Raw genomic sequence first — 119,233 nt, forward strand, 5'->3', positions numbered from 1 at the left:
GACACGTTCTCAAAAACACCGTGGCGGCTAAAGTTTTCCAAGGCACCTGCTAGGCTGTTTGTGCTAATAAACACAGATGACACGATGTTCGAGCACAGCACCGGTCGATATAGATTCCAACTTTGCGGGCGTCAATGAATGTCCGCGTGAGCGCTCTGGACATGATAAAACGTGCCGTGCACACGAACAGTCCCTTGTAACGCTGACAGATCTGTGCACGGTGGCACTTTAACCCATTCAAACCGGGAAAGGATTTTAGTACAACATTCCTTTTTAAAACAATCTTGAAAGTGTGAGAAGGCTTGTGTGGGTTATTGGTTGATAAAGGTATCAATACCACAATGTAGAACTACTCTGTTACAAGTCAAAGGTCTGCTTGTCTTCCTTGTTATGTACAGCGTGTGGAAGACTTTGACCAGCTTTATAAAATATACTTGTCTGACAGCCTCTCACATCTAACTGTAACAACTAGTGGGAAAAGACTTTGAAGATATGTTGAAATCTGCCATCCTGCCACATCTAAAGACAACGTGTCACAGCGTAATCACAGACTATCAGAGTTCTCACGGAGCAGATGGTGTGAAATCTTCTTTGGCTTCGAATCCATTTTAAGCCGAACGGGGAGTGTTAGTGATATTAAGGCCTATTCATATCTCCAGTTGTAGGTGATTCGGTGACCACCGAAACGGTTGTTAGTATTAAAACAGAGAGACGTGCAGGCCCAGACTGGAGAGTCTGGAAGCTGTGGTTAGTATTAACCCATTTTAACCTGAGATCAGATTCTAAAAATGTCTTCCACATCCTGACAGTTTTCTGAAAAAGCTTCGTTCTTCGATTTTTCAAAAATAGATCTACAAGCTCGTAGCGCGCTATGAGCTTGTAGATCAGCTATTTTTCAATAGCTAAATCACAACATAATGCTAACACCAAAAGGGGTTCCCGCCCAAAAGACTCATTCCATGTCACATGACGCCTTATATGACGCCTATCCCATATGTGCTAGATCAGGGGTTCTCAACCCGTGGGTCGCGACCCCTCGGGGGGGGTCGCCAAATTATTTTGGCGACCCGTTGAGAACCCGTGCTAGATTGCCATGGACATTTTTTCTTTTATTTTTTTAATTGCTCTAATCACATTGACGTTCACAAGAGATTTTAATTTTCTTTCTTTTTTTTAATAATGGGCTTTGGTGGCAACGAGGGCCAAACCTGATGGCACTGAATGAGTAAAACAGAGAGACGTGCAACAGGCCCTGACTGGACAGTCTGGCAATTCTGGCAAATATAAATGGCAGAAGTGCTGGGCAGACAGTCATGGGGCCAAAACAATAAGAAATAGTCAAATAAAATAATAGTAGCGTCTACTTCGGGCTGGTGAAGACCACACCATACTTTGGGCTGGTGAAGACCACACCATACTTTGGGCTGGTGAAGACCACACCATACTTTGGGCTGTTGAAGACCACACCATACTTTGGGCTGTTGAAGACCACACCATACTTTGGGCTGGTGAAGACCACACCATACTTTGGGCTGGTGAAGACCACACCATACTTTGGGCTGGTGAAGACCACACCATACTTTGGGCTGGTGAAGACCACACCATACTTTGGGCTGGTGAAGACCACACCATACTTTGGGCTGGTGAAGACCACACCATACTTTGGGCTGGTGAAGACCACACCATACTTTGGGCTGGTGAAGACCACACCATACTTTGGGCTGGTGAAGACCACACCATACTTTGGGCTGGTGAAGACCACACCATACTTTGGGCTGGTGAAGACCACACCATACTTCGGGCTGGTGAAGACCACACCATACTTTGGGCTGGTGAAGACCACACCATACTTTGGGCTGGTGAAGACCACACCATACTTTGGGCTGGTGAAGACCACACCATACTTTGGGCTGGTGAAGACCACACCATACTTTGGGCTGGTGAAGACCACACCATACTTTGGGCTGGTGAAGACCACACCATACTTTGGGCTGGTGAAGACCACACCATACTTTGGGCTGGTGAAGACCACACCATACTTTGGGCTGGTGAAGACCACACCATACTTTGGGCTGAAGACCACACCATACTTTGGGCTGGTGAAGACCACACCATACTTTGGGCTGGTGAAGACCACACCATACTTTGGGCTGAAGACCACACCATACTTTGGGCTGGTGAAGACCACACCATACTTTGGGCTGGTGAAGACCACACCATACTTTGGGCTGGTGAAGACCACACCATACTTTGGGCTGGTGAAGACCACACCATACTTTGGGCTGGTGAAGACTACACCATACTTTGGGCTGGTGAAGACCACACCATACTTTGGGCTGGTGAAGACCACACCATACTTTGGGCTGAAGACCACACCATACTTTGGGCTGGTGAAGACCACACCATACTTCGGGCTGGTGAAGACCACACAATACTTTGGGCTGGTGAAGAACACACCATACTTTGGGCTGGTGAAGACCACACCATACTTTGGGCTGGTGAAGACCACACCATACTTTGGGCTGGTGAAGACCACACCATACTTTGGGCTGGTGAAGACCACACCATACTTTGGGCTGGTGAACACCACACCATACTTTGGGCTGGTGAAGACCACACCATACTTCGGGCTGGTGTGTCAGTCGTTCTTCTATTTTTCAAAAATAGAAGTTCGGGCTGGTGAAGACCACACATGCCAGGGCTGATTTTCTGGTGCCATGCAGGCCGTGCCTGGAGACATGTTTGGGTGAGCGGAGAGTCGCTTACCGCTCAGTAGGATACAACAGCAGTGACAACGCACAGCATTGTGTACGTGGGGAGCGGCGAAATCGGGGAAAAGAGGAGTAAAATAAATCATCATGGGAGCAGAAGGGAGTAAAACAATTAAAAAATGTTTGGCGCCGGTCCAATCAGAAGCTTTTATCAGTGTAAGGCTCTGTTCCAAATTAACTACAGACAGACACAAATACAGGGGGAAAAGTGTGTGTTTCAGAACATTACTCCTCAGAAGCAATCAGTGAAACATAACATGTTGATTAGTGATGATTTATCCTCATCCTAGACTGCACGTACACACGTGCACACACACGCACACGCACACGCGCACACACACACACGCACGCACGCACACGCACCAGCACACGCACACGCACACACACACACACACCTGTGCCCAGTTGTCTGCTACAACACAGCAATCCTGACTTTCACTGACGGGATTAAAAGAGATTATAGGACAGAGGGGTTGTCTGTCTGTCTGTCTGTCTGTCTGTCTGTCTGTCTGTCTGTCTGTCTGTCTGTCTGTCTGTCTGTCTGTCTGTCTGTCTGATGACGATGGTGGCGAAACCATCTGGGAATGGCATCCTTTATTCATAGGCAGTCAGCTGGGGCGTGCGTGCGTGCGTGCGTGCGTGCGTGCGTGCGTGCGTGCGTGCGTGCGTGCGTGTGCATGCAATAAATGTTTGAAGAATAAAATAATATGAAAAGGAGAGGTTGATTACATCACACAGTGAAGTCAAGAGTATTCAATTAGAGTCAAAAGGGCTAAAGTTAAATTAACAGCCAGACAGTATTTGTATATTTTAAAGAGTAAAGCATCCATTATCATCATTTACAGATGTGTGCTTTTATTAACATCTGGAGTCATTGTGCACAAACAGTGACATCATAATTTACAGATGTGTGCTCTTATTAACATCTGGAGTCATTGTGCACAAACAGTGACATCATAATTTACAGATGTGTGCTTTTAACATCTGGAATGACATTTCATCAACTGAACAGGCCGTGGACCTGAGGAAACATTAGGTTATGCTGACATCTGCTGGTGGTCATCTGCAATTACAGTTGTGTGTCAAGTTTTAGCTTGGTCTATGCACTGTAGAGCTCGTCATGGAGTATTTGATTTGATTTGATTTTATCACAGTATAGAGCAATACATTAAAGCATGAAAATAAAAAAGGGAAAGTGCCAGGAGGAGGCAAGAAGCTATGGGGGCTTATAGGAGGCCTCATAAAATACAATAAAGACATTATAACAAGGTATACATTCATTTTCAGTAGACATGATTCAAACATACTTTGACATGATTAGAGACGAGAAGAGAATACCTTGTCAATCATAACCACCTTCAGTTTGTTCTTAAACAAAGTGAAGTGTAGTATCAGTATAACTAACTTTAGTGATAAATTGTATGAATACAACGTTGTGGCCTAAGGGTTAGAGGGGCGCCCTTGTTGCCGAAAGGTTCCCGGTTCGATTCCCCGGACGGGCAGGACAAATCTGGGTGGGGAAGTGATTGGTCACCCACTGCACCCAACACCGCTGAAGTGCCCTTGAGCAAGGCACTGAACCCCCAACTGATCCAGTGGAGCTGCTTAGTGGCAAACAGTATCAGACTGTGGTTGTACTGGTCAGTACAACAGTATCAGACTGTGGTTGTACTGGTCAGTACAACAGTATCAGACTGTGGTTGTACTGGTCAGTACAACAGTATCAGACTGTGGTTGTACTGGTCAGTACAACAATATCAGACTGTGGTTGTACTGGTCAGTACAACAGTATCAGACTGTGGTTGTACTGGTCAGTACAACAATATCAGACTGTGGTTGTACTGGTCAGTACAACAGTATCAGACTGTGGTTGTACTGGTCAGTACAACAGTATCAGACTGTGGTTGTTCTGGTCAGTACAACAGTATCAGACTGAGGTTGTACTGGTCAGTACAACAGTATCAGACTGTGGTTGTACTGGTCAGTACAACAGTATCAGACTGAGGTTGTACTGGTCAGTACAACAGTATCAGACTGAGGTTGTACTGGTCAGTACAACAGTATCAGACTGAGGTTGTACTGGTCAGTACAACAGTATCAGACTGTGGTTGTACTGGTCAGTACAACAGTATCAGACTGTGGTTGTACTGGTCAGTACAACAGTATCAGACTGTGGTTGTACTGGTCAGTACAACAATATCAGACTGTGGTTGTACTGGTCAGTACAACAGTATCAGACTGTGGTTGTACTGGTCAGTACAACAGTATCAGACTGAGGTTGTACTGGTCAGTACAACAGTATCAGACTGTGGTTGTACTGGTCAGTACAACAGTATCAGACTGAGGTTGTACTGGTCAGTACAACAGTATCAGACTGTGGTTGTACTGGTCAGTACAACAGTATCAGACTGAGGTTGTACTGGTCAGTACAACAGTATCAGACTGAGGTTGTACTGGTTAGTACAACAGTATCAGACTGTGGTTGTACTGGTCAGTACAACAGTATCAGACTGTGGTTGTACTGGTCAGTACAACAGTATCAGACTGTGGTTGTACTGGTCAGTACAACAGTATCAGACTGTGGTTGTACTGGTCAGTACAACAGTATCAGACTGAGGTTGTACCGGTCAGTACAACAGTATCAGACTGAGGTTGTACCGGTCAGTACAACAGTATCAGACTGAGGTTGTACCGGTCAGTACAACAGTATCAGACTGAGGTTGTACCGGTCAGTACAACAGTATCAGACTGAGGTTGTACCGGTCAGTACAACAGTATCAGACTGAGGTTGTACCGGTCAGTACAACAGTATCAGACTGTGGTTGTACCGGTCAGTACAACAGTATCAGACTGAGGTTGTACCGGTCAGTACAACAGTATCAGACTGAGGTTGTACCGGTCAGTACAACAGTATCAGACTGTGGTTGTACCGGTCAGTACAACAGTATCAGACTGTGGTTGTACCGGTCAGTACAACAGTATCAGACTGTGGTTGTACCGGTCAGTACAACAGTATCAGACTGAGGTTGTACCGGTCAGTACAACAGTATCAGACTGTGGTTGTACCGGTCAGTACAACAGTATCAGACTGTGGTTGTACCGGTCAGTACAACAGTATCAGACTGAGGTTGTACCGGTCAGTACAACAGTATCAGACTGTGGTTGTACCGGTCAGTACAACAGTATCAGACTGTGGTTGTACCGGTCAGTAAAACAGTATCAGACTGAGGTTGTACCGGTCAGTACAACAGTATCAGACTGTGGTTGTACCGGTCAGTACAACAGTATCAGACTGTGGTTGTACCGGTCAGTACAACAGTATCAGACTGTGGTTGTACCGGTCAGTACAACAGTATCAGACTGAGGTTGTACCGGTCAGTACAACAGTATCAGACTGAGGTTGTACCGGTCAGTACAACAGTATCAGACTGAGGTTGTACCGGTCAGTACAACAGTATCAGACTGTGGTTGTACCGGTCAGTACAACAGTATCTGACTGAGGTTGTACCGGTCAGTACAACAGTATCAGACTGTGGTTGTACCGGTCAGTACAACAGTATCAGACTGTGGTTGTACCGGTCAGTACAACAGTATCAGACTGAGGTTGTACCGGTCAGTACAACAGTATCAGACTGTGGTTGTACTGGTCAGTACAACAGTATCAGACTGTGGTTGTACTGGTCAGTACAACAGTATGAGACTGTGGTTGTACTGGTCAGTACAACAGTATGAGACTGTGGTTGTACTGGTCAGTACAACAGTATCAGACTGTGGTTGTACCGGTCAGTACAACAGTATGAGACTGTGGTTGTACCGGTCAGTACAACAGTATCAGACTGTGGTTGTACCGGTCAGTACAACAGTATGAGACTGTGGTTGTACCGGTCAGTACAACAGTATGAGACTGTGGTTGTACCGGTCAGTACAACAGTATCAGACTGAGGTTGTACCGGTCAGTACAACAGTATCAGACTGTGGTTGTACCGGTCAGTACAACAGTATCAGACTGTGGTTGTACCGGTCAGTACAACAGTATGAGACTGTGGTTGTACCGGTCAGTACAACAGTATCAGACTGTGGTTGTACCGGTCAGTACAACAGTATCAGACTGAGGTTGTACTGGTCAGTACAACAGTATCAGACTGAGGTTGTACTGGTCAGTACAACAGTATCAGACTGAGGTTGTACTGGTCAGTACAACAGTATCAGACTGAGGTTGTACTGGTCAGTACAACAGTATCAGACTGAGGTTGTACTGGTCAGTACAACAGTATCAGACTGAGGTTGTACTGGTCAGTACAACAGTATCAGACTGAGGTTGTACTGGTCAGTACAACAGTATCAGACTGTGGTTGTACTGGTCAGTACAACAGTATCAGACTGAGGTTGTACTGGTCAGTACAACAGTATCAGACTGAGGTTGTACTGGTCAGTACAACAGTATCAGACTGAGGTTGTACTGGTCAGTACAACAGTATCAGACTGAGGTTGTACTGGTCAGTACAACAGTATCAGACTGAGGTTGTACTGGTCAGTACAACAGTATCAGACTGAGGTTGTACTGGTCAGTACAACAGTATCAGACTGTGGTTGTACTGGTCAGTACAACAGTATCAGACTGAGGTTGTACTGGTCAGTACAACAGTATCAGACTGAGGTTGTACTGGTCAGTACAACAGTATCAGACTGAGGTTGTACTGGTCAGTACAACAGTATCAGACTGAGGTTGTACTGGTCAGTACAACAGTATCAGACTGTGGTTGTACTGGTCAGTACAACAGTATCAGACTGTGGTTGTACTGGTCAGTACAACAGTATCAGACTGAGGTTGTACTGGTCAGTACAACAGTATCAGACTGAGGTTGTACTGGTCAGTACAACAGTATCAGACTGAGGTTGTACTGGTCAGTACAACAGTATCAGACTGAGGTTGTACTGGTCAGTACAACAGTATCAGACTGAGGTTGTACTGGTCAGTACAACAGTATCAGACTGTGGTTGTACTGGTCAGTACAACAGTATCAGACTGAGGTTGTACTGGTCAGTACAACAGTATCAGACTGAGGTTGTACTGGTCAGTACAACAGTATCAGACTGAGGTTGTACTGGTCAGTACAACAGTATCAGACTGAGGTTGTACTGGTCAGTACAACAGTATCAGACTGAGGTTGTATACAACACTCTATACAACATGCAGCTGGCCAGTGGACCTCAAAGCTCTGCTCTATACAACATGCAGCTGGCCAGTGGACCTCAAAGCTCTGCTCTATACAACATGCAGCTGGCCAGTGGACCTCAAAGCTCTGCTCTATACAACATGCAGCTGTCCAGTGGACCTCAAAGCTCTGCTCTATACAACATGCAGCTGTCCAGTGGACCTCAAAGCTCTGCTCTATACAACATGCAGCTGGCCAATGGACCTCAAAGCTCTGCTCTCTAAACAACATGCAGCTGGCCAATGGACCTCAAAGCTCTGCTCTCTAAACAACATGCAGCTGTCCAGTGGACCTCAAAGCTCTGCTCTCTATACAACATGCAGCTGTCCAGTGGACCTCAAAGCTCTGCTCTCTATACAACATGCAGCTGTCCAGTGGACCTCAAAGCTCTGCTCTCTGCAACATGCAGCTGTCCAGTGGACCTCAAAGCTCTGCTCTCTATACAACATGCAGCTGGCCAGTGGACCTCAAAGCTCTGCTCTCTATACAACATGCAGCTGTCCAGTGGACCTCAAAGCTCTGCTCTATACAACATGCAGCTGTCCAGTGGACCTCAAAGTCAAACACCAAATGCCTCAACAGGAGGTTGTTCTCCATATGACAATATGGACCAGCCTTCCCACAGAGGTTGTTAGACATATTACATCTAGTATAGTGTTCATATGCCTTCAAGTACAGAGGCTGAACCAACTCAGTATGTGACTGTAATCCCGCAAAGCTCAAGGACTTTTAATCAAAGCTCAAATACTTTTAATCAAAGCTCAAATACTTTTAATCAAAGCTCAAATACTTTTAATCAAAGCTCAAGGACTTTTAATCAAAGCTCAAATACTTTTAATCAAAGCTCAAATACTTTTAATCAAAGCTCAAATACTTTTAATCAAAGCTCAAGGACTTTTAATCAAAGCTCAAATACTTTTAATCAAAGCTCAAATACTTTTAATCAAAGCTCAAGGACTTTTAATCAAAGCTCAAGGACTTTTAATCAAAGCTCAAATACTTTTAATCAAAGCTCAAGGACTTTTAATCAAAGCTCAAGGACTTTTAATCAAAGCTCAAATACTTTTAATCAAAGCTCAAATACTTTTAATCAAAGCTCAAATACTTTTAATCAAAGCTCAAATACTTTTAATCAAAGCTCAAATACTTTTAATCAAAGCTCAAGGACTTTTAATCAAAGCTCAAATACTTTTAATCAAAGCTCATGGACTTTTAATCAAAGCTCAAATACTTTTAATCAAAGCTCAAATACTTTTAATCAAAGCTCAAATACTTTTAATCAAAGCTCAAATACTTTTAATCAAAGCTCAAATACTTTTAATCAAAGCTCAAGGACTTTTAATCAAAGCTCAAGGACTTTTAATCAAAGCTCAAATACTTTTAATCAAAGCTCAAGGACTTTTAATCAAAGCTCAAATACTTTTAATCAAAGCTCAAGGACTTTTAATCAAAGCTCAAGGACTTTTAATCAAAGCTCAAATACTTTTAATCAAAGCTCAAATACTTTTAATCAAAGCTCAAATACTTTTAATCAAAGCTCAAATACTTTTAATCAAAGCTCAAGGACTTTTAATCAAAGCTCAAATACTTTTAATCAAAGCTCAAATACTTTTAATCAAAGCTCAAATACTTTTAATCAAAGCTCAAGTACTTTTAATCAAAGCTCAAATACTTTTAATCAAAGCTCAAATACTTGTAATCAAAGCTCAAATACTTTTAATCAAAGCTCAAATACTTTTAATCAAAGCTCAAGGACTTTTAATCAAAGCTCAAATACTTGTAATCAAAGCTCAAATACTTATCGTCTGACATTCAGTTTCTATTTACCGGAGTAGCTACAGATCACTGAAAGGCTCTTTGGAATGTGTTTTTCTGAAATGTTATTTCTCAAAGCTGCACCTGCATGAGGTTAAAGACGGAGTGGCCTGCACCTGCATAAGGTTAAAGATGGAGTGAAGCCTGCACCTGCATAAGGTTAAAGATGGAGTGAAGCCTGCACCTGCATAAGGTTAAAGATGGAGTGGCCTGCACCTGCATAAGGTTAAAGATGGAGTGAAGCCTGCACCTGCATAAGGTTAAAGATGGAGTGAAGCCTGCACCTGCATAAGGTTAAAGATGGAGTGAAGCCTGCACCTGCATAAGGTTAAAGATGGAGTGAAGCCTGCACCTGCATAAGGTTAAAGATGGAGTGGCACGGTCAAAGCCTGCACCTGCATAAGGTTAAAGATGGAGTGCCACGGTTTTTTCCCACCCTAAAACATGATCATCGGGTCTTATTGTTATATAAGGAGGTATACGTTTTTCAAAAAAGTGTACAGTATTTGTTAAAATGTTGTTTTTATGTGGACACGCCCACCAGTTCATTAAGTATGCCTGGTTTGCCTGGTGGGTGGTGATGGGTGGTGATCCACCTGAACTGAAGCCGCACCCACAGCTGTAGTTGTATGATAAAGGGGGAGGGGTTAGGGGAGGGGCAGATAGTGTGGTGTCACTATATTACTGTTTATTTCATTGGCCTGTTTGACTGTCAAGGGTTCAGCCTCCAGGAAGAAATCCTAAATACAAAGTTAATACACCATTGCACATAAAAACGACTCCAGGGTGTCTAATGAAGTACTGTCACCTCATGACAAACTGGGAAAATAAAATAATTGTGGCACTCCATCTTTAAAAAAGCAGGGGCATACATGTAATGCAACACCAGTTTTTCACAGCATTATACCCTTTTTGCAAAAACAAATATGTTAATGACATTTGGAAGATTTAGAGCACTTTCCTGGAGGTCTTTGTGTGTGTAACTTGATGGTTTTAGATATTTTAGATTTTAGCAGTGAGCTAAAATATCTAAAACCACAAATTACACACGCATATAGACCCCCAGGAAAGTGTTCTAAACCTTCTAAACGTCATGAACATATTTATTTTTGCAAAAAGGGTGAAATATCCCTTTAAGTTGTTTACACAAAGTTCACCTAAATGTGCTACTACAGGGAAAACCTGCACATGCACATAATGATAGGGTTTTTACTCATAAAACAAGTTGCATCTGACCGTCTCAGATGCCATTTCTCATGTTTATTTGCGAACGCTGACGCGTTTCGGCAGAGATAAAATAAGATACGGTTTTTACTCTCTTCGCTTGCTCTTTTGTGTGCACTTTATTCTGTCAAGTTTTAGTGTACACGAGATGTAACAATAAAGTACGACCTTGGACCTGCAAAGAAACAGTAGAATGGAAAGCACAAGATGAGAACTTCAAATCACTGACCGCTTCTGCTGTGTCAATGTAGGTGTGCGTGTGTGTGCGTGTGTGTGTGTGCGCGTGTGTGCGTACAGTACAATTAAGCTGCATCCCATCACAAAATTGTGAGCTTGTAGATCTTCTATCTGGAAAGATGCATGTTTGAAAACTTAAACCGATAAAAAGGACAATTTGGACATAATGAGCACTATATTTTAGAGGTGTGTATTGGCAATTTGGCACTAGCTGCCCTCACAATCCCACTACTAGGCAGTATCAAAATAGGGTGGACGTGGTGCGTGTTAGCTAATAGTGAGTAATGTTAGAGACCTTACCAGCACACCACTCGCCTCCACATTTCCACAGACTATCCATAAGCACTCTGCCAAGGTTCTAGGGTTATTGTCCCGCACACAATGTCTTCACATAATGTAGGCCTACAGTTAATATGAAACACATCATTCAGGCACATTTCAACCACCTCTTTTGCCCAGTAGGACCACTCGAAGCCATATGTCATCAAAAAGCGACGTGCACCTACGGGTAACATATTTCTACAGGCCAAATGCTTCTGTGCTACACCTTTTTCTTTTCTTCTTCTTTCCTTGGGTCTCCCTGAGGGCTACATTTTCATGAACGTGTGTTTCTCATTAATAATAATAATAACCTCCCAATGAGTTCGGAATTTTAATGAATGTAGAATTATGTGCAGGATATAATTTACATACAACTATGAGGGACTTCATTTATTTGACTAAGTTTATTTATTTTTTAAATAGCTTATTTTAAACCAACTACACTAATGCCAGTGATCACCCTCCTCTGTGCCAACGTTGCCACCGGTGCCAAAGGTTACCTAGCCCTGCTGTAAAACATGCTGTAAGCGTAAAATGGTGTCTTATGAAACCCGTGAGGGTTTATTGGCACTTTGTGTGCTGCAGGACACAGACAAAGACAAATAATCAATCAATATTCTACATAATATATAAAAACTAAATACAAGACATTATACAAAAATATGTTGATTGTCAAAAGGCTCATGGAGAGTAACTCCCATCCAATCAAGACTGAGTGAGTGTCAGCTTGTCAATTGGCCACGCACAGGTGTTGGAGGCTATATAAGTAGAACTAGCTGCACTCATTCATACTCAGAAGATCACCACACCAGTGCTGTGTCTACCAACCTCCAGAACACTGGCTCTCTCTTCACCCTCCAAGAACAAACGTGAGTCAGAAAGCCTCTGGAAAATCAACTGTTTATTCATTGCCATAATCACCTCATCACCCATCATGGACTCACTGCACTGCCCATGTGCTTTGTAGTTTGGCTTGGATGTTTGCCACGGTTTATTTGTTTATACGATGAACAGCAGTTCGTATTTGTTTTTCCGGTAACGGTTCATTGAACATGAAATTTGGAATAATAGACCTAGTGTTTGGCCTGTCTAACTGCATCATCTTTATATATATATATATATATATATATATATATATATCTTGATGATTTCATTATATCCATTCGGCCTACATTATTAGTGATTACTTATTTATATTTATTACATGTTCTGAAGTTGGTTTATTTTTGAAGTTATTAGATTGAACTGCTATTTATGATTTGGAGATTATTATTATTGCTTATACCATCAGGGGCTAAACTACATGGCAGTGGGCCCCGGTGCAGATATCTTGTGTAGGCCACCTAACTACATAGCAGTGGGCCCCGGTGCAGATATCTTGTGTAGGCTAAACTACATGGAAGTGGGCCCCGGTGCAGATATCTTGTGTAGGCCCCCTAACTACATGTCAGTGGGCCCCGGTGCAGATATCTTGTGTAGGCCCCCTAACTACATGTCAGTGGGCCCCGGTGCAGATATCTTGTGTAGGCTAAACGACATGGCAGTGGGCCCCGGTGCAGATATCTTGTGTAGGCCCCCTAAACTACATGGCAGTGGGCCCCGGTGCAGATATCTTGTGTAGGCTAAACAACATGGCAGTGGGCCCCGGTGCAGATATCTTGTGTAGGCTAAACGACATGGCAGTGGGCCCCGGTGCAGATATCTTGTGTAGGCCCCCTAACTACATGTCAGTGGGCCCTGGTGCAGATATCTTGTGTAGGCCCCCTAACTACATGTCAGTGGGCCCCGGTGCAGATATCTTGTGTAGGCCCCCTAAACTACATGTCAGTGGACCCCGGTGCAGATATCTTGTGTAGGCCCCCTAACTACATGTCAGTGGGCCCCGGTGCAGATATCTTGTGTAGGCCCCCTAACTACATGTCAGTGGGCCCCGGTGCAGATATCTTGTGTAGGCCACCTAACTACATGGCAGTGGGCCCCGGTGCAGATTTCTTGTGTAGGCCCCCTAACTACATGGCAGTGGGCCCCGGTGCAGATATCTTGTGTAGGCCCCCTAACTACATGTCAGTGGGCCCCGGTGCAGATATCTTGTGTAGGCCCCCTAACTACATGGCAGTGGGCCCCGGTGCAGATATCTTGTGTAGGCCCCCTAACTACATGTCAGTGGGCCCCGGTGCAGATATCTTGTGTAGGCCCCCTAACTACATGTCAGTGGGCCCCGGTGCAGATATCTTGTGTAGGCCCCCTAACTACATGTCAGTGGACCCCGGTGCAGATATCTTGTGTAGGCCACCTAAAATATTATTATGGCTGGCCGTCCTACAGTATATCAGTAGGACTGCAGCCTCCTGCCTGCTGCCTGCAGGCTATCAGAAATGACTTTGGACAGATGGAAAAAACTTTAGTTAAACTTGCGGAGTGACAGATTACTTTACCTGGGTTACATCTTCTGATAGTGCTGACTGCTGACATGACATAATAATCCCATAGTGTTTCATTAGCGTGACGGTCTGACGGAACAAATATGTGACAAATATAGTCTACAGCTGAGCTTGTTGTGCTGATGACAGGCAGCGTGCCATGAACACACGTTGAAACAAGGTGGTAAAGATAAGTTGAGGACAGTGATGTCACTGTTATGCAACACGGAAGTAGTATGGACTTGAAGCTTTTTATAAACCAGTCAGTCAGTGACATCACAGACTAATCCTTGGTGTTACTCTTCCTGCGACCGATAGCCCCTGAAACCATACAGAGACACAATGACAGTTGAGTTGACTAAAGTGTGAAGGAGTCCGGTGGTGGCTGCTGCTAGCACCCATGGTGACGGGTCCATGCAGCATCTGTCAAACATAAACACATTATTATTTTTAAAACACCCCGTCGCGCGTCAGCTAACTTGCCGAGATGCCTTAATTCTTACATGCGCTGGACATGATCAGCAGTGGAAAGAGGAAGGTGACTGATCAGTCTGGATCATAAGCATTCGCTGGTCCCAAATTTGCAAAACACTAGTGCTTCTAATTGAACATACAGACTGTCAGTTTGTTGAAAGATGTAGTACCTATGCTGTGTCACAAGATGGTGCACTTTCCTAACTTTCGGGGTGGTCTCACAAACTCCAACTTAACCATTGTTAGTACAGTGAAAAGAATGCTGAGGCCTCATTCACACGTACCAAACACCAATCAAGCAATGTTTGGTCGTTTTTTTTTGTTTTTGTGGGCCACCACAATGCTTTTCCAATGGGAGTCACATGGTTTGATCAAACATTTGTGTTTGATCGCTGATTGCTGATTGCGCCCCCCTCATCAAACACAAATGTTTGGTCAAACCATGTGACTCCCATTGAAAATTAATTGGAGCAGCAATCAAATTGCAATGCAGTGGGTGCGGGTCACATGGTTATTATAGAGCAGGGGTGGGCAACTTTGACGATGGAGATTGCCACTACATTTCCACACTCACTCCCTATAGGGCCATATATTACTGTTGTAGCAAAAATAGCCGATCTACAAGCTCAAAACACGGCGCAGTTTTGAGCTTGTAGATCGGCTATTTTTGCTATATTCGAATTGAAATCTCGAATTATTTTTTTGCTATTTTTGAATTGGAATCCTGAAAATTAACATTTTTATGTAATTTCAAATGCCTTTAATTAGGCTATACTTGTGTTGAAGCAATGAGCTACTAATAGTAATAACAGCTGGTCATGTTTGCATGTTGTGGAATTGTAAACAGCTGAAACCAATATTATATCAGTATTCTGACATTAATCCGCTTGACAGAGGATGTCAAACACAGCAGTAATATATCACAATTCAAAACATTGCTCAAGCGTATTACCCTGGCTAAATATAGTTTATTGTGTGTGTGTGTGTGTGTGTGTGTGTGTGTGTGTGTGTGTGTGTGTGTGTGTGTGTGTGTGTGTGTGTGTGTGTGTGTGTGTGTGTGTGTGTGTAAAACAATACTAATATCTAACTAAAACATTCATAATCACTACAGTGACACGGGTGTGGGTTGGGTGTAGGGTTGTTATTTGTTTTTCTCTTTTTTGTCTCTGATTAATGTATTGTTAAACTGATAACTATGCTGAGTATTTATAATGCTGTGCTGTGAGTAGGATGGGCCCATGCCTTTTGATCACCTTCACGGGTCTTCATTATTTTTTTCTTTCTCTACTGATGTGCACTTGAATCTGTTCTGTGAAGATGTTCAAATAAACAAAACTAAACGTAACCTCGGGGCCACATTAAGTGAAGGTGGGGGCCGCATGTGGCCCCCGGGCCGCCAGTTGCCAACCCCTGTTATAGAGATTGCTGGACAGTGTTAGTTGAGGTCAGGAGGAGGAGATCAAGTTCTACCAGTTCTACCAAATAGTTTTGGTTTGGTAAGGTGGCTCCACATCTTGATGAGACATCTTCTATCATGATGAGACAGTCTTGCACCTTGCATAGTTGTGATGGCGGGCATGCCAATGGAGGGTGAAGGCGACGTGTTGGGAGACAATTGTCTGGGAACGATTGTTTCTTTAACGACAGACTGATATAGCAATATCTAGTTTGCTGACAGGACCCTTAGTATAACTGGTGTCTAGTAATATCAGTTTACTGCAGTTTAGGGACCTTGACGGCTATGCAATGACTAGAATCTAGTTTGAACAATTGAAAAATGGGAGTCCAAACCGTCATGTATAACTGTCCTCCACACACATGAGTGATTACACCACGATAAAGATTTAAAGGAATGCCTTACTGTGGTTCCTACAGAACCCAGGACCTTACTGTCCTTCATACAGAACCCAGGACCTAACTGTCCTTCATACAGAACCCAGGACCTTACTGTGGTTCATACAGAACCCAGGACCTTACTGTGGTTCATACAGAACCCAGGACCTTACTGTGGTTCATACAGAACCCAGGACCCTACTGTCCTTCATACAGAACCCAGGACCCTACTGTCCTTCATACAGAACCCAGGACCTTACTGTGGTTCATACAGAACCCAGGACCCTACTCTCCTTCATACAGAACCCAGGATCTTACTGTGGTTCATACAGAACCCAGGACCTTACTGTGGTTCATACAGAACCCAGGATCTTACTGTGGTCCATACAGAACCCAGGGACAGGCCTTAATTTTCAGGGCCGATGAGAGTTCTATGGCTGAGGATCTTCAAGGGGTCTGGGGCAAAGCAAAGCAAAGCAAAGTTACTATATTTACCCAGGGTAACTGGACTAAGCATCAGATACTTGTTTACAGCCAGGCCCTGCTCATAGAACATTTCATGGTAGTGGTTCAATGCCTTGCTCAAGGGCACTTCAGCGGTGGTAATTTTAACGTGCCGGTCCGGGGATACGAACCTTCCGGTATCAAGACCGCTCCGCAAACCGTTCGGCCACCGCTGCCACAAACCTCAGAGGTACTACAACGTGGTCACTAAATCTTTGAGTGATAGCATCACTTTTTTCACATTAACCGGTTGATGCTGAGTGCCAAGCAGGGACTGAGCCCCCCAATCAAACCCTTGATGCTGAATGCCAAGCAGGGACTGAGCCCCCCAATAAAACCCTTGATGCTGAATGCCAAGCCAAGCAGGGACTGAGCCCCCCAATCAAACCCTTGATGCTGAGTGCCAATCAGGGACTGACCCCCCCCAATCCAACCCTTGATGCTGAGTGCCAATCAGGGACTGACCCCCCCAATCCAACCCTTGATGCTGAGTGCCAAGCAGGGAGGCTCTGGGTCCCATTTTTACAGTCTTTGGTATGACCCGGCTGGGGATCGAACCCCAACCTCCCAGTTTCAGGGCGGACACTCTAGCCACAAGTCCACTGAGCTGGTGATTTTTTTTTAATGAATTTGTTTTTTATTAATGTCAGATGTGTTGATATTTCTTCATTTGTCTTCCTGCAGGAGTCATGGCAGAGGCCAGAGTTGACGGTAGGTGACAGTTATGGGAAAGGAGGTGTTTCACACAACAACAATACATGATTTAATTATCGCTCAGACATTCTACTTTACTCCCACTATACCTTCGACAGGCAGCCTCAGTAGACATTTATAAAGCACAGCTCAAGACCTACTTCTAAACTCTAGCTTTTAAAATCCTTGCTGTTATTCATGGCCTTATTCACTGCTATTAGTTTATTTTATGTTACCCGCACACACGCACACGCACACGCACGCACACGCTAAATGTCTTCACGAAAAATAGCTGATCTACAAGCTCACAATGTGTAACATTGCCACCTGCCACATTTTGCATACAGAATGTTAACAGAATGTCGTCTATATTATGACAAGTCTACAATAGAGATAGTGAATGCTGCTCTATATTATGACATCTACAATAGAGATAGTGAATGCTGCTCTATATTATGACAGGTCTACAATAGAGATAGTGAATGCTGCTCTATATTATGACATGTCTACAATAGAGATAGTGAATGCTGCTCTATATTATGACATGTCTACAATAGAGATAGTGAATGATGCTCTATATTATGACCTTACTGTGGTTCTTACATAACCCAGGACCTTACTGTCCTTCATACAGAACCCAGGACCTCACTGTGGTTCTTACAGAACCCAGGACCTTACTGTCCTTCATACAGAACCCAGGACCTTACTGTGGTTCATACAGAACCCAGGATCTTACTGTGGTTCATACAGAACCCAGGACCTTACTGTGGTTCATACAGAACCCAGGACCTTACTGTGGTTCATACAGAACCCAGGACCTTGCTGTGGTTCATACAGAACCCAGGACCTTGCTGTGGTTCATACAGAACCCAGGACCTTACTGTGGTCCATGCAGAACCCAGGGACAGGCCTTCATTTTCAGGGCCGATGAGAGTTCTATGGCTGAGGATCTTCAAGGGGTCTGGGGCAAAGCAAAGCAAAGCAAAGTTACTATATTTACCCAGGGTAACTGGACTAAGCATCAGATACTTGTTTACAGCCAGGCCCTGCTCATAGAACATTTCATGGTAGTGGTTCAATGCCTTGCTCAAGGGCACTTCAGCGGTGGTAATTTTAACGTGCCGGTCCGGGGATACGAACTGGCGACCTTCCGGTATCAAGACCGCTCCGCAAACCGTTCGGCCACCGCTGCCACAAACCTCAGAGGTACTACAAGGTGGTCACTAAATCTTTGAGTGATAGCATCACTTTTTTCACATTAACCGGTTGATGCCAAGCAGGGACTGAGCCCCCCAATCAAACCCTTGATGCTGAATGCCAAGCCAAGCAGGGACTGAGCCCCCCCAATCAAACCCTTGATGCTGAATGCCAAGCCAAGCAGGGACTGACCCCCCAATCAAACCCTTGATGCTGAGTGCCAATCAGGGACTGACCCCCCCCCCCAATCCAACCCTTGATGCTGAGTGCCAATCAGGGACTGACCCCCCCCCCCAATCCAACCCTTGATGCTGAGTGCCAAGCAGGGAGGCTCTGAGTCCCATTTTTACAGTCTTTGGTATGACCCGGCCAGGGATCGAACCCCAACCTCCCAGTTTCAGGGCGGACACTCTAGCCACCAGTCCACTGAGCTGGTGATTTTTTTTTTTATTAATGTCAGATGTGTTGATATTTCTTCATTTGTCTTCCTGCAGGAGTCATGGCAGAGGCCAGAGTTGACGGTAGGTGACAGTTATGGGAAAGGAGGTGTTTCACACAACAACAATACATGATTTAATTATCGCTCAGACATTCTACTTTACTCCCACTATACCTTCGACAGGCAGCCTCAGTAGACATTTATAAAGCACAGCTCAAGACCTACTTCTAAACTCTAGCTTTTAAAATCCTTGCTGTTATTCATGGCCTTATTCACTGCTATTAGTTTATTTTATGTTACCCGCACACACGCACACGCACACGCACGCACACGCTAAATGTCTTCACGAAAAATAGCTGATCTACAAGCTCACAATGTGTAACATTGCCACCTGTCACACTTTGCATACAGAATGTTAACAGAATGTCGTCTATATTATGACAGGTCTACAATAGAGATAGTGAATGCTGCTCTATATTATGACATCTACAATAGAGATAGTGAATGCTGCTCTATATTATGACAGGTCTACAATAGAGATAGTGAATGCTGCTCTATATTATGACATGTCTACAATAGAGATAGTGAATGCTGCTCTATATTATGACATGTCTACAATAGAGATAGTGAATGCTGCTCTATATTATGGCATGTCTACAATAGAGATAGTGAATGCTGCTCTATATTATGACATGTCTACACTAGAGATAGTGAATGCTGCTCTATGACAGGTCTACAATAGAGATAGTGAATGCTGCTCTATATTATGACAGGTCTACACTAGAGATAGTGAATGCTGCTCTATGACAGGTCTACAATAGAGATAGTGAATGCTGCTCTATATCATGACAGGTCTACAATAGAGATAGTATAAGTGAACTATATGCACTGTTGTACCATGAATATTGGAAATAGCCGAGCTACAAGCTTTCAATGTGGCACACACTTGTAGATCTGCTATTTTTGCTAAGTTTTGTTTTGTTTATTTAAATATTGGATGTATTTTATTTTAATTGTTTTAAATAATTACAATAGTGATGCCAGGGCATAATGGTTAAACTGTAACAGGATCAACACAATGAATGTACCTGTAAATTAATTCACACAGCTGTTATTGATGTTATCGTCTGTCTGTCTGTCTGTCTGTCCGTCCTTCATCAGCTCTCATAACAAATGAGGATGAAATTCGGATTGGTATATCAGGATTGAGTAGAGCTGGAATCACTGCCCCTGGAAACGCCATCCTGGGTTACGGAGCATTTAAAGCCACATCGACCAGCGGTGAGAAGATCACAGGTGTAGTTGACGGCAGAAAGGTTTCTGTTATTGACTTCCCAGGATGGTTTGACGCGTTTGACTCAATGCAGCGCGAAGATGAAACTGGTCAAAAGCTCTTAGAAGAAGAGAATGAGCGGTGTGACCGTTTAGCTGCTCCTGGTGCTCATGTGGTCCTGCGTGTGATCCAAATGGGAAAATACACGCCTGAGGAGAAGAGACTTGTTGAACTGATGGAGACAGGTCTTGGCTTGCCCTTCAGTCACTGTCCAAACATCATGATTATTTTCACTCATGGTGGCGATCTTGATCTTCAACACTGTTCAGTTGAAGACTGTTGGAAAGCTTTTCCAAAACTACAACAAGCCATCAGTAAATACGGTGGTGATGTTTGCTGTCATGTCTTCAACACTGAGGATCCCTCTCAGGTCACTGAGCTGATGGAGAAAATCAGCCAGCTGGTGATGAAGAACGGTGGAGGTTACCTCACCAAAGAGATGCAGCAAAAACACCTAGAGATGAATAGAGAAAACAAAGCACTGCAAGAAGAGCTGGACAGAATATGGATGGAACTGGAAACATCTGAGGATCTGGAACAAACATGTCAGACACTGAGAAAGCGATTTGATGAAGAAGCAAGGAAACAAGGTGAGAGAAGGAAACAAGGTGAGAGGGGCAAGGAAACAAGGTGACGCAAGGAAACGAGGTGAGAGAAGGACACAAGGTGAGAGGCAAGGAAACAAGGTGAGAGAAGGAAACAAGGTGAGAGAAGGAACTCATCCCTCATTAACCCTTTATATACTTTGTTGTACAACTATAGCAGACACTGTGATTAACTAAGTAATTCAACTGTTGTTATTATGCATGTAAACAGTCAGTTAGTTTTAACATACTTCCCAACTGTGTGTGTGTGTGTGTGTGTGTGTGTGTGTGTGTGTGTGTGTGTGTGTGTGTGTGTGGAGAGGATAGGATCAGTTTACTAAGAGGTTAATTTATAAAAGACAATAAATAAAGAGATTAAAACTGAAACAGGAAGATGGTCTGAGGATGATGAAGAAGCAGGTGATGTCATCAGTGTAATCACACATGACTGTACAGGAAAACATTTCTATTCCCTTCCAGACTACAATATTACAGTAAACACAATTAAGTGAAAGACATATCGAGAAAATGTATTAATTGAGGATTTCAAAATGTCAGTGGTTCATCTATTCTAAACTGACTACACAGTATGTTTTATATGTTGTGTTCTATAAAAGAGATGCTAGCGGCTATGAAACAACAATTTGGAGGGGAAATGCAGAGACTGAACTCCAAAGTAGAGCAGCTCACAGTTCGACTGGGGGACAAAGAGAGGCGAGACGTGGAGTTGGAGAAGAAACGAGAGAGAAGAGAGATGCAACTGGAGAAGACCATCCACACACTACAAGGTAGACACTAGATTAGAACACCATCCACACACTACAAGGTAGACACTAGATTAGAACACCATCTACCCACTACAAGGTAGACACTAGATTAGAACACCATCTACCCACTACAAGGTAGACACTAGAACACCATCTACACTACAAGGTAGACACTAGAACACCATCCACACTACGAGGTAGACACTAGAACACCATCCGCACTACAAGGTAGACACTATCACACCATCTATACACACTACAAGGTAGACACTATAACACCATCTACACTAGAACACCATCTACACACACTACAAGGTAGACACTATAACACCATCCACACTACAAGGTAGACACTAGAACACCATCCGCACTACAAGGTAGACACTAGAACACCATCTACACACTGCAAGGTAGACACTAGTGATGTGCAGGTCAGGTGTTTTTCTTAACCCGCCACAGAGCCCAACCCGTCCCACGAAACATGTGAATCAACAATCCTTCCCTCCACAAAAACAAAAAGTAGCCTATACTGATCGTCGTTTCAACATTCATTAGCCCTTCGCTAAGTCCCGCCCCAACTCGTCCTTGTCCAATAGGCACGTCAGCAGCCTATTTCCTGAAAAGTAACAGTTTTGGACATGCAAGGTTTCCACCCGACAGAGACTAAACTATGTTTCATCTACTGTATGTGTTCTGTAAAAGAGTCACAACAGGTTGTTCTCCAAGATGTTTCATCTACTGTATGTGTTCTGTAAAAGAGTCACAACAGGTTGTTCTCCAAGATGTTTCATCTACTGTATGTGTTCTGTAAAAGAGTCACAACAGGTTGTTCACCAAGATGTTTCATCTACTGTATGTGTTCTGTAAAAGAGTCACAACAGGTTGTTCACCAAGAGATTAAACAGCTAAAGGGAGAACTGGAGAAGATCACAGATCAGCTGAAGGACAAAGAGAGTCAACTGGAGAAGATCAACCAGGAACTAGAAGGTAGATCACACACGCATGCATGCACACACACACACACACACACACACACACACACACACACACACACACCCCCAGTTTCACCAATTTGTGAATTCTGGCCTTGTCAACGAGCGTGATATCGTTTCAGGCCTTCATTTGAGCTCTGAAACATTATATAAAACAACTGTTATTGTTGCGCATGTACGACTGATAGAGAAATATACCCTTCAAGGTGCAGAGGACAAGCTGAAGTCTGAGGGTGGAGTTCGTCAACAGAGTCTCAGCGGCCAACCTGGATTCTCTGCTGGACCAACTTCTGCATGAGGGCGTCATCAACGACGGCGAAATGGAGTCCGTCAAAGACGTGAAGCCCAGGGCAGAAAAAGCACGGGCGATTATTGACATTGTGCGGAAGAAGGGAGACGAAGCCAGCTAAAAAATGAACAGGATCCTGAAGAAGGACCAAAACTTCCGTGAACTGCTGTCCAAATAAGGACACGAGGTTGAACATTTGTTTTCACCAATGCAATTCAAATGAGCTTTATTGATGATGATAACAAACATCTACATTGCCAAAGCAAGTGTCAAAATATAATAAAAACAATGTATGCTAATCAATGCATATGATTGCAAACTATAACACATGGATATGTATCAATTGTCACATGTAGATTGAGTATTGTATTTACTAATTTAAAGATGAAAAAAGAAAAGAGAGGTTTAAATACTTTTCTATTCAATATCTCTACAAATTGGTCTATCAATACATGTGTGTATTCTCTGTGTTCATGTCACGGTTGGGGTTTGTCCAAATTGTGTTCAAACTTCAGATACAATGTCGCTCCTTTTCACCTCTAATGGGGGGCGTTTCCCCGGTTGAACAAATATCGCGTGGAAGGAACACGTTTTTCCAACCCGTTCCTTTCCCCTCCAGGCGCCCCGGCTGACCAGGGGGAGGCAGTATAGAGACCAGGATTACTGCATTTTTCTTTGTGAGGGTACCGAGTGGTAAATGTCTGGCTTTCTTTCGGACAGGCCATCCGAAACGTTCGCACGTTGGATGGAGCTCGTATTGATCACATTCCATTTGTACTTTAATTAATCTCAAATTAATGAATGATGTACATTATAATAATTCATATGATGATGATGTTGATTCTGTCAAATCAAGTCTTATAGTGCATTGTGGGTTAAATATGGATTTTGTTTTTAATTATTTCTGAAATTAATTTGAAAAATGTTTGACTTTTGTTTTACTTCTGATTATTATCATTATTAGACTATTATAATTGTATTTTGTATCTTAAAAATAATAGTCCACGACCCAAAAAAGGGTCATTGTTTGGGAACCCATATGAGGAGAAAATGCTAATTGGTGAATATAAATAATAAGTTAAATATCCTACTGTATCATTCTGTGTTGTATAAAACAATAAACACCAGGCCTATCCTAACACATGAGTATTCATTGTTTTATGACATTAAATTATGATGTATTTATATTGTTTTATTATTTACAAAGCTCACATTGTGCAGCTGAACCGTGTCAGTGTACATATGGTGTAAGTGTACATATGGTCTAAGTGTACATATGGTCTAAGTGTACATATGGTGTAAGTGTACATATGGTGTTTTTGATTGATTGATTGAAATATGTATTAACAGTTTGCAGAATTACAGTACATTTCAAGCACAAACTCAATACAAAGACTGTTAACTGAGTGGATGACCCAATTAAGCATTAGGCTACACTTGTTTACAAGAGGGTACACCATGTTCAATTCATCAAAACATTTAGAGACGTACAAACCATACTTTGGGCTGGTGAAGACCACACCATACTTTGGGCTGGTGAAGACCACACCATACTTTGGGCTGGTGAAGACCACACCATACTTTGGGCTGGTGAAGACCACACCATACTTTGGGCTGGTGAAGACCACACATGCCAGGGCTGATTTTCTGGTGCCATGCAGGCCGTGCCTGGAGACATGTTTGGGTGAGCGGAGAGTCGCTTACCGCTCAGTAGGATACAACAGCAGTGACAACGCACAGCATTGTGTACGTGGGGACCCCCGCGGACCCCCGGCCCTATGGAGGGAGGGATTCATTCATTGACATAGCGGCTAAATCGGGGAAAAGAGGAGTAAAATAAATCATCATGGGAGCAGAAGGGAGTAAAACATTTAAAAAATGTTTGGCGCCGGTCCGATCAGAAGCTTTTATCAGTGTAAGGCTCTGTTCCAAATTAACTACAGACAGACACAAATACAGGGGGAAAAGTGTGTGTTTCAGAACATTACTCCTCAGAAGCAATCGGTGAAACATAACATGTTGATTAGTGATGATTTATCCTCATCCTAGACTGCACGTACACACGTACACACGCGCGCACGCACGCACGTGCACGCGCACGCACACACACACACCTGTGCCCAGTTGTCTGCTACAACACAGCAATCCTTACTTTCACTGACGGGATTAAAAGAGATTATGTCTGTCTCTCTGTCTGTCTGTCTGTCTGTTTGTCTGATGACGATGGTGGCGAAACCATCTGGGAATGGCATCCTTTATTCATAGGCAGTCAGCTGGGGCGTGCGTGCGTGCGTGCGTGCGTGCGTGCGTGCACATGCAATACATGTTTGAAGAATAAAATAATATGAAAAGGAGAGGTTGATTACATCACACAGTGAAGTCAAGAGTATTCAATTAGAGTCAAAAGGGCTAAAGTTAAATTAACAGCCAGACAGTATTTGTATATTTTAAAGAGTAAAGCATCCATTATCATCATTTACAGATGTGTGCTCTTATTAACATCTGGAGTAATTGTGCACAAACAGTGACATCATAATTTACAGATGTGTGCTCTTATTAACATCTGGAGTAATTGTGCACAAACAGTGACATCATAATTTACAGATGTGTGCTTTTAACATCTGGAATGACATTTCATCAACTGAACAGGCCGTGGACCTGAGGAAACATTAGGTTATGCTGACATCTGCTGGTGGTCATCTGCAATTACAGTTGTGTGTCAAGTTTTAGCTTGGTCTATGCACTGTAGAGCTCGTCTGTCATGGAGTATTTGATTTTATTTTATTTTATCACAGTATAGAGCGTCGCAGTCCCGCCTCCTGCCCTGGACCAGGAAATGAAACCCAATGCATTATTCTCATAGACATTTATTTAAAGACGGTTACGCCGCGGACAAAGCCAACTCGAGTCGTGACAACTCATGACAACACAAACAATATTTTGGACCAAACAAATAATTAGAAAGAAGAAAAAAACGGCAGGTTACAGGTTTTTTTGTTGTTTTTCTTCTTTGTAATTATTTGTTTGGTCCAAAATATTGTTTGTGTTGTCATGAGTTGTCACGACTCGAGTTGGCTTTGTCCGCGGCATAACCGTCTTTAAATAAATACTTTAAGAAATGTCTATGAGAATAATGCATTGGGTTTCATTTCCTGGTCCAGGGTAGGAGGCGGGACTGCGACGCTCTATAGAGCAATACATTAAAGCATGAAAATAAAAAAGGGAAAGTGCCAGGAGGAGGCAAGAAGCTATGGGGGCTTATAGGAGGCCTCATAAAATACAATAAAGACATTATAACAAGGTATACATTCATTTTCAGTAGACATGATTCAAACATACTTTGACATGATTAGAGACGAGAAGAGAATACCTTGTCAATCATAACCACCTTCAGTTTGTTCTTAAACAAAGTGAAGTGTAGTATCAATATAACTAACTTTAGTGGTAAATTGTATGAATACAACGTTGTGGCCTAAGGGTTAGAGGGGCGCCCTTGTTGCCGAAAGGTTCCCGGTTCGATTCCCCGGACGGGCAGGACAAATCTGGGTGGGGAAGTGATTGGTCACCCACTGCACCCAACACCGCTGAAGTGCCCTTGAGCAAGGCACTGAACCCCCAACTGATCCAGTGGAGCTGCTTAGTGGCAAATAGTATCAGACTGAGGTTGTACTGGTCAGTACAACAGTATCAGACTGTGGTTGTACTGGTCAGTACAACAGTATCAGACTGTGGTTGTACTGGTCAGTACAACAGTATCAGACTGTGGTTGTACTGGTCAGTACAACAGTATCAGACTGAGGTTGTACTGGTCAGTACAACAGTATCAGACTGTGGTTGTACTGGTCAGTACAACAGTATCAGACTGAGGTTGTACTGGTCAGTACAACAGTATCAGACTGAGGTTGTACTGGTCAGTACAACAGTATCAGACTGAGGTTGTACTGGTCAGTACAACAGTATCAGACTGAGGTTGTACTGGTCAGTACAACAGTATCAGACTGTGGTTGTACTGGTCAGTACAACACTATCAGACTGTGGTTGTACTGGTCAGTACAACAGTATCAGACTGAGGTTGTACTGGTCAGTACAACAGTATCAGACTGTGGTTGTACTGGTCAGTACAACAGTATCAGACTGTGGTTGTACTGGTCAGTACAACAGTATCAGACTGTGGTTGTACTGGTCAGTACAACAGTATCAGACTAAGGTTGTACTGGTCAGTACAACAGTATCAGACTGTGGTTGTACTGGTCAGTACAACAGTATCAGACTGTGGTTGTACTGGTCAGTACAACAGTATCAGACTGAGGTTGTACTGGTCAGTACAACAGTATCAGACTGAGGTTGTACTGGTCAGTACAACAGTATCAGACTGAGGTTGTACTGGTCAGTACAACAGTATCAGACTGTGGTTGTACTGGTCAGTACAACAGTATCAGACTGTGGTTGTACTGGTCAGTACAACAGTATCAGACTGTGGTTGTACTGGTCAGTACAACAGTATCAGACTGTGGTTGTACTGGTCAGTACAACAGTATCAGACTGAGGTTGTACTGGTCAGTACAATAGTATCAGACTGAGGTTGTACTGGTCAGTACAACAGTATCAGACTGTGGTTGTACTGGTCAGTACAACAGTATCAGACTGTGGTTGTACTGGTCAGTACAACAGTATCAGACTGAGGTTGTACTGGTCAGTACAACAGTATCAGACTGAGGTTGTACTGGTCAGTACAACAGTATCAGACTGAGGTTGTACTGGTCAGTACAACAGTATCAGACTGAGGTTGTACTGGTCAGTACAACAGTATCAGACTGTGGTTGTACTGGTCAGTACAACAGTATCAGACTGAGGTTGTACTGGTCAGTACAACAGTATCAGACTGAGGTTGTACTGGTCAGTACAACAGTATCAGACTGTGGTTGTACTGGTCAGTACAACAGTATCAGACTGTGGTTGTACTGGTCAGTACAACAGTATCAGACTGTGGTTGTACTGGTCAGTACAACAGTATCAGACTGTGGTTGTACTGGTCAGTACAACAGTATCAGACTGAGGTTGTACTGGTCAGTACAATAGTATCAGACTGAGGTTGTACTGGTCAGTACAACAGTATCAGACTGTGGTTGTACTGGTCAGTACAACAGTATCAGACTGTGGTTGTACTGGTCAGTACAACAGTATCAGACTGAGGTTGTACTGGTCAGTACAACAGTATCAGACTGAGGTTGTACTGGTCAGTACAACAGTATCAGACTGAGGTTGTACTGGTCAGTACAACAGTATCAGACTGTGGTTGTACTGGTCAGTACAACAGTATCAGACTGTGGTTGTACTGGTCAGTACAACAGTATCAGACTGAGGTTGTACTGGTCAGTACAACAGTATCAGACTGAGGTTGTACTGGTCAGTACAACAGTATCAGACTGAGGTTGTACTGGTCAGTACAACAGTATCAGACTGAGGTTGTACTGGTCAGTACAACAGTATCAGACTGTGGTTGTACTGGTCAGTACAACAGTATCAGACTGAGGTTGTACTGGTCAGTACAACAGTATCAGACTGAGGTTGTACTGGTCAGTACAACAGTATCAGACTGTGGTTGTACTGGTCAGTACAACAGTATCAGACTGTGGTTGTACTGGTCAGTACAACAGTATCAGACTGTGGTTGTACTGGTCAGTACAACAGTATCAGACTGTGGTTGTACTGGTCAGTACAACAGTATCAGACTGAGGTTGTACTGGTCAGTACAATAGTATCAGACTGAGGTTGTACTGGTCAGTACAACAGTATCAGACTGTGGTTGTACTGGTCAGTACAACAGTATCAGACTGTGGTTGTACTGGTCAGTACAACAGTATCAGACTGAGGTTGTACTGGTCAGTACAACAGTATCAGACTGAGGTTGTACTGGTCAGTACAACAGTATCAGACTGAGGTTGTACTGGTCAGTACAACAGTATCAGACTGAGGTTGTACTGGTCAGTACAACAGTATCAGACTGTGGTTGTACTGGTCAGTACAACAGTATCAGACTGAGGTTGTACTGGTCAGTACAACAGTATCAGACTGAGGTTGTACTGGTCAGTACAACAGTATCAGACTGAGGTTGTACTGGTCAGTACAACAGTATCAGACTGAGGTTGTATACAACACTCTATACAACATGCAGCTGGCCAATGGACCTCAAAGCTCTGCTCTCTATACAACATGCAGCTGTCCAGTGGACCTCAAAGCTCTGCTCTCTATACAACATGCAGCTGTCCAGTGGACCTCAAAGCTCTGCTCTATACAACATGCAGCTGTCCAGTGGACCTCAAAGCTCTGCTCTCTATACAACATGCAGCTGTCCAGTGGACCTCAAAGCTCTGCTCTCTATACAACATGCAGCTGTCCAGTGGACCTCAAAGCTCTGCTCTCTATACAACATGCAGCTGGCCAGTGGACCTCAAAGCTCTGCTCTATACAACATGCAGCTGTCCAGTGGACCTCAAAGCTCTGCTCTATACAACATGCACACTGACTCCCAGCTGCCCAGTGGACCTCAAAGCTCTGCTCTATACAACATGCACACTGACTCCCAGCTGCCCAGTGGACCTCAAAGCTCTGCTCTATACAACATGCACACTGACTCCCAGCTGCCCAGTGGACCTCAAAGCTCTGCTCTATACAACATGCACACTGACTCCCAGCTGCCCAGTGGACCTCAAAGCTCTGCTCTACAGTGCCGTATCCAGGGAATAATCAGCAGGGGGGCCTTCATATTTCCAAGGGGGGCACTTTATTTTTCAAGTTCACACCCATATATAGCAAGCAAGCTCTCACATAGGCATATATGCAATAAAACAACACAAAAGGCTTGGAGAAGGGCTACAAGTAGGTTCCAATTATACACCAGAACAAATAATAATATTTTTTGTAGCTTTTTTTTTTTTATAGCCAACAAAACAAACAAACATATATACTGTCATGTGGAAACACGATCGCATCGCACCAACAACACAATGGACACAATGAACATCTCCACGGCGGGAGGAAAAAAGACCATGCTATGCATCAACCATTAATCACCAACAAATAGTTGAGCATTTAGGCCTAGTGTCTTTTATATGTCGCCATCTCCACGGCGGGAGGAATATGAGTAAAAGGTTAGTTGTATGCACCAACCAAAAACAACAAGTCTTAGTGTATTTATGTCGGGAGGAAAAGGGGGGGGGGTCTACTTGACTACTTCTCCGCAGCATTCTCCAGGACCATGGACTGGACAGTTCCAACTTCATCAGTCAACTTTAATGGGACAGTCCAACCCTGACAGAGAATAACAATAATAGCAGTAACAAATTAGGCTAATGCGTTTTGTAGTCCATATTATTATTATTATGTTAATGTATTTATTTCACTCACCATTAGAAGAGCTGAAGGCGGCGATTGTGACCTGCGTGAAACTTCCTCAGAACAGCGTCCTTCCATTCAGTGTTGCATTTCATGGTTAAGTCCTTTTCAAAAGCCAGCTGTACAAGTCTTGCTTTCCTCTCATGCAGCATGGTGCGTCTACGGTCGGTAAAGACGCTCTTTAGAGTTGAGAAAGAATTCTCACATGTTGCTGTTGACGCGCCAAACACCAGGGCCAGTCGGAGTGCTAAAAATACAGTGGGCATTGATTTAAGTGTTTTGTGGTGTTCTGACAGTATTTTCTGAATGGTCCATTTCTCTTCTGGGCCTGCATTTTTTATTTCTGACAGGAGGTATTCGCGTGCAACAGTGTACTGTGTTGGTACTATCTCGACGCCTACCAAATCCAGGATTGGTTTAACTTTTGTGGCATCGAGAAAACTTTCTGTCGCGGCTGGGTCTAGAGCTGTCAATGCAGAAATCAGTTTCCCGTCACGTTCGCTAAAGCGAGCATCTATCTCTCCCAGAACAGCATCAATGGCACTGTAGTAGAGTCTTTTCATCTCCGTCTCTGTGTTGATTTCGTTGTGTCCTCCTTGTCCCACACTTTCCTCAACAACGTAGGCTGCAAGGTTACTGTTCATTTTACGTTTCCTTTTGGTTGGTAGTGGTGGTGGTGGTGGAGCTGCTGCTGCGGGTGGCTCGGCGGCTGCTGCGTTTTCCGACACCGGTGTGTTGTTGTTGGTGGCTGTATTCCATAACTCCGAAAATGCAGTGTCACATCTCAGCTCACGAACACAATCTGTTGCACTGCGCACAAGTTTTACTCCAGTGAGGAGGTCCATTCCCTCAGCTTGTAGCTGTTGGTTTGGTGCGTCCAGCAGCATTAATATCTTCTGCACTGCATGCCCAATAAACACAAAGTTGGGTTCTTGCACATGGTGAAGAAGTCCAACTGCCTCCACTCTAACATCCGAACCGTAGGCCCGGGTGTTGTTTACCTCCGACAGTACTGCAGTGATATCCTCCATGTTTTTAAGGATCACTGAGACCGTGGCCAGATGGCCTGTCCAGCGCTGATCCAAGAGGCGCTTCAGGGTATCACCTTTGTAGTGAATAGCAACAGTGGGCTTTCGGAAGAAATTAAACAGCATGCCACAAACATCAAAGAAGTCGCCGATTGCCCCCTCTGCTGACAGCGCGTGGATAACAACAAGGTGGAGCTGGTGATTGAAACAATGGACGTAGGGAATTTCTCGGACAAGTTTATTCTGCAGTAGTTTTTGGACCCCTCCATGCTTCCCTGACATGACGGAAGCGCCATCATAACACTGACTCAATATTTTATCAGAGCTGAGCCCAACTTTTGCGAGTTCTTGTAATATTGTGTTAGTGAGTGTTGCGGCGTCGCCTTCTTGTGTGGTTGCCATAGTAACTAGGCGCTCTGTCACTTCTTTACTTTCCTCTGATATAAAACGCACCACTATGGAAATGTTCTCACAGCCCGTGGGGTCACGAGTGCCATCCACTTTGATTGTGAACCAATGCGTGCCTATGTCCTTTACAATGGCTTCTGTTACCTTACCACGCTGCTCATTGCTTCTATCATTTGATTTTGAATGGCAGGACTTGTATAAGTTGCATTGCATGGAATATGCGTCATTATTTTGGCAAGCTTGGTGTCTTTTTTGAGCGTGTATTGAAAAAGGGAAAGGAACAGTCCACTGCCCCCTTCTGACATATCATTGAATGCATCCAGTGTTCTCCTCAAAGGCAACTGATTTGATGCCAGAAATCCGATTATGTCTATGAGGGACGACATGTAGTATCGGTTTCTATCCAACTGTTCAGTATTCACCAGCGTTGAGACTTCAGTGTCAGTCTGAGCGCGTCTGTCTCTCTCCCTCCAAATGTCGCCACACGTCAAATGCTCTTTAGAGAGCGCATGCTTATTTAAGCCTTTGTTTGATTGTGTTGCGTGCTTCCAATTACGAAATCCTTTCAACGTGAAAGTAGTGTCAACACTGCCACTACATGCTGCACGGAATTTCCTGCATGGGAAACAAAATGCAGCATCTGTCTCCACGCTGTATTCCAGCCCGTCCCTGCCCTGAAACCATGCACTCACAAACAAGCGTTTTTTGCCACTATAAAGGCTACTTGGGTATTTGTCCCGTTTCACCTGATTCGGTGTGTCGGAACCAAGATCCTCTGGTGGAGAAGCATGCGGTGGTGGTGGAGGTCCGAAAGTTGAGCTGCTGCGACCGGCTGTGGAAGTTGCTGCAGCAGTAGGGGCCTGCTGCTCCGGCTCTGCCTCTGCGGCAGACTCGGTGCTCGAACAACTCCCTGTAATATTAACAGGCGACGTAGCGGTGGCTTCAGTACCGTCTTCTTTTTCATCATTGTCATGAACGGACTTAACCATGACAAACATGGGAGACGACACACAGGAGTAAATGCCAAAAACAGGTATTTATTATAAACTTAATCAAAACAAAGAATACTTTACTGTAACGTGGGGTGTGAGTCATCAGTTGAATCAGTAGTGTAGTGCCTGTGTGGATGTGTGAAAGTGTAATGTATGTGCAAGTGCAGTAACTAAGGTCAAAACTAACCCAAAGTAGTAAAGAGCAAACAATGTTCCTTGGCAGGGGAGAGAGAGAGAATGGCCTTGACCAGCCTGCTTAAATACTCCTGAGCCAAATTGGAGTCAGGTGTGCCTCATCATCTAGACACACCCCTGCAGGCTGGTCCCCTCCTCCTGCACATGAACAGAGAACAGTATTAACAGCAAACACAACCAGGATGGGTCATCACACCCCCCCCCATAAGATCGGAGACCAAGCAGGTACTCCGTAACTTTTACTTTAACTTTACAGTTACCCATCAATTATACAGATACCTGACCCATCCTTCCAATCATCACCTCTGCAACCTTGATACCCTAGAATGCACGCGACAGAGCGTCAGCCATTACATTTTCATGGCCTTTTATATGCCGGATGTCCAAATGGTATGGCTGCAAAAACAATGCCCACCTCATCAAACGCTGGTTTGGGTTTTGCAAGGAACGTAGGAAGGTAAGGGGATTATGATCTGTGTACACCACCAGAGGACTCCCAGTGCTAATATACACATCAAAATGCTGTAACCCCCATACTAAGGCCAAGGCCTCTTTCTCAATGACTGAATAATTTACCTGATAGGCATTGAACTTTTTAGAAAAGAAACCTAGTGGTTTCTCAACCCCATTATCATCAGCTTGTAACAAGACGGCTCCTGTACCCACATAACTGGCATCTACCTGCAACAAAAAGCATTTGTCAAATTGAGGTGCTGCCAAAACAGGTGAAGAACACAGAAGAGCTCTTACATTATCAAAAGCATCCTGCGCCTTATCTGACCAAATGAACTTTACTTTGGACTTCAGAAGATCAGTAAGAGGTGCCACCACTGAAGAAAAGTTTCTACAGAAACTTCGGTAGTAGCCTATCATTCCCAAAAAACGCATTAACTCCTTCTTTGTTAATGGAATTGGGAATTTCCTGATGGCTGCCACTTTAGCCTCCACAGTGCGCACTTGACCCTGACCCACAACCTTGCCTAAGTATGTAACAGTAGCTCTGGCAAATTCACACTTAGCCAGATTTACAGTCAACCGTGCCCACGCCAGCCTGTCAAACAGTGCACGTATCCTCTGTACATGTTCCTCCCAAGTGTCACTAAAAATGACGACGTCATCGAGGTACACAGCACAACCCGACAAACCTGACACCACAATGTTCATCAGCCGTTGGAAAGTGGCTGGAGCATTACGTAAACCAAACGGCATTACCTTGTAGGAATACAGACCGGCAGGTGTTATGAAAGCACTTATCTCCTGGGCCCTAGGGCTCAATGGGACCTGCCAGTATCCCTTAAGCAAGTCAAACTTACTCACAAACTTGGCGGACCCCACCTGGTCCACACAGTCTTCCATGCGTGGTAATGGGAAGGAGTCAGGTTTTGTAACACTGTTGACTTTTCTAAAATCGGTGCAAGGTCGAAAAGTGGAATCAGGTTTTTTAACCAAGAGACATGGAGAGGCCCAACTAGAATTGGAGGGTTCTGCCAAATTGTTATCTAGCATGTAGTTTACCTCCTTATCCAGATGGGCTCTTTTTTCGGGAGAAACACGATAAAATCGCTGCTTAATTGGCTTTGCATCTCCAATATCAATATCGTGTTCTATCAGATGTGTCTGTGATGGTGTATCTGAAAATAGCAAAGGATAGCTATTAACCATAGAGACCAACTCCTTCATTTTTGTCTCATCCAAGTGTCCAAGTACTTTGGGTAAAGCTTTTAATGCTTCAGAGTTGTTCAGGCGTACTTGTAACACAGCCTCATCTGCCGGCCAATCTCCCCCTCCCTGAACCTCCCCCACTGAAGAAAACCCAACCGTGCCTACGCACAATGAAGGCTCAACGCAAGGGACGTCACTGGAGTTTTGAGACGCCGACACCCGAGCACAGTATGGTTTCAACAGATTCACATGACACACCCTAGACTTTCCCTTAGGCATCACAATCAAATAGTCCAGGTCAGAGACTTGCTTTTTCACTGTCAGTGGACCAGTAAAGCGCGCCTGAAATGGAGAATTCACCATTGGCATCAAAACCATCACTTGATCTCCAGGACTGAACTGTCTGTGTTTTGCCTTACGATCAAACAGGGATTTCATTTTCTTTTGCGATTGCGCTAGATTACGTTTTGCCATTTGCCCGGCCATATACAGACGGTGCCTAAACCCATTCACATACTCTATCAAATTCTTGGGAGGTTCAGACTGTTTGCAACCACTTTTTAAAATTGCCAAAGGTCCACGCACTGAATGTCCAAAAACCAAGTCATTAGGACTGAATCCAGTACTCTCTTGTACCACTTCTCTTGCAGCCAGCAACAACCAAGGCAGACCCTCTTCCCAGTCCCGAGTAAGCTCTATACAATAAGCCCGCATAAGTGACTTCAGAGTTTGGTGAAAACGTTCCAGAGCCCCTTGACTTTCAGGGTGATAGGCTGATGCCAGTATGTGTTTAATCTGAAGCTGCTTCATGACCTGTGCAAACATATGCGAGCAAAAATTTGACCCACGATCAGTCTGAATGACCTTCGGAATGCCAAAGACTGAAATGAATTGAGTCAAGGCCTTCAACACATTTTTTGTTGTAATAGACCGTAGCGCATAAGCTGCTGGATACCGAGTAGCCTGGCACATCAGTGTCAATAAGTATTGGCAACCAGATTTCGAAGGAGGTAGAGGCCCTACACAGTCCATAATCAAATACTCAAATGGTTGAGCTAACGCTGGAATAGGACACAACGGTGCTGGATTTATGGACTGGTTGGGCTTACCCGTCAGTTGGCAAGTGTGGCAGGTTTTTATAAAGGCCGATACATCCTTCTTCAAACGTGGCCAAAAGAAATGTTGCAGGATGCGACTGTATGTTTTCCTAACCCCCATGTGCCCAGCTATTCCATCATGGGAGCTTTTCAACACCATTTCTCTGAATTTGGTAGGCACCACAACTTGCAAAATGGGCTCCCCCACGCCAGTCTCTCCTTGAACACACCATTTACGCAAGAGTACTTCATTAATCACAAAATAACCCTGTGCTGCAGCATCCATCTCTTCTGCAGGGGACACAGAGTCAAACAGAACACTCACGGAAGTATCCGCTTTCTGCTCTTGAACTAACTCCGTAATTGAAATGGACTGAAGAGGTACAGGTATTGACAACACTTTTGCACCCTCTTTTCCCTCTTCAGCAGACTCATCCTTTTTCCTCATAGCGCGAGTTACGGCACATGCCGGAAAAACCTCAGTTTCCCCTGGGTGGGTACTTGTGTAAGACTGTAATGGGACCTGGGTAACCACATTTGGAGATTTAGCCTCAGCCCACACTTTATCCCCAGCCAAATCATTTCCAAGGATTATATCCACCCCTTCCACTGGTAACTCAGGACGGACTCCCACCACCACCTCCCCACTGACCAACCCACAGACAATGTTCATTCTATGTAGGGGTACCGGAATTACCTGCATACCCATACCTCGCATTAAAATGACATCGCCTGTGTCTGAAATGGAGGAGAATGGAATGACGTTGTGACGGACATAAGTATGTAATGCCCCTGTATCTCTCAAGATGTTAACTTTAACTGCCTTTCCACCAGGCAGTGATACAAAACCCTCCGAAAGGAATGCTGTGTACTCAGCGTTATGGTCACCCCCAGTGGAACACCTGATATCAGAAACACCTTCCATGTTAACCATTAGCTGCGGTGAGGGAACTGCCGGTGCAGCCAACGCGGATGGTTTGATTGGTGCACCACTTAACATCTTCTCCTTAGCTTTAAGAGCAAAACAATTTTTTTTCCAATGTCCACTTTTATGGCAAAAATGACAAACATTAGCATCGTCCTGTTTCCCGGAACCATGTTCAGACTTGGAAAGACTTGAATCCCCCTGCCCCCCAAACCACTTTCCTGTACGAAGGGAACCACCAGACTGAGACATACAGTCACCAACTACACTTCTGTGTGTTAAACAGTATTCGTCAGCCAAAATGGCTGCCTCTTGGGGGGTTTTCACTTTCCTCTCAGTTATATACGTAGCAATGTTAACTGGCACACAGTTTTTGAATTGTTCCAGAGTAACCAACTCACGAAGCCCATTAAAGGTTTTAACCTCTGATGCTACGCACCACCTGTTAAACTGGACTAACATATCTCTTACAAATTCCACATATGTTTGGTGTTCCTCTTTTCTCCAATTCCTAAAACGTTGTCTGTAGGCTTCGGCTACTAACTCGTATGCACGTAACACTGCTCCTTTAACAACCTCATATCTTTGACTATCCATCACTGATAAAGAAGCATAGGCCTCCTGGGCCTTACCTGTGAGGACACATTGAAGCAGTAGAGTGCGCTCACCATCAGACCAATTCCTGGCATCTGCCACACGTTCAAACAGGGAAAAGAACAAATCCGGATCTTTTTCTGAAAACTTGGGAAGTAATTGTAGGTTAGAACCAACATTAAACTGCTTGGCTTCATGAGCACTCATGTTAAACTTTTCTTGCTCCAGTTCCAACCTTTTCAATTCAGTTCTTTGCTTCATCTCTTCAATCTCTTTCTCATGTTGAAGTTTAATTTTCTCATGTTCAAGTTTAATTTGAAGCAATTCCTTTTGTTGTTCAAAAGTTAATTGCCCTGAAGAAAAAGAAAAGGTTTTACCAGACCTCAATTCAATTGGGTTCTCATCCTCCGATGGGACCGCCTCCTCTGATAATACATCCTTTTCCACCAAACAGTCGATCAGAACTATTTTTACCCTAACTTTTGACTGTGTAGGCCGGACAGGAATGTTGTAGTGTTCTGCTATCTTTAATAGCTGCTCTTTTGTGCATCTATCCAGCAGCTCCACAGATGGAGCCTGAACAAATTCTTCAACTGAACTCATATTTCCTTTTTTTTTCAAAAAAAACAAACAAAAAAAACTGTGCACAGGCTTTAACCAAAAGTAGCAAAAGACCCCAGAGCCCAACTCCCCTACCTAAACTGCCTACAAAATCTGACTGACTGTCTCCACCCTAGTCTTCAGTGGCCCTCCCGAGTCCCCCCCTCCAACAAGGGCCTCTCAGTGGTACCACCGCATTCCAGCTTGTGTGGAACACAGTCTAAACCCAGAAAATAAAAACAGTGAGTCCCATATGGAGACCCACTGTTCAAAAGCTATATGGGAGTTGGAACCCCAAGGACTAAGCACTTTAAAACATCAAACCTGCACACAGAGAGAATACAAGAAAAACGAAAAGGTTCTTAATGCTCTCCCCCCCCCAAAAACAAAATACCAACTCCTATGTGTGTCCCCCAAACAATTTGTTTCCCAAACAAACAAACAACGCTTAAGTTCATCAAAACAATTGATAGAAAAAAACTCCACTCGGAGATAACAACCATATCTACCAACAAACTTAGCTAGAGCGGCGAGCCCCCATCTTGTCATGAACGGACTTAACCATGACAAACATGGGAGACGACACACAGGAGTAAATGCCAAAAACAGGTATTTATTATAAACTTAATCAAAACAAAGAATACTTTACTGTAACGTGGGGTGTGAGTCATCAGTTGAATCAGTAGTGTAGTGCCTGTGTGGATGTGTGAAAGTGTAATGTATGTGCAAGTGCAGTAACTAAGGTCAAAACTAACCCAAAGTAGTAAAGAGCAAACAATGTTCCTTGGCAGGGGAGAGAGAGAGAATGGCCTTGACCAGCCTGCTTAAATACTCCTGAGCCAAATTGGAGTCAGGTGTGCCTCATCATCTAGACACACCCCTGCAGGCTGGTCCCCTCCTCCTGCACATGAACAGAGAACAGTATTAACAGCAAACACAACCAGGATGGGTCATCACAATCATCAGTCTGCCTTTCTTTAGGTGCTGGTGGGTTAGAGTTTGCTGGTGTTTTGGCTTTGAGCCAGTTCCTTATATCCATGACAATTGTACCGGTTTGCTGTTGTTGTTCACTGTGACTGAAGTCTGAAAATATTTGAATTGACCCACCCTGCGTGGCAACACAGGTAATGACGTAGCGTTTGGTGCGCTGCATCAAAACGAATCCGACTAGGTGCAACCATGCAGACTATTGCCAGTGTACTTTTTATTATTGCATTTGTATTACTATGAATTCATTAGAAAATGTATATTTATTATAAACACAAAGAACATGAAAAGAACACATTATATATATTTTATATATATTTTGAACCTGTAAAACATTAAAAAGAATGGTGGTGTAGGGTTCTGGACTGGGGGGGCACAAAGTATATCTGGGGGGGCATTGCCCCCTAGTGCCCCCCCGTGGCGACGGCACTGCTGCTCTATACAACATGCACACTGACTCCCAGCTGCCCAGTGGACCTCAAAGCTCTGCTCTATACAACATGCAGCTGGCCAGTGGACCTCAAAGCTCTGCTCTATACAACATGCAGCTGTCCAGTGGACCTCAAAGCTCTGCTCTCTATACAACATGTAGCTGTCCAGTGGACCTCAAAGCTCTGCTCTCTATACAACATGTAGCTGTCCAGTGGACCTCAAAGCTCTGCTCTCTACAACATGCAGCTGGCCAGTGGACCTCAAAGCTCTGCTCTATACAACATGCAGCTGTCCAGTGGACCTCAAAGCTCTGCTCTATACAACATGCAGCTGGCCAGTGGACCTCAAAGCTCTGCTCTATACAACATGCAGCTGTCCAGTGGACCTCAAAGCTCTGCTCTATACAACATGCACACTGACTCCCAGCTGCCCAGTGGACCTCAAAGCTCTGCTCTATACAACATGCACACTGACTCCCAGCTGCCCAGTGGACCTCAAAGCTCTGCTCTATACAACATGCACACTGACTCCCAGCTGCCCAGTGGACCTCAAAGCTCTGCTCTACAGTGCCGTATCCAGGGAATAATCAGCAGGGGGGCCTTCATATTTCCAAGGGGGGCACTTTATTTTTCAAGTTCACACCCATATATAGCAAGCAAGCTCTCACATAGGCATATATGCAATAAAACAACACAAAAGGCTTGGAGAAGGGCTACAAGTAGGTTCCAATTATACACCAGAACAAATAATAATATTTTTTGTAGCTTTTTTTTTTTTATAGCCAACAAAACAAACAAACATATATACTGTCATGTGGAAACACGATCGCATCGCACCAACAACACAATGGACACAATGAACATCTCCACGGCGGGAGGAAAAAAGACCATGCTATGCATCAACCATTAATCACCAACAAATAGTTGAGCATTTAGGCCTAGTGTCTTTTATATGTCGCCATCTCCACGGCAGGAGGAATATGAGTAAAAGGTTAGTTGTATGCACCAACCAAAAACAACAAGTCTTAGTGTATTTATGTCGGGAGGAAAAGGGGGGGGGGTCTACTTGACTACTTCTCCGCAGCATTCTCCAGGACCATGGACTGGACAGTTCCAACTTCATCAGTCAACTTTAATGGGACAGTCCAACCCTGACAGAGAATAACAATAATAGCAGTAACAAATTAGGCTAATGCGTTTTGTAGTCCATATTATTATTATTATGTTAATGTATTTATTTCACTCACCATTAGAAGAGCTGAAGGCGGCGATTGTGACCTGCGTGAAACTTCCTCAGAACAGCGTCCTTCCATTCAGTGTTGCATTTCATGGTTAAGTCCTTTTCAAAAGCCAGCTGTACAAGTCTTGCTTTCCTCTCATGCAGCATGGTGCGTCTACGGTCGGTAAAGACGCTCTTTAGAGTTGAGAAAGAATTCTCACATGTTGCTGTTGACGCGCCAAACACCAGGGCCAGTCGGAGTGCTAAAAATACAGTGGGCATTGATTTAAGTGTTTTGTGGTGTTCTGACAGTATTTTCTGAATGGTCCATTTCTCTTCTGGGCCTGCATTTTTTATTTCTGACAGGAGGTATTTGCGTGCAACAGTGTACTGTGTTGGTACTATCTCGACGCCTACCAAATCCAGGATTGGTTTAACTTTTGTGGCATCGAGAAAACTTTCTGTCGCGGCTGGGTCTAGAGCTGTCAATGCAGAAATCAGTTTCCCGTCACGTTCGATAAAGCGAGCATCTATCTCTCCCAGAACAGCATCAATGGCACTGTAGTAGAGTCTTTTCATCTCCGTCTCTGTGTTGATTTCGTTGTGTCCTCCTTGTCCCACACTTTCCTCAACAACGTAGGCTGCAAGGTTACTGTTCATTTTACGTTTCCTTTTGGTTGGTAGTGGTGGTGGTGATGGAGCTGCTGCTGCGGGTGGCTCGGCGGCTGCTGCGTTTTCCGACACCGGTGTGTTGTTGTTGGTGGCTGTATTCCATAACTCCGAAAATGCAGTGTCACATCTCAGCTCACGAACACAATCTGTTGCACTGCGCACAAGTTTTACTCCAGTGAGGAGGTCCATTCCCTCAGCTTGTAGCTGTTGGTTTGGTGCGTCCAGCAGCATTAATATCTTCTGCACTGCATGCCCAATAAACACAAAGTTGGGTTCTTGCACATGGTGAAGAAGTCCAATTGCCTCCACTCTAACATCCGAACCGTAGGCCCGGGTGTTGTTTACCTCCGACAGTACTGCAGTGATATCCTCCATGTTTTTAAGGATCACTGAGACCGTGGCCAGATGGCCTGTCCAGCGCTGATCCAAGAGGCGCTTCAGGGTATCACCTTTGTAGTGAATAGCAACAGTGGGCTTTCGGAAGAAATTAAACAGCATGCCACAAACATCAAAGAAGTCGCAGATTGCCCCCTCTGCTGACAGCGCGTGGATAACAACAAGGTGGAGCTGGTGATTGAAACAATGGACGTAGGGAATTTCTCGGCCAAGTTTATTCTGCAGTAGTTTTTGGACCCCTCCATGCTTCCCTGACATGACGGAAGCGCCATCATAACACTGACTCAATATTTTATCAGAGCTGAGCCCAACTTTTGCGAGTTCTTGTAATATTGTGTTAGTGAGTGTTGCGGCGTCGCCTTCTTGTGTGGTTGCCATAGTAACTAGGCGCTCTGTCACTTCTTTACTTTCCTCTGATATAAAACGCACCACTATGGAAATGTTCTCACAGCCCGTGGGGTCACGAGTGCCATCCACTTTCATTGTGAACCAATGCGTGCCTATGTCCTTTACAATGGCTTCTGTTACCACGCTGCTCATTGCTTCTATCATTTGATTTTGAATGGCAGGACTTGTATAAGTTGCATTGCATGGAATATGCGTCATTATTTTGGCAAGCTTGGTGTCTTTTTTGAGCGTGTATTGAAAAAGGGAAAGGAACAGTCCACTGCCCCCTTCTGACATATCATTGAATGCATCCAGTGTTCCCTCAAAGGCAACTGATTTGATGCCAGAAATCCGATTATGTCTATGAGGGACGACATGTAGTATCGGTTTCTATCCAACTGTTCAGTATTCACCAGCGTTGAGACTTCAGTGTCAGTCTGAGCGCGTCTGTCTCTCTCCCTCCAAATGTCGGCACACGTCAAATGCTCTTTAGAGAGCGCATGCTTATTTAAGCCTTTGTTTGATTCTGTTGCGTGCTTCCAATTACGAAATCCTTTCAACGTGAAAGTAGTGTCAACACTGCCACTACATGCTGCACGGAATTTCCTGCATGGGAAACAAAATGCAGCATCTGTCTCCACGCTGTATTCCAGCCAGTCCCTGCCCTGAAACCATGCACTCACAAACGAGCGTTTTTTGCCACTATAAAGGCTACTTGGGTATTTGTCCCGTTTCACCTGATTCGGTGTGTCGGAACCAAGATCCTCTGGTGGAGAAGCATGCGGTGGTGGTGGAGGTCCGAAAGTTGAGCTGCTGCGACCGGCTGTGGAAGTTGCTGCAGCAGTAGGGGCCTGCTGCTCCGGCTCTGCCTCTGCGGCAGACTCGGTGCTCGAACAACTCCCTGTAATATTAACAGGCGACGTAGCGGTGGCTTCAGTACCGTCTTCTTTTTCATCATCAGTCTGCCTTTCTTTAGGTGCTGGTGGGTTAGAGTTTGCTGGTGTTTTGGCTTTGAGCCAGTTCCTTATATCCATGACAATTGTACCGGTTTGTTGTTGTTGTTCACTGTGACTGAAGTCTGAAAATATTTGAATTGACCCGCCCTGCGTGGCAACACAGGTAATGACGTAGCGTTTGGTGCGCTGCATCAAAACGAATCCGACTAGGTGCAACCATGCAGACTATTGCCAGTGTTTTTATTATTGCATTTGTATTACTATGAATTCATTAGAAAATGTATATTTATTATAAACACAAAGAACATGAAAAGAACACATTATATATATTTTATATATATTTTGAACCTGTAAAACATTAAAAAGAATGGTGGTGTAGGGTTCTGGACTGGGGGGGCACAAAGTATATCTGGGGGGGCATTGCCCCCTAGTGCCCCCCCGTGGCGACGGCACTGCTGCTCTATACAACATGCACACTGACTCCCAGCTGCCCAGTGGACCTCAAAGCTCTGCTCTATACAACATGCAGCTGGCCAGTGGACCTCAAAGCTCTGCTCTATACAACATGTAGCTGTCCAGTGGACCTCAAAGCTCTGCTCTCTATACAACATGCAGCTGTCCAGTGGACCTCAAAGCTCTGCTCTCTACAACATGCAGCTGGCCAGTGGACCTCAAAGCTCTGCTCTATACAACATGCAGCTGTCCAGTGGACCTCAAAGCTCTGCTCTATACAACATGCAGCTGTCCAGTGGACCTCAAAGCTCTGCTCTCTATACAACATGCAGCTGTCCAGTGGACCTCAAAGCTCTGCTCTCTATACAACATGCAGCTGTCCAGTGGACCTCAAAGTCAAACACCAAATGCCTCAACAGGAGGTTGTTCTCCATATGACAATATGGACCAGCCTTCCCACAGAGGTTGTTAGACATATTACATCTAGTATAGTGTTCATATGCCTTCAAGTACAGAGGCCGAACCAACTCAGTATGTGACTGTAATCCCGCAAAGCTCAAATACTTTTAATCAAAGCTCAAGGACTTTTAATCAAAGCTCAAATACTTTTAATCAAAGCTCAAATACTTTTAATCAAAGCTCATGGACTTTTAATCAAAGCTCAAATACTTTTAATCAAAGCTCAAGTACTTTTAATCAAAGCTCATGGACTTTTAATCAAAGCTCAAATACTTTTAATCAAAGCTCAAATACTTTTAATCAAAGCTCAAATACTTTTAATCAAAGCTCAAATACTTTTAATCAAAGCTCAAGGACTTTTAATCAAAGCTCAAGTACTTTTAATCAAAGCTCAAATACTTTTAATCAAAGCTCAAATACTTTTAATCAAAGCTCAAATACTTTTAATCAAAGCTCAAATACTTTTAATCAAAGCTCAAATACTTTTAATCAAAGCTCAAATACTTGTAATCAAAGCTCAAATACTTTTAATCAAAGCTCAAATACTTTGAATCAAAGCTCAAATACTTTTAATCAAAGCTCAAATACTTTTAATCAAAGCTCAAATACTTTTAATCAAAGCTCAAGTACTTTTAATCAAAGCTCAAATACTTTTAATCAAAGCTCAAATACTTTTAATCAAAGCTCAAGTACTTTTAATCAAAGCTCAAATACTTTTAATCAAAGCTCAAATACTTTTAATCAAAGCTCAAGTACTTTTAATCAAAGCTCAAGTACTTTTAATCAAAGCTCAAATACTTGTAATCGTCTGACATTCAGTTTCTATTTACCGGAGTAGCTACAGATCACTGAAAGGCTCTTTGGAATGTGTTTTTCTGAAATGTTATTTCTCAAAGCTGCACCTGCATAAGGTTAAAGATGGAGTGGCCTGCACCTGCATAAGGTTAAAGATGGAGTGGCCTGCACCTGCATAAGGTTAAAGATGGAGTGAAGCCTGCACCTGCATAAGGTTAAAGATGGAGTGGCCTGCACCTGCATAAGGTTAAAGATGGAGTGGCCTGCACCTGCATAAGGTTAAAGATGGAGTGAAGCCTGCACCTGCATAAGGTTAAAGATGGAGTGAAGCCTGCACCTGCATAAGGTTAAAGATGGAGTGAAATGTTATTTCTCAAAGCTGCACCTGCAAAAGGTTAAAGATGGAGTGAAGCCTGCACCTGCATAAGGTTAAAGATGGAGTGAAGCCTGCACCTGCATAAGGTTAAAGATGGAGTGGCCTGCACCTGCATAAGGTTAAAGATGGAGTGAAGCCTGCACCTGCATAAGGTTAAAGATGGAGTGAAGCCTGCACCTGCATAAGGTTAAAGATGGAGTGAAGCCTGCACCTGCATAAGGTTAAAGATGGAGTGAAATGTTATTTCTCAAAGCTGCACCTGCATAAGGTTAAAGATGGAGTGAAGCCTGCACCTGCATAAGGTTAAAGATGGAGTGGCCTGCACCTGCATAAGGTTAAAGATGGAGTGAAATGTTATTTCTCAAAGCTGCACCTGCATAAGGTTAAAGATGGAGTGCCACGGTTTTTTCCCACCCTAAAACATGATCATCGGGTCTTATTGTTATATAAGGAGGTATACGTTTTTCAAAAAACTTGGCATTTGCCAAGCTGTAATATAATTCCTTCACCCTTTTTGCAAAAACAAATATGTTAATGACGTTTAGAAGATTTAGAGCACTTTCCTGGAGGTCTTTGTGTGTGTAATTTGATGGTTTTAGATATTTTAGATTTTAGCAGTGAGCAGGCTCACTAAAATATCTAAAACCACAAATTACACACGCATATAGACCCCCAGGAAAGTGTTCTAAATCTTCTAAACGTCATGAACATATTTATTTTTGCAAAAAGGGTGAAGTATCCCTTTAAGTTGTTTACACAAAGTTCACCTAAATGTGCTACTCCAGGGAAAACCTGCACATGCACATAATGATAGGGTTTTTACTCATAAAACAAGTTGCATCTGACCGTCTCAGATGCCATTTCTCATGTTTATTTGCGAACGCTGATGCGTTTCGGCAGAGCTAAAATAAGATGCAGATATCGTGTGTAGGCCCCCTAACTACATGTCAGTGGACCCCGGTGCAGATATCTTGTGTAGGCCCCCTAACTACATGGCAGTGGGCCCCGGTGCAGATATCTTGTGTAGGCCCCCTAACTACATGGCAGTGGACCCCGGTGCAGATATCTTGTGTAGGCCCCCTAACTACATGTCAGTGGGCCCCGGTGCAGATATCTTGTGTAGGCCCCCTAACTACATGGCAGTGGACCCCGGTGCAGATATCTTGTGTAGGCCCCCTAACTACATGGCAGTGGGCCCCGGTGCAGATATCTTGTGTAGGCCCCCTAACTACATGTCAGTGGGCCCCGGTGCAGATATCTTGTGTAGGCCCCCTAAACGACATGGCAGTGGGCCCCGGTGCAGATATCTTGTGTAGGCCCCCTAAACTACATGGCAGTGGGCCCCGGTGCAGATATCTTGTGTAGGCTAAACTACATGGCAGTGGGCCCCGGTGCAGATATCTTGTGTAGGCCCCCTAAACTACATGGCAGTGGGCCCCGGTGCAGATATCTTGTGTAGGCTAAACTACATGGCAGTGGGCCCCGGTGCAGATATCTTGTGTAGGCTAAACTACATGGCAGTGGGCCCCGGTGCAGATATCTTGTGTAGGCCCCCTAACTACATGGCAGTGGACCCCGGTGCAGACATCTTGTGTAGGCCCCCTAACTACATGGCAGTGGACCCCCGGTGTAGATATCTTGTGTAGGCCCCCTAAACGACATGGCAGTGGGCCCCGGTGCAGATATCTTGTGTAGGCTAAACTACATGGCAGTGGACCCCGGTGCAGATATCTTGTGTAGGCCCCCTAACTACATGGCAGTGGGCCCCGGTGCAGATATCTTGTGTAGGCCCCCTAAACTACATGGCAGTGGACCCCGGTGCAGATATCTTGTGTAGGCCCCCTAACTACATGTCAGTGGACCCCGGTGCAGATATCTTGTGTAGGCCCCCTAAACTACATGGCAGTGGACCCCGGTGCAGATATCTTGTGTAGGCCCCCTAACTACATGGCAGTGGACCCCGGTGCAGATATCTTGTGTAGGCCCCCTAAACTACATGGCAGTGGACCCCGGTGCAGATATCTTGTGTAGGCCCCCTAACTACATGGCAGTGGACCCCGGTGCAGATATCTTGTGTAGGCCCCCTAACTACATGTCAGTGGGCCCCGGTGCAGATATCTTGTGTAGGCCCCCTAAACTACATGTCAGTGGGCCCCGGTGCAGATATCTTGTGTAGGCCCCCTAACTACATGTCAGTGGGCCCCGGTGCAGATATCTTGTGTAGGCCACCTAAACTACATGTCAGTGGGCCCCGGTGCAGATACCTTGTGTAGGCCCCCTAACTACATGTCAGTGGACCCCGGTGCAGATATCTTGTGTAGGCCACCTAAAATATTATTATGGCTGGCCGTCCTACAGTATATCAGTAGGACTGCTGCCTGCAGCCTGCTGCCTGCAGGCTATCAGAAATGACTTTGGACAGATGGAAAAAACTTGAGTTAAACTTGCAGAGTGACAGATTACTTTACCTGGGTTACATCTTCTGATAGTGCTGACTGCTGACATGGCATAATAATCCCATAGTGTTTCATTAGCGTGACGGTCTGACGGAACAAATATGTGACAAATATAGTCTACAGCTGAGCTTGTTGTGCTGATGACAGGCAGCGTGCCATGAACACACGTTGAAACAAGGTGGTAAAGATAAGGAGAGGACAGTGATGTCACTGTTATGCAACACGGAAGTAGTATGGACTTGAAGCTGTTTATAAACCAGTCAGTCAGTGACATCACAGACTAATCCTTGGTGTTACTCTTCCTGCGACCGATAGCCCCTGAAACCATACAGAGACACAATGACAGTTGAGTTGACCAAAGTGTGAAGGAGTCCGGTGGTGGCTGCTGCTAGCACCCATGGTGACGGGTCCATGCAGCATCTGTCAAACATAAACACATTATTATTTTTAAAACACCCCGTTGCGCGTCAGCTAACTTGCCGATAGTTCTTAATTCTTACATGCGCTGGACATGATCAGCAGTGGAAAGAGGAAGGTGACTGATCAGTCTGGATCATAAGCAGTCGCTGGTCCCAAATTTGCAAAACACTAGTGCTTCTAATTGAACATACAGACTGTCAGTTTGTTGAAAGATGTAGTACCTATGCTGTGTCACAAGATGGTGCACTTTCCTAACTTTCGGGGTGGTCTCACAAACTCCAACTTAACCATTGTTAGTACAGTGAAAAGAATGCTGAGGCCTCATTCACACGTACCAAACACCAATCAAGCAATGTTTGGTCGTTTTTTTGTTTTTTTGGGCCACCACAATGATTTTCCAATGGGAGTCACATGGTTTGATCAAACATTTGTGTTTGATCGCTGATAGCTGATTGCGCCCCCCTCATCAAACACAAATGTTTGGTCAAACCATGTGACTCCCATTGAAAATTAATTGGAGCAGCAATCAAATTGCAATCAGACATCACACACGGACAGAACATTTGTTGTGTAGGTGTGTACGAAGCCTGACAGATGGCATAGGCCTACTGATTAGTATGTGATTTGAGACGCGGCCATACTGATTTGACCCATGATGCTCTCATATCAAGGGTCCATTATTTATTCTGGAGGCATTTGGAGAAACCGTTGCAAATCCATGCAATGTCCATGATTGGAGCAAGATTACACACATTAAACACTCAATGTGAAAATCTTAACACGGAGTCCGAGATGAGGTAAATGTTCCCTTCATTGTCCATGGCATTTTAATGGTATTTAATGTTTGTGTTAGGGACAAGATGAGGTAAATGTTCCCTTCATTGTCCATGGCATTTTAATGGTATTTAATGTTTGTGTTAGGGACAAGATGAGGTAAATGTTCCCTTCATTGTCCATGGCATTTTTAAAATAAACATTGAACTAAAAACAACCTGTAAAAAGTGAGAGAAATAGAAGAAGAAAAAGAAATAGCGATTTAATGTCCGTTTTCAAGATGTTTTGGTCTTTATGTCTGGAACGGAAGGTCCAATCTGCTCTGCTTAAAGCTTGGAACGGAAGGTCCAATCTGCTCTGCTTAAAGCTTGGAACGGAAGGTCCAATCTGCTCTGCTTAAAGGGTCACTTCACCTCTGGAAGAAAATCCAGTCACTCAATGTTAATGGTATTTGTAATAGATAACAGTAGCACAATTTGAAATTTGCACCCTTTGACCAGAAAAATAATGAAGTCTGTGTATTTGACTAGGGGTTGACTGGATTGCTGAATTCCTACAATGCCCATAATGCTTTGCTGCGCTGTTCCTCAGGGGGAGGCTTCGTGTAGGTGTGACTTTATGTTCTTTATCCTCCCATTTTCTACAAACAACAAATACACATGGAAGTGACCCAGTGTTGCCATGTCTGCTTATTATAAGCAACTTTGGGTTTATTTTTGTTGCTTGTAAATATTGGTGGTTCACAATCACTGGTTGATGTTTCTTTTTTTTGACTTGTTTCTAAAATGTAGTTGATATTTGGGCTTTCATCCAAATGTTTTTCACACCAGTGGTTCTCCATGAACATGCCAAGGACCCCCAAATTAATTTGTATTTTTCCACGTAATTTGTGCCATGGAGCCCTGTGATGTGTTGTTAAAATGTTTCAAAGATATTCCACATTTGCACTTTATCCAATCAAGATTATTTTTTTAAATAGCCGGCTTATGTGCCTAATAGGCACATAATATAAATAACCAAAAATATGTGCATATTGTTTTGAGGCTTGTTTGCACTTTGCATGGACATGGCTGCTTATTTCTCTCACAAAGTCAAAGAACTGGCAACCTTCATTTTTGCAAGAATAATAACAAACCACTTTTTGCTAGCCTTTTTCGAGTGGATGACTAAACAACACGACATGAAGCCATGTGTTCTTTCTTGTACAACGTGAAGTCTGCTTCTCCTTTTTCTTGAACCAGTAAACGGTTGGACATTAGATTTGTTTTGGAAGAAAGTATTCACTCTTCAGGAATTAGACAGAGCCGCTGCAGCCGCATCGATGCTGTCTGCGTTACGGTTGAAAATGGTCATGTAGCTTTTTATAGCAAAGCAAACTAAATATATATAAATTAGCATAGTATCACTAAACAAACGTGTTTTTCCTCAATTGTTTCGTCATTCCCACAGCATGAAGAAAGTCTGTGATTGATATTGAAGGGAGATATAATGCATTTTATAATAAAACAAAACGTAGCCTACGTTTCATATTCATGTGCGACTCTCAATAATTTCAGAGAACATGTTTCACTGTAACATTGTAACCACGTGTCATCATCATGCTTTTAATTAGTGGATATTGTTACATTATGTTTTACTGTAGTTCAACTGTATGGTAAGCAATCCCCAGCAAAATGATTACATGAAGAGAATGTACAACACGTTATGCAATATGCCATTTCTGCCAAATGAAATCGTTCAAATGAACACTAGATGGAATTTGGGTGCAACCTTTTTTCATTCTTTACATATAGTCAATGAGCAGCAAGCAGGTGTACATCATGTAAACGTTTTATTAGATAAACTTCATTATAGCTGTTTTCCAAGTTTTGAAATGATGACATGAAGGCTTGGAAAAGGGAATGTTCTTATTTATAAGGTGAACACAACTCTTCCCTCCGATGCAGCAGTTCCTCTCACGTTTGGCTGAAAACGACATCCGTATTGTCTGTCCTCCAGTCCTGACTCCTGTAAATGAAAACAATATGGCCATCATCATCTATCCGACGTGAAGCCTGATTTATACATGTTGCATGCATGACGTTGGTGCACCGAAAATAACAGACCTACAAGCTCACAAAGTGTCGAATCCGCGATGCGCTGTGAGCTTGTAGACCTTCTATTTTCGGGACCCAACGTAACGATAGGATAGAACATGGCTGCGTCTATGAACTGGAATCTTGAAACAAGTCTACGTACTACGACACTCTGAACAGTCTGAACTATACACATACATAGCCTAGCTACTACCCTAACTTTATAAAACTCTCACATTAAAGCAATCGATTGCTAGATTATGCAAGTTTACATCATGTTTACACTTTGCAGAAATACCTAGCCATGGTTTACATGACGCTCTTATGACAATCATGTTTCAGGGCTACAGAAATACTTACTTGATCAAGTAAAAAATATCCAGGGCCAGGCTGCCCTGCATGCTCGTTTCATCTGCGCTGGGGTTGATCTTCTGTGTATTCCGGTTCAAATAAATATTGTCCATGGAGTGCTATCACTCTGCACTGCAGACGCCATGATAATACACAAACAAACAATCTGAGGAATGCATCGGTGGGGGTGGCCTGGGGTTGTAGGTGGAACAAAGTAGAGACTAGGGACACCCCTCTGGGCTGTCTTCAGGTGTAGGCGTAGCCGTGTGTAGGTGACGCGCATACTCTAAGGTGACGCGAGGTTAGACTGTTGTAGTCCGGAGGGGAGGGGCCATGAGCATTCTGACGTAGATAAAATGAATTCCTTACCAGGATATCTGAAAACAGGGATTGCGCACACAAAAACCCAGGAAAAGTGTTTCTAGTGTCCTAAACATCATTAAAATAAGATCAGGTTGTGTCAGGGGTGAAGTGACCCTTTAAAGCTTGGAACGGAAGGTCCAATCTGCTCTGCTTAAAGCTTGTTGGATGCGTGACATTGAGCACATTGATTGGTTGTTGCATCGCAGGCCTGAAGTTTGAGTATCACTGGGTTGAATAACAGCAGCAGGCCTGGAGTTGCCCTAAACTTGCCCTAGCCTAGCCCCTTAGATAGCACTTTATGTAGACTTAGATTAGTATTTTAAAGACTTAATTGTTTTACGTAGACAGCTCTAGCATTGCATTGTATGTAGTCATAGCACTTTATAGTACACATGTATAATATATAATATAGTATAGTATGTATAGTTTACATAGATATGCCACTGTTACGTTCTTAGCTTACGCATGTTTCATGATAACTACTTTTTATGTATGTGATGTATTGCCATGCTTGTTGTTATTGCTTAATGTAAATCGCTCTGGATTAAGAGCGTCTGCTAAATGCCTAAATTGTAAATTGTAATTGTAAGTTTGAGTATCACTGGGTTGAATAACAGCAGCAGGGCTGACGCGTGTTTAAAGTAAAAATTGAACCCTTTTATCTGGGATTATTTTCGCATATTGAGTTTTTCAAATGAAAACGGCGATGTTCATGGCTCATAACTAAAGCGTTGCTGGTCACGCTTATAAAATCCATCCATGCCTCGGGTGACTTATAATAAGATTGCGGCAAAAATATCAGACGATTTTACTTCCGGTCAATGAGTTTTAAAGCAGGGGTCATCACCAACCATGCCAGCTTGTGATGGGCATTTTCACCAAATATTTTATACTCGTTTCGAGGAAGCAATCTGATTTGTTGAAGTGGCCTCCTAGCCGTGCTTCAAACGAGAATGATGGCACACCTAATCAAAATGTAAAAATCAGCTGTGCAGCACAGCCAGAGCAGAGCCGACTGGGTTGCTATGCTAGGGATTTTCTTGGAACATTTTAGGTCTAGTGGCTACATCTGTCATTAAAAATAAAAACATTTCAGGGAATAACTTAGTTATAATGAAATTGAGTTGACATGTTTTTCTAAGGGTATTGTATAATTGCAATATTACACTCAATGGTGTGCTATACCTTCATTATTGGCACCCTCTCATGTTATATTGCTGTGCCATAGTGTCTATGCCAATGTGATTTTGTTTTGTTTGTGCCCGGTGGCTGAGACAGACATTACAGGTGAAAGTCTAAATTATTTGGGAATTCAACGACTGGGTCTTATCAGTACAGTTAGTGCTTCCATCGCACGCTACATGAGCAAAGGACCATTTAGGTGCGGAGGTGAGTGGGTGCGGGTCACATGGTTATTATAGAGCAGGGCTGGGCAACTTTGACGATGGAGAGGGCCACGACATTTCCACACTCACTCCCTATAGGGCCATATATTACTGCTGTAGCAAAAATAGCCGATCTACAAGCTCAAAACGCGGTGCAGTTTTGAGCTTGTAGATCGGTTATTTTTGCTATATTCGAATTGAAATCTCGATTTTTTTTTTTTGCTATTTTTGAATTGGAATCCTGAAAATTAACATTTTTATGTAATTTCAAATGCCTTTAATTAGGCTATACTTGTGTTGAAGCAATGAGCTACTAATAGTAATAACAGCTGGTCATGTTTGCATGTTGTGGAATTGTAAACAGCTGAAACCAATTTTATTGTATCAGTTATATCAGTATTCTGACATTAATCCGCTTGACAGAGGATGTCAAACACAGCAGTAATATATCACAATTCAAAACATTGCTCAAGCGTATTACCCTGGCTAAATATAGTTTATCGTGTGTGTGTGTGTGTGTGTGTGTGTGTGTGTGTGTGTGTGTGTGTGTGTGTGTGTGTGTGTGTGTGTGTGTGTGTGTGTGTGTGTGTGTGTGTGTGTGTGTGTGTGTGTGTGTGTGTGTGTGTGTGTGTGTGTGTAACAATACTAATATCTAACTAAAGCAGTCATAATCACTACAGTGACACGGGTGTGGGTTGGGTGTAGGGTTGTTATTTGTTTTTCTCTTTTTTGTCTCTGATTAATGTATTGTTAAACTGATAACTATGCTGAGTATTTATAATGCTGTGCTGTGAGTAGGATGGGCCCATGCCTTTTGATCACCTTCACGGGTCTTCATTATTTTTTTCTTTCTCTACTGATGTGCACTTGAATCTGTTCTGTGAAGATGTTCAAATAAACAAAACTAAACGTAACCTCGGGGCCACATTAAGTGAAGGTGGGGGCCGCATGTGGCCCCCGGGCCGCCAGTTGCCCACCCCTGTTATAGAGATTGCTGGACAGTGTTAGTTGAGGTCAGGAGGAGGAGATCAAGTTCTACCAAATAGTTTTGGTTTGGTAAGGTGGCTCCACATCTTGATGAGACATCTTCTATCATGATGAGACAGTCTTGCACCTTGCATAGTTGTGATGTCGGGCATGCCAATGGAGGGTGAAGGCGACGTGTTGGGAGACAATTGTCTGGGAACGATTGTTTCTTTAACGACAGACTGATATAGCAATATCTAGTTTGCTGACAGGACCCTTAGTACAACTGGTGTCTAGTAATATCAGTTTACTGCAGTTTAGGGACCTTGACGGCTATGCAATGACTAGAATCTAGTTTGAACAATTGAAAAATGAGAGTCCAAACTGTCATGTATACCTGTCCTCCACACACATGAGTGATTACACCACGATAAAGATTTAAAGGAATGCCTTACTGTGGTTCCTACAGAACCCAGGACCTTACTGTCCTTCATACAGAACCCAGGACCTTACTGTGGTTCATACAGAACCCAGGACCTTACTGTCCTTCATACAGAACCCAGGACCTTACTGTGGTTCATACAGAACCCAGGACCTTACTGTGGTTCATACAGAACCCAGGACCTTACTGTCCTTCATACAGAACCCTGGACCTTACTGTCCTTCATACAGAATCCTGGACCTTACTGTCCTTCATACAGAACCCAGGATCTTACTGTGGTCCATACAGAACCCAGGACCTTACTGTGGTCCATACAGAACCCAGGATCTTACTGTCCTTCATACAAAACCCAGGATCTTACTGTGGTTCATACAGAACCCAGGACCTTACTGTGGTTCATACAGAACCCAGGATCTTACTGTCCTTCATACAGAACCCAGGACCTTACTGTCCTTCATACAGAACCCAGGACCTTACTGTCCTTCATACAAAACCCAGGATCTTACTGTGGTTCATACAGAACCCAGGACCTTACTGTGGTTCATACAGAACCCAGGACCTTACTGTCCTTCATACAGAACCCAGGACCTTACTGTCCTTCATACAGAACCCAGGACCTTGCTGTGGTTCATACAGAACCCAGGACCTTACTGTGGTTCATACAGAACCCAGGACATAGCTGTCCTTCATACAGAACCCAGGCTCTTACTGTGGTTCATACAGAACCCAGGACCTTACTGTGGTCCATACAGAACCCAGGATCTTACTGTGGTCCATACAGAACCCAGGACCTTACTGTCCTTCATACAGAACCCAGGATCTTACTGTGGTCCATACAGAACCCAGGACCTTACTGTGGTCCATACAGAACCCAGGATCTTACTGTGGTCCATACAGAACCCAGGACCTTACTGTGGTCCATACAGAACCCAGGATCTTACTGTGGTTCATACAGAACCCAGGACCTTACTGTGGTTCATACAGAACCCAGGACCTTACTGTGGTTCATACAGAACCCAGGACCTTACTGTCCTTCATACAGAACCCAGGACCTTACTGTGGTTCATACAGAACCCAGGACCCTACTGTCCTTCATACAGAACCCAGGACCCTACTGTCCTTCATACAGAACCCAGGACCTTACTGTGGTTCATACAGAACCCAGGACCCTACTGTCCTTCATACAGAACCCAGGACCTTACTGTCCTTCATACAGAACCCAGGATCTTACTGTGGTTCATACAGAACCCAGGATCTTACTGTGGTTCTTACAGAACCCAGGACCTTGCTGTGGTTCATACAGAACCCAGGACCTTACTGTGGTCCATACAGAACCCAGGACCTTACTGTCCTTCATACAGAACCCAGGATCTTACTGTGGTCCATACAGAACCCAGGGACAGGCCTTAATTTTCAGGGCCGATGAGAGTTCTATGGCTGAGGATCTTTAAGGGGTCTGGGGCAAAGCAAAGCAAAGTTACTATATTTACCCAGGGTAACTGGACTAAGCATCAGATACTTGTTTACAGCCAGGCCCTGCTCATAGAACATTTCATTGTAGTGGTTCAATGCCTTGCTCAAGGGCACTTCAGCGGTGGTAATTTTAACGTGCCGGTCTGGGGATACGAACTGGCGACCTTCCGGTATCAAGACCGCTCCGCAAACCGTTCGGCCACCGCTGCCACAAACCTCAGAGGTACTACAAGGTGGTCACTAAATCTTTGAGTGATAGCATCACTTTTTTCACATTAACCGGTTGATGCTGAGTGCCAAGCAGGGACTGAGCCCCCCAATCAAACCCTTGATGCTGAATGCCAAGCAGGGACTGAGCCCCCCAATCAAACCCTTGATGCTGAATGCCAAGCAGGGACTGAGCCCCCCCAATCAAACCCTTGATGCTGAATGCCAAGCCAAGCAGGGACTGACCCCCCCCCCAATCAAACCCTTGATGCTGAGTGCCAATCAAGGACTGACCCCCCCCCAATCCAACCCTTGATGCTGAGTGCCAATCAGGGACTGACCCCCCCCAATCCAACCCTTGATGCTGAGTGCCAAGCAGGGAGGCTCTGGGTCCCATTTTTACAGTCTTTGGTATGACCCGGCTGGGGATCGAACCCCAACCTCCCAGTTTCAGGGCGGACACTCTAGCCACCAGTCCACTGAGCTGGTGATCTTTTTTTGAATGAATTTGTTTTTTATTAATGTCAGATGTGTTGATATTTCTTCATTTGTCTTTCTGCAGGAGTCATGGCAGAGGCCAGAGTTGACGGTAGGTGACAGTTATGGGAAAGGAGGTGTTTCACACAACAACAATACATGATTTAATTATCGCTCAGACATTCTACTTTACTCCCACTATACCTTCGACAGGCAGCCTCAGTAGACATTTATAAAGCACAGCTCAAGACCTACTTCTAAACTCTAGCTTTTAAAATCCTTGCTGTTATTCATGGCCTTATTCACTGCTATTAGTTTAGTTTATTTTACCCACACACACGCACACGCACGCACACGCTAAATGTCTTCACGAAAAATAGCTGATCTACAAGCTCACAATGTGTAACATTGCCACCTGCCACATTTTGCATACAGAATTTTAACAGAATGTCGTCTATATTATGACAGGTCTACAATAGAGATAGTGAATGCTGCTCTATATTATGACATCTACAATAGAGATAGTGAATGCTGCTCTATATTATGACAGGTCTACAATAGAGATAGTGAATGCTGCTCTATATTATGACAGGTCTACAATAGAGATAGTGAATGCTGCTCTATATTATGACATGTCTACAATAGAGATAGTGAATGCTGCTCTATATTATGACATGTCTACAATAGAGATAGTGAATGCTGCTCTATATTATGACATGTCTACACTAGAGCTAGTGAATGCTGCTCTATATTATGACAGGTCTACAATAGAGATAGTGAATGCTGCTCTATATTATGACATCTACAATAGAGATAGTGAATGCTGCTCTATATTATGACAGGTCTACAATAGAGATAGTGAATGCTGCTCTATATTATGACAGGTCTTTGGTCTACAATAGAGATAGTGAATGCTGCTCTATATTATGACAGGTCTACAATAGAGATAGTATAAGTGAACTATATACACTGTTGTACCATGAATATTGGAAATAGCCGAGCTACAAGCTTTCAATGTGGCACACACTTGTAGATCTGCTATTTTTGCTAAGTTTTGTTTTGTTTATTTAAATATTGGATGTATTTTATTTTAATTGTTTTAAATAATTACAATAGTGATGCCAGGGCATAATGGTTAAACTGTAACAGGATCAACACAATGAATGTACCTGTAAATTAGTTCATACAGCTGTTATTGATGTTATCGTCTGTCTGTCTGTCTGTCTGTCCTTCATCAGCTCTCATAACAAATGAGGATGAAATTCGGATTCAGATATTAGGATTGAGTAGAGCTGGAATCACTGCCACTGGAAACGCCATCCTGGGTTACGGAGCATTTAAAGCCACATCGACCAGCGGTGAGAAGATCACAGGTGTAGTTGACGGCAGAAAGGTTTCTGTTATTGACTTCCCAGGATGGTTTGACGTGTTTGACGCAGAGCAGCGCGAAGATGAAACTGGTCTAAAGCTCTTAGTAGAAGAGTATGAGCGGTGTGAACGTTTAGCTGCTCATGTGTTCCTGCATGTGATCCAAATGGGAAAATACACACCTGAGGAGGAGAGACTTGTTGAACTGATGGAGACAGGTCTTGGCTTGACCTTCAGTCACTATCCAAACGGCATGTTTCTTTTCACTCATGGTGGCGATCTTGATCTTCAACACTGTTCAGTTGAAGACTGTTGGAAAGCTTTTCCAAAACTACAACAAGCCATCAGTAAATGTGGTGGTGATGTTTGCTGTCATGTCTTCAACACTGAGGATCCCTCTCAGGTCACTGAGCTGATGGAGAAAATCCACCAGCTGGTGATGAAGAACGGTGGAGGTTACCTCACCAAAGAGATGCAGCAAAAACACCTAGAGATGAATAAAGAAAACAAAGCAATGCAAGAAGAGGTGGACAGAATATGGAGGGAACTGGATACATCTGAGAATCTGAAACAAACATGTCAGACGCTGAGAAAGCGATTTGATGAAGAAGCAAGGAAACAAGGTGAGAGAAGGAAACAAGGTGAGAGAAGGAACTCATCCCTCATTAACCCTTTATATACTTTGTTGTACAACTATAGCAGAAACTGTTGTTATTGTGCATGTAACAGTCAGTTAGTTTTAACATACTTCCCAACTATTATATGCTCTATTGATGTGTGCGTGTGTGCGTGCGTGCGTGCGTGCGTGTGGAGGATAGGATCAGTTTACTAAGAGAGGTTAATTTATAAAAGACAATAAATAAAGAGATTAAAACTGAAACAGGAAGATGGTCTGAGGATGATGAAGAAGCAGGTGATGTCATCAGTGTAATCACACATGACTGTACAGGAAAACATTTCTATTCCCTTCCAGACTACAATATTACAGTAAACACAATTAAGTGAAAGACATATCGAGAACATTTATTAATTGAGGATTTCAAAATGTCTGTGGTTCATCTATTCTAAACTGACATACAGTATGTTTTATATGTTGTGTTCTATAAAAGAGATGCTAGCGGCTATGAAACAACACTTTGGAGGGGAACAGCAGAGACTGAACTCCAAAGTAGAGCAGCTCACAGTTCAACTGGGGGACAAAGATAGGCGAGACGTGGAGTTGGAGAAGAAACGAGAGAGAAGAGAGATGCAACTGGAGAAGACCATCTACACACTACAAGGTAGACACTAGATTAGAACACCATCCACACACTACAAGGTAGACACTAGATTAGAACACCATCTACACACTACAAGGTAGACACTAGATTAGAACACCATCCACACACTACAAGGTAGACACTAGATTAGAACACCATCTACACACTACAAGGTAGACACTAGATTAGAACACCATCTACACACTACAAGGTAGACACTAGATTAGAACACCATCCACACACTACAAGGTAGACACTAGATTAGAACACCATCCACACACTACAAGGTAGACACTAGATTAGAACACCATCTACACACTACAAGGTAGACACTAGATTAGAACACCATCTACACACTACAAGGTAGACACTAGATTAGAACACCATCCACACACTACAAGGTAGACACTAGATTAGAACACCATCCACACACTACAAGGTAGACACTAGATTAGAACACCATCCACACACTACAAGGTAGACACTAGATTAGAACACCATCCACACACTACAAGGTAGACACTAGATTAGAACACCATCCACACACTACAAGGTAGACACTAGATTAGAACACCATCCACACACTACAAGGTAGACACTAGATTAGAACACCATCTACACACTACAAGGTAGACACTAGATTAGAACACCATCTACCCACTACAAGGTAGACACTAGATTAGAACACCATCTACACACTACAAGGTAGACACTAGATTAGAACACCATCTACCCACTACAAGGTAGACACTAGATTAGAACACCATCTACACACTACAAGGTAGACACTAGATTAGAACACCATCCACACACTACAAGGTAGACACTAGATTAGAACACCATCTACCCACTACAAGGTAGACACTAGATTAGAACACCATCTACACACTACAAGGTAGACACTAGATTAGAACACCATCTACCCACTACAAGGTAGACACTAGATTAGAACACCATCTACACACTACAAGGTAGACACTAGATTAGAACACCATCTACACACTGCAACGTAGACACTAGAACACCATCCACACTACAAGGTAGACACTAGAACACCATCTACACTACAAGGTAGACACTAGAACACCATCTACACACTGCAAGGTAGACACTAGAACACCATCTACACACTGCAAGGTAGACACTAGAACACCATCTACACACTACAAGGTAGACACTAGAACACCATCTACACTACAAGGTAGACACTAGAACACCATCCACACTACAAGGTAGACACTAGAACACCATCTACACTACAAGGTAGACACTAGAACACCATCTACACTACAAGGTAGACACTAGGGTCCTCATTCACAACGGCGTTTACGCTCATAAAGTGACGTTACGTGAGCGGAGCGTGAGCGGACAGGCATTTACGTGGATTCCCACATTACGTGGGAATTCATGAACATGAACTTGACGGTGACGTTGTTTGTTCGGAAACTCCGCTAAAAGCTGCGCCAGCTCAGAGGGTCGTGTACTGCTTGCGTAGATTTATTCAGAAGGCTTTAGTCTTCATGCTGAATGAAGCCAAGCCAAGCAGGGACTGAGCCCCCCAATCAAACCCTTGATGCTGAATGCCAAGCCAAGCAGGGACTGACGCCCCCAATCCAACCCTTGATGCTGAGTGCCAATCAAGGACTGACCCCCCCCAATCCAACCCTTGATGCTGAGTGCCAATCAAGGACTGACCCCCCCCAATCCAACCCTTGATGCTGAGTGCCAATCAGGGACTGACCCCCCCCCAATCCAACCCTTGATGCTGAGTGCCAATCAGGGACTGACCCCCCCCCAATCCAACCCTTGATGCTGAGTGCCAAGCAGGGAGGCTCTGGGTCCCATTTTTATAGTCTTTGGTATGACCCGGCCGGGGATCGAACCCCAACCTCCCAGTTTCAGGGCGGACACACTAGCCACAAGTTCACTGAGCTGGTGATTTTTTTTTTTTAATGAATTTGTTTTTTATTAATGTCAGATGTGTTGATATTTCTTCATTTGTCTTCCTGCAGGAGTCATGGCAGAGGCCAGAGTTGACGGTAGGTGACAGTTATGGGAAAGGAGGTGTTTCACACAACAACAATACATGATTTAATTATCGCTCAGACATTCTACTTTACTCCCACTATACCTTCGACAGGCAGCCTCAGTAGACATTTATAAAGCACAGCTCAAGACCTACTTCTAAACTCTAGCTTTTAAAATCCTTGCTGTTATTCATGGCCTTATTCACTGCTATTAGTTTATTTTATTTTACCCACACGCACGCACACGCACACGCTAAATGTCTTCACCAAAAATAGCTGATCTACAAGCTCACAATGTGTAACATTGCCACCTGCCACATTTTGCATACAGAATTTTAACAGAATGTCGTCTATATTATGACAGGTCTACAATAGAGATAGTGAATGCTGCTCTATATTATGACAGGTCTACAATAGAGATAGTGAATGCTGCTCTATATTATGACATCTACAATAGAGATAGTGAATGCTGCTCTATATTTTGACATGTCTACAATAGAGATAGTGAATGCTGCTCTATATTATGACATGTCTACAATAGAGATAGTGAATGCTGCTCTATATTATGACATGTCTACAATAGAGATAGTGAATGCTGCTCTATATTATGACATGTCTACACTAGAGATAGTGAATGCTGCTCTATATTATGAGAGGTCTACAATAGAGATAGTGAATGCTGCTCTATATTATGACAGGTCTACACTAGAGATAGTGAATGCTGCTCTATATTATGACAGGTCTACAATAGAGATAGTGAATGCTGCTCTATATTATGACAGGTCTACAATAGAGATAGTATAAGTGAACTATATGCACTGTTGTACCATGAATATTGGAAATAGCCGAGCTACAAGCTTTTAATGTGGCACACACTTGTAGATCTGCTATTTTTGCTAAGTTTTGTTTTGTTTATTTAAATATTGGATGTATTTTATTTTAATTGTTTTAAATAATTACAATAGTGATGCCAGGGCATAATGGTTAAACTGTAACAGGATCAACACAATGAATGTACCTGTAAATTAATTCACACAGCTGTTATTGATGTTATCGTCTGTCTGTCTGTCTGTCTGTCTGTCCTTCATCAGCTCTCATAACAAATGAGGATGAAATTCGGATTCAGATATCTGGATTTAGTAGAGCTGGAATCACTGCCACTGGAAACGCCATCCTGGGTTACGGAGCATTTAAAGCCACATCGACCAGCTGTGAGAAGATCACAGGTGTAGTTGACGGCAGAAAGGTTTCTGTTATTGACTTCCCAGGATGGTTTGACGTGTTTGACGCAGAGCAGCGCGAAGATGAAACTGGTCAAAAGCTCTTAGAAGAAGAGCACGAGCGGTGTGCCCGTTTAGCTGCTCCTGGTCCTCATGTGCTCCTGCGTGTGATCCAAATAGGAAAATACACACCTGAGGAGGAGGAGGAGAGACTTGTTGAACTGATGGAGACAGGTCTTGGCTTGACCTTCAGTCACTGTCCAAACGGCATGATTATTTTCACTCATGGTGGCGATCTTGATCTTCAACACTGTTCAGTTGAAGACTGTTGGAAAGCTTTTCCAAAACTACAACAAGCCATCAGTAAATGTGGTGGTGATGTTTGCTGTCATGTCTTCAACACTGAGGATCCCTCTCAGGTCACTGAGCTGATGGAGAAAATCCACCAGCTGGTGATGAAGAACGGTGGAGGTTACCTCACCAAAGAGATGCAGCAAAAACACCTAGAGACGAATAGAGAAAACAAAGCAATGCAAGAAGAGGTGGACAGAATATGGAGGGAACTGGATACATCTGAGAATCTGAAACAAACATGTCAGACGCTGAGAAAGCGATTTGATGAAGAAGCAAGGAAACAAGGTGAGAGAAGGAACTCATCCCTCATTAACCCTTTATATACTTTGTTGTACAACTATAGCAGAAACTGTTATTGTGCATGTAACAGTCAGTTAGTTTTAACATACTTCCCAACTATTATATGCTCTATTGATGTGTGTGTGTGTGTGTGTGTGCGTGCGTGTGGAGGATAGGATCAGTTTACTAAGAGAGGTTAATTTATAAAAGACAATAAATAAAGAGATTAAAACTGAAACAGGAAGATGGTCTGAGGATGATGAAGAAGCAGGTGATGTCATCAGTGTAATCACACATGACTGTACAGGAAAACATTTCTATTCCCTTCCAGACTACAATATTACAGTAAACACAATTAAGTGAAAGACATATCGAGAAAATTTATTAATTGAGGATTTCAAAATGTCTGTGGTTCATCTATTCTAAACTGACATACAGTATGTTTTATATGTTGTGTTCTATAAAAGAGATGCTAGCGGCTATGAAACAACACTTTGGAGGGGAACAGCAGAGACTGAACTCCAAAGTAGAGCAGCTCACAGTTCAACTGGGGGACAAAGATAGGCGAGACGTGGAGTTGGAGAAGAAACGAGAGAGAAGAGAGATGCAACTGGAGAAGACCATCTACACACTACAAGGTAGACACTAGATTAGAACACCATCCACACACTACAAGGTAGACACTAGATTAGAACACCATCCACACACTACAAGGTAGACACTAGATTAGAACACCATCTACACACTACAAGGTAGACACTAGATTAGAACACCATCCACACACTACAAGGTAGACACTAGATTAGAACACCATCCACACACTACAAGGTAGACACTAGATTAGAACACCATCCACACACTACAAGGTAGACACTAGATTAGAACACCATCCACACACTACAAGGTAGACACTAGATTAGAACACCATCTACACACTACAAGGTAGACACTAGATTAGAACACCATCTACCCACTACAAGGTAGACACTAGATTAGAACACCATCTACACACTACAAGGTAGACACTAGATTAGAACACCATCCACACACTACAAGGTAGACACTAGATTAGAACACCATCTACCCACTACAAGGTAGACACTAGATTAGAACACCATCTACACACTACAAGGTAGACACTAGATTAGAACACCATCTACACACTACAAGGTAGACACTAGATTAGAACACCATCTACACACTACAAGGTAGACACTAGATTAGAACACCATCTACACACTGCAACGTAGACACTAGAACACCATCCACACTACAAGGTAGACACTAGAACACCATCTACACTACAAGGTAGACACTAGAACACCATCTACACACTGCAAGGTAGACACTAGAACACCATCTACACACTGCAAGGTAGACACTAGAACACCATCTACACACTACCTTGTAGTGTGGATGGTGTTCTAGTGTCTACCTTGTAGACACTAGAACACCATCTACACTACAAGGTAGACACTAGAACACCATCCACACTACAAGGTAGACACTAGAACACCATCTACACTACAAGGTAGACACTAGAACACCATCTACACTACAAGGTAGACACTAGGGTCCTCATTCACAACGGCGTTTACGCTCATAAAGTGACGTTACGTGAGCGGAGCGTGAGCGGACAGGCATTTACGTGGATTCCCACATTACGTGGGAATTCATGAACATGAACGTGAACTTGACGGTGACGTTGTTTGTTCGGAAACTCCGCTAAAAGCTGCGCCAGCTCAGAGGGTCGTGTACTGCTTGCGTAGATTTATTCAGAAGGCTTTAGTCTTCATGCTGAATGAAGCCAAGCCAAGCAGGGACTGAGCCCCCCAATCAAACCCTTGATGCTGAATGCCAAGCCAAGCAGGGACTGAGCCCCCCAATCAAACCCTTGATGCTGAGTGCCAAGCAGGGACTGACGCCCCCAATCCAACCCTTGATGCTGAGTGCCAATCAAGGACTGACCCCTCCCAATCCAACCCTTGATGCTGAGTGCCAAGCAGGGACTGACGCCCCCAATCCAACCCTTGATGCTGAGTGCCAATCAAGGACTGACCCCCCCCCAATCCAACCCTTGATGCTGAGTGCCAAGCAAAGTGCCAAGCAGGGAGGCTCTGGGTCCCATTTTTACAGTCTTTGGTATGACCCGGCCGGGGATCGAACCCCAACCTCCCAGTTTCAGGGCGGACAATCTAGCCACAAGTCCACTGAGCTGGTGATTTTTTTTTTTTTTTAATTTTTAAATTAATGTCAGATGTGTTGATATTTCTTCATTTGTCTTTCTGCAGGAGTCATGGCAGGGGCCAGAGTTGACGGTAGGTGACAGTTATGGGAAAGGAGGTGTTACACACAACAAAAATACATGATTTAATTATCGCTCAGACATTTTACTTCACTCCCACAATACCTTCGACAGGCAGCCTCAGTAGACATTTATAAAGCACAGCTCAAGACCTACTTCTAAACTCTAGCTTTTAAAATCCTTGCTGTTATTCATGGCCTTATTCACTGCTATTAGTTTATTTTATTTTACCCACACACGCACCCACACACGCACACACACGCACGCGCGCACACGCACACACAAACATGCACGCGCACACGCACACGCACACGCACGCTAAATGTCTTCACCAAAAATAGCTGATCTACAAGCTCACAATGTGTAACATTGCCACCTGCCACATTTTGCATACAGAATTTTAACAGAATGACGTCTATATTATGACATCTACAATAGAGATAGTGAATGCTGCTCTATATTATGACAGGTCTACAATAGAGATAGTGAATGCTGCTCTATATTATGAAATGTCTACAATAGAGATAGTGAATGCTGCTCTATATTATGACAGGTCTACAATAGAGATAGTGAATGCTGCTCTATATTATGACAGGTCTACAATAGAGATAGTGAATGCTGCTCTATATTATGGCAGGTCTACAATAGAGATAGTGAATGCTGCTCTATATTATGACAGGTCTACAATAGAGATAGTGAATGCTGCTCTATATTATGGCAGGTCTACAATAGAGATAGTGAATGCTGCTCTATATTATGACAGGTCTACAATAGAGATAGTGAATGCTTCTCTATATTATGACATCTTCAATAGAGATAGAATAAGTGAACTATATGCACTGTTGTACCGTGAATATTGGAAATAGCCGAGCTACAAGCTTTCAATGTGGCACACACTTGTAGATCTGCTATTTTTGCTAAGTTTGGTTGTTTGTTTATTTAAATATTGGATGTATTTTATTTGTATTGTTTTAAATAATTACAATAGTGATGCCAGGGCATACTAGTTAAACTGTAACAGGATCAACACAATGAATGTACCTGTAAATTAGTTCATACAGCTGTTGTCCTGTCTGTCTGTCTGTCCTTCATCAGCTCTCATAACAAATGAGGATGAAATTCGGATTCAGATATCTGTATTTAGTAGAGCTGGAATCACTGCCACTGGAAACGCCATCCTGGGTTACGGAGCATTTAAAGCCACATCGACCAGCGGTGAGAAGATCACAGGTGTAGTTGACGGCAGAAAGGTTTCTGTTATTGACACCCCAGGATGGTTTGACGTGTGTGACGCAGTGCAGCGCGAAGATGAAACTGGTCAAAAGCTCTTCTTCAAAGAGAATGAGCGGTGTGACCGTTTAGCTGCTCCTGGTGCTCATGTGTTCCTGCATGTGATCCAAATGGGAAAATACACACCTGAGGAGGAGAGACTTGTTGAACTGATGGAGACATATGTTGGCTTGACCTTCAGTCACTATCCAAACGGCATGATTATTTTCACTCATGGTGGCGATCTTGATCTTCAAGACTGTTCAGTTGAAGACTGTTGGAAAGCTTTTCCAAAACTACAACAAGCCATCAGTAAATGTGGTGGTGATGTTTGCTGTCATGTCTTCAACACTGAGGATCCCTCTCAGGTCACTGAGCTGATGGAGAAAATCCACCAGCTGGTGATGAAGAACGGTGGAGGTTACCTCACCAAAGAGATGGGGCAAAAACAAAAAGAGATGATGAAAGAAAACAAAGCAATGCAAGAAGAGAAGGTCAGAATATGGATGAAACTGAAAACATCTGAGGATCTGAAACAAACATGTCAGACGCTGAGAAAGCGATTTGATAAAGAAGCAAGGAAACGAGGTGAGAGAAGGAAACAAGGTGAGAGGCAAGGAAACAAGGTGAGAGAAGGAAACAAGGTGAGAGAAGGAAACAAGGTGAGAGAAGGAAACAAGGTGAGAGGCAAGGAAACGAGGTGAGAGAAGGAAACTAGGTGAGGCAAGGAAACCAGGTGAGGCAAGGAAACGAGGTGAGAGAAGGAAACGAGGTGAGAGGCAAGGAAACAAGGTGAGAGAAGGAAACAAGGTGAGAGAAGGAAACAAGGTGAGAGAAGGAAACGAGGTGAGAGAAGGAACTCATCCCTCATTAACCCTTTATATACTTTGTTGTACAACTATAGCAGACACTGTGATTAACTAAGTAATTCAACTGTTGTTATTGTGCATGTAACAGTCAGTTAGTTTTAACATACTTCCCAACTATTATATGCTCTATTGATGTGTGTGTGTGTGTGTGTGTGTGTGTGTGTGTGTGTGTGTGTGTGTGTGTGTGTGTGTGTGTGTGTGTGTGTGTGTGTGTGTGTGTGTGTGTGTGTGTGTGTGTGTGCTGATGGAGAAAATCAACCAGCTGGTGATGAAGAACGGTGGAGGTCACCTCACCAAAGAGATGTTCCAAAAACACCTAGAGATGATGAAAGAAAACGAAGCAATGCAAGAAGAGAAGGTCAGAATATGGATGAAACTGAAAACATCTGAGGATCTGAAACAAACATGTCAGACGCTGAGAAAGCGATTTGATGAAGAAGCAAGGAAACGAGGTGAGAGGCAAGGAAACGAGGTGAGAGGCAAGGAAACAAGGTGAGGCAAGGAAACAAGGTGAGAACACCATCTACACACTGCAAGGTAGACACTAGAACACCATCCACACTACAAGGTAGACACTAGAACACCATCTAAACTACAAGGTAGACACTAGATTAGAACACCATCTACCCACTACAAGGTAGACACTAGAACACCATCTAAACTACAAGGTAGACACTAGATTAGAACACCATCTACCCACTACAAGGTAGACACTAGAACACCATCTACACACTACAAGGTAGACACTAGAACACCATCTACACTACAAGGTAGACACTACAACACCATCCACACTACAAGGTAGACACTAGAACACCATCCACACTACAAGGTAGACACTAGAACACCAGCTACACACTGCAAGGTAGACACTAGAACACCATCTATACACACTACAAGGTAGACACTAGAACACCATCCCCACTACAAGGTAGACACTAGCACACCATCCCCACTACAAGGTAGACACTAGAACACCATCCACACTACAAGGTAGACACTAGAACACCATCCACACTACAAGGTAGACAGTAGAACACCATCTACACACTACAAGGTAGACACTAGAACACCATCTACACACTGCAAGGTAGACACTAGAACACCATCTACACACTGCAAGGTAGACACTAGAACACCATCCACACTACAAGGTAGACACTAGAACACCATCTACACTACAAGGTAGACACTAGAACACCATCCACACTACAAGGTAGACACTAGAACACCATCCACACTACAAGGTAGACACTAGAACACCATCCACACTACAAGGTAGACACTAGAACACCATCTACACTACAAGGTAGACACTAGAACACCATCTACACTACAAGGTAGACACTAGAACACCATCTACACTACAAGGTAGACACTAGAACACCATCCACACTACAATGTAGACACTAGAACACCATCTACACTACAAGGTAGACACTAGAACACCATCCACACTACAAGGTAGACACTAGAACACCATCCACACTACAAGGTAGACACTAGAACACCATCCACACTACAAGGTAGACACTAGAACACCATCTACACACTACGAGGTAGACACTAGAACACCATCTATACACACTACAAGGTAGACACTAGAACACCATCTATACACACTACAAGGTAGACACTAGAACACCATCTATACACACTACAAGGTAGACACTAGAACACCATCCACACTACAAGGTAGACACTAGAACACCATCCACACTACAATGTAGACACTAGAACACCATCTATACACACTACAAGGTAGACACTAGAACACCATCTACACTACAAGGTAGACACTAGCACACCATCTACACTACAAGGTAGACACTAGAACACCATCCACACTACAAGGTAGACACTAGAACACCATCCACACTACAAGGTAGACACTAGAACACCATCCACACTGCAAGGTAGACACTAGAACACCATCCACACTACAAGGTAGACACTAGAACACCATCCACACTACAAGGTAGACACTAGAACACCATCTATACACACTACAAGGTAGACACTAGAACACCATCCACACTACAAGGTAGACACTAGAACACCATCCACACTACAAGGTAGACACTACAACACCATCTACACACTACAAGGTAGACACTAGAACACCATATACACACTGCAAGGTAGACACTAGAACACCATACACACTACAAGGTAGACACTAGAACACCATCCACACTACAAGGTAGACACTAGAACACCATCCACACTACAATGTAGACACTAGAACACCATCTACACACTACAAGGTAGACACTAGAACACCATCTACACACTGCAAGGTAGACACTAGAACACCATCCACACTACAAGGTAGACACTAGAACACCATCTACACACTGCAAGGTAGACACTAGAACACCATCCTCACACTACAAGGTAGACACTAGTGATGTGCAGGTCAGGTGTTTTTCTTAACCCGCCACAGAGCCCAACCCGTCCCACGAAACATGTGAATCAACAATCCTTCCCTCCACAAAAACAAAAAGTAGCCTACTGATCGTCGTTTCAACATTCATTAGCCCTTCGCTAAGTCCCTCCCCAACTCGTCCTTGTCCAATAGGCATGCAAGGTTTCCACCCGACAGAGACTAAACTGTATGTTTCATCTACTGTATGTGTTCTGTAAAAGAGTCACAACAGGTTGTTCTCCAAGATGTTTCATCTACTGTATGTGTTCTGTAAAAGAGTCACAACAGGTTGTTCTCCAAGATGTTTCATCTACTGTATGTGTTCTGTAAAAGAGTCACAACAGGTTGTTCACCAAGATGTTTCATCTACTGTATGTGTTCTGTAAAAGAGTCACAACAGGTTGTTCACCAAGAGATTAAACGGCTAAAGGGAGAACTGGAGAAGAGCAACTTGCAGATCCCGAGCAACAAAGTGAAGAAGATCACAGATCAGCTGAAGGACAAGGAGAGTCAACTGGAGAAGATCAACCGGCAAATAGAAGGTAGCACGCACGCAGCACGCAGCACACACACACACACACACACACACACGCATGCACGGTTCACCAATTTATGTATTCTGGCCTTGTCAACAAACGTGATATCGTGATATCTTCTATCCACAAGCTCCATGAGCTTGTAGAGCTGCTATTTTTCAATAGCTGAAGTTTAACATAATGCTTAAAACACCAAAAGGGGTTCCCGTCCTGAATGGGTTAAATTTTAACCCATTCAGGACGGGAACCCCTTTAGTAGGGGGTGGCTAAAGCTAATGTCATGATCATCTATCTATTTAACCGTTAAATAGATCGATGATCATGACATTAGCTTTAGCTGATTGTCGCTATAGCTGTTTTTTGGCGTCCGGTCACGGTCTTGTTTACAAAGTGAAATGGAGCGAGAGTTTATTGTGGCTGTAGTGACAGCGCCCGGAGGTTTTAGTGGCCGGGGAGAGTTATTATATAATTGTACGACTAATAGTGAAATATACCCTTCAAGGTGCAGAGGACAAGCTGACGTCTGTGAGGGTGGAGTTCATCAAAAGACTGCCAGCGGCCAACCTGGATTCTCTGCTGGACCAACTTCTGCATGAGGGTGTCATCAACGACGACGAAATGGAGTACATCAAAGACGTGAAGCCCAGGGCAACAAAAGCACGGGCGATTATTGACATGGTGCGGAAGAAGGGAGACGAAGCCAGCTCAAAAATGATCGAGATCCTTAAGAAGGACCAAAACTTTCGTGAACTGCTGTAGCAGCACTATAGTCCTCCCACGGATCAGACTGACATGTCAACGCGCCATGTCAGAACGTCTGATCTGGGACCAGATCATCACCTACGGATCGGACTGACATGTCAACACGCCATGTCAGAATGTCTGATCTGGGACCAGATCATCACCTACGGATCAGACTGACATGTCAACACGCCATGTCAGAACGTCTGATCTGGGACCAGATCATCACCTACGGATCAGACTGACATGTCAACATGCCATGACAGAACGTCTGATCTGGGACCAGGGAAAGAAAGTAGGGGGTGGCCAAAAGGTTACCCTTCAAGCCCTTCGAAAAGGGCAAAAAAAAGAAAAGAAAATCTTCATAATCAATGTAAAAATGTCCATTATTTTTGGCTACAGATACTTGTAACATGTACATAATTATGTCCAAATAAGGACACGAGGTTGAACATTTGTTTTAACCAATGCAATTCAAATGAGCTTTATTGATGATGATAACAAACATCTACATTGCCAAAGCAAGTGTCAAAATATAATAAAAACAATGTATGCTAATCAATGCATATGATTGCAAACTATAACACATGGATATGTATCAATTGTCACATGTAGATTGAGTTTTGTATTTACTAATTTAAAGATGAAAAAAGAGAGGTTTAAATACTTTTCTATTCAATATCTCTACAAATTGGTCTATCAATAAATGTGTGTATTCTCTGTGTTCATGTCACGGTTGGGGTTTGTCCACATTGTGTTCAAACTTCAGATACAATGTCGCTTCTTTTCACCTCTAATGGGGGGCGTTTCCCCGGTTGAACAAATATCGCGTGGAAGGAACACGTTTTTCCAACCCGTTCCTTTCCCCTCCATCAGGCGCCCCGGCTGACCAGGGGGAGGCAGTATAGAGACCAGGATTACAGCATTTTTCTTTGTGAGGGTACTTAGTGGTAAATGTCTGGCTTTCTTTCGGACAGGCCATCCGAAACGTTCGCACGTTGGATGGAGCTCGTATTGATCACATTCCATTTGTACTTTAATTAATCTCAAATTAATGAATGATGTACATTATAATAATTCATATGATGATCATGATGATGATGATTATTCTCTGTCAAATCAAGTCTTATAGTGCATTGTGGGTTAAATATGGATTTTGTTTTTAATTATTTCTGAAATCAATTTGAAAAATGTTTGACTTTTGTTTTACTTCTGATTATTATTATTAGACTATTAAAATTGTATTTTGTATCTTAAAAAAGGGAATAAAAGTCCACGACCCAAAAAAGGGTCATTGTTTGGGAACCCATATGAGGAGAAAATGCTAATTGGTGAATATAAATAAAAAGTTAAATATCCTACTGTATCATTCTGTGTTGTATAAAACAATAAACACCAGGCCTATCCTAACACATGAGTATTCATTGTTTTATGACATTAAATTATGGTTTATTATGATGTATTTATATTGTTTTATTATTTACAAAGCTCACATTGTGCAGCTGAACCGTGTAACGGCCGGGCTCCACCGGGCGCGTCAGCGTCACCGTCAGGGAATGTTCCCTTTTTAATCAATGAAGGGTGGCTCCACTGCCCGCGTTGACGGAGACGCGACGCGTGCATTAAAATTGAACCGGTGCGTTTTTTGACGCGACGCGACGGAGACGCAACGCGTCCGGTGGAGCCCTGGCGTAAGTGTACATATGGTCTAAGTGTACATATGGTGTAAGTGTACATATGGTGTTTTTGATTGATTGATTGAAATATGTATTAACAGTTTGCAGAATTACAGTACATTTCAAGCACAAACTCAATACAAAGACTGTTAACTGTGAGTGGACGACCCAATTAAGCATTAGGCTACACTTGTTTACAAGAGGGTCCACCATGTTCAATTCATCAAAACATTTAGAGACGTACAAATAGACACTTCTATATAGTCGAACAGAAAAGGAATTCATCATAGAGGTAAAAAGGGAAAAGAAACATAAGTGTGTGTAAGTGTACATATGGTGTAAGTGTACATATGGTGTAAGGGTACATGTGGTGTAAGTGTACCATACATATGGTGTAAGTGTACATATGGTGTAAGGGTACATGTGGTGTAAGTGTACCATACATATGGTGTAAGTATGCTGTTAATGTAACCAATACTGTCTACAGCTCGTGACAGAATAATTATAGAAACCATGTAGCTGTACCAACTTAGTAGAATTTATTTTATCCAGGTTCCAGTAGCAGTTTACTACTGTATCCAGCTTAGTTTATATGTTTCTTTTATATAATGTACTGGACATGAACACAACTGTTCCCATGAGCAATAACAGAGTAGATACTGTATCTTCTTATTTTCTAAACATAGAGCAACAGGACACTTAGTGTCCTGTTCAATATTTTAAATTCACCTTTGAACATTCAGATTGATAACAAAAAAAAACAAGTATATATAGTCCAACTCCAATCTCCTGATATTTGAATCAACAGTCTCAAATGAAACAAAACAATTGTCTCTGATTGAAAACCAAAGGGGTTCCTTTGTAATTCTCCTCAGTCCATAGAGTCTGGGTGAGAATAGAGATACCAGACTTTGCAGGTATTAGACCAAACCAGCGAGTTCTCCAATGGTCACAGACGTGACAGTTCTCCACAGTCAGACACAGGTGATGAGCAGCATGCAGTCTCTTTTCTTCTTGGGTCCACTAATATTGAAGAGTGTAACAACAAACAAAAGTATTGTTTGAGACGAGTCTGTAAGACGTGCTGTCTCTCTCAAGGCAGGCAAATACCATCTCTCAATATACAAATAAAACAATGTCTTATATTATGTCTTATATTATTAAAACATTCACCATAAAACAAACAGCATTACCATATGACAGATTTTACCCTCTTACATATATGTTCAGTGCTCACCTAATATTGAAGAGTGTAACAACAAACAAAAGTATTGTTTGAGACGAGTCTGTAAGACGTGATGTCTCTCTCAAGGCAGGCAAATACCATCTGACCCGCGTAAGTGAGAACCAACGTAAGTGAGAACGTTGTCGTAAAAACAGCCATAAATCATCAGTACTGTCGTAACTCTTAAAGGGCACTACACATTGAATTAGAGTGAAGCTGCATTAACACAACTGACAGCTGGGTTACATCCTCCCCCACTTAGAATGTGACGTCCCCGTCACTGCCGCTGTCTAAGGGCTGCACTAGTCTATCAGTTTGCTGCTGCATGGGCGGGCATAAACAGTGCTGTCTGCAATTTAATTTGTGGCCAACTTGGTAATCACTAAGGTAAGCTGGTGGTACTCTCCTCCGCTGTTTGATTGATTGATTGAAGAATTTATTAACAGTTTGCAGAATTACAGTACATTTCAAGCACAAACTCAATACAAAGGCTGTTAACTGTGAGTGGACGACCCAATTAAGCATTACACTTGTTTCCAATAGGGTCCACCATGTTCAAATCATCAAAACATTTAGAGACGTACAAATAGACACTTCTATAGACAGAACAGGAATTCATCATAAAGGAGGTAAAAAGGGAAAAGAGATATATACAGTGAGGGGAAAAAAGGGGGGGGCGGGGGGGGGGGATTCAGATTTTACGGGGGCCAGTTTCGAATTGCAGCCATCCGTAGGTGCCCTTTGAGAGCGGTTTTGAAGGAGTCAAGGGATTCGCATGTCTTAATGACAGTTGGTAGGGCGTTCCACATTTTGGTGGCCTACCCTGTGGTGGGGCAGGACTAATTACAACTTCAGTATCTGACATATGTGGCTCATCTGAGACAACTTCAGAATTAAAACTGACTTGCAATTCCGATACATCCTGGTTAATGAACACATCCCTATCTAAGGACTGGGGGTTTGCACACTGAGCTTCCCTATTCTCTACGATACCATCATTAACCTGGTAATCCCTAAGATAGGCTGGTGATACCCTCTTCCTCTGTGGCCTTCCCTGTGTTGGGGATGGGCTAACTGTCTCAGTGTATGACATCTCTGACTGATCCAAGACAAATTCAGAGGCTTCAGGATTCAAGGGGCTGTGCATCTGAGACACACCCTGTTCCGCATCACTGCCAAGGGACTGAGAGAATGTGCACGGTGTTTCCTGATCCTCTTCCATGTCCTCCATAATGAGAGATTCCTCCACAACTTGCCTTCCATCTGTTGCACTGGGAGTTTGGGTAGGGGTGACCTGCACACTATTATTCCCTGTATCTGCTTCCAAATTAGCTGGTAAGAACCCACAGGGAAGTAGCATATCCCGATGCAGGACTCTCTCTCTGCCCTCTCTATCATCAGGTCTGACCACATAGACTGGGATACTTTCATCTGGTTGCTTGACAACAACATGAACAATGGGTTCCCATTTGTCTGAGATTTTGTGTTTCTTTCGGAGACTCAGATTTCTCACAAGAACCCTGTCGCCTATTTCCAACGGCATGGCGGTCACTTTAGCATCCCAGCGTCTTTTATTCAACAGGTGCCTCTTTTCAGCATTTACTGAGGCTAGGTTGTATGCATATCTGAGTCTGCTCTTTAACTCTCTCACATACTGCGAGTGTGTTTTGGAGTTGTGGCCTTGTGGGCTAATGCCAAAACTGAGGTCAATGGGAAGGCGGGGCTCTCTACCAAACATCAAAAGGAAAGGAGCCTCCCCCGTTGCATCGTTCTTGGTACAATTGTAAGCATGTACAAGGGGTCTGACATATAGGGGTCTGACATATAGGGGTCTGACATGTACAAGGGGTCTGACATATTGTACAAGGGGTCTGACATATTGTACAAGGGGTCTGACATATTGTAAGCATGTACAAGGGGTCTGACATATTGTACAAGGGGTCTGACATATTGTAAGCATGTACAAGGGGTCTGACATATTGTAAGCATGTACAAGGGGTCTGACATATTGTAAGCATGTACAAGGGGTCTGACATATTGTAAGCATGTACAAGGGGTCTGACATATTGTAAGCATGTACAAGGGGTCTGACATATTTTCTCCATTCCTCTTTCTTTTTCTCCTCCAGTGTTCCTAATAGATCCAGCAGAGTCCTATTGAACCTTTCCACCGGATTTCCCCTTGGGTGATAAGGCGCTGTGCGGGACTTAGAAATGCCTGCATGCTTACAAAGCTCTGCCACCAGTTCGGACTGAAAACAGGCTCCTTGGTCGCTGTGCAATCTGCGGGGAAACCCATAATGGCTGATAAAGTTTTCCCACAACACTGTACCAACAGTCTTGGCTGTCTGGTCTCTGGTGGGATACGCTTGTGCATATTTAGTAAAGTGATCTGTTATTACTAGTATGTTTCTAGTGTCTTTTGAGTCAGGTTCCAGTGATAGAAAATCTATACAAACAAGCTCAAGGGGACCACTGACTTTGATGTTGACCAATTTGGATGCCTTTTGCACTCTGGCTTTACGTCTGACACATCTTTCACAGTTTTTGCATTTGGCTTCAATGTATTTAGCCATCTTTGGCCAATAAAACCTGGCTCTAGCTAATTCCAAAGTTCTTTCAATGCCCATGTGGCCTGTGTCATCATGAACACCTTGGAAAGCTCTTTCCCTGTGACTACTAGGCATGACTAGTTGATGAAAGACTTCCCCTCTTTGATTTAGAACTTTACGGTACAATACCCCATCCACTAAGAGTAGTTTGGCCTTCTCTCTTAAAAGTAGAGCCACTTCAGGCTCAGCAAGCACTTTATCTAATGTCTCACTGTTGGACTCCGTTTCCATAATATCAATGACATGTGCTAGGGCAGTATCTGCCCTCTGCAAATGATGCCAGTCCTCCATGGACATTTCAGGTAAGGCAGACTGTCCTGGCATTGGAACAGGATCCTCCAAGTCTTCCGGAACAGCACTTTCATCACACAAGAGTGTTTCAACTGCAGGTATCATGCCATTAGCCTCCTCTGCACTTCCTTGTGCGACTGCATGTATGTTGACGCCATGACGCATGCTCAAAGTGTTCACCGTCTCTTCATTCAGAACTTTGAATTCCTCAGACAGGCTAATACGATCCAACATCTTCGAGACCTTCCTGTCTATTTCTTGCGACTCCTCATCCTCCAAAATGGGTTCATGGGGCCTCCGTGAGAGCCCATCCGCATCAATATTAGTCAGCCCAGACTTGTAATTGACGTCAAAGTTGTAGAGAGACAAGGCTGCGAGCCACCTGTGACTTGCAGCATCCAACTTTGCACTGGTCAAAACGTATGTTAAAGGGTTGTTATCTGTCATCACCTTAAAGCTAGCCCCGTATAAGTAATCATGGAACTTCTCACTAACCGCCCATTTTAGAGCGAGAAATTCTAGCTTATGCACAGGGTAATTCTTCTCGCTCTTAGAGAGGCCACGACTGGCATAGGCTACAACTCGAGTTTCACCATCTTGAACCTGATACAGAGCTGCACCTAAACCTATCAAGCTGGCATCGGTGTGGAGCAAATACGGAAGCTCCCAGTTAGCAAAAGCAAGAACAGGTGCTGAAGTCAATTTTTCAATAATGAGCTCAAAGGCTGCTTGACAGGCAGAAGTCCATCTTTCCCCAAGGGGAAGTGATTTGGTTCGTAACCATGAGTTTGGGCCTTTGTGCCTGGGGGCTAAATCTCCCTTTAACAAGTCATTTAGAGGCCTGACAATCCTGGCGTACTCTCTTACAAATCTCCTGTAATAACCAGTGAAGCCTAGGAATGATCTGAGATCCTTGGCTGTCTGAGGCTGTGGCCATTCTTTGACAGCAGCAACCTTGTCGGGGTCAGGCTGGATTCCTTGGGCAGATATCACATGTCCGAGGTACTTTACGGAGGTCTGAAATAACTTGCACTTGGAAGGTGACAGTTTGAGCCCAAAATCAGCAATGCGCTTGAGGACTCGTTCCTCATGCTCCTCCAGTGAGCTGGAAAATATTATGAGGTCATCAAGAAACGCAACAACCTCCTGGAGGTTAATACCCCCCATTACTTTCTCCATGGTCCGCTGAAATGTTGCTGGAGCGTTGGTCAGGCCTTGAGGCATTCTCCGAAATTGCCATGTCCCAAACGGCGTTGTAAACGCTGTCTTTGGCCGATCTGAGGGTTCAACCTCCAACTGATAATATCCGCTCTTAAGATCAAGTACAGTGAACCATTTTTAACCTGACAGCAGGGCAAATGTCTCCTCTATACGAGGTAATGGGTAGGCATCTTTTCTAGTGAGGTTGTTCAATCTCCGGTAGTCTATTACCATTCGCAAATCCCCATTTTTCTTTCTGACAAGTACAATTGGGGAGGCATAAGGACTATGTGACTCCTCTATAATGCCGGAAACCAAGAGATCTTGGAGGTGCCTTTTCAAGTCATTAAAGTCTGCTGGAGAGACACGCCTTGTTCGCTCTTTGAATGGAACATGGGGCTCCAATTCAATATTATGAGTAACCCCTGTAAGGTGGCCAATGTCTAGGTCATGTCTGGCAAAAGCATGGGGCACTTCTTTAGTGATTCGAGCCTGCAGGTGCTCTTTTAGCTGCAGAGATATGGGACTGTCACCAAAATTGAGATCAAGGGTCTCAGTTGTAGAATTGGTGTTGTTAGTGTGGGAGACCAACAGAGAATGTGCTTGTAGCAGATTATCATTGGACACGGTGTTCAGATCAGGGGGTGTAATAGGCACAGCCCAATCAATTGGGGAGCACTCAGCAATGACTCTTTTTGGATACAGGATGATGTCATGCTGCGACACGTTTTTGACAGCAAGTTTTATCTTGTTGTGGGATTTAGGCTTGACATCCACTATCTGGTCATACACAATGAGACCTCCTGGGGTAGGAATGACGTCTGACCCACCCACGACAGCTTGGTACTCCTTCCGTCTGGGCTTAGTGTGGCAGATACCTTTTAAAGTACAAATTTCTCCTTGCTTTAAACGTATAGGCGTTTTGCTGCTGAGCGTCACACGCAAAACTTTTGCATCTTTTGCGTGGAGGTCATTCTGTTTGCGACACTCTGTATATGCCATTGCCCAGTTGGTCTGAATAGTCAATGTCTCCAAAAACTTTGCTCCGCCCCTTTTTCTACACTCCTGTATCATTGGACACAGGACATTTGTGCCAACAAGGAGAGAAAACTGCTCATTGTACGACTGGTCAGGACTTACTAATGCTAGGATGGGAAAGCATTGATCTGTTCCACAAGCATATTTCGGGAACTGAATCTCAACTTCTACATATCCTATATATGGGACCTTTTGTCCAGCTGCACCCTCAATGTTAAGTGGCTTGTTAATAGGGAGCAGTTCTCGGTGAGGAAGAAATTCAGTATAGAATGACTCAGATATGATTGTCACCTGCGACCCTGTGTCTATCAAACACTGGCACGGAACTTTATCCAACCATGCAACACTGTCACATGGGTCTCCGACAAGACCAGCTGGAAACTGCGTCTCAGGGGCATCTGAAGGTTCATACATGCACTGACTAAGAAAAGAAGTGGAACTATTTTTACCACAAGCTCCTGTTTGTTCCACAGCAGGAGCTTCTAATAGTTTAAAGACAGGTTTGACTCTGGGCCTGGTTGTTGTCGGCCAAGTGACCGTTGGCTTTGCCTAGCATGGTGCCTCTCACAGAGTTTCTTTTGCACTAGGACAGCATTAGTCGGGTTATTGCATTGTGTCATCATGTGAGAGTCTTCTCCACAATTATAGCAAAATGTCCCAACTTTTATCTGGTCATCGGTAGGAATGGCAGAAATAGGTTGATCCGGGAAACTGCTTTTAGTTCTCTGTGGAGGCCTCCGCCCTCCTTTATCATTTCTGAGGGTCTTTTGAGCAGGTGCAGTTTTCCACAGTTCGGCCTCTAGCTGTCGAATTCTCTCCTCTAATTGCTCTCTAGCATGAGCATCCAAATGACTGGGGGCATCGTTGCTAGAGGACTCCCGCTCGTCAATGGTTAAGAGAGTCTTAGTATGAACTCTGGTTGAATTTCCCCCCATGTGTCGCTTCCTCCGATTTTCTTTTAGCTGACTTTCTTTCTCATAGGTTCTGATATTGAACAACAACTCTGAGAAACTGAGAGTGCTTTTCCTGGGATCCTTAATTTGCTCTTTTAGGTGCAATGTGGAGATTAAACAATCATCCCAACACCCTCTGAGGAACTGCTTTAACAACTGTGAGTCCTCATCTTGTTTAGCCACTCCATTGCTTTCAACAACTTCCTGTAACAGAGTTTGGAGTCGACGAAGATAATCAGATGCTCTCTCTCCGCCTAACTGGTCTTGATGAGTCTCAAGGAACTGAATATACAGTTCCTCACCTCCCGTGACATTGCCATAAACCTTATCCAATTCCTGGAGGTAGGCTTTTGGTGGGGCTTGAGGTCCAATAGAGAGAGCAACATTCAAAGCAGGGGACATTAAGCTATCAAGCAGCATGCAGCGCTGCTGTCCCTCTGAGGGAGTGGAGTCATTTAGCAATTGTTTAACTCGGAGCCGCCATACGCTGTAGTCCACCTCAGCAGGTGGTTTTGGAGAGTTTCCTGAGAAGGGGCGTAGCTCACGGGTAGGGGGAGTGTAGCCCGATGACTCATGCTTTACAATGTGCTCCACAATGACTCTCTGAACATCTGCTGTCGTAGCGTTAACAAGGAAGGTGCCATCATTAGCTGTCTGTGTATGACTGGATGGATAATTAACTTCACGGGTGACAGGGGAGCTTGGATTAGACGGGGGCGGTAACTTAACTTTAGTGGCAGGAGTAGAAGTCATTGGGCCCTGTTCAGTACCACACTTTCCACTAATCTGATTCCCTGCTATTTTATTCAGAGTTGTGGGGTCAATCTTATAAGCTTGTGCCAACGCGTATACCTGTTCCTTAAAGTTGAGTGTCAAATCATCAAGTATACGAGCAAGGGGCACTACTTCATCACTGGCTGCCAAGTCAGGCTTTTGTGGGCTTGTGTGGGCTTGTGTGTACTCATCTATCTGAATGACCTCACAACATATTTCGCCAATGGAATGCTCACTGTCTAAAAACATGGGAGTTATGGACTCACGGAACGTATGGTTACACGGTAACCTTTGTTCTCTGAGTGAAGAGACCATCTCTCCACCCAACATATTTCATATGTAAGGGGAATGTCCCCACTTCACTTGTGACGTGGATATCTCTTTAAGACACACCAGTTGTACTGGCACGCACGGGTATATAAGGCCCAGGTGTGCGTGATTACACTGGTTTATTTGATCGACACCGCTTCTGAGCGACATCTTGGTGGAGAGATGGTCTCTTCACTCAGAGAACAAAGGTTACCGTGTAACCATACGTTCTCTATCGTATCAGAGACCATCTCTCCACCCAACATATTTCATATGTAAGGGGAACTCTGTAAGACACCTCGCGAGGAAGCGAGACAGTACCAGAACCCCAGTGCCAACACCAGTGGCTCCGACCCGGCACATACTGAATTTAAAATATTTACAAGTATGTTCAATTTTAAAATATTTACAGTTATGTTCAATTTAAAATATTTACAGTTATGTTTAATTTAAAATATTTACAATTATGTTCAATTTAAAATATTTACAATATTTACAACCCCTGGAGCAGCCGGACGGCCAGACGCCATCCGCTGCTGAATGCTCGGGCACCAGACGCTACCCAGAGCCTGGCCCCGCAAGACGCTAAGGCCATGAAACACAGGGGTGAAGGGCCGCTCAAGCCAACCCGCCAGGCGCAAGGTTGATTTGACTGGTGAAGGTGACACCTACCGCCGAGCCGTGTGCAGGACCGACTCCCCAAAGGGAGCGAGTGCCGCTACGTTCAGCCGGTAGAACCGGGTAAATGTTGACGGATTTGACCATGTGGCCGCTGTGCAGATGTCTGATAGAGACGCACCATTCCACAGCGCCCAAGAGGTCGCCATCCCACGGGTGGAGTGTGCCCGCACTCCAGGCGGCACCGGCACTCCTGCCTGCTCGTGTGCTCGCTGGATCACTTCTGTGATCCAATGGGACAGCCTAGCCTTGGATAGTGGTCTTCCCAAGCACTCTTGTTTGAAACACACAAAGAGCTGGTCCGTTTCTCTAAGGGCATGTGTGGCCCTGATGTATGTTTCTAACGCCCTAACTGGGCAGAGTGGGGACCGACTCTGTACTCCGTCCGTCCGTGACTCAAAGAGGGGACAGAGCTCAATCCTTTGATTGAGCTGCGCCTCTGAAAGTATTTTGGGGAGAAAGGCCGGGTTGGGGCGTAGCACTACTCCCCCCTCGTCCGGCCTGAACCGGCAGAGCTCTGCATGGACCGATAGGGCTTGCAGCTCCCCAATTCTTCTTGCCGAAGTGACTGCCAGCAGGAATGCTGTCTTGAGTGACAGCCATTTCAAGTCTGTTGACTCCAGGGGCTCGAAGGGGGCTCGTTTCAGGGCCTCCAGAACCAAGCCCAGGTCCCAGGGTGGAACAGTTGGGGTCCTAACTCGAGCTCTGAGCCTCCTAGCGCCCTTTAGGAAGAGAGAGATAAGGCTGCAGCATTCTGCCGAAAGCCTGCACTCCCCAACGCGGGCGGCCTTGATGGCAGCCACCATACCCCTAAGGGTCGAGAAAGCCTTCCCCTCGTCCAGTCGGTCCTGCAGAAAAGGCAGGATCGTCTGATGCCCACAGTGTAGTGGGTCTGCCTCGTTCTTCTCACACCACAACTCGAACATCCTCCACCTGTACGAGTATGCAGCCCTGGTTGATGGTGCCCTTGCTCCCTGCAGAGTCCGCACCACTGTGTGCGGCAAGCCCATTGCTAGGAAGCCGGCCCTCTCAGGGGCCAGGCCCAAAGCCGAAGTCCTTGGGGGAAGGGGTGGAACAGAGTCCCCTGAGCTTGTGAGAGCAGATCCCTCCGGGTTGGGAGCTCCCACGGTTTCCCGCAGACCAGTGACGGGATGTCTGAGAACCAGACCATGTGAGGCCAGTGTGGGGCTATCAGGACCATCTGAACTTCCTCCTCCCGCACTCTCTGTAGGAGGGGAGGGAGGAGGCCGAAGGGGGGAAAAGCATATAGTAGGCCTTGGGGCCATCTCTGGGCCAAGGCGTCCGTGCCGAGGGGAGGGCTGTCCCTTCCTATGGAGGAGAACAGGGTGCAGTGAGTCGATTTTCTGGATGCGAACAGGTCTGCTACTGGTGCCCCAAAGCGGCACCCGATCTCTGCCACCACCTCTGGGTGGAGTCTCCACTCCCCCAGGCTCGGGCCGTCTCTGGACAGGCAATCCGCTGCCTGATTGTCCAGTCCCGGCACCTGTATTGCTCTGAGGGACAGCAGGCGAGGGAATGCCCACTCCCACAGGTTGTGTGCAAGTCTGCAGAGACGAGGGGAGCCGAGGCCTCCCTGCCTGTTGATATAAGCTGCTGCTACCACGCTGTCTGTCCTCAGCAGCACGTGGTGGCCTTGTAGGTGATGCAGGAACCCCTGTAGAGCGAGTTGGGCTGCTTTCAGCTCCAGGACGTTGATGTGCTGGGAAGTCCACTGACCGCTCCAGCGGCCCCCGATTCCTGCGCCCTGGTGCACCGCCCCCCAGCCGCCCAGGGACGCGTCTGCTGACACTAGCAGGCGCCGCGTCGCTGGGCCCAGCCTGCTCCCTCTGGCCAGATTGCCTGGGCATTTCCACCAGCGAAGTGCTGACTGCAGCCTGCGGGTGACTTGCACCTTGGCCTGCAGCTGTCGCTGTGGATGCAGCCCCAGGCCGAGGAGGTACCTCTGTGCCGGGCGCATATAGAGGAGGGCCAAAGGAACTATTTGGACTGCCGCTGCCATCAGTCCCAAGAGTCGCAGGCACATTCTCCAGGTGACTCTGGCTCCTGGGGAGAAGAGGGAGAGACAGGCCATGAGAGCCTGCTGTCGCCCCTCCGTCAGGGACACAGTGGCGAGTCTGGAGTCCACAACCATGCCGAGGAACTGCACAGCCTGGCATGGCTCTAACCTGCTCTTCTCGTGATTGAGACGTAGCCCTAGACCCTGAATGTGCTCCAGGAGTCGGGTTACGTGGCGGTGACATATCTCCTGTGACTTGGCGCAAACAAGCCAATCGTCGAGATAATTCAGAACTCTGAGTCCTTCTCGCCGGAGAGGCCCCAGGACTGCGTCCATGCACCTCGTAAAGGTGCGCGGGGCTAGCGAGATCCCGAAGGGGAGGACGCAGAATTCGTATGTCTTGTCTTCGAAGTTGAATCTCAGGAAGCGCCAGTGCCCGTGCCATATGGGGATTTGAAAATAGGCGTCCTTGAGGTCTATTGTGGCGAACCAGTCGCCTGCCCGGATCGCCTGCTTCACTCTGGGAATTGTCAGCATCTTGAACCTCAGAGGTCGAAGAAACTGGTTCAGGCCCCTGAGGTCCAGTATTGATCTGAGGTTCCCATCCTTCTTGGGGGTGAGAAAATAGCGGGAGTAGAACCCGGCCCGCTGATCCTCTGGCTCTACCTCCCTGATCGCTCTCTTTGCCAGGAGGGTAGAGACCTCCGCCCGTAGTACCCCCGTGTGATGGGGGTCGAACACAGATGTGACCATCCCCGATCTCGTGAGGGGGGGAGTCCGGGCAAACTGAAGCCGGTAGCCCCGGGTCATGGTGGAGACCACCCAGGGGTCCGCGGCAAGAGCTACCCAGGCTCTGTGACGGGCTGCAGGGACCAGGTGGTGAGCCAGGTCCCGGCTGGCGTCAGGAAGAAGGCGGTGGCCGTCGGGGGGCTCGGCCCCGACCTCCGCCACCGCGCCGACCACCGCGCTTTCTATTAGTCCGCCTGGAGGCGTCCAGAAAGGTTCTCAAGTCCTCAGCGGGTCGCTGATGGTCCTTAGCCTGTGCTGTGCTACTAGCGGCTGCTGGTGGCCTATACACACCCCTGCGGTGGCCGTAGGCACGAGATGCCTCCTGTGCACATTTACGTGCTTCCTGAGCTTGCTGCAGCCGGTCACTGGCCATTTGGCCAAACAGGGAAAATGGCTCGATGGGCAGCTTCCTCAGACACTCTCGGTCCTCCTTCGGCAGTTTCCCAGACTGGGATAGCAGTAGATGGCGCCTTACTTGCCAGAAGACTGCCATGGCTTTGCCCGCTGCCACCCCCTGTTCTCTGAACAGTTTGGGGAGTATGTTGGCGAGATGCTTCAGCTCTACCAGAAGGTCTGGGCTAATCTCGTTGCCTATGTCACGCATGAGCTTGCGCTGATATAGCGACAAGATGGCCCCTGTGTTGGCTAATTTCGCCTGGGCAGCCATGGCCCTATGCATCCTAGTCAGTAAATTGTCCATTATTTTACAGTTTCGGCTGGGGGTACCTGCTACGCCCAGCACAGAATTGGAGGGCAGGATTAAAGCGGCCAAGGCCCCGTCCACATTGGGCAGCTGCTTGCCACAGCCGATGTTCTCCGGACTCTCGGTGGTAGAGAGCAGTTTGCCCACCCTGGTGAGGCGGAGGGGCATGTTGGGATCCTTCCACTGTCCCTGAACCAACTTCTCAAAGTCATCGAGGATAGGTACTGAGAAGGGGGCCCTTGTAGTCTCCCCCTCATCATCAAAGAGGGAGGGGACAGGGGCTGTCCCACCCGGTTTGGCAACGACCCCCAGGGCCTTCGATGCCCTTTCTACCAGCCCCATAATGATCATGGCAGGGCGCTCACTGCTCTCTTCCTCTCCTGGCTCGGCCTGTAGCTGAGCGGAAGCCAGGGGCTCCTCCTCCTGAAATTCCTCGACGTCGACCTCTAGGTCGTCATCGTCGTAGTTATTTTCGTCGTCTTCAGGCCAGTCTTCAACTAGCTGAGTGGTGAAGCTTAAAGGGGCGGAGCTCGGCCCCCCCAGCCCCCCCCAACGCTTAACCTGTTGGGCAGGTAGGGACACTGCTGTGCTCTTTCCTCTCTGTCTTTTAAACAAGAGGCACCTAGCCTCTCTGGCTCTGGCTGGCAGAATAAAGCAGTTCATACAGGAGGTAGGGTCCCCCTGTGCTGTCATAGCATGAGCAGGGCCTAGACAGGACACACACTCCTCATGGCCGTCCTCTGGGGGCATACGCACCCCACATTTGACACAGGAGCCTACTGGTTCCATTGTCATTTTTTTTTTTTTTTTTTGTGTATATATATATATATAAATATATTAATCAGTTAATTGACTATATATATTTTTATAGTATAGTATGTATATATATGCTATGTGCCTATTACTTATATGCACACAACTCCTCTATATATATATCTACACGTATATATACACATATGTATATATATATATATATATATATATATATATGTGTCTACACAGCGTAGCTGTGTTTTCCACCGTATGGGGGGGGGGGGGGGGGGGGGGCTTCAGTGCAGTAGGAACGGCTACCCTGGGCTCCGTGACGTCACCCGGGATTCCCTGCGCGTCACTGCTATTTGTCCACACTGCTGTGTGGAGTTTGTTTTGGGAAATTTCGGAGGATATGCTTGCTCCGTGGCTTCCACCGTCCGCACGGGTTCCACCACGTAGTCTACGCCGGAGTGCGTGAACGGTTTTATGGCCGCAATACACTCAAGCGAGCTCTCTCTCACGAGGCGAGCAAAGTAACAGCGCTACAGACGCGGAAGTCGCCCCGGCGACAATACGACTGTGTTGCGCTGTGTTCAATGCTGGCCTGGCAGGACTGTTGTTTCGCTGCGCCACCGCAGGTCAACTCCAGCCCACGGAATATGCCCCACGGATGCGTGAATTGACGCTACGCCAACAATACACCCGTATAGAGCTCTATTCCGCTGCCTTTAGCAAGGGTTACCGAGCCGCTTGTCCTGCTGTGTCCCTCCCCGGAGGTCGACAGACAGGCTCTACACCACAGGACGCGTGAGCTAACGCAACGTCAACAATACGCCTGTAATGGTGTTTTTTTGGCTGGTTACCCTGTCAGATTACAAACGAGTTGATTTGAATGAGACAACCCCGAGATGGGCGAATGTCACGCCGGCTCTCTATCCGCAACCTGCGGCGGGTCTATCCGGTCTCTATTCCAACCCGTATTAATTTAAATTAAGTATTTTTAAAGAAAAGAAAACAGAAACCAATAATTCAGAAGAATCTGCTGTATGTAGCTGTTAGCTTCTCTGCTGTCGAGACGCCACGTCTGTCTGGTGACTAGTGGAGATCAATAAATCAGTGTAATCACGCACACCTGGGCCTTATATACCCGTGCGTGCCAGTACAACTGGTGTGTCTTAAAGAGATATCCAAGTCACAAGTGAAGTGGGGACATTCCCCTTACATATGAAATATGTTGGGTGGAGAGATGGTCTCTGATACGATAGAGAACTGACACAAGAGTGTGTCAGGAAGGCTATCAAGGAGCATGACCATCTCTACATGATCTAGTTTGGCAAAAGCCTTTTGCACCTCTTCCAGTGTAACCTCTGCTTCAACTCCCTTAAGCATGACAGTGCGCTCTGGATCAAAACCATACTGTTTACAAAACTCCATTTTGTTTTCTCAATTAGACCAATACTTAAATTATCTGGTGATTATGTTTGGTAGCTTTTGAGTTTAGAAATGAGGACAGTTGTGCTCAAGTCCCTGTTCGGGCGCCATTTTTTCTCTACTTATCTTTGTTGTAACCAATACTGTCTACAGCTCGTGACAGAATAATTATAGAAACCATGTAGCTGTACCAACTTAGTAGAATTTATTTTCTCCAGGTTCCAGTAGCAGTTTACTACTGTATCCAGCTTAGTTTATATGTTTCTTTTATATAATGTACTGGACATGAACACAACTGTTCCCATGAGCAATAACAGAGTAGATACTGTATCTTCTTATTTTCTAAACATAGAGCAACAGGACACTTAGTGTCCTGTTCAATATTTTAAATTCACCTTTGAACATTCAGATTGATAACAAAAAAATAAAAAAAACAAGTATATATAGTCCAACTCCAATCTCCTGATATTTGAATCAACAGTCTCAAATGAAACAAAACAATTGTCTCTGATTGAAAACCAAAGGGGTTCCTTTGTAATTCTCCTCAGTCCATAGAGTCTGGGTGAGAATAGAGATACCAGACTTTGCAGGTATTAGACCAAACCAGCGAGTTCTCCAATGGTCACAGACGTGACAGTTCTCCACAGTCAGACACAGGTGATGAGCAGCATGCAGTCTCTTTTCTTCTTGGGTCCACTAATATTGAAGAGTGTAACAACAAACAAAAGTATTGTTTGAGGCGAGTCTGTAAGACGTGATGTCTCTCTCAAGGCAGGCAAATACCATCTCTCAATATACAAATAAAACAATGTCTTATATGATGTCTTATATTATTAAAACATTCACCATAAAACAAACAGCATTACCATATGACAGATTTTACCCTCTTACATATATGTTCAGTGCTCACCTAATATTGAAGAGTGTAACAACAAACAAAAGTATTGTTTGAGACGAGTCTGTAAGACGTGATGTCTCTCTCAAGGCAGGCAAATACCATCTGACCCGCGTAAGTGAGAACCAACGTAAGTGAGAACGTTGTCGTAAAAACAGCCATAAATCATCAGTACTGTCGTAACTCTTAAAGGGCACTACACATTGAATTAGAGTGAAGCTGCATTAACACAACTGACAGCTGGGTTACACTTGCTGCTAGTTTTCAGAAGAATTAATCCAAGGTTTGTCATATTATGTTTTAAAGTAGGCATACATTTTAGCTGGTCAGTCAGTTTGTGCAGACTCAGAGAGAGAAGCAGCACTGCTCTGCTGATTAAATTGATATGACCTAGATATGTCCGCATCTGACTGGCAAGTTAATTAGTTATTTGGCAACACCTGTGTGAAATACCAGAATAAGTTTTTTCTTTTTTTTGGTGGCCATCTACAGATCCTTTTTTTTTAACTCATATAATCTGCTATGATTTCTTAAATTATTATTCATGACATGAATGTGCAGTAGCCTACCAAAAAAAAGGAAATTTAAAAAAAGATATAATGTCACGTTATTATTTATATAAATAAAAAGTGGACTGGTTGGAGGATAAAATAAATAGTATTCTTAAACTACATTTGTGTGACTTTTTTGGGGTTTTTTTTTTTTTATCATCGTTTCTGCTCTGCTTTTTCTCCCTGGAAATAAAAACGTCTGGGTTTCCGAGGCTACTGCTCTGCTGCTGACGCTATTTCCGGTTACCTTTACGCACGGGGCGCACGGATTTGAATTTCTCCGGTCAGCCTGAATGTGTGTGTTGTTGTTGTCAACATGGCTCAGAAGAGAATGAGTGATTTATTTGGTGGGTCCAAGCCCAAATCAAGTCTAGTTCATCATGAACCCTTGGCCTTCATGAGCACCGAGTCCGTTGTCGTCGGAGAAGGAGGACAATAATAAAAACAACAACAGCAGCAGCAGCAGCAGCACAAGCAGCAGTGTCCATAGCCTACAATACATAATGACATTCTGGACACGTAACTCACGTTGGATATACAGTAAATGCCATGATGAGGGAATTAACCACCCCGGAGCGCAAGAGCACATTTGGGGTTTAAGGTAAAGCATTTACAATTTAACTATATTATTTCTCTAATAGTCACTATTGCAGTGAGAAATAATATAGTATTTACTAATTACTATGGCCGCCGTGCCAACTGAACTGCTGAATGCTGCTGCAATTTAATGTTAGATATTAGATGCAACACCGGGGTCGCCGAGCCCAAGCGCGCTGCGCTGTCAGCTCGTCTGTTGTATAATAGGGCTATAATTTATATGTTTTGTTTTGATATCGGCGCCTTGCCAATGTCATGTGTAGCCTAAATAGGCCTATGCCTTTTTATGATGCATTTTGTCAGTTTGTTCATATAACTTGCGTGTGGAGAGGGAAAGTAAAAGCCACTTTTCCGTGTGAAAATGCGCGAAAACGCGCGTGCACGAGGCACATGCACGCGCATTTTTGCGCGCGTGCGTATCTGTGCTCCCCCACCTGGAAACAAAGTTAGGCGCCCCTGGCCACTACCTACTGGCGAAATGTGGAATTGCAGCACTTAATGGAAGTGGACGGACGTTCATGACGTCACGTGAAAAGCCTCAAAATTGAGGTCCGGAGGCTAGGCGGCTAGGCTAAACTTCCGCTCGCTCGAGCCATTGAGTTATAATTGTACTTCCGGAAGTCTTCCGGGTGCTTCAAAACGCCACTGAGCTAGAGCTCTTCACGGGTCCAAAAAAATGGTTCCGAAATCCGAAATTAATCTGTGACATGTTACCGATTCCGACCCGTTCCGAAAATATTTTCAAATAGTAAAAACCGAACCCGAATGGATCCGTGACAATTTCATCCGATTCCGACCCGTTCCGAGATTTCTTTCAAATTCCTGCGCCGAGTCCGACCGAAATCCGATTATTTCCGACATTCCGAGAGACCCGACCCAGCTGAGCCAGGCAGACATACATGTGGACTATATAGAAATAATATAACGTATTGACCAATTACCATTTTATGATTAAAGCGTGAGAGAGAGAGAGAAAGACAGAGAGAGACTGACGCTGCAGTAGACGGTGGGAGACGTCTCGTCTCCTCAGCGTGCTGCATTTCAAATTAACCAAACGGATCATTTGTTTTTTACACACAATCAGAGTTTTAGCAGAACAGATGCATCGTGCATGTACCGTGTGTCACAATCAGAGTTTTAGCAGAACAGATGCATCATGCATGTACCGTGTGTCGGGATCCGTCATCGTGATATAAAGTATAATTGCACGCCGGTGTTTTCATTCAAATCAGCGCAAGGCAAAACCATGCAGGACGGGGCTTGAATTGTGTGGTAAGTCTTGCGCTGCTGATCCTAAACCAGTATAATCATCACACGTAACACAGCCGTTCGTGTCGCTGCAACACTAACCTGATCCTGGGTCAGCCTAAATGATCACACTTTAAACAGAACCTTTTTCCCTGTTTTTCTCCTCCGCAGCGATGCGGAGCATGAGGCACATGCAGCGGACAGAGAGAGAGAGTATAGCCTCAGTCCGACTGGCACACAATCACACACTGAATTAATATTCTATTAACATTTGCAACAACAAAAAAGCACAGACAGTTCACAGTAGCCTACGGGTCTTCTCGGATCCACTCGGATATTACACATAATGATTGACAGACCCGAGTTCCGAGGGGGAATGCGTCCGATTCCGACCCGGTCCGAGTGATTATGATAAAACACGACTCCGGACCCGAGCGGGTCTCGGGTCCATTCGGGTAATTTCGGAGTCGGGGATCCGGTGAAGAGCTCTACACTGAGCAACTTCCACTGAAATTAATAGCGGGGGGGGGCTAACGCTCCAGTTCGGTCTCTATCCTTTATATACTCTATGGGGTGCACGCGCCGCAAAATGCACGCGCCGCAAAATGCACGTGCACGCGCCTCGTGCACTCGCATTTTCACGCAGAAAAGTGTCTTTTACTTTCCCTCTCCACACGCATGAGCAAACTGACACAGTTAATTAACCAGGATACTGTGATACCGCGTATAGGCCTAGTAACAGAAATCTGTTTTGATTAAAATTATTATTATTTTTCCCCCTCCTTTCCAAGGAGGGGGGGGCTGTGCCTGGGGGGAGGGGGGGTGCTCCACAGCCCCCCCCCCCCCCCCCCCCCCCAGCACCCCCTCTTCCCTCCCTCAGCCACGTCACTGTGTGTGAGTGAGCGCTGAATACCAAAACAGTGCATATGCGTGCGTGCGTGCGTGGGTGCCGTGCGTGCGTGCGTGCGTGCGTGCGTGCGTGCGTGCGTGCGTGAACAGCAGTGGAAGCGGCTTATGAAAGCCCTCAGAGGTATGAGGTAACAACATGCTAAGTGTTGGTTAGGGTTAGGGTTAACCCTAACCCAGAGGTATGAGGTAACAACATGCTAAGTGTTGGTTAGGGTTAGGGTTAACCCTAACCCAGAGGTATGAGGTAACAACATGCTAAGTGTTGGTTAGGGTTAGGGTTAACCCTAACCCAGAGGTATGAGGTAACAACATGCTAAGTGTTGGTTAGGGTTAGGGTTAACCCTAACCCAGAGGTATGAGGTAACAACATGCTAAGTGTTGGTTAGGGTTAGGGTTAACCCTAACCCAGAGGTATGAGGTAACAACATGCTAAGTGTTGGTTAGGGTTAGGGTTAACCCTAACCCAGAGGTATGAGGTAACAACATGCTAAGTGTTGGTTAGGGTTAGGGTTAACCCTAACCCAGAGGTATGAGGTAACAACATGCTAAGTGTTGGTTAGGGTTAGGGTTAACCATAACCCAGAGGTATGAGGTAACAACATGCTAAGTGTTGGTTAGGGTTAGGGTTAACCCTAACCCAGAGGTATGAGGTAACAACATGCTAAGTGTTGGTTAGGGTTAGGGTTAACCCTAACCCAGAGGTATGAGGTAACAACATGCTAAGTGTTGCGCTGTGCGGTTCACAACACCGACGATGACCTCCACGTCTCCACGCAGGCATGAAAGGGTACCGAAGAGAAGGACAAGGTATAAACGCTGCATTTAGAGCACTTTTCTTCAAAGAGTGTCACAGACAGCGCTTCTCAGAGCTCTCCTGAATCAGGGCGAAAATGTTCAAAGTGTTTTTATGCGTGCGTGCGTGCACGCACGCATAAAAACACTCACGCACTCATTGGTCAATACGTTATATTATTTCTATATAGTCCACATGCATGTCTGCCTGGCTCAGCTGGGTCGGGTCTCTCGGAATGTCGGAAATAATCGGATGCACGCACGCACGCGCACGCACGCACGCGCACGAGCACACGCACACGCACACGCACACACACACACACACACACACACACACACAATTTTTTTTTAAATTATCAATCAATTAATAATTGAGACTAATGTAGGCTACTGAAAATGTTTCAGGGGCAGTCAAGTCTAGGGACTTTAATGTGTTTTTAGGGCAGTAAATATAGGGCAGATATACAGTATACACCGCCCTCTCTGCACCTCTCTGCTTGCTTGCTGCTTCTGTATCTGCTGCTGCTTCTGTATCTGCGTGCTGCTGTATCTGTTGTGCTGCTGTATCTGCTGTGCTGCTGTATCTGCTGTGCTGCTGTATCTGTTGTGCTTCTGTATCTGTTGTGCTTCTGTATCTGTTGTGCTGCTGTATCTGTTGTGCTGCTGTATCTGTTGTGCTGCTGTATCTGTTGTGCTGCTGTATCTGTTGTGCTGCTGTATCTGTTGTGCTGCTGTATCTGTTGTGCTGCTGTATCTGCTGCGCTGCTGTATCTGTTGTGCTTCTGTATCTGTTGTGCTGCTGTATCTGCTGCGCTGCTGTATCTGTTGTGCTTCTGTATCTGTTGTGCTTCTGTATCTGTTGTGCTGCTGTATCTGTTGTGCTGCTGTATCTGTTGTGCTGCTGTATCTGTTGTGCTGCTGTATCTGTTGTGCTGCTGTATCTGTTGTGCTGCTGTATCTGTTGTGCTGCTGTATCTGTTGTGCTGCTGTATACAAACCTGCTGCTCACCCACCTTCACCCCAACTACCACCTGTCGTTTTTGATCTACTGTTTAGGTACGGGGCATTCGGAGTCCCTATATGGGACTGATGCGCTTGATCTGAGTACCTAAAAAGCAGATCCAATACATCGCCAAACCATAATAAATATATTGCTCATCTTATATTCAACAAATATATATTACATCCATTCTTGAGTTGTCCTGACTGGAGTTTCATTCACGGAGAATGTAAACAGATTTGTAAAGCATTTCCTTGAGCGCTACTTCCGCCAAAAACCCGCTACTTACACCTACACGACAGCGTAGGTCTGCTTCCACCTACACGACAGCGTAGGTCTACTTCCACCTACACGACAGCATAGGTCTACTTCCACCTACACGACAGCGTAGGTCTACTTCCACCTACACGACAGCATAGGTCTACTTCCACCTACACGACAGCATAGGTCTACTTCCACCTACACGACAGCGTAGGTCTACTTCCACCTACACGACAGCGTAGGTCTACTTCCACCTACACGACAGCGTAGGTCTTGCCCAGCGTGAATGTTCAGTGACAGTGAGTGACCTGCGGTCCTTATTGGTGTTCAGCAGGTGTGTCAACAGCAGGGATGTGTTGGGTGATGGAGAACAGCACTAGCTGTGTCTAGAGGAGAGGAGAGGAGAGAAGAGAAGAGAAGAGAAGAGAAGAGAAGAGAAGAGAAGAGAAGAGAAGAGAAGAGAAGAGAAGAGAAGAGAAGAGAAGAGAAGAGAAGAGAAGAGAAGAGAAGAGAAGAGAAGAGAAGAGAAGCCAAGCCATAATGAGAGAGAGAAGCTCCATAATGTGTCTAGATGAGAGAGAGAAGCTCCATAATGTGTCTAGATGAGAGAGAGAAGCTCCATAATGTGTCTAGAGGAGAGAGAGAAGCTCCATAATGTGTCTAGATGAGAGAGAGAAGCTCCATAATGTGTCTAGATGAGAGAGAGAAGCTCCATAATGTGTCTAGATGAGAGAGAGAAGCTCCATAATGTGTCTAGATGAGAGAGAGAAGCTCCATAATGTGTCTTGATGAGAGAGAGAAGCTCCATAATGTGTCTAGATGAGAGAGAGAAGCTCCATAATGTGTCTAGATGAGAGAGAGAAGCTCCATAATGTGTCTAGATGAGAGAGAGAAGCTCCATAATGTGCTGGGAGAGCTCGGCTGCATCTCTCCTCGTTTACTGAACACGATGGCGGCTTGACACGTTCTCAAAAACACCGTGGCGGCTAAAGTTTTCCAAGGCACCTGCTAGGCTGTTTGGAGAGACAGCGAGCTCCACTTGCGACCGCGACGGGTCGCTTCGACGGCTGTCTGAGTCGTCGCAACGAGTGCCCATCGTCGCGGGTGCCTGACTCGTCCCGACGGGTCGCCACAGGTGCCCATCGTCTCGACGGGCGCCTGTTTTTGTCGGCGTTTCTGAGTCGTCGCGACGATTGCCCATCGTCTCGACGGGGGCCTGTTTTGTCGCGACGATTGCCCATCGTCTCGACGGGGGCCTGTTTTTGTCGGCGTTTCACCCGTGCGTCGGAGAACGGGCGCTCGTGCTCGCATCTGCCTCTCTCCCTCCTTCCCTCCATCCTATGTGTGTGCTTCCCCCCCCCCCCCGCCCCACCCGACCGCCTCCCCCTGTGGGGTAGGGGGTCGGGTGGGGGTCCCTGCGGACCTTTGGGGGGGGGGGGGGGGGGGTCCGGGTCCCCTTGGGAATCCCTTTACGCATGCCTTCATTTGTCCCCGTGAATTGCTTCCATTATTTTAATCCAATAACCATATGTTGCATCACATTTTATCGATTGATATAACTTCAATAACCTCCGGAAATAAGGATTTTTTTTGATTCGATTTGAACGTTTAATGGCCTATTGAAAAGACAAGTGTTTTTTTTTTTCCTTTTACGCACGAGAGAGAGAGAGAGAGAGAGAGAGAGAGAGAGAGAGAGGGGGGGGAGAGAGAAAGAGAGAGCGCACGCACGCAGACGGAATGTGTTCACGCTCGTCCTTCTGGGGGGTCCCCGGGAGACCCCCCCAACGCAATAGATAACACAGAAATCACACTATACAATGCATTTACATTCAGCCGATCTACGAGCTCATATCTGCTTCTTTGCGAAAGCCGCGCATTGCGACGTATTCTGTCTGTCTGTCTGTCTGTCTGTCTGTCTGTCTGTCTGTCTGTCTGTCTGTCTGTCAGCGCACGCTGACAGACAGACATGTTTAAATTTTCCATTGAACTATTCAGCACCGAAATAAATTACTGCTTGGAATGAGCATATAAGGGGTACAAGTGCAGCTGGTACCTTTCTCCCTCCACATTCTATGTAGGCCTATAGGTCCTCATTCACAACGGCGTTTACGCTCATAAAGTGACGTTACGTGAGCGGAGCGTGAGCGGACAGGCATTTACGTGGATTCCCACATTACGTGGGAATTCATGAACTTGAACGTGAACTTGACGGTGACGTTGTTTGGTCGGAAACTCCGCTAAAAGCTGCGCCACCTCAGAGGGTCGTGTACTGCTTGCGTATTTATTCAGAAGGCTTTAGTCTTCATGCTGACTCAATTAAAAGTCCCCAAATCTCAGATAAAATATGTAGGCATGTGTCCAAAACATTGGTCAGCACATAAAAAAATTATAGCTTATATAAAAGCCAAGTATCACTTGTATGCCTAAATGCATGCATTCTAGAGGCAGGTTAGCCTAGAGTCCCATACAGAAACTGCCCCTGCAAGCCCGACACCTTTTAATTTATTTATTAGGATATTTCTAGCATGCGCGATTGCGCTGCTCACTTGACAGCTTTCTACTCGCAGTGCAACGCGTTGTGAGCTTGTAGATCGGCTCTCGCGGACTCGCGCTGCATGTTAAAAAACAAACTCACAATTATAATAAGAACATACACTTATCTGCATTCTGCACTGTACGAATCCAACGTTGTTTAGTGTAGTAATGCCTGCAGTAGGCCTATTGAAATTGTTTTGTTATGGAGCTCCTTTGAGTCACACTGTCGGTGTGTGTGTGTGTGTGTGTGTGTGTGTGTGGACAGTCCAATCTGGGTGAAATTCAAATTGGAAAATGAATATAACGGGGAGCCTGGCCCGGACAGAACAGATTATTTCTATGGTTCACAGACATGCCGGTCTGACAGACAGACAGCAGTCACGAGGGCTAATTAGCCCTATAAAAATATAGAAGTCCACATTATTGCATCAGCGCGTGCAATTCGGCCAGTCATAGTTTGAAGCCAGTGCACCTTAATTAATTATAATATGGGGAACTTATAGCTAGGCTGTAGGCTACTACATTGATCTCATCATGAGATCAATCAAGTTTGGTGCCAAATGTCCCGTGAATCATTTTAATATGACGACATCATGAAATGAACCTGCACTTAGATCTGACAAAGAGGAGGCTACCCGCCGTATATGGTTGAAAATTTAAATAGCTATAGGCCTATGCCTACGTGTCCATGATCAGAACAAATCCATTCTCCACATGGCATTCAGACAGATGACAGTGAGATGATATTAATCTATTCCCCGCATGAATCAATGCAGCTCTGATAAAAATATCGGATATATGTTTTACCTCTGCAAAGGTGTGAGTGAGCAATTGTTCAATAGAAAAGAAAAGGCTTTATAATATAATTGCCAAGTATAGGCTAGCTTGCTGCCTTGGTCCCGAACTTAAATAAATAAATGGCCAAGCTGCATTTTATACCGTAAGTCAGCTTGCCATTGCTGTAGCAGTGCGGAGCAGCGTTCACCGTTTTGTAAGCTTGGGAAAATGATTTATATAGTTTAATGGTAGGCTATAGACAATATAAAGAATCACGCACAAATGTAATGGTATATGGATGTAAAAAAAGAGACTGCAGGTGGTGGTCGTCGCTCCGGCGCTTGACATGGTCAGATCATTTTCTTTTAATTTCCTGTCCTTTGATGGATTGAGTGTCAGTTTGTACAGTTTGTATGGTAGGCCTATAGTGGTATACTTTATACAATGGTGCAAAAACTTGTTTGTGGTCCTGTGGAATTAGGAAATTAATAGAGGGCTATATTCATGATATATCTGCACAGCACTGACTGACCGCGGCAGTATAGCCTAATTTCTTTCCAGCACTCATTTTTATTTTAATTTGTGAAGCCACTATACTAGAAAATATCATTATTTTGTTGCATTCCGTCAGGAGGATTTCTGTGTTATCTATTGCGTTGGGGGGGTCTCCCGGGGACCCCCCAGAAGGACGAGCGTGAACACATTCCGTCTGCGTGCGTGCGCTCTCTCTTTCTCTCTCTCCCCCCCCCTCTCTCTCTCTCTCTCTCTCTCTCTCTCTCTCTCTCTCTCTCGTGCGTAAAAGGAAAAAAAAAAACACTTGTCTTTTCAATAGGCCATTAAACGTTCAAATCGAATAAAAAAAAATCCTTATTTCCGGAGGTTATTGAAGTTATATCAATCGATAAAATGTGATGCAACATATGGTTATTGGATTAAAATAATGGAAGCAATTCACGGGGACAAATGAAGGCATGCGTAAAGGGATTCCCAAGGGGACCCGGACCCCCCCCCCCCCAAAAGGTCCGCAGGGACCCCCACCCGACCCCCTACCCCACAGGGGGAGGCGGTCGGGTGGGGGGGGGGGGGGGGGGGAAGCACACACATAGGATGGAGGGAAGGAGGGAGAGAGGCAGATGCGAGCACGAGCGCCCGTTCTCCGACGCACGGGTGAAACGCCGACAAAAACAGGCCCCCGTCGAGACGATGGGCAATCGTCGCGACAAAACAGGCCCCCGTCGAGACGATGGGCAATCGTCGCGACGACTCAGAAACGCCGACAAAAACAGGCGCCCGTCGAGACGATGGGCAATCGTCGCGACGACTCAGAAACGCCGACAAAAACAGGCCCCCGTCGAGACGATGGGCACCTGTGGCGACCCGTCGGGACGAGTCAGGCACCCGCGACGATGGGCACTCGTTGCGACGACTCAGACAGCCGTCGAAGCGACCCGTCGCGGTCGCAAGTGGAGCTCGCCCCTCCTGGCTGTTTGTGCTAATAAACGCAGATGACACGATGTTCGAGCACAGCACCGGTCGATATAGCTTCCAACTTTGCGGGCGTCAATGAATGTCCGCGTGAGCGCTCTGGACATGATAAAACGTGCCGTGCACACGAACAGTCCCTTGTAACGCTGACAGATCTGTGCACGGTGGCACTTTAACCCATTCAAACCGGGAAAGGATTTTAGTACAACATTCCTTTTTAAAACAATCTTGAAAGTGTGAGAAGGCTTGTGTGGGTTATTGGTTGATAAAGGTATCAATACCACAATGTAGAACTACTCTGTTACAAGTCAAAGGTCTGCTTGTCTTCCTTGTTATGTACAGCGTGTGGAAGACTTTGACCAGCTTTATAAAATATACTTGTCTGACAGCCTCTCACATCTAACTGTAACAACTAGTGGGAAAAGACTTTGAAGATATGTTGAAATCTGCCATCCTGCCACATCTAAGGACAACGTGTCACAGCGTAATCACAGACTATCAGAGTTCTCACGGAGCAGATGGTGTGAAATCTTCTTTGGCTTCGAATCCATTTTAAGCCGGGCGGGGAGTGTTAGTGATATTAAGGCCTATTCATATCTCCAGTTGTAGGTGATTCGGTGACCACCGAAACGGTTGTTAGTATTAAAACAGAGAGACGTGCAGGCCCGGACTGGAGAGTCTGGAAGCTGTGGTTAGTATTAACCCATTTTGACCTGAGATCAGATTAAAAAAATGTCTTCCACATCCTGACAGTTTTCTGAAAAAGCTTCGTTCTTCGATTTTTCAAAAATAGATCTACAAGCTCGTAGCGCGCTATGAGCTTGTAGATCAGCTATTTTTCAATAGCTAAATCATAACATAATGCTAACACCAAAAGGGGTTCCCGCCCAAAAGACTCATTCCATGTCACATGACGCCTTATATGACGCCTATCCCATATGTGCTAGATCAGGGGTTCTCAACCCGTGGGTCGCGACCCCTCGGGGGGGGGTCGCCAAATTATTTTGGCGACCCGTTGAGAACCCGTGCTAGATTGCCATGGACATTTTTTTTTAATTGCTCTAATCACATTGACGTTCACAAGAGATTTGAATTTTCTTTCTTTTTTTTAATAATGGGCTTTGGTGGCAACGAGGGCCAAACCTGATGGCACTGAATGAGTAAAACAGAGAGACGTGCAACAGGCCCTGACTGGACAGTCTGGCAATTCTGGCAAATATAAATGGCAGAAGTGCTGGGCAGACAGTCATGGGGCCAAAACAATAAGAAATAGTCAAATAAAATAATAGTAGCGTCTACTTTGGGCTGGTGAAGACCACACCATACTTTGGTCTGGTGAAGACCACACCATACTTTGGGCTGGTGAAGACCACACCATACTTTGGGCTGGTGAAGACCACACCATACTTTGGGCTGGTGAAGAACACACCATACTTTGGGCTGGTGAAGACCACACCATACTTTGGGCTGGTGAAGACCACACCATACTTTGGGCTGGTGAAGATGATTTATCCTCATCCTAGACTCCACGTACACACGTACACACGCGCACGCACACGCACACACACACACACACGCACACGCACACACACACACACACACACACACACACCTGTGCCCAGTTGTCTGCTACAACACAGCAATCCTGACTTTCACTGACGGGATTAAAAGAGATTATGTCTGTCTGTCTGTCTGTCTGTCTGTTTGTCTGATGACGATGGTGGCGAAACCATCTGGGAATGGCATCCTTTATTCATAGGCAGTCAGCTGGGGCGTGCGTGCGTGCGTGCGTGCACATGCAATACATGTTTGAAGAATAAAATAATATGAGAAGGAGAGGTTGATTACATCACACAGTGAAGTCAAGAGTATTCAATTAGAGTCAAAAGGGCTAAAGTTAAATTAACAGCCAGACAGTATTTGTATATTTTAAAGAGTAAAGCATCCATTATCATCATTTACAGATGTGTGCTTTTATTAACATCTGGAGTCATTGTGCACAAACAGTGACATCATAATTTACAGATGTGTGCTTTTAACATCTGGAATGACATTTCATCAACTGAACAGGCCGTGGACCTGAGGAAACATTAGGTTATGCTGACATCTGCTGGTGGTCATCTGCAATTACAGTTGTGTGTCAAGTTTTAGCTTGGTCTATGCACTGTAGAGCTCGTCTGTCATGGAGTATTTGATTTGATTGGATTTTATCACAGTATAGAGCAATACATTAAAGCATGAAAATAAAAAAGGGAAAGTGCCAGGAGGAGGCAAGAAGCTATGGGGGCTTATAGGAGGCCTCATAAAATACAATAAAGACATTATAACAAGGTATACATTCATTTTCAGTAGACATGATTCAAACATACTTTGACATGATTAGAGACGAGAAGAGAATACCTTGTCAATCATAACCACCTTCAGTTTGTTCTTAAACAAAGTGAAGTGTAGTATCAGTATAACTAACTTTAGTGGTAAATTGTATGAATACAACGTTGTGGCCTAAGGGTTAGAGGGGCGCCCTTGTTGCCGAAAGGTTCCCGGTTCGATTCCCCGGACGGGCAGGACAAATCTGGGTGGGGAAGTGATTGGTCACCCACTGCACCCAACACCGCTGAAGTGCCCTTGAGCAAGGCACTGAACCCCCAACTGATCCAGTGGAGCTGCTTAGTGGCAAACAGTATCAGACTGTGGTTGTACTGGTCAGTACAACAGTATCAGACTGAGGTTGTACTGGTCAGTACAACAGTATCAGACTGTGGTTGTACTGGTCAGTACAACAGTATCAGACTGTGGTTGTACTGGTCAGTACAACAGTATCAGACTGAGGTTGTACTGGTCAGTACAACAGTATCAGACTGTGGTTGTACTGGTCAGTACAACAGTATCAGACTGAGGTTGTACTGGTCAGTACAACAGTATCAGACTGAGGTTGTACTGGTCAGTACAACAGTATCAGACTGAGGTTGTACCGGTCAGTACAACAGTATCAGACTGAGGTTGTACCGGTCAGTACAACAGTATCAGACTGAGGTTGTACCGGTCAGTACAACAGTATCAGACTGAGGTTGTACCGGTCAGTACAACAGTATCAGACTGAGGTTGTACCGGTCAGTACAACAGTATCAGACTGTGGTTGTACCGGTCAGTACAACAGTATCAGACTGAGGTTGTACCGGTCAGTACAACAGTATCAGACTGTGGTTGAACTGGTCAGTACAACAGTATCAGACTGAGGTTGTACTGGTCAGTACAACAGTATCAGACTGAGGTTGTACTGGTCAGTACAACAGTATCAGACTGAGGTTGTACTGGTCAGTACAACAGTATCAGACTGAGGTTGTACTGGTCAGTACAACAGTATCAGACTGTGGTTGTACTGGTCAGTACAACAGTATCAGACTGAGGTTGTACTGGTCAGTACAACAGTATCAGACTGAGGTTGTACTGGTCAGTACAACAGTATCAGACTGAGGTTGTACTGGTCAGTACAACAGTATCAGACTGTGGTTGTACTGGTCAGTACAACAGTATCAGACTGAGGTTGTACTGGTCAGTACAACAGTATCAGACTGAGGTTGTACTGGTCAGTACAACAGTATCAGACTGTGGTTGTACTGGTCAGTACAACAGTATCAGACTGTGGTTGTACTGGTCAGTACAACAGTATCAGACTGAGGTTGTACTGGTCAGTACAACAGTATCAGACTGAGGTCGTACTGGTCAGTACAACAGTATCAGACTGTGGTTGTACTGGTCAGTACAACAGTATCAGACTGAGGTTGTACTGGTCAGTACAACAGTATCAGACTGTGGTTGTACTGGTCAGTACAACAGTATCAGACTGAGGTTGTATACAACACTCTATACAACATGCAGCTGTCCAGTGGACCTCAAAGCTCTGCTCTCTATACAACATGCAGCTGGCCAGTGGACCTCAAAGCTCTGCTCTCTATACAACATGCAGCTGTCCAGTGGACCTCAAAGCTCTGCTCTCTACAACATGCAGCTGTCCAGTGGACCTCAAAGCTCTGCTCTATACAACATGCAGCTGTCCAGTGGACCTCAAAGCTCTGCTCTCTACAACATGCAGCTGGCCTGTGGACCTCAAAGCTCTGCTCTCTATACAACATGCAGCTGTCCAGTGGACCTCAAAGCTCTGCTCTCTATACAACATGCAGCTGTCCAGTGGACCTCAAAGCTCTGCTCTATACAACATGCAGCTGTCCAGTGGACCTCAAAGCTCTGCTCTATACAACATGCAGCTGGCCAGTGGACCTCAAAGCTCTGCTCTCTATACAACATGCAGCTGTCCAGTGGACCTCAAAGCTCTGCTCTATACAACATGCAGCTGTCCAGTGGACCTCAAAGCTCTGCTCTCTATACAACATGCAGCTGTCCAGTGGACCTCAAAGCTCTGCTCTATACAACATGCAGCTGCCCAGTGGACCTCAAAGTCAAACACCAAATGCCTCAACAGGAGGTTGTTCTCCATATGACAATATGGACCAGCCTTCCCACAGAGGTTGTTAGACATATTACATCTAGTATAGTGTTCATATGCCTTCAAGTACAGAGGCTGAAGCAACTCAGTATGTGACTGTAATCCCGCAAAGCTCAAATACTTTTAATCAAAGCTCAAATACTTTTAATCAAAGCTCAAGGACTTTTAATCAAAGCTCAAATACTTTTAATCAAAGCTCAAGGACTTTTAATCAAAGCTCAAATACTTTTAATCAAAGCTCAAGGACTTTTAATCAAAGCTCAAATACTTTTAATCAAAGCTCAAGGAATTTTAATCAAAGCTCAAATACTTTTAATCAAAGCTCAAGGACTTTTAATCAAAGCTCAAGGACTTTTAATCAAAGCTCAAGTACTTTTAATCAAAGCTCAAATACTTTTAATCAAAGCTCAAATACTTTTAATCAAAGCTCAAATACTTTTAATCAAAGCTCAAGGACTTTTAATCAAGGCTCAAATACTTTTAATCAAAGCTCAAATACTTTTAATCAAAGCTCAAATACTTTTAATCAAAGCTCAAGGACTTTTAATCAAAGCTCAAATACTTTTAATCAAAGCTCATGGACTTTTAATCAAAGCTCAAGTACTTTTAATCAAAGCTCAAGGACTTTTAATCAAAGCTCAAATACTTTTAATCAAAGCTCAAATACTTTTAATCAAAGCTCAAATACTTTTAATCAAAGCTCAAATACTTTTAATCAAAGCTCAAGGACTTTTAATCAAAGCTCAAATACTTGTAATCAAAGCTCAAATACTTTTAATCAAAGCTCAAATACTTGTAATCAAAGCTCAAGGACTTTTAATCAAAGCTCAAGGACTTTTAATCAAAGCTCAAATACTTTTAATCAAAGCTCAAATACTTTTAATCAAAGCTCAAATACTTTTAATCAAAGCTCAAATACTTTTAATCAAAGCTCAAATACTTTTAATCAAAGCTCAAGGACTTTTAATCAAAGCTCAAATACTTTTAATCAAAGCTCATGGACTTTTAATCAAAGCTCAAATACTTTTAATCAAAGCTCAAATACTTTTAATCAAAGCTCAAGGACTCTTAATCAAAGCTCAAATACTTTTAATCAAAGCTCAAATACTTTTAATCAAAGCTCAAATACTTTTAATCAAAGCTCAAGGACTTTTAATCAAAGCTCAAATACTTTTAATCAAAGCTCAAGGACTTTTAATCAAAGCTCAAATACTTTTAATCAAAGCTCAAATACTTTTAATCAAAGCTCAAGTACTTTTAATCAAAGCTCAAATACTTGTAATCAAAGCTCAAATACTTGTAATCGTCTGACATTCAGTTTCTATTTACCGGAGTAGCTACAGATCACTGAAAGGCTCTTTGGAATGTGTTTTTCTGAAATGTTATTTCTCAAAGCTGCACCTGCATGAGGTTAAAGATGGAGTGAAGCCTGCACCTGCATAAGGTTAAAGATGGAGTGAAATGTTATTTCTCAAAGCCTGCACCTGCATAAGGTTAAAGATGGAGTGAAGCCTGCACCTGCATAAGGTTAAAGATGGAGTGAAGCCTGCACCTGCATAAGGTTAAAGATGGAGTGAAGCCTGCACCTGCATAAGGTTAAAGATGGAGTGAAGCCTGCACCTGCATAAGGTTAAAGATGGAGTGAAGCCTGCACCTGCATAAGGTTAAAGATGGAGTGGCACGGTCAAAGCCTGCACCTGCATAAGGTTAAAGATGGAGTGCCACGGTTTTTTCCCACCCTAAAACATGATCATCGGGTCTTATTGTTATATAAGGAGGTATACGTTTTTCAAAAAAGTGTACAGTATTTGTTAAAATGTTGTTTTTATGTGGACACGCCCACCAGTTCATTAAGTATGCCTGGTTTGCCTGGTGGGTGGTGATGGGTGGTGATCCACCTGAACTGAAGCCGCACCCACAGCTGTAGTTGTATGATAAAGGGGGAGGGGTTAGGGGAGGGGCAGATAGTGTGGTGTCACTATATTACTGTTTATTTCATTGGCCCGTTTGACTGTCAAGGGTTCAGCCTCCAGGAAGAAATCCTAAATACAAAGTTAATACACCATTGCACATAAAAACGACTCCAGGGTGTCTAATGAAGTACTGTCACCTCATGACAAACTGGAAAAATAAAATAATTGTGGCACTCCATCTTTAAAAAAGCAGGGGCATACATGTAATGCAACACCAGTTTTTCACAGCATCATACCCTTTTTGCAAAAACAAATATGTTAGTGACATTTGGAAGATTTAGAGCACTTTCCTGGAGGTCTTTGTGTGTGTAATTTGATGGTTTTAGATATTTTAGATTTTAGCAGTGAGCTAAAATATCTAAAACCACAAATTACACACGCATATAGACCCCCAGGAAAGTGTTCTAAATCTTCTAAACGTCATGAACATATTTATTTTTGCAAAAAGGGTGAAGTATCCCTTTAAGTTGTTTACGCAAAGTTCACCTAAATGTGCTACTCCAGGGAAAACCTGCACATGCACATAATGATAGGGTTTTTACTCATAAAACAAGTTGCATCTGACCGTCTCAGATGCCATTTCTCATGTTTATTTGCGAACGCTGACGCGTTTCGGCAGAGCTAAAATAAGATACTGTTTTTACTCTCTTCGCTTGCTCTTTTGTGTGCACTTTATTCTGTCAAGTTTTAGTGTACACGAGATGTAACAATAAAGTACGACCTTGGACCTGCAAAGAAGCAGTAGAATGGAAATCACAAGATGAGAACTTCAAATCACTGACCGCTTCTGCTGTGTCAATGTAGGTGTGCGTGTGTGTGTGCGCGTGCGTGCGCGCGTGTGTGTGCGTACAGTACAAGCTGCATCCCATCACAACAGTGTGAGCTTGTAGATCTTCTATCTGGAAAGATGCACGTTTGAAAACTTAAACCGATAAAAAGGACAATTTGGACATAATGAGCACTATATTTTAGAGGTGTGTATTGGCAATTTGGCACTAGCTGCCCTCACAATCCCACTACTAGGCAGTATCAAAATAGGGTGGACGTGGGGGAACTGCCCATAGATCCGAAGTCCCGTTAGTCCGAACATGCACTGCTCCCGTGCTTGCGGTTATGTTTAGGTTAGGATTAGAGATAGGGATAGTAATTTCGGAACAAGGAACCTTCTGACTAACGACACGGCACCGGACGTGGTGCGTGTTAGCTAATAGTGAGTAATGTTAGAGACCTTACCAGCACACCACTCGCCTCCACATTTCCACAGACTATCCATAAGCACTCTGCCAAGGTTCTAGGGTTATTGTCCCGCACACAATGTCTTCACATAATGTAGGCCTACAGTTAATATGAAACACATCATTCAGGCACATTTCAACCACCTCTTTTGCCCAGTAGGACCACTGGAAGCCATATGTCATCAAAAAGCGACGTGCACCTACGGGTAACATATTTCTACAGGCCAAATGCTTCTGTGCTACACCTTTTTCTTTTCTTCTTCTTTCCTTGGGTCTCCCTGAGGGCTACATTTTCATGAACGTGTGTGTTTCTCATTAATAATAATAATAACTTCCCAATGAGTTCTGAATTTTAATGAATGTAGAATTATGTGCAGGATATAATTTACATACAACTGTGAGGGACTTCATTTATTTGACTAAGTTTATTTATTTTTTAAATAGCTTATTTTAAACCAAAGATCCTCTCTCTCACACTAATGCCAGTGATCACCCTCCTCTGTGCCAACGTTGCCACCGGTGCCAAAGGTTACCTAGCCCTGCTGTAAAACATGCTGTAAGCGTAAAATGGTGTCTTATGAAACCCGTGAGGGTTTATTGGCACTTTGTGTGCTGCAGGACACAGACAAAGACAAATAATCAATCAATATTCTACATAATATATAAAAACTAAATACAAGACATTATACAAAAATATGTTGATTGTCAAAAGGCTCATGGAGAGTAACTCCCATCCAATCAAGACTGAGTGAGTGTCAGCTTGTCAATTGGCCACGCACAGGTGTTGGAGGCTATATAAGTAGAACCTGCTGCACTCATTCATACTCAGAAGATCACCACACCAGTGCTGTGTCTACCAACCTCCAGAACACCGTCTCTCTCTTCACCCTCCAAGAACAAACGTGAGTCAGAAAGCCTCTGGAAAATCAACTGTTTATTCATTGCCATAATCACCTCATCACCCATCATGGACTGCACTGCACTGCCCATGTGCTTTGTAGTTTGGCTTGGATGTTTGCCACGGTTTATTTGTTTATACGATGAACAGCAGTTCGTATTTGTTTTTCCGGTAACGGTTCATTGAACATGAAATTTGGAATAATAGACCTAGTGCATCATCTTTATATATATATATATATATATCTTGATTTCATTATATCCATTCGGCCTACATTATTAGTGATTACTTATTTATATTTATTACATGTTCTGAAGTTGGTTTATTATTTTTGAAGTTATTAGATTGAACTGCTATTTATGATTTGGAGATTATTATTATTGCTTATACCATCAGGGGCTAAACTACATGGCAGTGGGCCCCGGTGCAGATATATTGTGTAGGCCACCTAACTACATAGCAGTGGGCCCCGGTGCAGATATCTTGTGTAGGCTAAACTACATGGAAGTGGGCCCCGGTGCAGATATCTTGTGTAGGCCCCCTAACTACATGTCAGTGGGCCCCGGTGCAGATATCTTGTGTAGGCCCCCTAACTACATGTCAGTGGGCCCCGGTGCAGATATCTTGTGTAGGCTAAACGACATGGCAGTGGGCCCCGGTGCAGATATCTTGTGTAGGCTAAACGACATGGCAGTGGGCCCCGGTGCAGATATCTTGTGTAGGCCCCCTAAACTACATGTCAGTGGGCCCCGGTGCAGATATCTTGTGTAGGCCACCTAACTACATAGCAGTGGGCCCCGGTGCAGATATCTTGTGTAGGCCACCTAACTACATAGCAGTGGGCCCCGGTGCAGATATCTTGTGTAGGCCCCCTAAACTACATGGCAGTGGGCCCCGGTGCAGATATCTTGTGTAGGCCCCCTAAACTACATGTCAGTGGGCCCCGGTGCAGATATCTTGTGTAGGCCACCTAAACTACATGTCAGTGGGCCCCGGTGCAGATATCTTGTGTAGGCCCCCTAACTACATGGCAGTGGGCCCCGGTGCAGATATCTTGTGTAGGCCCCCTAAACTACATGGCAGTGGGCCCCGGTGCAGATATCTTGTGTAGGCCCCCTAACTACATGGCAGTGGGCCCCGGTGCAGATATCTTGTGTAGGCCCCCTAAACTACATGTCAGTGGGCCCCGGTGCAGATATCTTGTGTAGGCCCCCTAACTACATGGCAGTGGGCCCCGGTGCAGATATCTTGTGTAGGCCCTAAAATATTATTATGGCTGGCAGTCCTTCAGTATATCAGGCTGCAGGCTGCAGGCTGCAGGCAGCAGGCTGTAGGGCTGCAGCCTGCAGCCTGCTGCCTGCAGGCTATCAGAAATGACTTTGGACAGATGGAAAAAACTTGAGTTAAACTTGCAGAGTGACAGATTACTTTACCTGGGTTACATCTTCTGATAGTGCTGACTGCTGACATGACATAATAATCCCATAGTATTTCATTAGCGTGACGGTCTGACGGAACAAATATGTGACAAATATAGTCTACAGCTGAGCTTGTTGTGCTGATGACAGGCAGCGTGCCATGAACACACGTTGAAACAAGGTGGTAAAGATAAGGAGAGGACAGTGATGTCACTGTTATGCAACACGGAAGTAGTATGGACTTGAAGCTGTTTATAAACCAGTCAGTCAGTGACATCACAGACTAATCCTTGGTGTTACTCTTCCTGCGACCGATAGCCCCTGAAACCATACAGAGACACAATGACAGTTGAGTTGACCAAAGTGTGAAGGAGTCCGGTGGTGGCTGCTGCTAGCACCCAAGGTGACGGGTCCATGCAGCATCTGTCAAACATAAACACATTATTATTTTTAAAACACCCCGTCGCGCGTCAGCTAACTTGCCGATATGGCTTAATTCTTACATGCGCTGGACATGATCAGCAGTGGAAAGAGGAAGGTGACTGATCAGTCTGGATCATAAGCATTCGCTGGTCCCAAATTTGCAAAACACTAGTGCTTCTAATTGAACATACAGACTGTCAGTTTGTTGAAAGATGTAGTACCTGTGCTGTGTCACAAGATGGTGCACTTTCCTAACTTTCGGGGTGGTCTCACAAACTCCAACTTAACCATTGTTAGTACAGTGAAAAGAATGCTGAGGCCTCATTCACACGTACCAAACACCAATCAAGCAATGTTTGGTCGTTTTTGTTTTGTTTTTTTGGTCCACCACAATGCTTTTCCAATGGGAGTCACATGGTTTGATCAAACATTTGTGTTTGATCGCTGATTGCTGATTGCGCCCCCCTCATCAAACACAAATGTTTGGTCAAACCATGTGACTCCCATTGAAAATTAATTGGAGCAGCAATCAAATTGCAATGCAGTGGGTGCGGGTCACATGGTTATTATAGAGCAGGGCTGGGCAACTTTGACGATGGAGAGGGCCACGACATTTCCACACTCACTCCCTATAGGGCCATATATTACTGTTGTAGCAAAAATAGCCGATCTACAAGCTCAAAACACGGCGCAGTTTTGAGCTTGTAGATCGGCTATTTTTGCTATATTCGAATTGGAATCCTGAAAATTAACATTTTTATGTAATTTCAAATGCCTTTAATTAGGCTATACTTGTGTTGAAGCAATGAGCTACTAATAGTAATAACAGCTGGTCATGTTTGCATGTTGTGGAATTGTAAACAGCTGAAACCAATATTATATCAGTATTCTGACATTAATCCGCTTGACAGAGGATGTCAAACACAGCAGTAATATATCACAATTCAAAACATTGCTCAAGCGTATTACCCTGGCTAAATATAGTTTATCGTGTGTGTGTGTGTGTGTGTGTGTGTGTGTGTGTGTGTGTGTGTGTGTGTGTGTGTGTGTGTGTGTGTGTGTGTGTGTGTGTGTGTGTGTGTGTGTGTGTGTGTGTGTGTGTGTGTGTGTGTGTGTGTGTGTGTGTGTGTGAAACAATACTAATATCTAACTAAAACATTCATAATCACTACAGTGACACGGGTGTGGGTTGGGTGTAGGGTTGTTATTTGTTTTTCTCTTTTTTGTCTCTGATTAATGTATTGTTAAACTGATAACTATGCTGAGTATTTATAATGCTGTGCTGTGAGTAGGATGGGCCCATGCCTTTTGATCACCTTCACGGGTCTTCATTATTTTTTTCTTTCTCTACTGATGTGCACTTGAATCTGTTCTGTGAAGATGTTCAAATAAACAAAACTAAACGTAACCTCGGGGCCACATTAAGTGAAGGTGGGGGCCGCATGTGGCCCCCGGGCCGCCAGTTGCCAACCCCTGTTATAGAGATTGCTGGACAGTGTTAGTTGAGGTCAGGAGGAGGAGATCAAGTTCTACCAAATAGTTTTGGTTTGGTAAGGTGGCTCCACATCTTGATGAGACATCTTCTATCATGATGAGACAGTCTTGCACCTTGCATAGTTGTGATGTCGGGCATGCCAATGGAGGGTGAAGGCGACGTGTTGGGAGACAATTGTCTGGGAACGATTGTTTCTTTAACGACAGACTGATATAGCAATATCTAGTTTGCTGACAGGACCCTTAGTATAACTGGTGTCTAGTAATATCAGTTTACTGCAGTTTAGGGACCTTGACGGCTATGCAATGACTAGAATCTAGTTTGACCAATTGAAAAATGGGAGTCCAAACCGTCATGTATAACTGTCCTCCACACACATGAGTGATTACACCACGATAAAGATTTAAAGGAATGCCTTACTGTGGTTCCTACAGAACCCAGGACCTTACTGTCCTTCATACAGAACCCAGGACCTAACTGTCCTTCATACAGAACCCAGGACCTTACTGTGGTTCATACAGAACCCAGGATCTTACTGTGGTTCATACAGAACCCAGGATCTTACTGTGGTTCCTACAGAACCCAGGACCTTACTGTGGTTCATACAGAATCCTGGACCTTACTGTCCTTCATACAGAACCCAGGATCTTACTGTGGTCCATACAGAACCCAGGACCTTACTGTCCTTCATACAGAACCCAGGACCTTACTGTGGTCCATACAGAACCCAGGATCTTACTGTGGTCCATACAGAACCCAGGACCTTACTGTGGTCCATACAGAACCCAGGACCTTACTGTGGTCCATACAGAACCCAGGACCTTACTGTGGTTCTTACAGAACCCAGGATCTTACTGTCCTTCATACAGAACCCAGGACCTTACTGTCCTTCTGAAGGACAGTAAGGTCCTGGGTTCTGTATGAACCACAGTAAGATCCTGGGTTTTGTATGAAGGACTCCTTCATACAAAACCCAGGATCTTACTGTGGTTCATACAGAACCCAGGATCTTACTGTCCTTCATACAGAACCCAGGACCTTACTGTCCTTCATACAGAACCCAGGACCTTACTGTCCTTCATACAGAACCCAGGACCTTACTGTGGTTCATACAGAACCCAGGACCTTACTGTGGTTCATACAGAACCCAGGACCCTACTGTCCTTCATACAGAACCCAGGACCCTACTGTCCTTCATACAGAACCCAGGACCTTACTGTGGTTCATACAGAACCCAGGACCCTACTCTCCTTCATACAGAACCCAGGATCTTACTGTGGTTCATACAGAACCCAGGACCTTACTGTGGTTCATACAGAACCCAGGATCTTACTGTGGTCCATACAGAACCCAGGGACAGGCCTTAATTTTCAGGGCCGATGAGAGTTCTATGGCTGAGGATCTTCAAGGGGTCTGGGGCAAAGCAAAGCAAAGCAAAGTTACTATATTTACCCAGGGTAACTGGACTAAGCATCAGATACTTGTTTACAGCCAGGCCCTGCTCATAGAACATTTCATGGTAGTGGTTCAATGCCTTGCTCAAGGGCACTTCAGCGGTGGTAATTTTAACGTGCCGGTCCGGGGATACGAACCTTCCGGTATCAAGACCGCTCCGCAAACCGTTCGGCCACCGCTGCCACAAACCTCAGAGGTACTACAACGTGGTCACTAAATCTTTGAGTGATAGTATCACTTTTTTCACATTAACCGGTTGATGCTGAGTGCCAAGCAGGGACTGACCCCCCCAATCCAACCCTTGATGCTGAGTGCCAAGCAGGGAGGCTCTGGGTCCCATTTTTACAGTCTTTGGTATGACCCGGCTGGGGATCGAACCCCAACCTCCCAGTTTCAGGGCGGACACTCTAGCCACAAGTCCACTGAGCTGGTGATTTTTTTTTGAATGAATTTGTTTTTATTAATGTCAGATGTGTTGATATTTCTTCATTTGTCTTTCTGCAGGAGTCATGGCAGAGGCCAGAGTTGACGGTAGGTGACAGTTATGGGAAAGGAGGTGTTTCACACAACAACAATACATGATTTAATTATCGCTCAGACATTCTACTTTACTCCCACTATACCTTCGACAGGCAGCCTCAGTAGACATTTATAAAGCACAGCTCAAGACCTACTTCTAAACTCTAGCTTTTAAAATCCTTGCTGTTATTCATGGCCTTATTCACTGCTATTAGTTTATTTTATTTTACGCACACGCACACGCACACGCACGCACACGCTAAATGTCTTCACGAAAAATAGCTGATCTACAAGCTCACAATGTGTAACATTGCCACCTGCCACATTTTGCATACAGAATGTTAACAGAATGTCGTCTATATTATGTTTTAATGTTTTAAATAATTACAATAGTGATGCCAGGGCATAATGGTTAAACTGTAACAGGATCAACACAATGAATGTACCTGTAAATTAATTCACACAGCTGTTATCGTCTGTCTGTCTGTCTGTCTGTCTGTCTGTCTGTCCTTCATCAGCTCTCATAACAAATGAGGATGAAATTCGGATTCAGATATTAGGATTGAGTAGAGCTGGAATCACTGCCACTGGAAACGCCATCCTGGGTTACGGAGCATTTAAAGCCACATCGACCAGCTGTGAGAAGATCACAGGTGTAGTTGACGGCAGAAAGGTTTCTGTTATTGACAGCCCAGGATGGTTTGACGTGTTTGACGCAATGCAGCGCGAAGATGAAACTGGTCAAAAGCTCTTTGAAGAAGAGCACGAGCGGTGTGACCGTTTAGCTGCTCCTGGTCCTCATGTGGTCCTGCGTGTGATCCAAATGGGAAAATACACACCTGAGGAGAAGAGACTTGTTGAACTGATGGAGACAATATGTGGCTTGCCCTTCAGTCATCCAAACGGCATGATTATTTTCACTCATGGTGGCGATCTTGATCTTCAACACTGTTCAGTTGAAGACTGTTGGAAAGCTTTTCCAAAACTACAACAAACCATCAGTAAATACGGTGGTGATGTTTGCTGTCATGTCTTCAACACTGAGGATCCCTCTCAGGTCACTGAGCTGATGGAGAAAATCAGCCAGCTGATGATGAAGAACGGTGGAGGTTACCTCACCAAAGAGATGGGGCAAAAACACCTAGAGATGAATGAAGAAAACAAAGCAATGCAAGAAGAGCTGGACAGAATATGGATGGAACTGGAAACATCTGAGGATCTGAAACAAACATGTCAGACACTGAGAAAGCGATTTGATGAAGAAGCAAGGAAACAAGGTGAGAGGGGCAAGGAAACGAGGTGAGAGAAGGAAACAAGGTGAGAGAAGGAAACAAGGTGAGAGAAGGAAACGAGGTGAGAGAAGGACACAAGGTGAGAGAAGGAAACAAGGTGAGAGGCAAGGAAACAAGGTGAGAGAAGTTAACAAGGTGAGAGAAGGAACTCATCCCTCATTAACCCTTTATATACTTTGTTGTACAACTATAGCAGAAACTGTTGTTATTGTGCATGTAACAGTCAGTTAGTTTTAACATACTTCCCAACTATTGTGTGTGTGTGTGTGTGTGTGTGTGTGTGTGTGTGTGTGTGTGTGTGTGTGTGTGTGTGTGTGTGTGTGTGTGTGTGTGTGTGTGTGTGTGTGTGTGTGTGTGTGTGTGTGTGTGTGTGTGTGTGTGTGTGTGTGTGTGTGTGTGTGTGTGTGTGTGAGTGAGATCAGTTTACTAAGAGAGGTTAATTTATAAAAGACAATAAATAAAGAGATTAAAACTGAAACAGGAAGATGGTCTGAGGATGATGAAGAAGCAGGTGATGTCATCAGTGTAATCACACATGACTGTACAGGAAAACATTTCTATTCCCTTCCAGACTACAATATTACAGTAAACACAATTAAGTGAAAGACATATCGAGAAAATGTATTAATTGAGGATTTCAAAATGTCTGTGGTTCATCTATTCTAAACTGACATACAGTATGTTTTATATGTTGTGTTCTATAAAAGAGATGCTAGCGGCTATGAAACAACACTTTGGAGGGGAACAGAAAAGACTGAAGTCCAAAGTAGAGCAGCTCACAGTTCAACTGGGGGACAAAGAGAGGCGAGACGTGGAGTTGGAGAAGAAACGAGAGAGAAGAGAGATGCAACTGGAGAAGACCATCCACACACTACAAGGTAGACACTAGATTAGAACACCATCCACACACTACAAGGTAGACACTAGATTAGAACACCATCCACACACTACAAGGTAGACACTAGATTAGAACACCATCTACACACTACAAGGTAGACACTAGATTAGAACACCATCCACACACTACAAGGTAGACACTAGATTAGAACACCATCCACACACTACAAGGTAGACACTAGATTAGAACACCATCTACACACTACAAGGTAGACACTAGATTATAACACCATCCACACACTACAAGGTAGACACTAGATTAGAACACCATCTACCCACTGCAAGGTAGACACTAGATTAGAACACCATCTACACACTGCAAGGTAGACACTAGATTATAACACCATCTACACACTACAGGGTAGACACTAGATTAGAACACCATCTACACACTACAGGGTAGACACTAGATTAGAACACCATCCACACACAAGGTAGACACTAGATTAGAACACCATCCACACACTACAAGGTAGACACTAGATTAGAACACCATCCACACACTAAAAGGTAGACACTAGATTAGAACACCATCCACACACTACAAGGTAGACACTAGAACACCATCTATACACACTACAAGGTAGACACTAAAACACCATCCACACTACAAGGTAGATACTAGTGATGTGCAGGTCAGGTGTTTTTCTTAACCCGCCACAGAGCCCAACCCGTCCCACGAAACATGTGAATCAACAATCCTTCCCTCCACAAAAACAAAAAGTAGCCTACTGATCGTCGTTTCAACATTCATTAGCCCTTCGCTAAGTCCCGCCCCAACTCGTCCTTGTCCAATAGGCACGTCAGCAGCCTATTTCCTGAAAAGTAACAGTTTTGGACATGCAATGTTTCCACCCGACAGAGACTAAACTGTATGTTTCATCTACTGTATGTGTTCTGTAAAAGAGTCACAACAGGTTGTTCTCCAAGATGTTTCATCTACTGTATGTGTTCTGTAAAAGAGTCACAACAGGTTGTTCTCCAAGATGTTTCATCTACTGTATGTGTTCTGTAAAAGAGTCACAACAGGTTGTTCTCCAAGATGTTTCATCTACTGTATGTATGTGTTCTGTAAAAGAGTCACAACAGGTTGTTCACCAAGAGATTAAACAGCTAAAGGGAGAACTGGAGAAGATCACAGATCAGCTGAAGGACAAAGAGAGTCAACTGGAGAAGATCAACCAGGAACTAGAAGGTAGATCACACACACACGCATGCACGCACACACACACACCCCCAGTTTCACCAATTTGTGAATTCTGGCCTTGTCAACGAGCGTGATATCGTTTCAGGCCTTCATTTGAGCTCTGAAACATTATATAAAACAACTGTTATTGTTGCGCATGTACGACTGATAGAGAAATATACCCTTCAAGGTGCAGAGGACAAGCTGAAGTCTGAGGGTGGAGTTCGTCAACAGAGTCTCAGCGGCCAACCTGGATTCTCTGCTGGACCAACTTCTGCATGAGGGCGTCATCAACGACGGCGAAATGGAGTCCGTCAAAGACGTGAAGCCCAGGGCAGAAAAAGCACGGGCGATTATTGACATCGTGCGGAAGAAGGGAGACGAAGCCAGCTCAAAAATGATCAGGATCCTGAAGAAGGACCAAAACTTCCGTGAACTGCTGTCCAAATAAGGACACGAGGTTGAACATTTGTTTTCACCAATGCAATTCAAATGAGCTTTATTGATGATGATAACAAACATCTACATTGCCAAAGCAAGTGTCAAAATATAATAAAAACGATGTATGCTAATCAATGCATATGATTGCAAACTATAACACATGGATATGTATCAATTGTCACATGTAGATTGAGTATTGTATTTACTAATTTAAATAGGTTTAAATACTTTTCTATTCAATATCTCTACAAATTGGTCTATCAATACATGTGTGTATTCTCTGTGTTCATGTCACGGTTGGGGTTTGTCCAAATTGTGTTCAAACTTCAGATACAATGTCGCTCCTTTTCACCTCTAATGGGGGGCGTTTCCCCGGTTGAACAAATATCGCGTGGAAGGAACACGTTTTTCCAACCCGTTCCTTTCCCCTCCAGGCGCCCCGGCTGACCAGGGGGAGGCAGTATAGAGACCAGGATTACTGCATTTTTCTTTGTGAGGGTACCGAGTGGTAAATGTCTGGCTTTCTTTCGGACAGGCCATCCGAAACGTTCGCACGTTGGATGGAGCTCGTATTGATCACATTCCATTTGTACTTTAATTAATCTCAAATTAATGAATGATGTACATTATAATAATTCATATGATGATGTTGATTCTGTCAAATCAAGTCTTATAGTGCATTGTGGGTTAAATATGGATTTTGTTTTTAATTATTTCTGAAATTAATTTGAATTTTTTTTGACTTGTTTTACTTCTGATTATTATCATTATTAGACTATTATAATTGTATTTTGTATCTTAAAGGGAATAAAAGTCCACGACCCAACAAAGGGTCATTGTTTGGGAACCCATATGAGGAGAAAATGCTAATTGGTGAATATAAATAAGTTAAATATCCTACTGTATCATTCTGTGTTGTATAAAACAATAAACACCAGGCCTATCCTAACACATGAGTATTCATTGTTTTATGACATTAAATTATGGTTTATTATGATGTATTTATATTGTTTTATTATTTACAAAGCTCACATTGTGCAGCTGAACCGTGTAAGTGTACATATGGTGTTTTTGATTGATTGATTGAAATATGTATTAACAGTTTGCAGAATTACAGTACATTTCAAGCACAAACTCAATACAAAGACTGTTAACTGTGAGTGGACGACCCAATTAGGCTACACTTGTTTACAAGAGGGTCCACCATGTTCAATTCATCAAAACATTTAGAGACGTACAAACCATACTTTGGGCTGGTGAAGAACACACCATACTTTGGGCTGGTGAAGACCACACCATACTTTGGGCTGGTGAAGACCACACCATACTTTGGGCTGGTGAAGACCACACCATACTTTGGGCTGGTGAAGACCACACCATACTTTGGGCTGGTGAAGACCACACCATACTTTGGGCTGGTGAAGACCACACATGCCAGGGCTGATTTTCTGGTGCCATGCAGGCCGTGCCTGGAGACATGTTTGGGTGAGCGGAGAGTCGCTTACCGCTCAGTAGGATACAACAGCAGTGACAACGCACAGCATTGTGTACGTGGGGAGCGGCTAAATCGGGGAAAAGAGGAGTAAAATAAATCATCATGGGAGCAGAAGGGAGTAAAACATTTTAAAAATGTTTGGCGCCGGTCCGATCAGAAGCTTTTATCAGTGTAAGGCTCTGTTCCAAATTAACTACAGACAGACACAAATACAGGGGGAAAAGTGTGTGTTTCAGAACATTACTCCTCAGAAACAATCGGTGAAACATAACATGTTGATTAGTGATGATTTATCCTCATCCTAGACTGCACGTACACACGCGCGCACGTGCACGCGCACGCACACACACACACCTGTGCCCAGTTGTCTGCTACAACACAGCAATCCTGACTTTCACTGACGGGATTAAAAGAGATTATGTCTGTCTCTCTGTCTGTCTGTCTGTCTGTCTGTTTGTCTGATGACGATGGTGGCGAAACCATCTGGGAATGGCATCCTTTATTCATAGGCAGTCAGCTGGGGCGTGCGTGCGTGAGTGCACATGCAATACATGTTTGAAGAATAAAATAATATGAAAAGGAGAGGTTGATTACATCACACAGTGAAGTCAAGAGTATTCAATTAGAGTCAAAAGGGCTAAAGTTAAATTAACAGCCAGACAGTATTTGTATATTTTAAAGAGTAAAGCATCCATTATCATCATTTACAGATGTGTGCTTTTATTAACATCTGGAGTCATTGTGCACAAACAGTGACATCATAATTTACAGATGTGTGCTCTTATTAACATCTGGAGTAATTGTGCACAAACAGTGACATCATAATTTACAGATGTGTGCTTTTAACATCTGGAATGACATTTCATCAACTGAACAGGCCGTGGACCTGAGGAAACATTAGCAAGGCACTGAACCCCCAACTGATCCAGTGGAGCTGCTTAGTGGCAAATAGTATCAGACTGAGGTTGTACTGGTCAGTACAACAGTATCAGACTGTGGTTGTACTGGTCAGTACAACAGTATCAGACTGTGGTTGTACTGGTCAGTACAACAGTATCAGACTGTGGTTGTACTGGTCAGTACAACAGTATCAGACTGTGGTTGTACTGGTCAGTACAACAGTATCAGACTGAGGTTGTACTGGTCAGTACAACAGTATCAGACTGTGGTTGTACTGGTCAGTACAACAGTATCAGACTGAGGTTGTACTGGTCAGTACAACAGTATCAGACTGTGGTTGTACTGGTCAGTACAACAGTATCAGACTGAGGTTGTACTGGTCAGTACAACAGTATCAGACTGAGGTTGTACTGGTCATGTGATG

General features: G+C 44.3%; 2 protein-coding genes across 2 annotated transcripts; both read left to right on the plus strand.

Moving 5' to 3' along the window:
* Positions 1-12,391: 12,391 nt before the first annotated feature.
* On the plus strand, positions 12,392-72,131 carry LOC306918824 (uncharacterized protein). The gene is made up of 8 exons (XM_079531680.1): positions 12,392-12,453; positions 17,500-17,526; positions 19,200-19,226; positions 20,306-21,067; positions 21,679-21,849; positions 22,699-22,815; positions 70,942-71,208; positions 71,402-72,131. The coding sequence occupies exons 2-7, from the start codon at positions 17,505-17,507 to the stop codon at positions 71,196-71,198; spliced, it is 1,356 nt and encodes a 451-aa protein (XP_079387806.1). The 5' UTR covers positions 12,392-12,453; positions 17,500-17,504; the 3' UTR covers positions 71,199-71,208; positions 71,402-72,131.
* Positions 72,132-107,227: 35,096 nt separating this feature from the next.
* On the plus strand, positions 107,228-117,167 carry LOC306918825 (GTPase IMAP family member 4-like). The gene is made up of 6 exons (XM_079531681.1): positions 107,228-107,292; positions 112,584-112,610; positions 113,117-113,875; positions 114,598-114,768; positions 115,866-115,982; positions 116,170-117,167. Exons 2-6 carry the CDS (start codon positions 112,589-112,591, stop codon positions 116,253-116,255), a joined length of 1,155 nt encoding a protein of 384 aa, XP_079387807.1. The 5' UTR covers positions 107,228-107,292; positions 112,584-112,588; the 3' UTR covers positions 116,256-117,167.
* Positions 117,168-119,233: the final 2,066 nt, after the last annotated feature.

Source organism: Electrona antarctica (assembly GCF_951216825.1).
Source record: "Electrona antarctica genome assembly, contig: scaffold_106, whole genome shotgun sequence".
In the NCBI taxonomy this organism is placed as follows: Eukaryota; Metazoa; Chordata; class Actinopteri; order Myctophiformes; family Myctophidae; genus Electrona; species Electrona antarctica.

Coding starts and splice junctions, on each gene's coding strand:
- LOC306918824 (XM_079531680.1), top strand. CDS start 17,505: ATGGCAGAGGCCAGAGTTGACG. Junction 19,227..20,305: donor GGCAGAGGCCAGAGTTGACG/GTAGGTGACAGT, acceptor GTCCTTCATCAG/CTCTCATAACAAATGAGGAT. Junction 22,816..70,941: donor GATCAACCAGGAACTAGAAG/GTAGATCACACA, acceptor ATACCCTTCAAG/GTGCAGAGGACAAGCTGACG.
- LOC306918825 (XM_079531681.1), top strand. CDS start 112,589: ATGGCAGAGGCCAGAGTTGACG. Junction 112,611..113,116: donor GGCAGAGGCCAGAGTTGACG/GTAGGTGACAGT, acceptor GTCCTTCATCAG/CTCTCATAACAAATGAGGAT. Junction 115,983..116,169: donor GATCAACCAGGAACTAGAAG/GTAGATCACACA, acceptor TTCAAGGTGCAG/AGGACAAGCTGAAGTCTGAG.